This window comes from Hemitrygon akajei, chromosome 4 (genome assembly GCF_048418815.1).
Source record: "Hemitrygon akajei chromosome 4, sHemAka1.3, whole genome shotgun sequence".
NCBI lineage: Eukaryota > Metazoa > Chordata > Chondrichthyes > Myliobatiformes > Dasyatidae > Hemitrygon > Hemitrygon akajei.
In genome coordinates this window covers 37120804-37264982 of record NC_133127.1, presented here as the reverse complement: position 1 = coordinate 37264982, position 144179 = coordinate 37120804, and the positions used below count along the sequence as shown (strand labels likewise).

The 144179-nt window shown below is 42.5% G+C and overlaps 2 protein-coding genes across 4 annotated transcripts; one reads left to right on the top strand and one right to left on the bottom strand.

Annotated features, from left to right (window-relative positions):
- Positions 1–25593: 25593 nt before the first annotated feature.
- On the bottom strand, positions 25594–90616 carry LOC140726249 (probetacellulin-like). Of its 3 annotated transcripts, none has more exons than XM_073042361.1 (6): positions 90194–90614; positions 75541–75642; positions 33809–33926; positions 31517–31663; positions 27723–27852; positions 25594–26512 (listed from the first exon to the last, which is right to left on the bottom strand). In XM_073042361.1, the coding sequence occupies exons 1-5, from the start codon at positions 90240–90242 to the stop codon at positions 27723–27725; spliced, it is 546 nt and encodes a 181-aa protein (XP_072898462.1). In that variant the 5' UTR covers positions 90243–90614; the 3' UTR covers positions 25594–26512. The 3 variants fall into 3 exon arrangements, with proteins under 3 accessions (XP_072898462.1, XP_072898463.1, XP_072898464.1); XM_073042362.1 differs by lacking the exon at positions 90194–90614 and adding an exon at positions 76280–76318; XM_073042363.1 differs by lacking the exon at positions 75541–75642 and having other exon boundaries at positions 90194–90616.
- A 35472-nt stretch (positions 90617–126088) lies between these two features.
- LOC140726248 (uncharacterized) lies at positions 126089–143899 on the top strand. The gene is made up of 4 exons (XM_073042359.1): positions 126089–126581; positions 138773–139816; positions 141405–141483; positions 142218–143899. Exons 1-4 carry the CDS (start codon positions 126539–126541, stop codon positions 142300–142302), a joined length of 1251 nt encoding a protein of 416 aa, XP_072898460.1. The 5' UTR covers positions 126089–126538; the 3' UTR covers positions 142303–143899.
- Positions 143900–144179: the final 280 nt, after the last annotated feature.

Sequence of the window (144179 nt, the reverse complement as noted above, 5' to 3'; positions counted from 1 at the left end):
GTGTTACTATTTTGGAGGACCTGTCTTGGGCCCAGCAAGTAAGTGCAATTAAGAAGTAAGCAAGACAGCGCATCTACATCCTTAGGAGTTTATGAAGGTTCAACATGATATCTAAAACTTCGACAAACTACTGTAGATATGTAGTGAAGAATATATTGACTGGATGCATCACAGCCTAGAATGGAAGCACCAATGCTATTGAACGGAAACTCCTACAAAAAGTAGTGGATACAGCCAAGTCCATCATGGGTAAAGCCCTCCCCACTATTGAGCACATTTACATAAAACGCTACTGCAGGAAAGCAGCATCCATCATCAGGGACCTCCACCACCCAGGACACGTTCTCTTCTCATTGCTACCTTCAGGAAGAAGGTACAGGAGCCTCAGGATTCACACCACCAGCTTCAGGAACAGTTATTTCCCCATAACCATTGGGCTGATGAATCAAAGGGGATAAATTCACTTGTCCCATCATTGAAATGTTCCCACAACCTATGGACTCACTTTCAAGGACTCTTCATCTCATGTTCTTGATATTTATTGATTATTATTATTTCTTTCTTATTGCATTTGCAGTTTGTTGTCTTTAGCACACTGTTTGGATGCCCACAAGAAAATGTACCTTACTTCAATTGCATATGCCCACAAGAAAATGCATCTCAGAATGTATAAGGTGACATGTATGGACTTTGATAATAACTCTTCTTTGAACTTTGAACCTTATTGCCTTAAGGCATTCCTGCACATTAACTTGCAGAAATTTGTGTATACAGACACCCAGGCCACTTTGAATATCAACACATCTCAGTCCAGCACAATTTAGAAGATGCCCACATTTTCATATGACTTCTTATTTTTCCCTCTTGTACTTTATCGGCAATATTGTTCCCTCTAACCATAGCCTGAAAGCACATACCACCAGTCTCAAGTCAGCTTTTATCCCACTGTTACAGGACTATTGAGCTGTCCCCGGTATGATAGATGGATTCTTGACCTTATAATTAACGCTGTTAACATACATGGAGTGCTTGATGGCGATGGGCATGTACTCATTGCAGTTTAGAAGAATGAGGGGGGAATCTCATTGAAATCTATTGAATATTGAAAGGCCTAGAAAGAGTGTCTGCTGGGAGCATTTTTCCTATAGTGGGAGACTCTAGAAACAGAAAGCACAGCTCAGAATAGAAGGATGTCCTTAAGAACAGAGATGAGGAGGAATTTCCTTAGCTCGAGGGTTGATAGGTTGAAAGCAGAGGTTGATAGTTTCCTTATTAGTAAGGTTGTCAAAGGTTACCATGAGAAAGCAGGAAAATTGGTTTGAGAGGGCTAGTAATTCAGCCACGATTGAATGGTGGAGCAGACTTGATGGCCAAAATGGCATAATTCTGCTCCTATATCTGATGATCTTATGGCTATGACCTTGCTCTTTAACGTCTGCCTGCAATGCATGTTCTTTATAACTGTATCATTTTATTCTGCATTTTGTTTTGCCTTGTACTACTCAATGCACTGATGTAATGACCTGTATGAATGGTATGCAAGACAAGTTTTTCACCGTATTTCAGTACATGTCACAATAATAAACCAATCTACTTCACCCACAACGTCACTATTCTCTGGAAGTCTCTTTCCATTCTCATCACTGCTCCCACTTCCACTTTACTGTGTGTCATGGAAATGTGTCATATTTCCCCCTCAACTAATAGATGACGTAGAAGGGGAATGGCTCAGTTCCTGCACTATCCCCACTGCTCACAAACCGACAACCTGAAGATCATTCCTTTATTCCTACTCTTTGCTTTCTGCCTGTTAATTGATTTTCAGCCCATATCAATACATTAATTCCAATTCCATGTGCCCTAACCTTGTTAACTACCATGTTGGGGATAGGATGGAAAGCCTTTTGAAAATATGGGGTGAAAGTAACTTAAATATCTCACTTATCTATTGCCAACTTAACTGTCTCTGCTGTAATTTTGTTACTGGTACATCTGTGATGCCTTTCTTTCACATTTCAATAGACACTGCTTCCCCTCTTACCTACTCCAAGAACCCTGGTAGACAGGTCAAAGGGAAGGTGTGGGCAAAGTTGTTTCAAGAACTGAATGGTTGAGGGAAATAAGCTGCTTTTGAACCTGGGGGTGTGGAAGGTCAGGTTTCTGTACCTCCTGCCCTATAGTAGCAGCGGGAAGATAGCATGGCCCAGATGGTGGGGATCTTTGATGACAGGTGTTGCCTTCCTGAGGTGGCACCTCATTCAGGTACTGCCAATGGTGGGGAGGGATGTGACATATTATGTATTGGGCCGAGTTCACTGCCTCTGTAGCTTTTTGCGCTCCTCACATTCGAATTGCCGTGCCATATCATGAACTAACCAGTTAGGATATTTTCAGCAGCTGAAGTTGTTAGAATGTTCAGTGGCGTGTTAAAACTCTTTAACTTACGGCATTGTATGCATGAGGAAAGAGGAAGCCAATGTGGACATTGCCTTGTTTTATTGATATGGGAAATTCTGAGCACTGTACTAGAACTGTTCTTCATTCTAAATGAAAGGTACCTGAGTCACTACCATTCTGACACTATGTGCTATATGTGAAGTACTCCTTTGATGTCAGCTGCCATATCAGGCGGGGTGTAGAACCAGTCCAACCAGCTCAGAGTACATTACCTTAGGTTACATTTTAGAAATAGTCTAGACTTCACATTCTCAACAGGTGCAAGAGAGTAATCATTTATTTTTAGATGGCAACTCAGGAGAAAAATAGCTTTGTCTTGTAACATGGAATTTTCACAGCATTTCTTAGATGTTTGATCATCTTGGGATAAGTGATCTGTTGCTTTATAAAAAAAAAATATTCATCTTGTACCCAACAATGTACATCAAATAATGTGGAAGTTTTGGAGTAAATTTCTGTGCTAAGTTTACTGCTTCATGTGAGACTCTTCCATTCCTGTTCCATCTCCCCATTGCCTACTCTCGATTTCCCCTTTCCTTCATGTGTTTATTCTGCTTCTTAAGCCCTCTCCATTCCTGTGGGCATGAGCTTCAAGTTATCCACACGCTCTGGGGGAAGAACGATGGTGGTCAAAGTGTCACATTGGGTAGGGCAGTTATCTCACAGCTCCAGAGACCCAGGTAAATCTGACCTCCACTGCTGTCTGTGTGGAGTTTGCATGTTCTCCCTGTCACCCCATGGGTTTCACCCAGGTGCTCCAGCCTCCACTCACATTTTAAAGATGTGTTAGTTAGTAGGCTAATTGGCCACTGTAAATTGTCCTTAGTGTGCAGGTGAGGAGTGGAATCCAGGGGGAATTATGGATATGTGATGGAGTATGAACAACAGGAAAATACAGGGCCATGGGATTGCTAGGAATCAGTATAAAACTGATGGGATGAATGGCCTCCAACATCATTAGAAATATGAAAACAAAATATGAGGATGTGACTAAACACATTGATGAAGGAAGAGCAGTAAGAAGAGGGACACCTCACGTCTTAATAAGCTGGTAAGGAAGGTGGGCTCTGTCGTGGGCAAAGTACTGGAGAGTTTAACATTGGTAGCTGAGCGAAGGGCGCTGAGTAGGCTACGGTCAATTATGGATAACTCTGAACATCCTCTACATAGCACCATCCAGAGACAGAGAAGCAGTTTCAGCGACAGGTTACTATCGATACAATGCTCCTCAGACAGGATGAAGAGGTCAATACTCCCCAATGCCATTAGGCTTTACAATTCTACCGCCAGGACTTAAGAACTTTTTAAAAGCTATTATTAATGCTTTTTGAGATAGTGATTTAGATGCATATCATATTTTTTTACTGAGTTAAGTATTGTATGCAATTAGTTTTGCTACAACAAGTGTATGGGACATTGGAAAAAAAGTTGAATTTCCCCATGGGGATGAATAAAGTATCTATCTATCTATCTATCTATCTATCTATCTAGATGTAGTGTATATGGATTTCAACAAGGCTTTTGATAAGGTACCCCATGCAAGGCTTATTGAGAAAGTAAGGAGGCATGGGATCCAAGGGGACATTGCTTTGTGGATCCAGAACTGGCTTGCCCACAGAAGGCAAAGAGTGGTTGTAGACGGGTCATATTCTGCATGGAGGATGGTCACCAGTGGAGTGCCTCAGGGATCTGTTCTGGGACCGTTACTCTTCGTGATTTTTATAAATGACCTGGATGAGGAAGTGGAGAGATGGGTTAGCAAGTTTCCTGATGACACAAAGGTTGGAGGTGTTGTGGATAGTGTGGAGGGCTGTCAGAGGTTACAACGGGACATGGATAGGATGCAAAACTGGGCTGAGAAGTAGCAGATGAAGTTCAACCCAGATAACTGTGAAGTGGTTCATTTTGGTAGGTCAAATATGATGGCAGAATATAGCATTAATGGTCAGACTCCTGGCAGTATGGAGGATCAGAGGGATCTTGAGATCTGAGTCCATAGGACGCTCAAAGCAGCTGTGCAGGTTGACTCTGTGGTTAAGAAGGCATATAGTGTATTGGCCTTCATCAATTGTGGAATTGAATTTAGAAGCTGAGAGGTAGTTTTGCAGCTATATAGGACCCTGGTCAGACCCCAGTTGGAGTACTGTGCTCAGTTCTGGTCACCTCACTACAGGAAGGATGTGGAAGCCATAGAAAGTGTGCAGAGGAGATTTACAAGGATGTTGCCTGGATTGGGGAGCATGCCTTATGAGAATAGGTTGAGTGAACTCGGCCTTTTCTCCTTTGAGCGACGGAGGATGAGGGGTGACCTGATAGAGGTATATAAGATGATGAGAGGCATTGATTGTGTGGATAGTCAGAGGTTTTTTTCACAGGGCTGAAATGGTTGCCAGAAGAGGACACAGGTTTAAGGTGCTGGAGAGTAGGCACAGAGGAGATGTCAGTGGTTAGTTTTTTTACTCAGAGAGTGGTGAGTGTGTGGAATGGGTTGTCAGCAACGGTGGTGGAGGCGGATATGATAGGGTCTTTTAAGAGACTTTTGGACAGGTACATGGAGCTTAGTAAAATAGAGGCTATAGGTAAACCTAGTAAGTTCTAAGGTAGGGGCATGTTCGGCACAACTTTGTGGGCCGAAGGGCCTGTATTGTGCTGTAGGTTTTCTATGTTTCTAAACTATGATAAATAAAGCTATCTCCAAAAGTGGATATACTTGTAATGTTTTAATGCATTTATGTTTTATTTCGCACAGACAGGCCCTTCAGGTCCAACAAGCTACACTGTCCAACAACCCATGTATTTAACACCAGCTTAATCACAGGACAATTTACAATGACCAATTAACCTACTAACCAGCAAGTCTTTGGATTGGGGTGGGAAACTGAAGCAGCCAGAGGAAACCCACACGGTTCACAGGGAGAATGTACAAACTCCTTACAGTTGGCACTGAAATTATACTCTGAATTCCAGAACACCCCAAGCTGTAATAGAGTTGTCCTAACTGCTACGCTATCATGGCAACCAATACTTAATAATTGTGGTCTCCAGAGTTAGCTTCGCAGAGTGGAAGCACCTACCAGATCCCTCTCAGGTTCTCTCTGATCATCATATCTGCTCGGGTCTGGCAAAATCTCCACCAAGCCCCATTATCAAAAACCATTTAAACAATAGTTTGGGAACATTAAGGTCTCAACCAACAACAAAGGGAAGTGCCATTTCCACTTCACTGGTTGGTTATTGCAGTTTACTTGATATTTCTTTGCTTCCTGTTACGTGACCTTTAGGATCAATAGAGAACGGTGTTTGCATTGCTTGAAACAACACCCTGGCTTTCGTTGCCTCACATAATAAATGAACTCTGTCCCACACACCAGTCCTTCAAACAATCAACCGCAGGCCTTCAAGAGTGAATTCTGCCAAACTGGTTCCCCTCTGTAGACAGCGTGTTCTAAAGGTCAAATGATGATAGTCTGGATTCCAATCTAGGAAATGTCTTTCTTTTTTGTGCACCGTGGGAAAAGCTTTCTGTGCTGTAATGTTCTATGGTTCTAAAGGATCTGTAACAACTTTCTACAATAAACACACCAATTATTAAAAGCCAAGGTCTATAATAAGCCAACTAAAATGCTGTAGGTGTATTCTGGAGGATTAGACTGGAAGAGCTGAGAGATGACGATATACAGGATTATTACTAACTACATTGAGCATACCTAGCACTACAGGACAGCACTGAACAAGGTGAGATGTTCTGAGGAGTTCAAGGAGTGAACAAACATGGAGCTGGAAGATGGTTGTTATAGTTATTCCTCTCTGTTCCCTGTGGCACATCAGGCAGCAACTTTACCATTTCTTTACCATTTTGTCTGTTTTTATTTTACAAGGCCAAGCTGCTAGCTTGATGTTCAACACAGTACGGATGGGAAGTGTGCAGGGAGCCGGCCAGATTCGACCACTCGCTTTGAACTGATCCCACTACACCATCAGCTGACGTTGAAAGATGGCGAAGGGGTTTTAAAGCACTGATTCCTCATGGGGTGGTGGGGGGAAGAGAACTAAGTCACAAAAAATAGTCACAAGTAAACCCAGTTGGGAGAAATTTGAGCCCAGTCTTTTCGGGACAGGCATTGGAGGTGTGCAATTCCCTACTGCGGCCAACTTCCTTCTAAGCTCTGAGGCCTGGACTTCACCGGGGCATGGTAGCTTGCTTGGTAAAGATGCAAATTGAACAGGAACACACTGAATCAGAATCAGGTTTATTATCGGTGAATGTAAATTACATTGTTTTTTGGCAGCAGTAGAGTGCAAAGACATAAAATTACTGTAAATTCAAAAATAAATAGTGCAAAAAAGATTAATGAGTTAGTGTTCATGGGTTCATGGACTGTTCAGAAATCTGATGACAGAGGGGAAGAAACTGTTCCTGAATCATTTAGGCCATTAAGCTCCTGAACCTCCTTTCTAATGGTAGCATTGAGAAGAGGGCATGTTCCGGATATGTTCCCTTAGTGATGGTTGCTGCCTTCTTGTCTTGTGGGATAGACTGAAGATTTTATGGCAAATTAGATTCCCCTTTCAATGAGCTGGCACAGAGTGATGTGCTGAAAGGCATTCTATGTAGTACAGGTGTAGAAACTCATTATTGTTTAGCAGAGAGGTGTGAGTACCTGGTAATTCCATAATTATTTCTCAGTGTACATGTAAAGACCATAAGATATAGTACAGAGTTAGACCTCGCAGCCCACCGAGTCTGCTCTGCTATTCCACTGATCCACGTTTGTGCAGAGTGAACTGAAGTTGAGCATAGTTGTTTACCTCTGGTCCTTGCTTTTGATAGAAGAGCTTTCTTTTAATGTTCTACGTCACACAGAGGGCTACTTTGAAGTAAATAAAAACATCACTGTGTATCTCATGACAACAGATAACAACCTCTCTGATGGGGAGTACACAGTTTAGTCTGAAGTGAACTGATTCACTTCTGTGATAAACGAAATGGCAGTTATAGTTTTCAAACCTATGGTGAATCATCCTGAACATAAGGGCAGTTTGATGATAGATTTTTCTTTCCACAATAAACAATTGAGTTTTGATCTACAGATTCGCTTGGTTTGATCTATAATCCAGGTGGAACAACAGTCACGATGACCAGTTACCTGACTCATGCATGCCATACAGATCCTTTGATTTACATAGACATACAAAGCTGAAAAGGGGCAACCTTTCACCAATCCATGTGTTAGACTAGGACAGAAGCACTGTATCCAGTCCTTCGAGATCCCAGGAATGAGTGGCTTCAGTCTCATGGATAGCGAAAATTTACAGAGACTTGGGGAAACAGAAAGAAACCTACAGCACAGAAACTGTCCCTGTGGCCCTTCTAGTCCGTGGATTCCTGATGCTGGAATCAGGAGCAGCAAACCAATCAGCTGGAGGAACTCAGCCAGTCAAGCAGCATCTGTGGGGGGGGGGGGGGGGGGGGAAGAACTGTTAATATTTCAAATTTAAACCTTGCATTAGGACTAAACCTCGACCCAATACATTGAAAATTCTTCCCTCCCCCCAATAGATACTGCTTAACCCACTGAGTTTCTCCTGCAGATTGTTGCTTGAGAATTCATGGGCTGGAAGAAAGAAGCCTGCCCCATGATCATGGACCGTGCAGAGTCTGGGTCAGGGCATCAGTTCCTTCTCCTGCTCAAGAAGTCAGCTACAAACATACCCAGGACAGTAAGGAGGAAAAATAATTCCAAACATCTCTACATCCCTTCAATTGATGGAAAACAGTCCTATTCATCACTTATGATACATGAAGAGGCCATATAGTTGATTGTTCCATGCTAACTTCCAGCAGAGAGGTAACAACCCTCTCCCTTACTTCCTTGTAGTTCTACAATATACTCTCTCCCACACGCCCATCAACTCTTACTGATTCTTTTTCATTTACCTACACTTTAAGGGCTAATTAACCCACCACGAGATATGGGGGTGGGGGGGGGACATGAGGAGAATGAGCAAACTCCATGTATTGGGCACTGGGTTAGGGGTTGGTGGTTGGGTGTTAAGTTATAGAGAGGAAGTAGTGGGGAATGGGGAGGGGGAGGGACAGACAGATCCATCCAGCATTTTCACATCAACCTCAACAAAACAAAGAAATTTTGGGACCTCAGCGTGATCTCTAGCAATAAACTACTTCAGATAACCAGCTGGGACATGAATTTCTTGCCTCTGGTGTCCTGTCCTTCTGTGGGATCAGAGGATGGTCTGTGTGCCAAACTGAATTTGGAACTTTCTTCATTCATCAAGTTACCCTGGTATGATGGATGGATCTCAACTCTGGGTCCACAACGAATTGAATTGACTTTATTTCTTACATCCTTCACATATGTGAGGAGTAAAAATCTTTATGTTACATCTCCTTCTGAATGTGCAATGTGCAAATTATATTAATTTGTAATAAGTAGTATGTACATTAAGATATACAACAGAACAATCAATATAGCTTAGAAATAAAATTGTGTCAGCATGAATTAATCAGTCTGATGGCTTGGTGGAAGAAGCTGGCCCAGATCTGTTGGTCCTGGCTTCAATGCTGCAGTACCATTTCCCAGATGGTAGCAGCTGGAACAGTTTGTGGTTGGGGCGACTTGGGTCCCCAATGATCCTTCAGGCCCTTTTTACCCACCTGTCTTTGTAAATGTCCTGAATAGTGGGAAGTTCACATCTACAGATGCGCTGGGCTGTCCGCACCACTCTCTGCAGAGTCCTGCGATTGATGGAAGTACAGTTTCCATACCAGACAATGATAGAGACAGTCAGGATGCTTTCAACTGTGCTCCTGTAGGAAGTCCTTAGGATTTGGGGACTCATGCCAGACTTCTTCAACTGTCTGAAGTGAAAGATGTGCTGTTGTACTTTTTTCACCACACAGCCAATATGTACAGATGAAGTGAGATCCTCGGTGATGTGTATACCAAGGAACTTGAAGCTGTTCACCCTTTCAACCCCATATCCATTGATGTCAATAGGGGTGAACTTGTCTTCATTCCTCCTATAGTCCTGATGAGTTACTGCATGATGTCCCACACCATCAATATCTGGAAGGTCTCTACTGACTAGGCATTTGGCTCAAGAGACTGCAGCCACAACAGGTTACGTGATGGAGAGTAGCCCTGTGGAAATTCTTGACCACACCAACTGGTTAGAAAGTTGAAGATCTCTCAGCGTACTACTGAGGGAGTGCTGCATTGTTGAAGGGGTCACCTATCGGATGAGGTGAGGATGAGGTGTTAGCTTGGCTGTTCATTGAACCACTGTGTTGGATCTAATCACATGTATATTCCCGGGATTACTTCCTACAAAGCAAGACCCAATAGCATGAATGGCAGCGAGGTTTCACTACAAGATAAACTCAACGCCTTCTATGCACGCTTTGAAAGGAAAAAAAAACAACTATACCTGTGAAGATCCTTGCTGCACCTGATGACCCTGTGATTTCCGTCTCAGAGTCGGATGTTAGACTGTCTTTAAAGAGAATAAACCTCGTATGGTGGAAGGTCCTGATGGAGTACCTGGTGAGGCTCTGAAAACCTGTGCCAACCACCTAGCGAGAGTATTCAAGGAATTTTTCAACCTCTCACTGTTATGGCAGAAGTTCCCACTTGCTTCAAAAAGGCAACAATTATACCAGAGCCTAAGAAGAATAATGTGAGCTGCCTTAATGACTATCACCCGGTAGCTCTCACATCGACAGTGATGTAATGTTTTGACAGGTTGGTCCTGACTAGACTGAACTCCTGCCCCAGCAAGGACCTGGACCCATTGCAATTTACCTATCACCACAATAGGTCAATGGCACATGCAATCTCAATGGCTCTTTAGACCACCTGGACAACACAAACACCTATGTCAGGATGCTGTTCATCGACTATAGCTCAGGATTCAATACCATCATTCCCACAATCCTGATTCAGAAGTTGCAAAATCTGGGCCTCTGTACTTCCCTCTGCAATTGGATCCTTGACTTCCTAACCGGAAGACCACAATCTGTGCAGATTGGAGATAACATATCCTCTTCACTGACGATCAACACTGGTGCACCTCAGGGGTGTGTGCTTAGCAAACTGCTCTACTCTCTATATACCCATGACTGTCTGGCTAGACGTAGCTCAAATATCATCTGTAAGTTTGCTGATGATACAGCCATTGTTGGTAGAATCTCATGTGATGACGAGAGGGCGTACAGGAGTGAGATATGCCAACTAGTGGAGTGGTGCCACAGCAACAGCCTGGCACGTAATGTCAGTAAGATGAAAGAGTGAAAGAGCTGATTGTGGACTTCAGGAAGGGTAAGATGAAGGAACAAATACCAATCCTCATAGAGGGATCAGAAGTGGAGAGAGTGAGCAGCTTCAAGTTCCTGGGTGTCAAGATCTCTGAGGATCTAACCTGGTCCTAACATATCGATGTAGTTACAGAGAAGGCAAGTCAGCGGTTATATTTCACTAGGAGTTTGAAGAGATTTGGCAAGTCAATAAATACACTCAAAAACTTCTGTATATAGATATACCGTGGAGAGCATTCTGACAGGCTGCATCACTGTCTGGTATGGGTGGGGAGGTTACTGCACAGGACCAAAAGAAGCTGCAGAGGGTTGTAAATCTAGTCAGCTCCATCTTGGGTACTAGCCTACAAAGTACCCAGGACATCTTCAAGGAGCAGTGTCTCAGAAAGGCAACGTCCATTATTAAGGACCTCCAGCACTCAGGGCATGCCCTTTTCTCACTATTACCATCAGGTAGGAGGTACAGAAGCCTGAAGGCACACACTCAGCGATTCAGGAACAGCTTCTTCCCCTCTGCCATCCAATTCCTAAATGGATATTGAACCCTTGGACACTACCTCACTTTTTTTAGTATTTGTTTTCTGCATGATTTTAAAAATCTATTCAATATATGTATACTATAAATGATATACTTATTATTTATTATTATATTTATTATTTATCTTATTTAATTTATTTTTTTCTCTTCGTTATGTATTGCATTGAACTGCAGCTGCTAAGTTAACAAATTTCATGTCACATGCCGGTGATAATAAACCTGATTTCGATTCTGATTCTTGATCTTGCTTTGCATGTGTTTTCTCAGAACAATCATTTCTCTTTGCTGACATTGACATGTTTGAGGCTTTGATCCTACATAAAGAACAGCCTGTCTTCATTGTATCTGAAAGATAACACAAGAATGCAGTACTCCTTTGGTGGTGGAGTGGAACACTACATCTCTGTTCTGATGACCCCAAACCCCCTAATGTCAATAATGTAGAAGTCAATGACAATTACTCCATTGATTGTTAAGGGCAGGTGGTTCAATCCTTTCTTGCCCTCAATAGTAGTTCAGAAGTTATAGCAAATTTGTAGAATAATAAAGGAAGACTTCACCTTATCAATGCAGAGAAATACCAGACCTGCCAATTCTGGCCACTCTGACAGAGTCCATAAACCAAGTAGATAACAGGTAGTGTTGATCTTTGTGAATTGGGATTAATGTCTGACGATGATAATAATCTCTAAACAGGGAAACTCCCAGTAAATTACTCTCACCTTAATAAAGAACAGGTGGTGATACAAGATATTGATGAGTCTTCAGAGTTTCTATTTCAAAAATGCTCGAAACTCAATGTGTAGATTGATTTCAAAACAATGAGAGACTGTGAGTGCAGCAGATGGAGGCAATACATCACTGCACTGCTTTCCCTTCCAGCTGTGCTGACTCTGCACAAGGAGTAGCAGGGAGTAATGTGGTTCAGAAACTGTTTAATAGTCTACACATTCATTTGGTTCTGAGGCTGGGTGCTCCCCAGTACCTTGATTCCGCACCATTTCAATCAGCTCATGAACTTGCTCCTGCGTTAAACCAAGCTGAGAATTTCCACAGGGCTGCGCTCCATCTAGCAATCCGCTGTGTCTGTACAAACTCTCTGCCATCTCTCTTTTATCCCACTGATCTCGCTGTGATCTGTGTTGTCCCTACCATCTCTCCATCATTGTATCCGCAAACACACTTTTTACGGAGGGGCAGTACTGATGGAGTGCTGCACTGTTGGGGAGACAACTCGGAGGGAGTGACTCTTTTATAACCTAATTTCCATCTCTCCATCCTTAACGTCTATGGCTTTGGCTCCCAATCTAATTTTTCCCTTGCTCCTTTAAGATGTTCTTGGATGTACATCTTGTACAATGGTGCAAACTTCTAGAGCCAATATCTACATGATAAACATAAAAGGCTGGGAAAAATCTCAGCAGGAGAGACATCTGGCCAGAGAGACACAGAGGTAATGGTTTGGGTTCAAAGACTTAGTTGGGAGGATGAACGCTGAAATACAATGAGTCATCTATGCATGCCAGGGCACACTAGCAGCAGCCAGGTTGGTGGTTCTGAGGCTCAGCAGGAAAGGATAAAGTCAGAGTCAGGCAGAGCAATAGTAAGACTCGATAGTTAGGAGGAAAGACAGGAGATACTGTGTTATATTAAAGGGGGTGAATACTTAGGCTATCAATTATTTGTGTTTTATATCTGTAATTACAAACGTAATTTCAATCACTTGGTAGAGATCTGTTTTCACATTGACACAAGAGAGTCTTTCTCTTGATGTGTCAAAAAAAAAAGGCCAAATTAAATCCACTGTGATACAAAGTTGTAAAACAATAAAACATGGAAACTTTCAAGGGGGTGTGAATACTTTTTATAGGCACTGTACACGTGACAATAATAAACCAATACAATTCAATGATTGCCTCAGCTTCCTGAGGTAAACACGAGGAAATCTGCAGATGCTGGAAATCTAAGCAACACACACAAAATGTTGGAGGAACTCAGCAGGCCAGGCACCATCTGTGGAAAAGAGTAAACAGTTGATGTTTGGGGCCGAAACACTTCATCAGGACTGGAGAAATACAAGGTAGTAGGTAATAGGTGAAACCAGGAGAGGGATAGGAGTGAAGTGAAGAGCTGGGAAGTCAACTATTAGAGGGTTCGTCCCGAAATATCAACTGTACTCTTTTCCTAGATGCTGCCTGGCCTGCTGAGTTCCTCCAGCATCTTGCTCGGCTCCCTGAGGGTTCCTTTTCCATTTTTCACAAAGAATTCAACAGCCCTGCACTGCAGCGATGACCTGGACTGGTTTCATACAACACCACTATTCACTGGAAACTCATGAACCATAATCAGACATTAAGGTCAATCAGTCCATCCTGCCCATGCTCCCCCATTTAGTCCCTTTTCACGCATGCCCTCTCTTCAGCTCACAGCTGTCTGGTACTAGTTCCAAAACAGACAGCTCATCGCATTGCATGTGCGATCTTAGATATGGAACATAGAACAGTATAGCACAGGAACAGGCCCTTTGGCAAATGACATTGTGCTGAACTATTTAAGCTCATGACACATAAATGCATATGGCATCAAGCTCTGATGTCCATTGGGTTTGTGCCTCTGACTTAGTTTTTTAAGTTCACAGGGATGATTTTTGCAGACAGCATGGGAAGTTAGGACAGGGACAGGAGAGTGAGAGGTCAGAGGCAGTAAGTAAATAGATAGGGTAAGGAGACAGAAGTCAGAATTTAGGTTAGAGCACTCCAAGTTTGGAAGGAAACCAGCGATCCTCAAAGATGCTGGTCTGTTGTCTGAAGTCTGTGGGTCCCGAGAATCCAGTGATTCCCAAGGTTGGCGAGTCCTGGGGTTGGAGGTTCAAGGTCAGTGAGCCTCAAGATTGGAGGCCTGAGTTCAGTCAGCAGGTCCTGAGGTCAGAAGCCTGTGATTGGTGAGTCCTGGATTGGATTCAAAGGCCGTGGTCAGTGAGTTTCGAGGTCAAAGGCCAGAAGATAAAGGCCCAAGGTCACAAGTTAGGAGCTTAAAGATCGAAAGTTGAATCCCTAGGTCAGCAAGTCCAGAGTTTGAAGGCCTGATGTCTGTGAGTCCATGGCCTTGTTCTGGAGGTGATCTGCCCTGTGGTTGAGGCCTGTACTATGTGTGTGGGTGGGAAAAGGACAAGTAATTGATTTGTTGTTGTTGCTTGTGTATGTTGGCTATGTGTTCTGCTGAACATTGTGGGCATGCTACATTGGCATTGGAATGTGTGGTGAAACTTGCGGACTACCCCAGCGCATCCTCAGGCTGTGCTGGTTGTTTCTGCAAATGATGCATTTCACTGTATGTTTCGATGTACATGGGATTGATAATAGATTGAAATCTAGTCCCATCTGTCTATATGTGCTCTTTATCTGTTCATTCTCTGCATATTCGTGTGCCCAGGGCCCTTTTAAATGCCTCTATCATATTTGCCTTTATGACCATCCTGGCAGTGCATTCCAGGCACCCACAAATCTGTATGCAAAAATTTTTGCCTCATTCATCTGCTGTGAACTTATCCTCTCTCATGCATGTTCAGATTCGGGGAAAAGATACCTGCTGTCTGCAGTATGCTTGTCTTCATCTGGCAAGGCATTCAGCACAAGAGTTGGGGCAGCTGTAGTAACATTGGTCAGACAGCACTTGGAATATTGTGTGAAGTTCTGGTCAACACACTGTAAGAAACGTGAGCTGGAGTGAGAGAGCTAGAGAGGGTGCAGAAAAGATTATCAAGGACATTGCCTGAACTGGAGGGCTTGAGTTATAAGGGGAGATTAGATAGGTCGGGTCTGTTTTCCTGGGAGTGAAGGAGGCTGAGAGGTGACACGATAGATGTATATAAAATTATGAGAGGCATAGATAAAGTGGACAGTCAGAATCTGTTTCTGAAGTTAGGGTTGTCTAAAGCTAGAGGGAAAAGGCTTAAGGTAAGAGGGAGGAGGTTTAAAAGTAGATCTGGGGGAATAGATTTTTCACACAAGGAATCACTGATATCTGGATTGACCTGTCAGGGGAGCTGCTGGAGGCAGGAACAATAAAACAACACTTAAGAGACATCAGGATAGGCACTTGGATGAGCAGGGCAAAGAGGAATATGGAATTATTTGAAATAAGTGGGATTAGTATAGATTGGCATGATGGTTAGCCTCTGTGTGGTGGGCCAAAGGGCCTGTACTGCGCTGTACAGCTCCACGACCCTATTGACAAATTACATCAAACAAGTTGGAACTTGTTTCGGGAATCTCCTTACAGGAACTAGAATACTGAGGCTCCACTGGGTCTGTCACTGCTGGAAACATACATTGGTTGTTTAAAAACACAAACACGAGGAAATCTGCAGATGCTGGAAATTCAAGCAACACACAAAAATGCTGGTGGAACACAGCAGGCCAGGCAGCATCTATAGGAAGAAGTCTGTAACAGGAAAACATCGACTGTACTTCTTCCTATAGATGCTGCTTGGCCAGGTGCCTGGTGCATTCCACCAGCATTTTGTGTGTGTTGGTAAGTTGTTTAAACATTTCATTCATGCTCCAGCAGTGCCCCCTGGTGACTTTCTTTTGTCTAAACAGGTTCAAAATTAGCTGAGGAATTTTAAGATGTTAATTCTGAAGCAAACAATCATTCTCCACCCTCATGTTCCAATGCAGAGAGGAATATTCAGGTATGACAATTGACAGAACATCTACTCCAAGGGATATCCAGAGAGTGGGAATATTTACCACTTCTTGCGGTTATATCCCCGCCTTCTGTTCCTTCCCCTTCTCTGGGCATTGGTCAGTTCCTGAAGAAACAGGTCCTCAACACTTGAATACTCTCTGGATTCATCAGTCACAAGGCAAGCCCAGGACAAGGCGAATTTACAGACATCACAGCCAAGATCTGATGACACCAGGCCCTCTCTCTCATTCCCTCAACTAACCCTCCATGCCTGTTGTTTCATATACAAGAAATTGCCTCTGATTGAATAAGGTCAGACTAAAGCCATCTTTCTCAGTGTCCATCAAAAGCTGCACTTACTTCCACTGACTCCACTTCAACCAAACCCTGTTAGGGCTGAGTCAGATCCTGCACACTCAGTGATCCTGAAGAGAGATTCAGATTAAATACCTTCACCATTGTCCAATGTACCCATTATCACATCTGGAATGTCAGCTGACTGTGCCCCACAATCCCACTTCATCTTAGTCTTTGCTTAACTATCCCAACACTCAAAAAAATCAAAGATCTGAAGTAAAACAGAAAAGGCTGTGGAGAGTCAAGTTCAAGTTCAGACAAACATGAAAATGCATGAGTACAGAGAAATGCAACAGCAAAATCAGGATCAGGTTTATTATCATTGACAAAAGGTCTATTACATACAAGTTTCATGACATATGCCAGTGATATTAAACCTGATTTTGATTTGTTGACATGTCTCACTAAATTTGTTGACTATGGGTCAGGCAGTGTCCGTGCTAAAATAAACAAAGTTTCAGGTTAAACTTCTAGCTGTTTCCAGAACCTTCTGTTTCTTTTCTCGCACTATTCTGCTCACTGATGTCATAAGAGACTGGCCCAAGTGTCCTGGATACAAGGTGGCACAGAACTTTAATTTCCCTCTCAATTTATTTCTTGGGCTGAGAGTGACTTACCATCTTCAAATGAAGCCAGTCATTTTGTCATAAGATTGCACTTGTGGAGAATTGGCTTCTCCAGGTCTCGCATGGATTGGTGGATTTTCATTTTTCTTGTGAATGCTGCTTATAAGATGCTATGAGCCTGTGGTGCCACTGCAAGCAAGTTTTGCATATGACATTAAACTCAACTTTGACTTTGATTATGCGAGGTGGAGACAGGGTAAATAGGTCAGCGAATTCTTTCCCAAGAAAAATGTTAAATATTTATGAGCACAGCTCCAAGGTGAGAGGGGAAAAATTTAAAGGAAATTTACGAGGCAATTTTTTTTCTCTGGAGTGGTGGGTGCTTGGAATGCACTGTGAGGGAAGTGTATACAATAATAGTGTTTGAGAGACAGCTGAGCAGACAGGAAATGGAGGGATCTAGAGCATGTGACGCAGATTGACAACAGGGTTAGGGGTTCGCATAGACATAACATAATGGGCTTAAGGGCCTATTCCTGTGTAATACTGTTCTATGTGCACACCAGTATGGTCCTGCCTATATGTGACTCCAGACCAACCAATCTGGCTGGCTCCTAAACAGCCTCTTAAATAGGTCAGCATGCCAGTCACTTAAGGTCAAGTAACGAGGGTGGCACACTGGGCAGTAAGTAGCACAGCTGCCTCACTGCTCCAGTAACTCGAGTTTGAGCCTAATTTCTGGTGCTGCCTGGCTGGAATTTGCATGTTCTCCCTGTAATTTTGTGGGTTTCCCCCAAGTCCTCCAGTTTCCTCCCACACCCCAAAGATATGCACGCTGATATATTATTTGGCCACTGTGCATTGTTCCCAGTGTTTTGGTTGAAGGGTAGAATCCAGGGGAGTTGATGGGAATGTGGGAAGAATGAGCTACAGGAAAACCAGCAGAGGAATGGGACAGGTAGGATGGTTCAGAGAGCCAGCATTGACTTGATGGACTGAATGGTCTCCTATGTTGTAAGAAAATGTGAGACTTTCTTGACAGTACCCAGTAACTATACACAACTCTTCATAGTTTGGTGTTCTCTTCAGAACTGTCCTTTCTGAAATGTTCCCCCTTGGAGGTTCTGCAGTTTATAACAAGACAACTAATAAAAAATTTCCAGTCTCAACCTTTGTGCACATATTATCTTGACCACATGACAACTGTTGTCATGGCAAGACATTCCATTCATTCCCCTTTGTGATGAATGTCTATAAAAAATATTTACAATGGTTGTAGAAACTAGGATATCCCTAGTACATCAAAACACACAGCACAAAGTCAACCTTTGCACAACAAGTAGCATTTATGTCACAGAGGTCGACATTGGGAGTTCACTCCTTGAGCACACAAATCTGATATTCTGTTAAAAGTTCAACATCCAAGGAATTGCTAAACTGAGCCCAGCCTATAAGATGCAAAAAAATAGCAGGGTGCTAATGGGGGAGTTCTCTCTGATGACTCACCTCTCAAGCAATAAAAGGAACAGTCACGCGCTTGATTGCTATTTGGGTGTTTGCTCCGTCAAAACTCAATGATATATTTTTCTGTATCATATTTAAAGTGAATGGCAGCAGCTGAGGCAAAGAGTCACATACACTTTCTTCAGCCTTCTCTTTTTCATTAGGTAGTCTCAATGTGGCCTCCTCTGCAGCAATGAGACCAAGCACAAACTAGCCGTCCACTTTGCCAAACACCTTGTCTCCTCCCAGATATCCTGGTTGCCGGCCATTTTCATTCCCATGCCCATTCCCACACTGATATGTCTGTCCTCAGCCTCCTCACTGCCACAGTGAAGTCAAACACAAACTAGAGGAACAGCGCTTCATATTCCCCCCGAATAGTCTACAATCCAGTGGTATGAAGGTTGAATTCTCCAACTTCAGATAACCTGCTCCCTTTATGTCCCTTTCTTCCTACCCAAATATCCCATTACCATGTTCCTTTCCCCGCTCTCTCTGCTTGTCACCCACACAATCTTCCCACTGCTCCCATTTGCTGCCCGACCTCCCTTGTTTAGTTCCATGCTTCATCTCCCTTCCCTATCAGATTCCACCAACTGCAGCCTTTTGTTGCTTTACATTTCACTTCCAGTCTCAGTCACCATCTACCCATCACCACCTCCTCACCTGGATCAACCTATCACCTGCCAGCTCTCACTCCAGTCTCTCCTCTCCTTTATACTCACTATCCACTCTTACAGTCGAAAGAGTCTTGACCTCAAACTTCAACCATTCATTTCCCTCTACAGATGCCGCCTAAGCCACTGAGTTCCTCAAGTATATATTTTTTTTTACTGTAAAGTGCTCTAGGACACTGAGTCAGGTGATACAAAAATATTTCTTTCCTTGACTTGCTTTGTGGCAGCAGCCTTTAGTGTGTTTGTACTGCGGATTGGTCTGGAGGTTAACGTTAGCGAGAAAACCAACCTGCTATCCAGAAGGTAAAGCACAACTGTTTTGGAATTAACACAGAGCAGTAATCTCTTGTGGTGCACCTACTTTCACTCACATGCATTCATTCCATGAGTCACTCTAGGAATAAACAGTGAGTGGGTAATAAAAGGATGTTTGATTAAACACAATCAAAATGCTGGAGGAACTCAAATGCTGGCAGCACCTACGGAGGGAAATAAACAGTTGAAGTTTCGGGCTGAGACATTCACCCTGATGAAGGGTCTTGGCCCGAAATGTCGACTGTTTATTTCCTCCATAGATGCTACATGACCCGCCAAGCTACTCCAGCATTTTGATTGTGTTGCTCAAGGTTTCTAGCATCTGCAGAACCTCCTTGTCTCTGACAGTTGATTATAAATGTTTATTGGCATGTAGAGAATGAAGTGACAGCTAATACCTAAACGAGAAATCGACAGCAAGAAATAAACTACTGGAGAACGCAGAGGGTCAGTCAGCCTCTGTGGAGATGGAGGGATGGTTAACATTTTGGATTGAGACCCTGCATCAGGATTGAGCATGGGGAGGGGGGGAGATAGATGGTATAAAGAGAAGAGAGGGAGGAGCGAGGAAAGGGCTATAATGGGGTTTGAACATGGTCATACTTAGGAGATGTGGTAAATGGTGTGGACTGGAGTGGATGAATTTAATATCCAGGTGTGTGCAAGTCAAGTACATCAAGTTTATTTTAATTTATACTCAACCATACATGAATACAAATGAATGAAACTGTTTATCTGGTGCCAAAGTATAAAACATACTCAGCACATTCAAGATAGCAAGCAAACACACAGTCACACAAATATATATATACATAGCCCAAGTCCCTAAGAGACATGTCCCTCAAATTGATAGTACAGTGACGTAGTTGTAAGAACAAGGGTACAAAGTACAGACTAAGTGATCAGGTTAACATATATAGAGCATTTGATGGCTCTGCATCTGTACTTGAAGAGGCTTAGAAGGATGGGGGGGATCTTATTGAAACTAACTGCATACTGAAAGACCCGGAGAAAGCAGAAGTGAAGAGGATACTTGCAGTAGTAGTAGAGTCTAGGAACCCAGGGCACAGTATAGAATAAAGGGATATCCCTTTAAAACTAAGATAAGGAGGAATTTCTTCAGACCATAAAACACAGGAGAAGAATTTAATCAATCAGCTTATCGAGCCATTCCATCATGGCTGATTTATTATCCCTCTCAACCTTACTCTCCTGCCTTCTCCCCATAACCTTTGATGCCCTGACTAATCAAGAACCTATTAACTTCCACTTTAAATATACTTGGCTGGTGGCACAGTGAAATCAGTGCCAGACTCTGGAATGGAGGTTCCCAGGTTTGAATCCAGTCGGGCCGTTCCCGAGTACACTTTCCATCCATGTCAGGTTGAGTGCTGAGCTTGCAACTCGACCTCATAAAATAAAAGCAAAATACTGCGAAATGTCTTTGTGAGGAGTGGTGCGCCACACAGTCCTTTCTCACCGCGCCATGTAAGGCATGAAAATGCCCGACGCTGGCCTCTCAGGCCTAAGACAACGTCATCATCATTAAATATACTCAATGACAATAAGTTTGTATACCATTTCTTTGTCCTGCATTACTACCTCACCAGCATAATTTTCCTGCAACCCCATATCCACTCTCACCTTCTCTTTTTATATATCTGAAAAAGACTTATAGTTATATATTATCGGCTAGTTTACCTTTGTATTTCATCCTTTCCCTCCTTGTGGCTCTTTTAGTTGCCTTCTGTTGGTTTTAAAAGCTTTCCAATCTCTAACTTTGCATTTTTTTTTGCTATATGTCCACCTTATCCTTTTATGCTGTCTTTGACTTCCCTTGTCAGTCATGGTTGTCTAATCTTCCCTTTGCAAAACTTCTTCATCTTTGGGACGGATCTATCCTACAACTTCTAAATTGCCCCCAGAAACTCCTACCATTGCTATTCTGCCGTTATCCCTGCTAGTGTCTCCTTCCAATCAACTTCAGCCAGCTCCTCTCTCATGCCTCTGTGATTCGCTTTACAACACTGTAATGATGAAACATCAGATGGTGATGAATCTTTGGAATTCATTGCCACAGAGGGTGGAGGAAGCCAAATCATTGGAGGAATTTAAGACAGAACTTACAGGTTCTTGATGGGTAAGGAGACTAAACTTTATGGAGAGAAGGCAGGAAAATGGGGTTGAAATTAGCCATGATTGTTTGGTAGAGCAGATGGGTCCCAATGATCTATTTCTTCTCCTATATGTTCCTATGATTAGTACATGGATGCGAGGGCCTAGAGCGTGTGTGGATCCTTGAAAGTGGCAGGGTTTACAGAGAGACAGTTTACTAAGGTGTGTGGGATCCTACAAATCAAACAGTGGTAGAGAAAGTTATGTGAACCCATACAAGCCACAGCTAGATCAGGGCTGGAGTACTGTAGCCAGTATATACTTCCCCAGGCAAAGGGGTGGGGGGGTAATGGGGAGATGGTGACAGAGTTTGTGAGGTGATAGGTGGAGGTAAAAAGGACTGTATATGGTAGAGTCTGATAGGATAGAAAGGCAAGATGGGAACAATGGGGGAATTGTGTGGGTGATGGGCAGATGGGAAAGGAAAGAAACAAGATAATGGGAGGCTGGGATAGGAAGAAATAGACAGGTCGGAAGTAGAGAGATAAGGAACAGAGGGGGAGTAGGCAACAATTCACCTGCAAGTTTTTTGGAGTCATCTACAATATGCAGTGCTGCTGGAGGAGCCTCCTCTACATCAGTGAAACCCTACATAGATTGGGGGACCACTTTGTTAAGCTCCTTCATTCCATCGGCCACAACAGGTGGGATTTCTTGGTGTCCATCCATCTTAATACTACTTCCTATTCACATTCCAACATGGCAGCCCATGTCTTCCTCTAATGCCACATGAAGCTAATCTCAGGTTGGAGGAGGAATATACGAGCCCCATTTCCAGAAAAGTTGGGATATTTTCCAAAATGCAATAAAAACAAAAATCTGCGATGTGTTAATTCAAGTGAACCCTTATTTAACTGACAAAAGTACAAAGAAAAGATTTTCAATAGTTTTACTGACCAACTTAATTGTATTTTGTAAATATACCCAAATTTAGAATTTGATGGCTGCAACACACTCAACAAAAGTTGGGACAGAGGCATGTTTACCATTGTGTTACATCACCTTTCCTTTTAATAACACTTTTTAATCGTTTTGGAACGGAGGATACTAATTATAGTAGATTTGCAATTGGAAATTTTGTCCATTTTTGCTTGATATAAGACTTCAGCTGCTCAACAGTCCATGGTCTCCGTTGTCTGATTCTCCTCTTCATGATGCGCCATACATTTTCAATAGGAGATAGATCTGGATTGGCAGCAGGCCAGTCAAGCACATGCACTCTGTGTCTACAAAGCCACGCTGTTGTAGCCCGTGCAGAATGTGGTCTGGCATTGTCCTGCTGAAATAAACATGGATGTCCCGGGAAGAGACGTCGCCTTGATGGCAACATATGTCTCTCTAAAATCCTAATATACGCCTCAGAGTCAATGGTACCTTCACATACATACAACTCACCCATGCCGTGGGCACTGATGCACCCCCATACCATCACAGATGCTGGTTTTTGCACCTTTTGCTGATAACAATCAGGATGGTCGTTTTCATCTTTGGCACGGAGAACTTGACGCCCATTTTTTCCAAAAACTAGCTGAAATGTGGACTCATCTGACCACAGCACACGGTTCCACAGTCTTTCGGTCCATCTGAGATGAGCTCGGGCCCAGAGAACTCGCCGGCGTTTCTGCATAGAGTTGATGTATGGCTTCCTCCTTGCGTAATACAGTTTCAAATTGCATTTCTGGATGCAGCGACAGACTGTTAAGTGACAATGGTTTTCCGAAGTACTCCCGAGCCCAGGTGGCTATAATTGTCACAGTAGCATGACGGTTTCTTAGGTAGTGCCGCCTGAGGGCTTGAAGATCACACACATTCAACAGTGGTTTCCAACCTTGCCCTTTACGCACTGAAATGTCTCTGAATTCTCTGAATCTTTTCACAATATTATGTACTGTAGATGTTGAAAGACCTAAATTCTCTGCAATCTTGCATTGAGAAATGTTCCATTTGAACTGACTAACAATTCTCCCATGAATTTTGGCACAAAGGGGTGAGCTTCGACCCATCCTTGCTTGCAAAGACTGAGCCTTTGATGGATGCTACTTTTATACCCAAGTCATGATACCTCACCTGCTACCAATTAGCCTGCTTACTGTGGAGTCTTCCAAGCCGGTGTTACTTGAATATTCTGTGCACTTTTCAATCTTATTTTAACTCTGTCCCAACTTTTGTTGAGTGTGTTACAGCCATCAAATTCTAAATTTGTGTATATTTACAAAATACAATTAAGTTGGTCAGTAAAACTATTGAAAATCTTTTCTTTGTACTTTTGTCAGTTAAATAAAGGTTCATGTGAATTAACATATCACAGATTTTTATTTTTATTGCATTTTGGAAAATATCCCAACTTTTCTGGAAATGGGGTTTGTATATATAAACATACAAAATTTTGAAAGGGATAGATAAGATAGAAGTAGGAAAGTTGTTTCCATTGGTGGGTGAGACTAGAACTAGGGGATATTGCTTCAAGATTTAGGGGAGAAGATTTAGGATGGAGATGAGGAGAAACTTTTTTTCCCAGAGAGTGGTGAATCTGTGGAATTCTCTGCCCAGGGAAACAGTTGAGGCTTCTTCACTAAATATATTTAAGATGCATTTAGACAGATTTTTACATAGAAGGGGAATTAAGGGTTATGGGGAAAAGGTAGGTAGATGGAGCTGAGTTTACGGACAGATCAGCCATGATCTTATTGAATGGCAGGGCAGGCTCGATGGGCCGGATGGCCTACTCCTGCTCCTACTTCTTATGTTCTAATACATTATTTTTCATCTGGGAGATCTCCAAGCTGATGGCATGTACATTAATTTCTCTGACTTCCAGTAATTTCTCCCTCTTCCCACTTCTCTCTTTTCCATTCTGCATTATGTCACTCCTAGTACCCCCTCTTCTTCTCACCTGCCTATCACCTCTCTCTGCTGCCCTTTCTCCCATGGTCCACTCTCCTCTCCTATCAGATTCCTTCTTCTTCAGTCCTCTACCTTTTCTACCTATTACCTCCCAATTCATTACTTCACTTCATTCCCTTCCCACCCACCAACCTTCCCCCTCACCTGTCTTCATCTATCACCTGCCAGCTTATACTCCTTCTCCTCCCCACACTACCTTATTCCGGCTTCTGCCCCCTTCCTTTCTAGTTCTGATGAAAAATCTTTGCCCAAAACATTGACTGTTTATTCCTTTCTATAGATGCTGCCTGACCTGCTGAGTTCCTCCACATTTTGTGTGTGAATTTCCAGCATCAGCAGAATTGCTGCATTTGTGAAGGATTTCAGTCCCTGGGTCAGGCTGGAGGTGGTGGGCTTACTCATCTTGAAGCAGGGGATGTTGGTAGGAGATTTATGGAACTGGACAAAACCATGACAGGTTTACAGAAAGTAAATCAAGGGAAGCTGTTCTCTGTAGTAAGTGGTTCAAAGATCAGAGGTACATATTTAAAGTGATGAGCACATATGGTTGTAAGGAAGAAATATTTCACACATTGTGCTTCTGCTCTAGATCTCACTGCCTCTACAAAGCTTTCCAGATGTCAATTGGGACTTTCAAAAAGGTAAATGTGGGTAGAATAATTTATAAGCCCTTGGGTCTTCTCTGCTAGGACTGGCATGAATTTTATGGGCTGAATGTTCTCCTTCAGTGCTGTAACTATTTTATGATCTAAGTCATGGGTTTTATCTGCATGTTACATTATTAAATATGGAGGCCAAAGAGTAAGAAAGAATGCTGACCGATAGCCAATGAATCCATTTGACATTCAATTAAATATATCATCATGGTGTTTGACACACTATTGTAGAATGAAGTCACATGCATCAGGTGACAAACCAAACTGTATACAGCCTGTGCCTTTATGTGATGCATTGGGGTACAGAAATAGTTATAATACCACCATTATCACATTTCACTCTGGATACCCAGGCACATTAAAAACACCCATCACTTGTATCCATGTTTCAGCAAGTTAAAACACTATAGTGACAACTAGATAATTCACAAATGAAGAACTTTTATTAAATAGCAAATTTCTTTCCTTGTCATGCCTCCACAAAATCAATGGATTAATCCACACTTGGACATTATCTCAAAGCTGGTGAGGAAATGAAGGTAACTCGTCAAGCACTGTCTGCTGACAAGCCTCAGCTTTGATACAGAGTTCCAGCAGTGTAGGCATGGACTACAGGTTCCAAATGTAATACATTCATCACTATTTAATCTCTATATTTTTGTTCCCTTAATATATGAAAATGACATGGTTTCTAAACCTTTTCTCTCCACAACCATTTCACATTTATCAGCATACAAATGCCAAATGTGGTGTCAGAGTAAAGTTTCTCTGAGCAGCAATATTGGGCCCGGGTCTAAAACTCTCCATAGCAAAAAAAAATCAAGTGACCATCACTAATCAGTACTTTTCTTTAAAATTAGCTTTTTTCTCTTCTAAAATTAGCAAATATAAATATTTCAATTCGTTCTGTGTCTCAGAACCTTTAAATAACACATATTTTGGCTTTCGTTACGAGGTGTTGAGAACAAGAGCTTGTCTATTCAATGGGAAAGACTTCCAGATCGACCTGGGGTGTGTCTAACATCGTGGACAAACCGCTTGCTCTTTTCCCGAGTTCTAGGTGTCAACGTTTTGCATTGACATTCTTCTAGAGTTTGTGATGCCATTTCCAAATATGGTGAAGTACAAATATGGAAAACCACAAGTAATTCTCATTTCACTCTCACCAGAGCAGTGACAGATTCTTCCCTTTATCACCAAATCTAATCTATACCTCTTCAAATCTGAAAATGCCCCTGAGTAGGTCAGGCTGCCAGGATTCACCCCAATTTTGGCAGTGATCTTGCCATATATCACATCTCTGGAAGAACATCTGGCCTGCAAGCACCTCTGGTATGACCCTGTGGTGGAGGGGAGAGACAAAGAAAAGTCCGTTTTAATAGAGCAGAGAAACTGTATTCTTTAAATCATCCTTTGCTTTTTCTTTATCTTGAATCCTACTTTTTTGAAGCTAAAGTCTCAAGCATCAACCTCCCCCAACACACCGACCTGTTCCTCCCTATCAGAGAATCCTGAAGATCTACACTCAATGATTTAGGAACAGTTTCCCCCCTCCACTATCAGATTTCTGAACAATCCATGAACACTACCTTGTTACTCCTTTTTGTTTTGCACTACGTATTTATTTTGTTATTTTTTTTTTTAGCAACTTTTTAAAATCTTGCACTGTACTGCTACTGCAAGAACAAATTTCACAACATGTAAGTCATTCTGAAGTTATTCAGACCTTGCACTAAGTAGTGTAAAGTAACATTTGGAGGAATGATATCCCCTTGGGGCTACTGTCTGTAAAGGCTGGTGTGGATCAGAATTAATACACTGAAGGAAATGGGTGAGTTGCTCAATAAGGAGAAGGGTGTTGTGGCGGGTGTGATAAAGACCGAGCAGAGGAACTATCAATGCTGAGCAGAAGGGCCTGCTTTTGTGCAGTAGATTCTGCATTTACTCAGCATTAACCCCAAGCAATAATATCAACAGGGTAATAACCAAACCCTTAAAGTCCTGCCCAATATCAGTAATCAAGTGGGTTCTGTTCAAAGTTGTTCATTGTCACATGCACACATACATGTATGCACAGGAGAAATGAAAAACTGAATGGACCATGGGCTCATAAACACTACCTCACTGACATAAGACACGCTGGGAATCTTGAGCAACACACACAAATGTTGGAGGAACTTAGCAAATCAGGAGACCCCCAAAATGTCAACTGCTTATTCCCCTCCACTGACATTGCCTGATGCGCTGAATTCTTCCAGCATTCAGTGTGTAACACTTCCTCATTATTTGTCTTTTTCACTGATAATCATTTTTATGCTTTGCACTGCACTGCTGCTGTTAACATATGACATATGTCAGTGATAGTAAACCTGATTCTGATTACTTACAGCAACATTACAAGCATGAAATCATGAAATCAAAATCACAACTAAAAAAGGAGACCATTTTAGAGCAAAGTGATCAAAGTGGTCATCTTATACTGCAAGTGAAGGGAACCTCCATGTAAAAGAACAAGCCCCAGAAATAAACCAATGCCAAGTCACTACTCACTCAGGCAAGGGTGGTCATTACTGTATCTTCATTTTCACCTTGTACATTTCTCTCCTCAGCTGGTTGTGTGTTTGTAGCTCCTCTACACACTCCCAACTTCCTCCTTCCATTATGCTTCCTGCGATAACGACTATAGACAGAAAAGTTGGGAGAATTGGAGGTCTTTGAAAAATATTCCTCATAAGTTGAATCACACTCATCTACTTCAACTCAAGTCTGACAGTTTGCTTTCTACAGAAATACCAAGAGGAAATGTAATAGTATTATAGAACAAATTTCTCAACCTATAGCCCAATATCTGGTTCCTTACTGATCTCAAAGTGAATCTAATACCTTGAGATTCCTTGAACAGCTTGCACAGTTACAAATCAACAAATTTAGTGAAAATCTTATTTTTTCTTAGGCTCTAATTATGTTCTTTATTTAGTTTAAACCAATTTAGTCTTGCAGAAGCTGACATTAATATTTATCCTGTCTTAATTAGGGTTTTATTTATGTTTTCTGTTCAAAAACCTGGTGAGTTCATAACAAACTTGCAAAAAAAACTAAATAGTGGAAGCATTTGAATTTCTTTAAAAATAATTACAAGTGGAACTTATCAAAGAGTCTGTGCTGTACTTCTCTATGACTCTGTAACAGTATTTAATTTTACATCCACATTTTAATACATAGTTCCTTAATATTGCCAAGTTGCCTTTTCACATAACCAACCTTGCTCTGTCCATGTGTTCGCTCTCTCTCTCTCTCTCTCTCTCTCTCCCCCCGCCTCCCTCCCTCCCCATCTCTGCCAGGTATCATTTTCTTGAAGGACTTCCCTGTGCCTTCTTCAATCTCACCACAATTTTGTGCTTTTCTCCTCCACTGATCTGCTGCCCAGACTCACAATCACAAGCCATCCAGCAGACCCACAGAGCATCTCACAAACTCCCCTTTGTTAATCCCCTCCATGGGCACTATTACAGCCAGATCCCTTTACTCCCTGCCATTTCACAGGAACACAGCACACCAGCTTGGCATCATTCAAACACTGCCCCTGATTTGATGTATATATTTATAGTAAGAGGGCACATAAAAGAGCAAAGATTAGTGGAAGAGCAAAAGTTAGGGGATTGAGAAGCTTTAAAAAACCAAAAGAAGGCAACTAAAAAGTCATTTACAAGGTAACAATGGACAAAAGTACGCTACCCAATAATATTAAAGAGGATACCAAATGTTTCTTCAGATACATAAAGTGTAAAAGAATGGCACGAGTTGCCATTGGACTGCTGGAAAATGATGCTGGAGAGGTCGTAATGGGGGACAACAAAATAGTGGACAAATTGACTAAGTATTTTGCATCAGTCTTGACTGTGGAAGACACTAGCAGTATGGCAGAAGTTCCAGGTGTCAGGAGGCATGAAGTGTGTGAAGTTACCATAACTAGAGAGAAGGTTTTTGGGAAACTGAAAACTCTGAAGGTAGATAAGTCACCTGGACCAGATGGTGTACACCCCAGAGTTTTAAAAGAAATGACTGAAGAGATTGTGGAGGCACGAAGAATCACTTGATTCTGGAATGGCTCTGGAAGACTATAAAATTGGAAATATCACTCCACTCTTCAAGAAGAGAGAGAGGCAGAAGAAAGGAAATTATAGGTCAATTAGTCTGGCCGCAGTGGTTGGGAAGATGTTGGAGTTCATTATTAGAGTTCTCAGGGTACTTGGAGGCACGTGATAAAATAGGCCATAGTCAGCAAGGGAAAATCTAGCCTGACAAATCTTTTGGAATTCTTTGAAGAAGTAACAAGCAGGATAGACAAAGGAGAATTGGTTGATGTTGTGTATTTTAGTTTCAGAATGTCTTTGACAAGGTGCCACACATGAGGCTGCTTAACAAGCTACGAGCCCATGGTATTACAGGAAAGATTCTGGCATGGATAAAGCAGTGGCTGGTTGGCAGGAGGCAAAGAGTGGGAATAAAGGGAGACTTTTCTGACTGACTGCCGGTGACAGGTGGTGTTCCATAGGGGTCTGTGTTGGGAATTACACTTTTTACGCTATATGTCAATGATTTGGATGATGGAATTGATGGCTTTGTTGTAAAGTTGGATGACGATATGAAGATAGGTGGAGGGGCAGGTAGTTTTGAGGAAGTAGAGAGGCCACAGAAGAACTTAGAAAGATTAGGAGAATGGGCAAATAAATGCCAGATGGAATACATGATCATGCACTTCGGCTGAAGAAATGAAAAAGTTGACTGTTTTCTAAATAGAGATAAAAAAACAAAAAAAACAAGACTCAAAGGGACCTGGGAGTCCTTGTGCAGGATTCCCTTAAAGTTAATTTGCAGGTTGAATCAATGGTGAGGAAGGCAAATGCAATGTTAGCATTCGTTTCAAGTCGACTAGAATATAAAAGCAAGGATGTAATGTTGAAACTTTATAAAGCACTGATGAGGCCTCATGGAGTATTGTGAACAGGTTTGGACCCCTTATCTTAGGAAGGATGTGCTGAATATAGGGAGGGTTCAAAGGAGGTTCACGAAAGTGATTGAAGAGCTTGTCATATGAGGAGCATTTGATGGCTCTGGGCCTGTATTACTAGAATTCAGAAGAATGAGGGGTGACCTCATTGAAACCTATTGAATGGTCAAAGGCCTTGATAGAGTGGGTGTGGAGAGATGTTTCTTATGGTGGCCAGAGAACACAGCCTCAGAATAGAGGGTTGTTTTAGACAGAGATGAGGAGGATTTTTTTTTAGCCAAAGAGTGGTAAATCTGTGGAATTCTTTGCCACCGGTAGCTGTGGAGTCCAAGTCTTTATCTATACCTAGGGCAGTGGTTGATAGATTCTTGATTGCTCAGGGCATGAAGGGATCTGCAGACAAGGTAAGGGATTGGAGCTGAGAGGAAAATTGGATCAGCCATGGTGCAATGGCGGAGAAGACTCAATGGGTCAAATGGACTAATTCTGCTCCTCTATCTTATGGTCTTAACCTCGATGACTGCCTTGCTGTATATCTTAACCCTTACCTAGGATTCTGAATGCTTACTAAATTATCTTGTATGCCATAGATCGAGATAATTCAACAATATAACTAATAAAACACCAGTCATATAATTTAATATGAGCAGAAACTAATTAAATCATTAAACTTAAACTCGTACTAAAGCTTTATCCTTGGAAACAAAGCATGACCTCTTTCTGTCAGATGAAAGAGAAACAAATGGGTTTAGATGTTACACGATCCCACACATCAGCCTGCTGTGACATTTAATAACATCATGGTTTATCTGACAATAATTTCAACATTACATATCAGCCTACCGTTCCCCCACCCCAGTAACCCTCCATCACAGACAAAGGGTCTTTAGCTTGAAATGTTTACTGTTTCTGTCACCAGAGATGCTGCCTGACCTGCTGTTTTAGACATTTTGATTTTTGTTGTAGTTTTTTAAAATCATCTTTCATCTCATTGCTTATCAAGTACCTAATGGTGCATTAAGATATTCGAAAAATCTGCCTCCAACCCCTTTATGGCCTCAAACCCTCAGGAAATAACAATAATCACCACACCTGTCTTAACTGGGCAACTCATTTTTATAGTAACTCCTTATTCTAGATTCTCCCACAAGAGGAAACATCATCTCCATATGCACCCTATCGAGATGCAACAAAGTCTTACAAGTTTCAATCCAGTTCTCTTTCAATCTTCTAAACTCCTGCCTCTCCAACCTATCCCCATAAAGAAGCTTGGCCTTACCAAGAGCTGCCTGCAGTTTCTGAGGATATGATTAGACATAGTTTACCACTTAACTGTACACAAATACAGATGATAATTATCAGTATTATGAGCACCACCATCGCCAGAACCAGACCCACGATGATGAACTGGTCGCGCTTTCCCATCAGGTAGAGCATGTCCACCATTTCACACCGAGATCCAATGTAGCCAGAATGACATCTGTTGAGAAAAGATCAAAGCACCAGTTAGTTTTACAATACCCTCCTGGAGTCAATAGCAGTGGACTAAGTTGAGTGATTAATGGTCAGTTCTGGTCACCTCATTATAGGAAGGATGTGGAAGCTATGGAGATGGTGCAGAGGAAATTTACCAGGATGTTGCCTGGTTTGGAGAACAAGTCATATGAAGCAAGGTTAGCAGAGTTAGGACTTTTCTCTTTGGAGTGTAGAAGAATGAGAGGGGACTTGATAGAAGTCTACAAGATTATGAGAGGCATAGATAGATAGGGTGGATAGTCAGTACCTGTTTCCTAGGGCACCAATAGCAAACACCAGAGGGCATATGTACAAAATTAAGGGAAGGAAGTTTAGGGGAGACATCAGGGGTAAGTTTTTTACACAGAGGGTTGTGAGTGCCTGCAATGACTTGCCAGGGATGGTGGTGGAGGCTAAAACATTAGGGGTATTTAAGAGCCTCTTGGACAGGCACATGGATGAAAGGAAAATGGAGGGTTATAGGGTAGTATGGGTTTAGTACTTTTTTTAAGGATTATATGGGTCGGCACAACATGGAGGGCTGAAGGGCCTGTACTGTGCTGTAGTGTTCTATGGTTCTATTACTTATGGTAACTTGCTTTCCCAGTTATTGGTGAGCGATGAATCACTTATCTCTGGGAGTAAGGACTTCTAAGGACAGTTTTCTTCAACATTCCAGCCTCACAGCTAAAAGGTACAGTGGTGCTAGCGGTAGAGCTGCTGCCTCAGTGTCAGAAACCCAGGTTCGATCCTAATTCAGCTATTCCCTGTGTAGAGCTTGTACATTCTCTGTGACCATATGGGCCTCCTCTCAAATCTCAAAGACATGTGACTCAGTAGGTTAATTGGTTACTGTAAATTGCCCCTAGTGTGAAGGTAAGAGGTAGAAGCTGAGGGAGGCTTCTTGGTGTAAATGGATGGGTGATGGTTGGCGTAAATTCAGTGAGCCGTGCTGTATCTCTCTATAACTCTTCACCCACATGTTCACCAGAAACTGGTGCTGAAACTACATGGCTATTGCAGAGACTTGTTCTGTAGACCCTTCAATGTGGAGTCGTTTAAAATGATCAAAGGGTAACTGGGTGCATGAGCAAACAAGTGAATTATTTCTCAGTAGGGAAGTCAAAATATATATTTAAGGCAGAGGTCAATAGATGCTTGATTGGTCAGGGTATGAAGGGATATGGGAGAAGGAAGGAGAATGGGGCTGAGAGGAAAATTGTTGAAATGGTGAAGCAGACTCGATGGACCAAATGACTTAATTCTTCACCAATATCTTATGGTCATATGGTCTAAAAGTGGATCCTGAACAAGAGGCATCAGGGGTAGTGCTAGGAAGCTCTTCTTCACACAAGGACAACTGAAATCTGCAACTCCCTGAAAAAGAAATGGGGATGGGGTCAAGTGAAACCTTAGAACGAGCGCAGACAGATTTTGTCAGTTGAGGAGATGGTGAAGTTAAGGTAGAGATCAGGTAGCTCTGGTGCTGTCCACATTGTTTTCACTTAGGTGCTTCAATTTCCTCCTACATTACATGGATTGGCAGGTTCATTGGCCACTGTAATTTCCCTCTAAGGGGATTGAATTTGGGGAGTCCATGAGAATATGGGAATAACGAAAATAGGATTGGTTTAGGAGTGGTTGATATCCACCACATACTCAATGGGCCAAAGGGCCTGCTTATGAGCTGTTATCTCTAACCATCCATCTAATGGTAGAACAAGCAGATCAGAGTGGCTTTCTGTTCCTACTCCCTGATCTATTCCCACAGCTGGCGATCACTGACATGAGATCAACGGTGAAATCATTCACAGTATCACACTGCATCTGGGGGCATGTTGCAATAAAGATTTATAGGAATGTGTGGTTTTTAAATATTATATTGATCTTTCAGCCAACAGATTATCTGCTGCCAGTGAGAGTTTGCTGTGGAATTTGGTTGCTTTGTTCCCTACAACCATGATGCCACTTCAAAGGAATTTCAGGGGTTGTAAAGTAATATAGTACAGAGTTTGAGGCAAGGTTACACAAGCTGGAATCAACAGTGACTGAATCACAGCCAATAATTGTAAAGATGAAAATCTCAAACAGGTTTTGCTCAATAACTTACATACAGGAAGGCTGCTGTTCTGACACCAAGAAGCGACATTGACCTTGGATGCAGTAGTCCTGGAACCTTTTTGGACACTTGCTGAAGTGCCCTGACTGGGAAGTATCTGTAAGAGAATCTAAACATAAAGAAAGCATTTTATTCATTGTTTTTCTTCTTACTAGAGTGAGTGCAATAACAAGATGAGGGAACCCCTGAAAGCTACTCCAATAAAATTAAAGAGAGACCCAAGAGACTGAAGATGCTGGAATCTGAAGCATCACAAAGAGGTGAAGGAACTCAATGAGTCAGGCAACATTCATGGAGGGAAATGGACAAGGTGAAGAGTCCTTCCATAGATGTTGCCTGACCTTCAAGTTACTCCAGCACAGCAATGCTGTTTTGCAAATGGAATTAAAGGCACATTTCAATTTACTGATTATTGAATTAGAGTAAACCTTTCAAGAGGTAATTAGTCATTCTAATGTACAGAATAATAAATCAGGAGGTCACTTCTAGTAGTCTCCATTTGCACGATCAGCTATCAATATATCATGACTAGAATCTGCCCACTTACATACTGCTCATAATCACTTGGCACATTTAGTCCATTCCAACAGTGACTTCCCCAAGGATCGGCACCATGTTGTGGTGGAGAGGCTTGTGAGTTCCTCAGAGTCAGAGAATATTGCCATCTGGAGCTTAGCTGATTTCGCTCAGATTTTGATAATGGCTGTGGGATCTTGTTACGTTCAAACTGAGCACAGTTTTTGAAGTTCCAAATTTATATTCTCCTATCATTTAGATTATTTAATTCCACTGCTTAGTTAATGATACAGATAACCAACCCTTTTCAATGTGCACTAAGTAACCAGTTTCCTCTCAAAATTCCAACAGAAGGAATGATGAACAATTTCTGCTGTGCTATTTAATATTGAAAGGACACCTGGAAAAATAAAATTGCCTTCACATTGGAAACTCATGCTGTTCACATTTTTGGCTCAGGTACAGATTGACAATAGGAGGGGTTCCATTCTCAATGCCAACAAGGTGGAGCCTTTCACCAGATGACCTTAGTTTCTACCACACCCACAATTTCTTATAATGTCACTACATTTTAGATACATTGCATCACACATCAAAAGGTTTTGTAACTATTTTGTTTCTAGTAATAAACATTAGACAAAAGTGTTGGCCTTCAGACAAATACAGGCAAATCTCTCAGGTACTTAAAATTTTATAAGAGCAAACTCAACCATTGCTGCACCCAAATTTTTTTAAAACTCCACCTTGTTAGGGATTTTCCAGTGAGTTACCAGAAAAACATTCTTCCATTTGGAAATTAATCTGGGTCAATTCCAGCCTCTCAATTAACAGAACTCCGTTTAAACATGCCATCTATTCTCATTATTCAAAAGGGTGTCTCGTATTTTATTTCCACCCTATTTTGTACCTCAACGTGTCTCAGAACACTTTGCAGCTAATGTAATACTTTCAGAAGTGTGGTCATTGTCACAATTAGGAAATGCAGCAGCAAAGTTAAGCACAACTAACCCCCTCAACAACCTTCCGGAGGCAATGCCTCAGACCAATGATTTGGCTGCAAATCTGGTTCAGTGAGTTCTGAGGAGGTCAATGACTCTAATTTAGCAAGTATAGGCTCTGCCACAAATGGAACAAGAGGTGCCTTGATAGGGTTCATAGTGTGTAAGGTGGTCCGCTCCTTCCACAGTGGCTCTGTGTAATCCTGAATGTTGAACTAAAAGTTCTCAATACCATCTCTTTCAACTTTGAATGGTCACGTGCTAATAACGCAGTAATTTGTTTTCCCGATTTTATAGTATAAATACATAGTGTGGGAATAGGGAGGACAACCTGCTCGAAAATGATGCCAGGGATCTTTAACATGGAAGAAGTAAATATGGCCTGCATCTCATCTCAAACACTGCACCTGCACTTCCTCTGCATAATACCAAGAGTGCCAATGTTGATTTTGTGCCATGGTGCCTGCAGTGAGACACAAGCCCAGCCTAGAGTGCTGGTAAATGAGTTAATTTAAAAGGAATTCCCAGCTATCAGCTGAATTGTAGATCCAATTTAATACAAGCCTTTGACCTTATCACCAGTGACAAAGAGACTAACTGTTCACAAAATGCTGGAGGAACTCACCAGGCTTTCGGTGTTATGTGTGTGTTACTCAGGGTTCCCAGTATCTGCAGAACCTCGTGCCTAGACTTCACCCCATCCATTCTGCCTCAACTACACAAAATGAAACTGGTCAATGGTTAACACATTTCCCCTCCATGACCTAGATCAATAGTATCACCAGAATCAGATCAGGGTAGGCAGAATCTTTTTAATACAACACTGTGGTATGTGTGCAGTTGGGATCACCCTATCACTGAAGGATTGTGGTGCCTTCAGAGAAGGTGCTGGAGAGATTCACCAGGATGTTACTTGGATTAGAGGATGCAAGCTATAAGAAGAGGATGAATAAACTTGGGTTGTTTTCTCTGGAGTGACAAAGTCTGGGGGGGGGGGGGCGCGAGACTAAATAGAAGTTTATAAAACGATAAGGCATCAATAGGGTAGACAGACAGATCTCTTCTTAAGACAGAAAGGTCAAATTCTAGAGGAAATAGGTTCAAGATGAAAAGGCAAGTTTAAAGGATATTTATGAAGCAATACCCACAAAATGATGGAGAAACACAACAGATCAGCCTGCACCGATGGAAGGAATAAATAGAAGTAAGTTAATAAAGGGACTTAAGAATGAGACTTTTTTAAAATCTAGTAAGTGCTTGATATCTGGAACTTACTGCCAGAGAAGGTGCTGCAATTAGATGCAATCACTATGTTTAAGAGGTACTTGGACAGATTCTCAAGCAGACAAGGCGTAAAAGGAAATAGCCCGAATGCAGGCAATTGGGATTAGTGTAGGTGAGTAAAAAGATCAGCATAAAAATGGTGGGTTGAAGTGCTTGTTTCTCTTCTCCATTAAGTCATGATTTTATTACTTTGCCATGTCTTGACATATGCAAATTCTCTCCCTCATTTCCTTGGATTTTACATGTGTTTGAAAGAACTGTTAGGATATGGTCTGGATTGAAAGGAGAGAAACAATGCAACAAACCATTCCCTACCCAAGGAGAAAGACTATTCATCTTATCTAGTACTCTTGTAATTTTATATACCTCAGCCTCCTTTGCTTCAGGGAAAAAAAGTCTATTATAACTTAAACTCTCCAGTCTTGGTAACATCCTTGTGAATCTTTTCTGCACCCTTTCTCAGCTTAATTAATTCCCTTATATACCTGGACAATCAGAACTCTACACAGTATGCCAAGTGTGATCTACTGAATAGATCCCTTGCATGACAAAGGTAAACTCTTGATGTTATCTGTCTGCACTGTCTTGGTATTTCTCCATTCTATTATTGCTTTTCCCTTGTACTACCTCAATGTACTGAAGTGATGAAATGACCTGTATGGATGGCATACAAAACATGGTTCTTCACTGCACCTCAGTACATATGACGATAATAAACCAATTTGCCAATAACTTGCACCCTCTCCTGACAGTAAGGAGTGATTAGACTGCTATCCTATTTCAGAGGGATTGCTAACCCTTCAGTAAGTGTCACAGGGGCACTTTCTCAACTACACTTGAATAATGTGTTGATACGACACTCACCTGGCCTGGTGCTACAGCATTACCTATTTTACCCCAACTTAACCTTCATATCTAAAATCTAGGTTCACTTAACAAGCATCAAGGATCCTGGACTCTTTTCCCTCTTCATTAGTTCAGGGACAAATGGGTTAAATTTAACTCTCCTATTATCAATGTTTCCTAAGAAAAATGACTAAAGTTTCCTGGGATACCAGGAAAATATTTAGAACATAGAGCAGTACAACACAGGAACAGATCCATAAACTCATGATGTCTGTCTCTCAAATGATTGCAAACTAAACTAAATTTCTTCATATATCTTCCATTCTCTACATGTTCTTTTTTTTTTTGCAATCAAACAATTTAGCTTTATAATTCTTTATCTGACTATAGGGTCAGTAAAGAGCACAAAAAGGGCACATATTAGTGAAACAGTAAATGTGCATGTTGGAGCTCACAGTTGTCCGTCCATTTGTTCCCCATCGACCTCCGAGCATCATTGACTCCCGGACCTTCACTCCAAGTCCACTCTGTCCTGCTGTTTACCAACTCTTTCCACTCATGTCTTCTCTTTTCATCCCACTGCAAAACCCTTCTCACAGACACAAGAAAGAAACAACACTCCTCTCATTGGATGGTATACATTACAAAGCACTTGTTATCTCTAGTCATAACCCAAACACTGCTGCTACAGAGAAACCATTACATTAGCAGTGAAACTTCACAGAGAAAGCATTAGATTGAAACCTTGCAAAGTGTTACACTTGCATAAGTTTTTAAAAAAAGAACTATCAATAGAATGAACAACAGTCTATTAGAAAACAATGGACAACAAAGATTTTGTTTCCTGAATACTTTTGAGTGTGTCTTAGGGATTTTCATAATAAAATTTCCCTTTCAAGCCTTTTGATTTTAAATTACCTATATTTGTTGTTTCAATTCCTAATTCGAGTCAATTAAAATACTACCCACAATGTAAGTTGAAAAGTTTTCTATCTTGTCCAAGCATTCTTATGCAGGGTGAATGCTGTATAGCAGGACAGGTTTTAGAAAGGCTTTAAAAGTATCATGCACACACCGTTCCATGCATTGTGTTTACAAATACAGTGGCATGCAAAAGTTTGGGCACCCCTGTTAAAGTTTCTGTTACTGTGAATAGCTAAGCGAGTAAAAAGATGACCTGATTTCCAAAAGGCTTAAAGTTAAAGATGACACATTTCTTTAATATTTTAAACAAGATTACTTTTTTCATTTCCATCTTTTACAGTTTCAAAATAACAAAAAAGGAAAAGGGCCTGAAGCAACACACACAAAATGCTGGTAGAAGGCAGCAGGCCAGGCAGCATCTGCAGATTTCCTCGTGTTTGCATTTTTTTAAAAACTTTTTTTTATTGTGTTTTCAAATAGTTACAGAATAAAAGTGTGTGAAAAAGAAAATATGTGTTACCCATCCCCCCTCCCCTTAACCCCTCCCCCTAACATCCCTATTGAAAGAAAAAAGAAAGAATGAAAGAAAAAAAAAGGAATGCCTGGATATTAGAAGATCCCCACATGCTCCACGGAGTTCGTAATAACTTTAGTATATATATTTATTTCTTTCCCCAAGTAACCAATTATTTCATCTTCGGAGCGCCTATATATTTAATCCTGTCTTTTGTAAATAAGGGTGCCAAATTTTCAAAAATGTTTCATATTTATCTCTTAAATTATAAGTAATTTTTTCAAGTGGAATACAGCCATAAATTTCTTTCTTCCAACAATCTATACTTAAATATGTATCTGATTTCCAAGTAACTGCAATAGCTTTTTTGGCTACTGCCAATGCAATTTTTATAAATTCTTTCTGATATTTATTCAATTTGGATATTGGTTTTATCCCTTCAATATCACCTAGTAAAAGTAATATTGGATTATGTGGAAGTTGTATTCCAATAATTTGTTCCAGTAAAACTCTTAAATTTGTCCAAAAAGGTTGAATTTTAGAACAAGACCAAGTAGAATGTAAAAAAGTACCAATTTCTTGGTTACATCGGAAACACTGATCAGATAAATTTGGGTTTAATTTATTTATTTTTTGTGGTGTAATATATAGTTGATATAAAAAATTGTATTGCACTAATCTTAATCGGACGTTTATTGTATTTGTCATACTCTCAAGACATAGTCTTGACCAATTTTTTTCTTCAATTTTAATATTCAAATCACTTTCCCATTTTTGTCTTGACTTATGGACTCCTTGTTTAATTGCCTGTTTTTGAATCAAATTATACATACAAGAGATAAATTTTTTAGTCTTTCCTTTTTGAATTAACGTTTCTATTTCATTGGGTTTCGGTAATAACATTGTTTGACCTAACTTTTCTCTTAGTTGAAAGTAACAAAAAAGAGTGTTGTTTGATACTTTATATTTATTCTTTAATTGATCAAATGACATTAATATACCTCCTTCAAAACAATCTCCTATATATCTAATCCCTTTTTGAAACCAATTATATAAAAGTTGATTATCCATTGTAAAAGGAATAAGTCTATTTTGAATTAAAGATCTCTTTGCTAATAAGGATTTCTTTGTCTCATCGTCAACATTTATCTTACTCCATAAATCAATCAAATGTTTTAATATAGGAGATTCTTTCTTTTCCCGTATCCATTTAGATTCCCATTTATATATAAAGTCTTCTGGTATGTTTTCTCCTATTTTATCTAATTCTATTCTGATCCATGCCGGTTTATCATGCAATAAATCTAAGTTGATTTGCTTTATAATAATTCTTAAAATTTGGAAGTTGTAACCCTCCGAGCTCAAATTTCCATGTCAATTTTTCCAACGATATTCTTGACATCTTACCTTTCCAAAGAAACTTCCTCACATATTTATTCAGCTCTTGAAAAAACTTCTGGGGTAATTGTATTGGTAGTGATTGAAATAAGTATTGTAATCTAGGGAATATATTCATTTTTATGGTATTTACTCTACCTACTAATGTTATTGGTAATACCATCCATTTATCAAGATCTTCTTGAATTTTTTTCAATAGTGGTAAATAATTTAATTTGTATAAGTTCTTTATGTCATTATCAACATTTATACCTAAATATTTTATACCATTTGCCGGCCATCTAAATTGGGTTATTAATCGACATTGATTATAATCTCCTTTAGTAAGAGGTAAAATTTCACTTTTATCCCAATTTTATAACCTGATATTTTCCCATATTCTTCTAATCTATAGGATAATTTACGCAACGAGTGCAATGGGTTTGTTAGATAAAGCAGAACATCATCAGCAAATAAGTTAATCTTGTATTCTTCCTGATTAACTCTGAAACCCTTAATATCTGGGTCCATTCTAATCAATTCAGCTAATGGCTCTATCGCCAACACAAATAAAGCAGGTGATAATGGACAACCTTGCCTAGTTGACCTTGTTAACTGAAATGGTGTTGAAATTTGACCATTTGTCACTACTTTAGCTTTGGGATTAGTATTTAAGGTTTTAATCCATTTTATAAAAGATACTCCTAATCCATATTTTTCCAATACCTTAAATAAAAAATCCCATTCCAATCTATCAAATGCTTTTTCTGCATCTAAAGCAACTGCTCTCTACATGTTCTTGTATTGTCTGAAAATCTCTTAAACACCTCTTTTGTATCTGCTCTCACCACTACTCATGGCAGCCCATCAAACCAGACTCTGTGCTTAAAAAAAACTTACACCACACATTTCCTTTAAACTTTTCCATATTTTCTTAAATGCATGTCCTCTAATACTTCACATTTCTACCCTGGGAAAAATATTCTAACTGTCTACCTTATATACACCTCCCATCATTTTATAAACCTATCAGGTCTCCCCTCAGCCTCCAAAGAAAACAACACAAGTCTGTCCAACTTCTGATAGTGCCTAGTCCAGGCAGTATGTTGGTAAATCTCTTCTTCACCTTCTCAAATCCTCCATATCCTTCCTGTAATGAGATGACCAGAACTGCCCACAGCACTCCATGTGCAGCCTAACCAAAGTTTTATACAACTGCAACAGTTACAGAAATGAAAACTCTCCCCTCATCTGGTTGCAGTGACTGGTCAGTGAGGATATTGGATTGTTGGATGTTCACTGATGTTACTGAAGGAAAGATATCTGCTGACCTTACCCTGTGTGTGTGACTCCACACGCACCTGGGAAATAGCACAGCAAACCACAGAGCTCTAGGGCAATAAATACTGGCCTTTCCTAGAAATACATTTACTAAGTATTACTGCCAGGCTGAGGTTAGGTGGAACTTCTAAAAAGATTATGGAATATCACTGGTGTGATCAGGTAGGACTTCTTGTTTGGGAATTAATGGTGACCACTGTGGTAAATCTAAACCTTTGCTCCTAGCCCTTACCTAGGTCACCTCTCCTACCCCAGCATCCTTTGTCCTGCCCTTCCTCCCCACATTTCCTTTCTCAATTTTTATTTAACCATACCCAAAATAACAAATTTGACAAGGACAAAACCAAAGCTGAAGAGTTATTCAAAAAGGCTTTAGTGAGACAAGGAATACAAGTACAGAGGGACCTCCAGAAGAGGATTCACACACTATACCAGCTGCAAGGACACCCACTGAGAGTTTGTCCACAAAGTTTATAATGAAATTATCTAGAGATGAGAGTCTTAATGATCCTCCCATTTTCAGTCACACCCTCCACAGCTGGATGCAAAATCCCTCAGCCCCATTTCCAACACAGATGTACAACTTCCATCATGGGACCAATGTTCTACTACAGCTCTGCCTTATCCTGAAATGTTGAGGGACTGTCTGAAAGATTGCAAACAGAAATGCCAGGAAGTTGCAGTAATCTTTTCTAACTGGGCACCACATGTTACGCAGGGTGTTGTTATTGAAAAAGGCATGGAGAAGGGTTACAGAGAACACTGTGGATACAGGGGAGCCAGAGATGTGACCAGACTGCAGAAGGTGAGGTTGTCCTTCTTACCAGTGACAAAATTGGCATGAGATCTAATAGGCTCAAAATTATGTGGGGTTTAATGGAATACATTAGGAGAAACTGTTTCTGGAGGCAGGAGGATGGATAATCAGAAGTCAATGTTTAGAGAAATGATAGAGAATTTGTGAGGTTATCTCCTTTTCTTAAAAAAAACCTCTGGAATGTACTGCTTGATAAACTAGCAAAAGATTTACCACGGAATTGAATCATTCTTTCACGCAACCACACTCTCCTGTCTGATCACCCACAATACCCCTTTCCTTTGCCAATGTGTTAGAAGACTGCAGCTTCAAACCCCACTGCAGAAATCTGGGCACTCAGTGGTCTAAAGGCCCATTGTCCTGTGCAAGGTGACAAATTATTATAGTCACATGGACTGAGAATCAGTGACAATTTAGTCTTGCATTCCATTTATACAGACCAATTCATTACAACAATGCATTGAGGTAGTATAAAACAGTGCCAGAATGCAGAATAAACCATTACAGAGGAAGTACAATACAGATATACAGTATGATACAAGGCCATAATGAGGTAGATTGTGTGGCAAAGAGTCCATCTCATTGTACTAGGGGACCAATCAATAATCTTCTAACAATGGGACAGAATCTGTCCTTGAGACTGGAGTTACATGCTTACCAAAGCTTTTGTATCTTCTTCTCAGCACCTGGGCTGGACTGGAACCAATGTCCTACGGGGAGCGTTTGCTACTGCTGTTCAGGAGGCTTTAAACTAATGTGGCAGGGGGATGGGAACAAGTGCAGAGAGACAGAGGGGTGTAAAATGAGGGTAGAAGCAAAAAGTAGTAAGGTGAAAAGTAAAAGTGGCAGGCAGGCAAATCCAGGGCAAAAAGCAAAAAGAGCCAGTTTTCAACATAATTGTATAAGGGCTAAGAGTGTTGTAAAAACAAGCCTGAAGGCTTTGTGCGTCAATGCGAGGAGCATTCGTAACAAGGTGGATGAATTGAATGTGCAGATAGTTATTAATGAATATGATATAGTTGGGATCACAGAGACATGGCTCCAGGGTGACCAAGGATGGGAGCTCAACATCCAGGGATATTCAATACTCAGGAGGGATAGACAGGAAAGAAAAGGAGGTGGGGTAGCATTGCTGGTTAGAGAGGAGATTAACGGAATAGAAAGGAAGGACATTAGCCTGGGGGATGTGGAATCGATATGGGTAGAGCTGCATAACACTAAGGGGCAGAAAATACTGGTGGGAGTTGTGTACAGGCCACCTAACAGTAATAGTGAGGTTGGGGATGGCATTAAACAGGAAATTAGAAATGCGTGCAATAAAGGAACAGTAGTTATAATGGATGACTTCAATCTACATATAGATTGGGTGAACCAAATTGGTAAGGGTGCTGAGGAAGAGGATTTCTTGGAATGTATGCGGGATGGTTTTCGGAACCAACATGTCGAGGAACCAACTAGAGAGCAGGCCATTCTAGATTGGGTATTGAGCAATGAGGAAGGGTTAGTTAGCAATCTTGTCGTGCAAGGCCCCTTGGGTAAGAGTGACCATAATATGATGGAATTCTTCATTAAGATGGAGAGTGACATAGTTAATTCAGAAACAAAGGTTCTGAACTTAAAGAAGGGTAACTTTGAAGGTATGAGACGTGAATTAGCTAAGATAGACTGGCAAATGATACTTAAAGGGTTGACAGTGGATATGCAATGGCAAGCATTTAAAGATTGCATGGATGAACGACAACAATTGTTCATCCCAGTTTGGCAAAAGAATAAACCAGGGAAGATAGTGCACCCGTGGCTGACAAGGGAAATTAGGGATAGTATCAAGTCCAAAGAAGAAACATATAAATTAGCAAAAAAAAAGCGGCACACCTGAGGACTGGGAGAAATTCAGAGACCAGCAGAGGAGGACAAAGGGCTTAATTAGTAAAGGGAAAAAAGATTATGAGAGAAAGCTGGCAGGGAACATAAAAACTGACTGTAAAAGCTTTTATAGATACGTGAAAAGAAAAAGATTGGTCAAGATAAATGTAGGTCCTTTACAGTCAGAAACAGGTGAATTGATCATAGGGAACAAAGACATGGCAGACCAATTGAATAACTACTTTGGTTCTGTCTTCACTAAGGAGGACATAAATAATCTTCCGGAAATAGTAAGGGACCGAGGATCTAGTGAGATGGAGGAACTGAGGGAAATACATGTTAGTAGGGAAGTGGTGTTAGGTAAATTGAAGGGATTAAAGGCAGATAAATCCCCAGGGCCAGATGGTCTGCATCCCAGAGTGCTTAAGGAAGTAGCCCAAGAAATAGTGGATGCATTAGTGATAATTTTTCAAAACTTCTTAGATTCTGGATTAGTTCCTGAGGATTGGAGAGTGGCTAATGTAACCCCACTTTTTAAAAAAGGAGGGAGAGAGAAAACGGGGAATTATAGACCGGTTAGTCTGACATCGGTGGTGGGGAAAATGCTAGAGTCGGTTATCAAAGATGTGATAACAGCACATTTGGAAAGAGGTGAAATCATCGGACAAAGTCAGCATGGATTTGTGAAAGGAAAATCATGTCTGACGAATCTTATAGAATTTTTTGAAGATGTAACTAGTAGAGTGGATAGGGGAGAGCCAGTGGATGTTGTATATTTAGATTTTCAAAAGGCTTTTGACAAGGTCCCACACAGGAGATTAGTGTGCAAACTTAAAGCACACGGTATTGGGGGTATGGTATTGATGTGGATAGGGAATTGGTTGGCAGACAGGAAGCAAAGAGTGGGAGTAAACGAGACCTTTTCAGAATGGCAGGCAGTGACTAGTGGGGTACCGCAAGGCTCAGTGCTGGGACCCCAGTTGTTTACAATATATATTAATGATTTAGACGAGGGAATTAAATGCAGCACCTCCAAATTTGCGGATGACACGAAGCTGGGCGGCGGTGTTAGCTGTGAGGAGGATGCTAAGAGGATGCAGGGTGACTTGGATAGGTTAGGTAAGTGGGCAAATTCATGGCAGATGCAATTTAATATGGATAAATGTGAGGTTATTTACTTTGGTTGCAAGAACAGGAAAACAGATTATTATCTGAAAGGTGGCCGATTAGGAAAAGGGGAGATGCAACGAGACCTGGGTGTCATTGTACACCAGTCATTGAAGGTGGGCATGCAGGTACAGCAGGCGGTGAAAAAGGCAAATGGTATGTTGGCATTCATAGCAAAAGGATTTGAGTACAGGAGCAGGGAGTTTCTACTGCAGTTGTACAAGGCCTTGGTGAGACAGCACCTAGAATATTGTGTGCAGTTTTGGTCCCCTAATCTGAGGAAAGACATTCTTGCCATAGAGGGAGTACAGAGAAGGTTCACCAGATTGATTCCTGGGATGGCAGGACTTTCATATGAAGAAAGGCTGGATCGACTAGGCTTATACTCACTGGAATTTAGAAGATTGAGGGGGGATCTTATTGAAACGTATAAAATTCTAAAGGGATTGGACAGGCTAGATGCAGGAAGATTGTTTCCAATGTTGGGGAAGTCCAGAACGAGGGGTCACAGTTTAAGGATAAAGGGGAAGCCTTTTAGGACCGAGATGAGGAAAAACTTCTTCACACAGAGAGTGGTGAATCTGTGGAATTCTCTGCCACAGGAAACAGTTGAGGCTGGTTCATTGGCTATATTTAAGAGGAAGTTAGATATGGCCCTTGTGGCTAAAGGGATCAGGGGGTATGGAGAGAAAGCAGGTACAGGGTTCTGATTTGGATGATCAACCATGATCGTACTGAATGGCGGTGCAGGCTCGAAGGGCTGAATAGCCTACTCCTGCACCTATTTTCTATGTTTCTATGTTTCAATGGGAAGGGAGATGGAAGTAAGAAGACACTGTGGCGACCCACTTCCCAGCGCACTCGAACCAGCTCACAAAGTGGCGCGCACCGGCATTGAGGCCAGTCCCAAAGAGGGGCTCCAAGCCAGCTTCACCAGCAAGGGGAAAAGCCCGCACGCGGGATGGGACTGTGAATATGCACCCCCTACAGCATTCCCGTCCGGGGAGGGCGGGAACAAGAAGGCTTTAAAGCGAGTCCGCGAAGTTTGAATAAATCTCTTTTGCAACTGCAGCTCACCGACTACGTGTCGTTATTTCAGCACTGCGTGTAGCACACTGCTACAACACTATATTTTAGATAAGACATTATACCAGAAATCTTGAAAATGAACAAAGCCTGCAGATCTAAAATAAAACAGAAAATGTTGGAAACACATAACAGGTCAGGCTGCATCTGTGGGAAGAGAAACAATTGACATTTCAAGTTAAAACACAGGAAGTTTTAGATTTTCAGCATCTTTTAAAGTTTTTTTGATTTTCATATTCTTGTTGAATTCACAGCCACTTCTCTCCTGGGAATGCTAAACCTGGAGAAGCTCCACTCTGCCATCCAAATAAATTTCTGTCCATCTCCCTAGCCTTTTTCATCCTCAAAAGGTCTCTGTCCCATCACAACTATTCTGTCACAACACTTCAGCCACAAGGGTTTTGACAAACTGTTTCTCTTCTCACAGATGCCACTTGACCTTCCGAGTGTTTCCAGTGTTTTCTGATTTTATATTTCACCCATATCCCCTCAGGTCTCTCAGGCAGAGCTGAGATTTACACCACATGATTTCTGAGAGGGGTAAGGAAATGACAGCCGTCAAGGCCGATTATCTAATAAAGACAGATTATTTATTAACACATTTCTGACTGTGGGGATCCTGCATTACACACAGACCGCCTGCCATAATTCCTACATTACAAGATTTTCTAGATTTACTGTCTGAAATCTGAGGTGACAGACATACTATAGGAAGACGAGGTGTTTATAAAAGATGTGGAAGAGTTTAGTCAGAAGCAGTGGGATGTAAATGAAAGCGATGCTGTTATATTAATTAGTTTACAGCTCAGCTATGTATATTGTTGCTATGACAACCTAAAAGCAGCATACTCCCAGGGGATGACAGGTTTACTGCAGAAAGCCATCACAACCGGTTATGGGCTCCCTCTTCCATGAAGTTCCATACTCCTTCTGCACCCTCTACCACCCTTTCACAATACCCCAGGGTGCCTCAACAGACAATGAGGTACATTTGAAGCATAGTTACTAATGTAGCGGGCAGGTTAGACATGGGGTACTAGTGAGATCCCTTTCAAAGTCAAAGTTGAGTTTACTGTCATATGCATAGGTGCAATGAAAAACATACTTGCAACAGCATCATAGGCACATAGCATCAGATAGGTAGCATTCACAGAATGAACATAAATTAAACATAAACTATATACAGTTATACAAAAACAATTAGAATAAAATACAATGTTCATTGTAGTGCCATTACAATATACTGAGGAAGTGATTAGGGTTTTGGCGATTGGTTCAAGAACCAAATAATTGAAGGAATGTAGCTGTTCTTGAACTTGGTGGTGTGAATTTCAGGCTTCTACACCTTGTGCCTAATGGTAGGTGTGAGAAGACAGCATTGTCCCAAGGATCTGAAGGTGTAGGCAGAGCATGGTTTTAATAAGTCACTCAACAATGGTTCAACTGACAGTGTGGCATACCCCCAGTACCGCACCGGCTTATCAGTCTGGATATCCAAAACTTGGAAATGTACTGGAGATTTCAAAAGTTCAAAGTAAATTTATTATCAAGTACATACAAAGTACAGAGTTATCATATACAACACTGAGATTAATTCTTGTGGGCAAACACAGTAAGTTGAAGAAATACAATAGATTCAATGAAATACCACACCACAAAAGGATGGGCGAATAACCAATGTGTAAAAGAACAACAAACTGTGTAACTATAAAATAAGTAAACAAGTAAACAATAAATATCCAGAACATGAGATGAAGAGTCCTTGAAAGTGAGTTCACAGGTTTTGGGAACTTTTCTGTGATGGGGCTAGTGATGTTGAGTGAAGTTATCCTCTCTGGTTCAAGAGCCTGATGGCTGAGGCATAATATCTGTTCCTCAACTTGGTGGTGAGAGTCCCAAGGCTTCTGTGCCTTCTTCCTGATAGCAGTGGCATGAAGAGAGCATGGCCTGGATAGTAGGGTTCCCTGATTATGGATGCCTCTTTCCTGCAACAGCACTCCATGTAGATGTGCTCAATGGTGGGGAGGGCTTTACTTGTGATGACTGGACCATATCCACTACTTTTTGTAGGATTTCCTATTTAAGGGCATTGGTACTTCCATACTAATCAACTGGTCAATATGCTCTCCACCACACATCTATAGAAGTTTGTCAAAGTTTTAGAGGTCATGCCGAACCTTCACAAACTTCTAAGGAAGTTGAGGTGTTGCTGGGCTTTCATCATAATGGCATTTATGAGCTAGACCCAGGACAGGTCCTCTGAAATTATAACACTGAGAAATTTAAAGATGATGATTCTCCCCACTTCTGCTCCCCCAACAAGGATTGGCTCATGGATCTCTGGTTTCCCCCTCCAGAAGACAGTAATCAGCTCCTTAGTCATGCTGACATTGAGAAAAAGATTGTTGTTGTGGCACCACTCAGCCAGATTTTCTTTCTCCCTCCTATATGCTGATTCGTCACAAGCTTTGATTCGGCTAACACTAGCAAACATATGGCACTGGAGCTGTATTTAGCCCCAGCATAAAGTATAAAGCAGGGGACTAAGCACACAGCTTTGTGGTGTACCTGTGCTGATGGAGATTACAGAGATGCTTTTCCAGTTCAAACTGAATATGGTCTGCAAGTGAGGAATGCAACTAGGACCCAATTGCATGATGAGGAATTGAGGACAAGGTCTTGAAGTTTATTGATTAGCTCTAAGGGGATGATAGTATTGAATATCAAACTATAGTTGACGAAGAGCATCCTAATACATGCATCTTGGCTGTCCAGATTTTCCAGGATTGAGTGAAGAGCCAATGAAATGGCATCTATAGCAGACCTGTTGTGACAGTTGGTAAATTGGAGTGGATCCAAGTCATTCCTCAGGCAGGAACTGATATGTTTCATCACCAACCTCTTAAAGCAATTCATCACAGTGGATGCAAGTGCTACTGAACAGAAGTCATTGAAGCATGCTACCACGTTCTTCATAGGCACCAGTAAGCTCGAAGCAGGTGGGTACCTCAGACTGCTGAAGCGAGAGATTAAAGATGTCAGTGAATACTCCAGCCAGTTGTTCAGAACAAGTCTTTAGTACTCGGCCAAGTACCCTATCTGAGCTGGATGATTCTGTGGGTTCACCTTCCTAAAGGATGCTCTTACATCAACCTCAGAGACTAAAATCACAGGGTCATCAGGGGCTGTGGGAGGTTGTGAAGGTTCCTCAAAGTGAGCATAGAAGGCATTGAGCTCATCTGGAAATGATTTACACTTGGAAATGTAGAGTGACTTTGATCAGATATAGATATGCTGTTGGAATAGGTGACAGGTGGAGTTGTTACAACTTGGCCGCAGAGTTAATATATAATCCTGAGAGCACAATCCTAAAGGGGGACAGGAACAAAAAGATCTCAGCATGCATGTGCACGAATTGCAGTAATTGGCAGTGCAAGCTCAGTGATAGAACATAGAACAGTACAGCACATTACAGGCCCTTTGGCCCACAGTGTTGAGCCGACCCTCAATCCCTGCCTCCCATATAACCCCCCACCTTAAATTCCTCCATAAACCTGTCTAGTAGTCTCTTAAACTTCACTAGTGTATCTGCCTCCACCACTGACTCAGGCAGTGCATTCCACGCACCAACCACTCTGAGTGAAAAACCTTCCTCTAATATCCTCCTTGAACTTCCCTCCCCTTACCTTAAAGCCATGTCCTCTTGTACTGAGCAGTGGTGCCCTGGGGAAGAGGCACTGGCTGTCCACTCTGTCTATTCCTCTTAATATCTTGTACACTTCTATCATGTCTCCTCTCATCCTCCTTCTCTCCAAAAAGTAAAGCCCTAGCTCCCTTAATCTCTGATCATAATCCATACTCTCTAAACCAGGCAGCATCCTGGTAAATCTCCTCTGTACCCTTTCCAATGCTTCCACATTCTTCCTATACTGAGGCAACCAGAACTGGACACAGTACTCCCAGTGTGGCCTAACCAGAGTTTTATAGAGCTGCATCATTACATCGCGTCTCTTAAACTCTATCCCTCGACTTATGAAAGCTAACTTAACTTAACCAAGCTTTCTTAACTACCCTATCTACCTGTGAGGCAACTTTCAGGGATCTGTGGACATGTACCCCCAGATCCCTCTGCTCCTCCACGCTACCAAATATCATTTACTTTGTACTCTGCCTTGGAGTTTGTCCTTCCAAAGTGTACCACCTCACACTTCTCTGGGTTGAACTCCATCTGCCACTTCTCAACCCACTTCTGCATCCTATCAATGTCTCTCTGCAATCTTCGACAATCATCTACACTATCTACAACACCGCCAACCTTTGTGTCATCTGCAAACTTGCCAACCCACCCTTCTACCCCCACATCCAGGTCGTTAATAAAAATCACAAAAAGTAGAGGTCCCAGAACAGATCCTTGTGGGATACCACTAGTTACAACCCTCCAATCTGAATATACTCCCTCCACCAAGACCCTCTGCCTTCTGCAGGCAAGCCAATTCTGAATCCACCTTGCCAAACTTCCCTGGATCCCATGCCTTCTGACTTTCTGAATAAGCCTACCGTGTGGAACCTTGTCAAATGCCTTACTAAAATCCATGTAGATCACATCCACTGCACTACCCTCATCTATATGCCTGGTCACCTCCTCAAAGAACTCTATCAGGCTTGTTAGGCACGATCTGCCCTTCACAAAGCCATGATGACTGTCCCTGATCAGACCATGATTCTGTAAATGCCTATAGATACTATCTCTAAGAATCTTTTCCAACAGCTTTCCCACCATAGACGTAAGGCTCACTGGTCTATAATTACCTGGACTATCCCTACTACCTTTTTTGAACAAGGGGACAACATTTGCCTCCCTCCAATCCTCTGGTACCATTCCCGTGGACAACGAGGACATAAAGTTCCTAGCCAGAGGCTCAGCAATCTCTTCCCTTGCCTCGTGGAGCAGCCTGGGGAATATTTCGTCAGGCCCCGGGGATTTATCCGTCCTAATGTATTTTAACAACTCCAACACCTCCTCTCCCTTAATATCAACATGCTCCAGAACATCAACCTCACTCATATTGTCCTCACCATCATCAAGTTCCCTCTCAGTGGTGAATACCGAAGAGAAGTATTCATTGAGGACCTCGCTCACTTCCACAGCTTCCAGGCACATCTTCCCACTTTTATCTCTAATCAGTCCTACCTTCACTCCTGTCATCCTTTTGTTCTTCACATAACTGAAGAATGCCTTGGGGTTTTCCTTTACCCTACTCGCCAAGGCTTTCTCATGCCCCCTTCTTGCTCTTCTCAGCCCCTTCTTAAGCTCCTTTCTTGCTACCCTATATTCCTCAATAGATCCATCTGATCCTTACTTCCTAAACCTCATGTATGCTGCCTTCTTCCACCTGACTAGATTTTCCACTTCACTTGTCACCCATGGTTCCTTCACCCTACCATTCTTTATCTTCCTCACCGGGACAAATTTATCCCTAACATCCTGCAAGATATCCCTAAACATCGACCACATGTCCATAGTACCTGGTCAAAGACGGGCGGGGGAAGAGTGAATGCACCAGTGAGAATTTAAATAAGTAACTCCCCAACATATATTGAGGTTTTGATGCCTTTCCCAATAATAGATTTCAACAACTTAAAATTATACAGCATTTTTATGGCAACACAGGCCTCTTTTTAATAGTGCTGCAAAACACCATTTACTACTGTGCTGTGAGCTGAATATAGGGCAGACATCTAAAGCCTTGAGGCAGGGATAGGTCAAGGAGATAAAGTGGGAAAGGCCTAGAGTTCAGGGCCTAGGGATAGCAGTCAATGGCGGAGTAATGTAAAAAAAAAAGGCAGAAATTAAAGGAGAGCAGTGGTTTTAGAGGGGTGTAAACCTGATAGAGTCAGTAGGGAGAGGGAAGGAGTATTTTAACTGGAGACACAAGAAAATTTGCAGACATGGGAAATCCTGAGCACCACACACAAAATGCAATCAGTTAAAATCAGACAACACACACACACAATGCTGGTGGAACACAGCAGGCCAGGCAGCGTTTTGTGTGTGTTGTTTGAATTTCCAGCATCTGCAGATTTCCTTGTGTTTGCAGTTAAAATCAGGTTTAATATCCTTAACATGTTGTGAAATTTACTGTTTTGTGGCAGCAATTCTGTGCAATACATGAAATACTATGCGTACATATACATACATACAGTACATACATACACAGTGGCATGCAAAAGTTCGGGCATCCTTGGTCAAAATTTCTGCTATTCAGCTAAGCAAGTAAAAGATGACCTGATTTCCAAAAGGCATAAAGTTAAAGATGACACATTTCTTTAATATCTTAAGCAAGATTACTTTTTTATTTCCATTTTTTACAGTTTCAAAATAACAAAAAAGGAAAAGGGCCTGAAGCAAAAGTTTGGGCACCCTGCATGGTCAGTACTTAGTATCACCCCTTTTGGCAGGTATCACAGCTTGTAAATGCTTTTTGTAGTCAGCTAAGAGTCTTTCAATTCTTGTTTGGGGGATTTTCGCCCATTCTTCCTTGCAAAAGGCTTCTAGTTCTGTGAGATTCTTGGGCCGTCTTGCATGCACTGCTCTTTTGAGGTCTATCCACAAATTTTCAATGATGTTTAGGTCGGGAGACTGTGAAGGCCATGGCAAAACCTTCAGCTTACGCCTCTTGAGGAAGTCCATTGTGGATTTTGAGGTGTGCTTAGGATCATTATCCTGTTGTAGAAGCCATCCTCTTTTCAACTTCAGCTTCTTTACAGACAGTGTGATGTTTGCTTCCAGAATTCCAGAATTTGCTGGTATTTAATTGAATTCATTCTTCCCTCGAGCAGTGAAATGTTCCCCGTGCCACTGGCTGCAACACAAGCCCAGAGCATGATCAATCCACCCCCGTGCTTAACAGTTGGAAAAGTGTTCTTTTCATGAAATTCTGCACCTTTTTCTCTAAACTTACCTTTGCTTATTGCAGCCAAAAAGTTCTATTTTAACTTCATCAGTCCACAGGACTTGTTTCCAAAATGCATCAGGCTTGTTTAGATGTTCCTTTGCAAACTTCTGACACTGAATTTTGTGGTGAGGATGCAGGAAAGGTTTTCTTCTGATGACTCTTCCATGAAGGTCATATTTGTGCAGGTGTCACTGCACAGTAGAACAGTGCACCACCGCTCCAGAGTCTGCTAAATCTTTCTGAAGGTCTTTTGCAGTCAAATGGGGGTTTTGATTTGCCTTTCTAGCAATCCTACGAGCAGTTCTCTCAGAAAGTTTTCTTGGTCTTCCAGACCTCAACACGACCTCCACCATTCCTGTTAATTGCCATTTCTTAATTACATTACAAACTGAGGAAATGGCTACCTGAAAACACTTTGCTATTTTCTTATAGCTTTCTCCTGCTTTATGGGCATCATTTATTTTAATTTTCAGAGTGCGAGGCAGCTGCTTAGAGGAGCCCATGGCTGCTGATTGTTGGGACAAGGTCTGAGGAGTCAGGGTATGTATAAAGCACTGAAATTTGCATCACTTGGCCTTTCCTAACGATGACTGTGAACAAGCCATAGCCCTAACAATCTAATTAAGGTCTGAGGTAAAAGTTATCTGAGAGCTCAAATTTCTTGGGGTGCCCAAACTTTTGCATGGTGCTGCTTTCCCTTTTTTCACTCTAAAATTGTACCAGACAAAAATTATACACTAATCGTGCTTAAAATGTTTCATCTTTAACTTTATGACTTTTGTAGATCAGTTCATCTTCTACTCACTTAACTATTCACAGTAACAGAAATTTTGACCGGGGTGCCCAAACTTTTACATGCCACTATATATATATATATAAAAATAATAAAATATAAATAAACTAAATAAGTAGTGCAAAAAGAGAGCAAAATAGTGAGGTAGTGCTCATGGGTTGGTTTATTATCTTTCAGACATCTGATGCAAGAGAGGAAGAGGTTGTTCCTAAAATGTGTGACTTCACACTCCTGTACCTCCAAATACTGGAGGAATTCAACAGGTCAGGCAGCATCTATGGAGGCAAATAAACAGTCAACAGGACTGTCCTGAAGAAGGATCCTGACTATTCATTCCCATCTATAGGTGCTGGCTGACCTGCATAATTTGTTCAACGTTTTGTGTATGTTGCTAAGAATTTTAACCAGGAGCCAGGGTTTGTCAGTAAGTGGAGGGAAGTTGGTCTAGCAGAACTTCAGATGACCTGAAGTTAGGAATGCCTTGGAGGAATCCCAGCTGGAGGCAGTGAAAAGCTTGGGGTACCAACCAAGGTGGCAGGTCACACACAAGCAAATAAATCTTATTGGTGTTGGTTAGGAGATGCAGTTCAAAGCACCACAGAAAATGCAGTTGAACTGATGAAGGGTCTCAGCCTGAAACACTGTCTGTTTATTTCCCTTTACAGATGCTGCCTGAACTGCTGAATAACTCTGGTGTTTTGTGAGCTTTGCTGAATTTTCAGCATCTCTAGGATCTCTTGTGTTTAAGATGTGATGCAAAGCTTGCCTCAGGGATACTTATTTTGTTTCACTCTTTTGAAACAATAAGAATTCTGTTCCTTTGGTATGCTCCACAACAAGCTTGTCCAGATTAACCTAAAGTGATCACCATAGCAATAGGGAATGAAAATTAATCTCCTGAATATGACCTTTAGTCAAGCAGAAGGGAATGGAGGTGAGGGTTCAGGTGAAAGAACGTGTCACTAATCAATAATGAAAGTTACCCCGCAAAACCAAAGTAAGGATAGTGTAATTAAAACTAAAATATTAATAGCAGCCTTGGAATGACAACAATTTGGTAGTGAGTTCAAATAACATTGCAAGCTTGGGAACAAGGCTATTAGCATCCAAATCCCAAGGCAATAATACAATCTTAAATCCATCTACTTCCATCTGACGTTACTTAACATGTTGACAGCACTAGGCACAATGGAAAAGATGTTTCAATTTGCTTCAATGTACCAAGGCCAGCAAGCATTTATATAGCATCATCTTTGTCCCTTTTAGGAAAAATGAAAATCTTTTCAACTAGATGACATTTTTGGAAGAACAGTCAGTGGTGTAAAGTAGGAAGCACAGCTGTCAGTTTGTGCATAGGGAGCTGGCTGAAGGTCTGCTTTGGAAGTGGAAGGTTGAAGGGGATGTACATGGAGGTTGTGGGATCATCAATATCCTTTCCAACTACCAAAATCCATGAACACTGCATTCTAGGGAACAAATCCATCTCAAATCAAACCCATCTGGGAAATACAGCCTTTGCTGCATTCTCTGCTCTCACCGTTGGGTTTAGATCCAGGAGCTCCTTTTCTAATGGTGTTCTGGGAATACCATCACCACACAGACCACTACTGCATCTGCAGTTATTCAGACTTTCACTTTACTTCAAATTCAACTCTTTCGTCTAAATCTCTGACGAAGTCTGGAATAGAGGTGACTTTGAGATGCCAAATCTTTTCCAAGCTGTGATAAGGTCAGAGTGGTCCAGGTGAAACCAAAACTGGACATTAGTGAACAAGTGCCATTTGATAGCACTGTCAATGACACATTCTATCACTATCAATGACTGAGGTAGATGAATTGCTGTGGGCAGAGTTAGATAGATTGGATTTGTTCTGAAGCTTATGAACAGGATGTGGCACGGCATCTTTCTCTTTTGTTTGTTCTTAGTAAAGACAAACTTGGTGTGGGTTTACACTAGAACATTTTACTACTGAACTGCTGCTCAATCGTATGCATTCACAACCCAGTCAACATTGTGGTTTCCAGTTCCAAGTGAACTCCTTACATTGCCCACTAGGATCTGAAGTTCTTTATTATACACACATAATAACACATCTTCACCCTTTGAAAGAAAAACAAACACAATTCTATGTCCTCATAAACCTAAAAGGCACAATAATCCTTTCCAACAAAGATACTCCAGGGCACGTTCAGGACAAATTCAATGCAGCACAGCTTGATGGGATACAATTAAATATTCCCATTTCAGCCTGCTGCAGCTAAGAATCATAACTGCATCCAACATCTGTACAATAAATAAAAAAGTTTTAATGTGATTGAACAATCTGTCGCTGCTTAAAACCAACAAAAATAATGCCATCTGTGGTCGCAATATCCTCACTGGGAGGACTTTTCATGGGAAACGTGGCTGCCGCTCCGGGCTACAAGTGCGTTTGAAAAAAAAAACAAGGTTTTCAACTCCCAATACTGACTTCATTGATGACAAATGTACAGTCTCTGGTAAAACATTGACGATCTCAGAGCTAGGGTGCTGTATCAGAGAGACATTAGGACAGCATGTGTGCTCTGCTTCTCGGAATGCTGGTTAACCCCTTCAATACCAGATGCAGTGATTCAGGTTGACAGGTTCACTACACACCATCAGGCATAGGACTGTTAAGTCTTTCAAAAGCAGAGGTGGAGGTGTATGCCACATGATCAACTCCTCCCGATGTACAAATGTGTCAGTGATGTCCCAGTTCTGCTCACCAGACCTGGAATATCTCGCAATGAAGCATTGTCTATTTTACCTGCCATGGGAGATTTCAGCGATCATTTTGGTAGCGGTGTACATTCCACCTCAGGCCAATGTCAAACAGGCTGTAGATGATCTGAGCAATGTGAAGAACATGCACGAAACAGCACACACTAACACCTTCACCATCATTTTGGGGGATTTTAACCAGGTCAACTTGAAAATGTCATTAAGTAATTATCACTTGTAATATCAAAGGAACCAACACACTGGACCACAGTTACACCACCAAGAGTACTTACCATGCTATTCCACGCCCACACTTTGGAAAGTTTAATCACTTGACTATACTGCTTACAGGACTGCTTTGAATCAGTGGACTGGTCTGTATTCAGGCATTCATTGTTGAACTTGGATAAGCATGTCACAGTTCTTAACGACTTCATTAAAACCTGTGTGGATGAGTGTGTGCCTATGAAAATTTATTGTACATTCCCAAACCAAAAGCCATGGATGAACCAGGTGGTTTGTTGTCTACGGAGGTCTAAACCTGTGGCATTTAAGTCTGGCGACTCAGGTCTCTAGAAGAAAACCAGATATGATTGCAGAGGGCTATTTCAAGATTGAAGAAACAATTCTGAGTGAGGTTGGAGGCAACATCAGATGCACGTCAACTCTGGCAGCATTTGTAGCAGGACATTATTTCCTACAAAATGAAACCCAACATCATGAATGGCGACGATGCTTCACTACTACACAAGCTCAATGCTTTCTATGCCTGCTTTGTAAGGGAGAATATAACCACAACTGTGAAGGAATCTGCTGCACCCAGTGACCCTGTGATCTCTGAGGATGTCAGGATATCTATCAGGAGGGTGAATCCTAGCAAGGCAACAGGACCCAATGGAGTACCTGGTAAGACTCTGAAAACCTGTGCTAACTGGCGGGTGTATTCAAGAGCAATTCAACTTCTTATTGCTATGGTCGTAAATTCCCACCTGCCTCAAAAGAGCAACAATTATACGAGTGTCCAAGAGAAGTGTGAGCTATAGAACCTAGGTCTCTGTACCTCCCTCTGCAACTGGATCCTCAACTTCTTAACTGGAAGACCACAGTGTGTGTGCATTGGTAATAATATCTCCTCCTCACTGATGATCAACACTGGTGCACCTCAGGGATGTATACTTAGCCCACTGCTCTACTCTCTCTATTCCCAAGTCTGTGTGGCTAGGTATAGCTAAAATGCCATCTGTAAATTTGCTGATGATACAACCATTGCTGGCAGAATTTCAGATGGAGATGAGAGAGTGTACAGGAGCGAGAGATGTCGCAGCAACAATCTTGCACTCAACGTCAATAAGACCAAAGACCTGATTGTAGATTTTAGAAAGGGTAGAATGAAGGCACATGAACCAATCCTCAAAGAGGGATCAGAAGTGAATAGGGTGAGCAATTTCAAGTTCCTGGGTGTCAAAATCTCTGAGGATTTAATCAGGTCCCAACATATCGATGCAGCTGTAAAGAAGGCAAGACAGTGGCTATACTTCATTAGGAGTTTGAGGAGATTTAGTTTGTCATCAAAAAAACTCAAACTTCAACAGATGTACTGTGGAGAGCATTCTGACAGGCTTTAGTGTTGTCTGGTATGGGAGAGCTACTGCACAGGATTGAAAGAAGCTACAGAAAGTTGTAAAATTAATTTGCTCCATCTTGGGTACTAGCCTCAGTAGTACCCAAGACATATTCAAGGAACGCTGCCTCAGAAAGGCTGTGTCAATTATTAAGGACCTCCATCAACCAGGACACCCCCTCTTCTCATTGTTACCATCAGGAAGGAGGTACGGAGCCTGAAGACACACACTCAGCAATTCAAGAAAAGCTTCTTTCCCTCTGCCATATGATCCCTAAATGGACATTGAACCCATGAACACTGCCTCACTTTTTTATTATCTGTTTTTGCACTATTTTTAATTTATTTATACACACACACACACACACACACACAGATATACACACACCTATATACACATGTACTGTTTAGCAATTGCTTACTGTAATAGATTTACCTTTTTTTCTATATTATCCTGTATTGCATTGCACTGCTACCACTAAATTCACAAATTTCACGACATATGCCTGTGATATTAAACCTGATTCTAATATCTACATTCCACAGCAGGTCTCTTCTTTTTCCCCCCTCAGATTGTTCAACATTTTCAAACTATTCAACATTTCACCTTCAATTATATTAAGCATCTACAGTCCCATATCCACTCAGGAACTTTCAAGCATCCATCTTGTGCTTTCTTCATGAGGCCCTTCACTGCCTTGACTGAACTCTCTGCTAAGCTATTAGATTTTGGGTGATGTGGGCTTGAAGTTATTTGTTGAAACATCCAAACATTGGCAAAGAATTCAAACTCACAACTTGAAAATTGTGGACCATTGTCTGATACTAATTCACATGGAAATCCATGCTTTATAAACACAGTTTTCAGGAAGGCGGTGACTTCTTTGCTGGATGTTGATTGCATTGTTGCAACATCTGGGTAATTGGAAAAGTAGTCTGTTACAACAATATGACTCTTCCCATTACAATCAAACAAAATCCACTCCAACTATGAAGTACGGCCTTTCTGGTACAGGGTGTGGTGCAACCATAGAACACTACAGCACAGTACTGGCCCTTCAGCCCTCCATGTTGTGCCGACCCATATAATCCTTAAAAAAAGTACTAAACCCACACTACCCTATAACCCTCCATTTTTTTTTATCCATGTGCTTGTCCAAGAGGCTCTTAAATACCTCTAATGCTTTAGCCTCCACCACCATCCCTGGCAAGTCATTTCAGGCACTCACAACCCTCTGTGTAAAAAAACTTACCCCTGATGTCTCCCTTAAACTTCCCTCCCTTAATTTTGTACATATGCCCTCTGGTGTTTGCTATTGGTGCCCTGGGAAACAGGTACTGACTATCCACCCTATCTATGCCTCTCATAATCTTATAGACCTCTATCAAGTCCCCTCTCATTCTTCTACACTCCAAAGAGAAAAGTCCCAGCTCTGCTAACCTTGCTTCATATGACTTGTTCTCCAAACCAGGCAACACCCTGGTAAATCTCCTCTGCACCCTCTCCATTGCTTCCACATCCTTCCTATAATGAGGTGACCAGAATTGAACATAATACTCTAAGTGTGGTCTCACCAGAGATTTGTAGAGTTGCAACATGACTTCTCTACTCTTGAACTCAATCCCCCTGTTTATGAAGCCCAGCATCCCATAGGCCTTCTTAACTACCCTATCAACCTGCACAGCGACCTTAAGGGATATATGGATTTGAACCCCAAGGTCCCTTTGTTCATCCACACTCTTAAGTAAATGACCATTAATCCTGTACTCAGTCTTCTGATTTGTCCTTCCAAAATGCATCACTTCACACTTGTCCAGATTGAACTCCATCTGCCATTTTTCTGTCCAACTCTGCAGCCTGTCTATATCCTCTTGTAACCTTCGACAACCTACAGCTCCATCCACAACTCCTCCAATCTTCGTGTCATCCGCAAACTTACTCACCCATCCTTCCGCCTCTACATCCAGGTCATTTATAAAAATCACAAATAGCAGGGGTCCCAGGACAGATCCCTGCGGCACTTCACCAGTCACCGAGTTGTTCTTCTTGCTGCTTTGGTCTGTAAGCAAGGCATATTTCACATGAAGCAATGGCTGCCTGATGTCTTGGTTCATTCTTGGCCAGTACATCACTTCACGAACTCTATGTTTACAATTTTCTCATCAAGATGCCTTTCTGTATCTTCTGGAGCACTTGCTTGTGTAGCAATACTGGAATCACAAACCTGTTCTTTTTGAAGACCTTATCTTTCATTATTGACAGTTCAACTCTGCATGCCAAATAATCCCAACTACACATTGCAAAGCCATTCTTAGCTGTTGACCATCCTTTCCATATAGTATCTTTGAGTTCTTTCATTATTTCATCTGACCATGCTGTTCTTTTCTATCAGGAGCTATCTGTATATCTGTATTAACTTCTGGGTCACTCTTTTCTTTCTTGTCAACATCTTGAGATAGCACACCAGCAGCAAACGTATATTTTTCCCTGTGTACAGATCATCTTCACATCATACTTCTTCAGCCTTATCAACATGCGATATATCCCCATGGGACAGTCATTCAGTGGTTTGGATATAATTGAGACCAGTAGTTTATCGTCCATCTCCACTTCAAAAGTTCATCCATAGATGCCCCGATGGAATCTTTCGCATGCATGTGTGCTGGTGAGAAGCTCTTTCTCTATCTGTGCATAGTTGGCTTCCACACTTGTTAAAACCCTTGATGCAAAGGTCATAGGTCAAAGTGCTGCTGCAGTAGTACAGCTCCAAGGCTGTGCCGGGATGTATCAGCTGGGATCCTAGTACATCTTTCCGAATCGTAAAACTTCAGCATGGGCTCTTCAGTTAGGACTCTTTTCAGCATCTGGAAACACTCTTCTTGCTCATGAGACCAAATTCCACTCATTTTACTGCTCAAGAAGTGACCTAAGTGGTGCTGACAGTCGACAGTTGAGGGCTGAACTTAACCAGGTAAGTCACCATCCCCAAGAAAAGTCTCACCTCCTCTTTTTCTTGGGCCACTCCATGTTTTTCTATTGTCTTTCTTGGGTCAAGCTTCACTCTCTCTTCAGAGACAACATCTCCTATTAAGATCAGTGTCTTCACACCAAACTCACATTTCCCTTTACTTAATTTCAAATTGACATTCCATTTCACATCAAGCACCTGTATCTGTCATGTATCATGTTCTTCCTTGGTGGATCCCCAGACAATGATTTCATCAATCATGGTATCACACCAGGTATGCCCTCAAAGATCATGTGGACGGTTTTATGGTAGACTTCTGGTGCAGACAGGATCTCATACGGTAGCCAAAGAAAGCGATAGCTTCCCTGTGGTGTGTTAAACATACACAGCCTTGAATTTGCCTCATCAAGTTTCATCTGCCAAAACCCAGATGATGCGTCAAGCTTGCTAAACCACTTGGCACCTGTAAACCAGGACATGATCTCGTCCCGTGTTGGCAATTTAAACTGCTCTCTCTTGATGGCTTTATTACAATTTCTTGAGTCTACCGTGTTCCATTTTTTCTTTTTTAACATTTAATGAACACTTTTATTACTGAATTGCTGCTCCACTCTGTGCACGCGCAATCCTGTCACCATCGTAGCTTCTGATTCCAGATGAACTCGCATTGAAGTTCTTCATTATGCACACAAAATAACATGCTTTCCACATGCCAATGCTGCAATTGGACTGCAACAGCTTGGCCAGAGATATAGCTAATTCTGGTGAGCTATTTCTTCAGAATGGTGCCTGGCTCCTCAACCTTTGCTGAACCCAAAACTCTCAAACATTCCTTGATATCACATGAAGTAAACAGAATCGGCTGGAGACTGCAGATATTGAAACCAGGAACAAAAAAAAACTGCCAGAAAATCTCATTGAGCTGAGCAGAATCTGTGAAGGCAAAAGTACAGTGATGTTTCAGGTTGAGATCCCTGTATTAGGATTAGTACAAGGCCCACATCAGGTCCTCATGCAAGATCTCAATCAAAGATGTTGACCATCCCTTTCCCTCCACTGATGCCGCCTGACCTATTGAGTTCCTCCAGCGGTATATAAAATTGCCTGGAGACAGGTTTCAGTGCCGGTGGGATCTCAGGAGAAACTGAGATGGTTTACTTAGGACTTCTGTCTGAACACAGTTGTGAATACTTCAGCCTTGTCTCCAGCTCCCACAGGCTGGGCTCCACCTTCAGTAAGACCAGGGAAGTTCCTGGAGCCTCCCCTCTCATCAGCTGTTTAATTGTTTACCCATTCACAGAAGCAGACCCAGAATCTGCTCTACTGCTTGTGAGATTACTTAGCTGAATCCAATGTTGCTAAATAGTGATCACATTGTCTTGAGCTACAGTGCTACAAAGCTGACAGCTCATCCTTTTTAGGTACACAGGGTACTGCTTCAGCCAAATCCTTTTACACTTTCCATTAAACTAGGTTTGATCCCTGGTCAGAAAGTATTGGCAAAGTGAAGGATGCGTTGGGTCACAAGGTTACAGATTGTAGTGGTGAACATTATGGGCAGCATCGTACTGTAGCAACACTTTATAACACTTTATAATGTCAGCTGCAAGATCAGGGTTCGATTCCCACTGTGGTTTGAAATGAGTTTGTACATTCTCTTCTCTCCATGACCACAAGGGTTTTCACTGGGTACTCTTGTTTCCACACACATTCCAAAGATGTACAGATTAGGGTTTGTCATTGTAGTTCCGCTATGGCCCGAATGTGGAGTGAGAGACACTGAAGCAGATCAATAGTTCACAGATTTTAATGCAAACAATGTTAAAGGGAAAAGAAAACAATAAACACTAGGTCCAACAGGGCCATTAACTAAAACTCTCAAATGGAAAACGAAGCCTACACTGCAGCAAAAAAGAACTAAGAATAAAGCAAATACTGCTACTCTTCAGAGTCAGTTGTCTCCAGAGTCCATTTTCTCAGGCAAGGCAGAATGCAAGCAGGCAGCGAAGTGCTACTGTGCCCAGTCTCAAGCAATACTACAACAGAGTGAATGGAGTTAAATATGATCACAATGAAATATTAATTACCTGACACATGCATATTCATGTGGTTCAGACAGGGTTAGCGAGTTGTGGGCTTGCTATGTTGGTGCCAGAACTGTGGCGACCATTACAGGCTGCTCAGCACAACCCCCATCGATTTGATTTGATGCAAAAGGTGCATTTCACTATAAGTTTTGATGTACTTGTGACACATAAAACTCATCTTTAATCTCTTCTGCTGCTGATGGTTCACACAACACTTTATGGATGCACAGCTTTGAGATGCCAGATCTGTTCTAAGTTTTGGATAATTATAGTGCCACATAACACAATAGAAGGTGTCCTCAATATGAAAAAGAAATGGTCACTGCAAGGACTGTGTAGTGGTCACTTCTACCAATACTTCCATGGACAGATGCACCTAGCACAGGGAGCTTGGTGAGGATGAGGTAATGGATGTTTGTCTCTGGTGTTGGTCACTCCCTACTCACCACAGACCCTGTCTTGCAGCTCCGACTTGCTGAGCCTCAGTCTGTTGGTGCTACTAAACAATTCTTGCTGCTGGACATTGAGGAGCACTAGTTGGGGATTTCAATGATCATCGCCAAAAGCAGCTTGGCAATTACTGGACCAAGACCCTGGAATGCAAATGTTTAATGCCATCTTCCATCTGCCTTTGTTTGTCCCAGAAAGTGACATCAGTGCAGAGTAGTTTCCTAAACAAAACAGATTCTACTGATGCTGAGAATCTTAACCAACACACACACAAAATGATGGAGGGATTCCCCAAATCAGGTAGGACCTATGAAGAGGAATAAACAGTTGACATTTTGAGTTGAGACCCTCATATGAATGGAATTCAACTGTTTATTTCTCTCCATAGATACTGCCTTGTCTGCTGAGTTCCTCCAGATAAGTCCCCTAATTCAGGCTCAATAACGGTAGCATTACAGGACAACACCACTCAGTGGCAGGAAAACAGAATGCCCTTGGTGTCTTTAGTCCAATGGTCCGTATGAGCACCTTCACCAGATCAACAGCAGTGGTTCACCACCACCTTCTCAAAAGTTCAAAGTAAATTTATTATCTAAGTACATACATGTCACCATATACTACCCTGAGATTCATTTTCTTGCAGGCTTTCACAGTTATTACAAAGAAACAAAGTAGAACCAATAAAAACTACACACAATAAAGACAAACCACCAATGTGCAAAAGACAACAAACTCTGTAAATACAAAGAGAACAAAATAATAAATAATATAATAAATAAATAAGCAAACAATAAATATCAAGAACATCAGTTGAAGAGTCCTTGACAGCGAGTTCATAGTTTGTGGGATCAGTTCAGCGTTGGGGTGAGTGAAGATCATAGCTGATCTGTCCGTAAACTCAGCTCCATCTACCTGCTTTTTCCCCATAACCCTTAATTCCCTTACTATGTAAAAAACTATCTAACTGTTTCTTAAATATATTTAGTGAGGAAGCCTCAACTGCTTCCCTGGGCAGAGAATTCCACAGATTTACCACTCTCTGGGAAAAACAGTTTCTCCTCATCTCCATCCTAAATCTTCTCCCCTGAATCTAGAGGCAATGTCCCCTAGTTCTAGTCTCACCTACCAGTGGAAACAACTTTCCTACTTCTTTCTTATCTATCCCTTTCAAAATTTTGTATGTTTCTATAAGATCCCCTCTCATTCTTCTGAACTCCAAAGAGTATAGTCCCAGGCGATTCAATCTCTCCTCATAGATTAAACCCTTCAACTCTGGAATCAACCAGGTGAACCTCCTCTGCACTGCCTCCAAAGCCAGTATATTCTTCCTCAAGTATAGAGACTAGAACTGCACACAATACTCCAGGTGCGGCCTCACCAGTACCCTGTATAGTTGCAGCATGACCTTTCTCCTCTTGAATTCAATCCCTTTAGCAATGAAGGCCAACATTCCATTTGCCTTCTTAATAACCTGCAGTACTGCAAGCCAACTTTTTGCAATTCATGAACAAGCACTCCCAAGTTCCCCTGCACAACAGCATGCTGCAATCTTTTACCATTTAAATAATAATCTTCTCTTCTATTATCCCTTCCAAAGTGGATGATCTCACATTTACCAACATTGTATTCCATCTCCCAAACCTTGGCCCACTCACTTTACCTATCTACATCCCTCTGCAGACTTTCCACATCCTCTGTACAACTTGCTTTTCCACTCAGTTTAGTGTCATCAGCAAATTTTGCTATGCTACACTAAATCCTCTCTTCTAAATCAACGCAAATGGTAAACAGCTGTGGGCCCAGCACCAACCCCTGCGACACCCCACTCACCACGGACAGCCAACTGTTTAAGGGACCATGAAGGGGAACTTCTTCACTCAGAGGCTGGTGAGAACTCCTTTGTCTTATCAGATTTTAAATCTCCCTCCTGTATGCTGATTCATCACTACTTTTGATTCAGCCAAAGACAGTGGTGATGTCAGCAAACTTATATATAGCATTGGAGCTGTGCTTAGCCTCTCAGTATTAAGTATAAACAAACATAGCATGGAGCTAAGCACACTGCCTTGTGGTGCATTTGTGCCAATGGTGATTGTGGAAGAGATATTGCTGCCAATCCAAACTGACTGGTGTCTGTAAGTGAGGAAATCAAGGATCAAGGAGGTTTTGAGGCCAAGTCTTGGAGCTTAGAGTTATAGAACACAACAGCACAGAAGCAGGCCCTTCAGACCATCTTGTCCACGACAAACTAGTCCATTGACCTGTACCCAGACAACAGCCCTCCATCCCTCCTCCCATCATGTACCTATCCAAATTTCTCTTAATGTTGAAATCAAAAGTGAATCCACCACTTCCGCTGATAGTTCACACTCTCACCAGCCTCTGAGTGAAGAAGGTCCCCTTCATGGTCCATTAAACAGTTCACCTTTCACCTCCTAACCTGAGAATGTGGAGAGGGTAAGGGGTACGTTTAGAAGGGGGGACGAGGGGTAAGTGTAGCAAAGAATGTGTACAGGACTGGGGACAGAGTATGTAATTGGGGAAGTGTAGGAAGACTGGGAACAGGTAACTAAAATAGAGTGCCAGATGAATATGGCAACCATAAATAAAGGGAACCTTGCTACCGCAAGACAATGTGTCTGGCAAAGTATCTGAGCTATATACCTATTTCGAATGTTTTGCTTGCGTCTGTACCTATTTCAAGTATTCCACTTGTGTCTATACTTATTCCGAGTATTTTGTGTGCTTAGCTATGCAATAGCCAATCAATCGATGAATTTGAATCGGTAACCATATTTGCGAATGTAGTGCCTCACTTTTGGGTATATGTATGACCTCTGTGAACCGACAAATTGGGAGTTGGCTACCTTATGCCCGAAGTGCGTGTGGCTGCAAACTCTCCTCTGAATAAAAACCGTTTCAGAGGTAATTTCGTGTCTCTGGTGTTTTTTCCTCAACTGAGCAGGTTAACAAACCCTTAACCTCTAGTTCTAGTCTCACTAACCTCAATGGAAAAAGCTTGCTAGTACTTACCCTATCTACATAAAAATATAGAAAACCTCCAGCACAATACAGGCCCTTCGGCCCACAATGCCATACTGAACATGTACTTATTTTAGAAATTACCTGGGGTTACACCTAGCCCTCTATTTTTCTAAGCTCCATGTACCTATCCAGGAGTCTCTTAAAAAACCCCATTGTATTCACCTCCACCACCAATGCCGGCAGCCCATTCCATGCACTTACCACCCTCTGCGTAAAATCTTACCGTTGACATCTCTTCTGTATCTACTTTCAAGTACCTTAAAATTGTGCCCTCTCGTGTTAGCCATTTCAGCACTGGGGAAAAAGCCCCTGACTATCCACACGATCAATGCCTCTCATCATCTTATACACCTCTATCAGGTCACCTCTCATTCTCTGTTGCTCCAAGGAGAAAAGGCCAAGTTCACTCAACTATATTCCTCAGTTTTGTATACCTCTATCAAATCTGCCCTGATTCTCCTAAACTCTAGGGAATAAAGTCCAAACATATTCAACCTATCGATATAACTCAGGACCTCAAGTCCTGGCAACATCCTTGTAATTTTGCTCTACATTCTCTCAATCTGCAATACCCTTGTGTAGGTAGGGGGCCAGAATTCTGCACACAATATTCCAAATTAGGTTTCACCAACGTCTAACACAACTTCAACATAACACCCCAACTTTTGTACTCAATACTTTGAGTTATGAAGGCCAACGTGCCAAAAGCTCTCTTTATGACTCTATCCACTTGTAACACTACTTTCAAGGAATTGTGAAACTGTATTCCCAGATCCCTCTGTTCTACCTTACTCCTCAGTGCCCTACCACTCACTGTCTAAGGCCTACTTTGCTTTGTCTTCCCAAAGTGTGAATACTGCATTAAATTCCATCTCCCATTTGTCCTGCTGAAGGGTCTTGGCCCAGAGCATCGACTGTGCTCTTTTCCAAGGATGCTGCCTGGCCTCCTGAGTTCCTCCAGCATTTTGTGTGTGTTGCTATGATTTCCAGCAGATTTTCTCTCAGCCCATTTTTCCTGCAGATCCTGATCTGCTGCAATCTTTAATAGTCTTCTGTGCTGTCTATTATGGCCCAATCCTGGTGCCATCCGCAAATCTGTTGATCCAATTTACTACATTATCATCTAGATCATTGATATAGATGACAAACGACAAGAGCACTGATTCCTGTGGCCCACCAGTTGTTACATGCCTCCAGTCAGAAAAGCAACCATCTACTACCACTCTCTGGCTTGTCCCATGAAGCCAAAGTCTAATCCAAGTCTAATCTACCTCAGCCCGAAGGCCAAGTGACTGAACCTTCTTAACTAACTTGCATGCGGGACCTTGTCAAAATCCACGTTGACAACATCCACTGCCTTTCCTTCATGAGTTTTTCTGGCAACTTCCTTTAAAACTTTATAAGACTGGTTAGACACAACATACTACGCACAAAGCCATGTTGACCATCCTTAATCAGTCTATCCAAATACTTACAGTCAAGGTTCCCTAAACCTGTTACCCTTGTCATCTATTTTGACAGAAACAGACAGTACAAACACTGTACCCTTGATATTTCACTTTTGAAGGCCTCACTTACCAAGCATGCCTTTGCCTGAAAACAACTTGCCCCAATCCACACTTGCTAGATCCCACAGGACTGCTTTGATGATATCAACTGGAATGTCTTTTGTGATGAGAGTGTCTCCGAATTCACGGAAGGGGTCACAAGCTTCATCTGGATGTGCATCGAGGACCTTGACCCCAAAATTCGGTCAGGGTCTATGCAAACCAGAAACCCTGGATCAACAGTTCTGTGCGCACTGCACTCATTGTGTGAGACAGAGCTTTCACCATCCGTAACCACCAGACACTCAAGAAATGCAGCTACGAATCTATACAAAGTCATCAAAGCAGCGAAATGACAATACAGGGACAAGATCCAGGCACAATTCTCCATCAACACCACACGCCGCTTATGGCAAGGTCTGCACACCATCGCAGACTTCAAAGCTAAATGCAGTGGTGCTGCCAACATCGCTGCCTATCTCCCAGATGAGCTAATTTTTTTTTTTTACGCTCGGTTCAATGTCGCCAACACTGAAACCCCAAGGGGATCCACCGATGCAATCTGCACCTTGGTAATCTCTGGGGCTGAAGTACACAGGTGTTTCCAACTAGTGAACAGCTGCAATGTTTCCAGACTGGACGGCACCCCAAGGCGGGTACTCAGGATGTGCGCAGCACAACTGGCTGGTGAGTTTGCAGACATTTTTAATCTCTCCTTCTCCCAGTATAGAGTGCCCTCCTGCTTCAAGACATCCACCATTATCCCTGTACCTAAAAAGACCAAGGTAACATGTCTGAACAACTGGTGTCCTGTCACACTCAACTCAATAATAAGCAAATGCTTTGAGAGGATGTTTGAGGACTACATCTGCAGTATGCTACCACCTACAATGGACCCCCTACAATTCACATACTGACGCAACCGATCGATACATGATAAATAACCATAGCTCTACACACCGTCCTTACACACCTGGAGAAGAAGGATGCTTATGCGAGAATGCTGTTCTTGGACTACAGTTCAGCATTCAACACCATAATTCCCTCCAGGCTCAACAAGAAGCTCAGAGACCTCGGCCTTCACCCTGACTTGTGCAGCTGGATCCTGGACTTCCCGTTAGGTTGCTGGCAGGTGGTAAGCAGGCTCCCTCACCTCTGCCCCTCTGATCCTCAACATAAGAGCCCCAGGAGCTATATCCTAAGCCCCCTCCTCTACTCTCTGTATACCATAGCTCTAATTTGCTAATTAAATTTGCTGATGATACGTTGATTGGCCTTATCTCAAATAATAACGAGGCAGCCTACAGGGAAGACGACATCACTCTTGCACAGTGGTGTCAAGAAAACAACCTCTACCTCAATGTCACAAAAACACAGGAGGAGGTTGTGGACTACAAGAGGAATGGAGACTGGCTAACCCCTATTAACATCAATGGATCTGGGGTTGAGAGGGTGAACAACTTCAAGTTCCTCAGTATACACATCACCGAGGATCTCACTTGGTCTGTACATACCAGCAGTGTGGTGAAAAAAGCACAACAGCGCTTCTTTTACCCCAGATGGTTGAATAAGTTCGGCATGAGTCCCAAATCATAAGGATTTTCTACAGGGGCACAACTGAGAGCATCCTGACTGGTTGTATCATTGTCTGGTATGGAAACTGTACCCTCAGTCGCAGGACTCTGCATAGAGTGGTGCAGACAGCCCAGCACATCTGTGAATGTGAGCTTCCCACTATTCAGGACATTTACAGCGACAGGTGTGTACAAAGGGCCCGAACGATCATTGGGGACCCCAACAACAAACTGTTCCAGCTGCTACCATCCAAGAAATGGTACCACAGCATAAAAGTCAGTACCAATAGACTCCGGGACAGCTTCTTCCACCAGGCCATCAGACTGCTTAATTCATGCTGATACAATTGTAATTCTATGCTATATTGACTGTTCTGTTGTATATCTTACTGTACATACATTTATTACAAATTACTATAATTTGCATATTCCACATTCAGACGAAGATGTAATGTAAAGATTTTGACTCCTCGTGTATGTGAAGGATTTAAGAAATAAAGTCAATTCGATTCTGCTACCATCAAAATTGACTTTTCTGTAATTTAGAATCTCAACCCAAGGATTATCCCTATCCTTTTAATAATTGTATTGAAACTAAATGATCATTATGATCACTAAATACAAAATGTTCCCCGACACAAATGTCTGTCACCTGCCCGGTCTCATTCCCTAATAGAGGATCTACTATTGCACTACTATTGCTCTATTTGAGACCTCTAAATACCGATTAAGGAAACTATCCTCTACACATCTTATAAACTCTATCCCATCCAGCCCTTTTACAGTATGGGAGTCCCAATCAATATGTGGCAAGTTAAAATCACCTATTATCACAACTTTATGTTTCTTGCAACAGTCTGCAATCTCTCTACAAATTTGCTACTTTAAATCCCACTGATTATTGGGTGGTCTATAATACAATCCTATGAACGTGGTCATCCCTTTCTTATTCCTCGGTTCCACCCATATAGCCTCAGTAAACAAGCTCTCCAGTCTGAGCATTGCCATGACATTTTCCCTGACTGATAATGTCACCACTCCCCCTTTAATCCTTCCTGCACTATCACATCCAAAACAACAGAACCAGGTAAAACTGAGCTGCCAGTCCTGCGCCTCCTGCAACCAAGACTCACTAACGGCTGCAATATCATAATTGTGCATGCTGATGCTTCCCTGAGCTCATCTCCCTTTCTTACAATACCACTTGCATTTAAATACACACAACTCAGAACATTCATCCAACCATTCTCAAACTTTTGATTCCTGACTTTTCCAAAGGCTTAACAACATCCTTCTCCACAATTGTCAGTTCTGGTGCTCTGTTTTCCATCCTTCTGCAACTCTAGCTTTAACCCTCTCGTGCAGCACTAGCAAACCTTCCCGCAAGGATATTAGTCCCCCAGTTCAGTTGCAAACCATCCCACCTGTACGAGTTCCATGTTCCCTGGAAAAGAGCCCAATGATCCAAAAATATGAAGCCTCCCTCCTGCACTATTTACTTAATTATGTGTTTAACCATAATGTCTTCCTTTTAATAGCCTCACTAGCACAAGGCACGGGTAGCAATCCTGAGATCACAACTGTGAAGGTCCTATCCTTTAACTTCGCACCTAATTCTCTGAACTCACTTTGCAGGACCTCATCACCATACTTACCTGTGCCATTGGTACTGACGTGGACTATGACCTCTGGCTGCTCACCATCCCTCTTAAGAATAATGTGGACTTGATCCAAAATGTCTCTGAGCCTGGCACCCAGGAGGCAACATACCATCTAGGAATTGCATTCTCGTCCACAGAACTTCCTGCCTGTTCCCCAAACCATTTAATCACCTATCACTACAACTCTTCTCTTGTCCCCCTCTTCCCCTCTGAGCCACAGAGCCAGACTCAGTGCCAAAGGACTGACTGCCGTGGTTCCCCTCTGCGAGGTTATTCTACACCCCGCCCCCCCCAACTATATCCAAAGTGGTTTAACTGTTATTGAGGGGGACAGCCACAAGGGTACTCTGCACTGGCTGCCTATTGTCTTTCCTCTTTCTGACCCAGTTACATGTAGCTTGCACTTTGGGTGTAACTACCTTCCAGTACATCCTGTCGATCAACCCCCCCTCAACCTCCTGAATGATCTGGAGTTCATCCAGCTCCCAGCTCCAATTCCTCAATATGGTCTGTCGCCAGGGACACTGGAGGACACTGCTTCCCCACATTGCACAAGAAGAGCATTACACTATCCTGCTCTCCACTGCTCTTGGTCTCATGTTTTCTCGGTCTCAGGGCACTTCATCACAGTGTTGGTAACATACAGTAAAGGAAAATTATCCAGACAACGTAAAATAAATTATCCAGGATTTGCATTCCTTACAGGAATATCATGCATTTGATCAGGTCTAACCCCTGTGAACCTCACACCCAATAAAGGGCATCTAAAAGTGGAGTCACTGTTGTAATGTAAAAAACATGGTTCAGCAGGATCATACAATAAGAGTTCCAATTAATAAAGAACAGTTGTTTTTCATTGTGCAAACCTCAGCTCACTGCTGTGTCTTAAACTACACCCCCTCTCAGCTGCTGACAGGCACCACCACCCAGTTAAGCAATGTCACAACTCTGAAAATCTCAATGCCATTTCCACATCTTTCCAAGCCTTCACCCTTCACCCTGCTCCTTACACACAACTCTCTGGAATCTTTGTATTCCCCCAACTCTGTAGCTGAATCATATTCAAATCCAACTATTCCTTCAGCTGCCTGGCCCACAGACACTGGAACTCTCCTCCTAATCCTTTCCACCCATGTATATCCCTAATTTGTCAGTCTTTGTTTATGTATAGTTTTTCATAAATTCTATTGTATTTCTTTATTTTACTGTAAATGTCTGCGAAAAATTGTTGGAGGTGTTGTGGATAATGTAGAGGGCTGTCAGAGGTTACAGCAGGACATCAACAGGATGCAAAACCGGGCTGAGAAGTGGCAGATGGAGTTCAACCCACATAAATGTGAAGTGGTTCATTTTGGTAGGTCAAATATGATGGCAGAATCTAGTATTAATGGTAAGACTCTTGGCAGTGTGGAGGATCAGAGGGATCTTGGGGTCCAAGTCCATAGGACACTCAAAGCTGCTGCGCAGGTTGACCCTGTGGTTAAGAAGGCATATGGTGCATTAGCCTTCATCAATCGTGGGACCGAGTTTAGGAGCTGAGAGGTAATGTTGCAGCTATATAGGACCCTGGTCAGACCCCACTTGGAGTACTGTGCTCAATTCTGGTCCCCTTACTACAGGAAGGATGTGGAAACCATAGAAAGGGTGCAGAGGAGATTTACAAGGATGTTGCCTGGATTGGGGAGCATATCTTATGAAAACAGGTTGAGTGAACTCAGACTTCTCTCCTTGGAGCGCCAGAGGATGACAGGTGACCTGATAGAGGTGTACAAGATGATGAGAGGCATTGATTGTGTGGATAGTCAGAGGCTTTTTCCCAGGGCTGAAATGGTTGCCACGAGGACACAGGTTTAAGGTGCTGAGGAGTAGGTACAGAGGAGATGTCAGGGGTAAGTTGGGTTTTTTTTCGGTTTGTTTTTTTTTTACACAGAGAGTGGTGAGTGCGTGGAATGGGCTGCCAGCAACAGTGGTGGAGGCAGATACGATAGGGTCTTTTAAGAGACTTTTGGATAGGTACATGGAGCTTAGAAAAATAGAGGGCTATGGGTAACCCTAGTAATTTCTAGGGTTACCCATAGGTAGAGACATGTTTGGCTTTGTGGGACGAAGGGCCTGTATTGCACTGTAGGTTTTCTGCTTCTATGTTTCTAAAATAAATTTCATAATATATGGTAATATATACTTACCTTGCTAATAAATTTATTTTGACTGCAAGATGTTCCTTCCAACCCTCTAGATGTTTGGTTATCTGGCCCCATATTTGATCCTGGTCTAATTGTTTAATAACCTCCCACAGAGCACTTCAGCGTTTTGCCCCCCCCCCCATTGGGATGAGTGCAAAATCATTGATTTTGCAAATTCACTACTTTCCTAAATAACTCTTACTTCCACCAACCTGCTGCAGTCATTGGGGAGACGCATGGCTGCACCAGTGCCTCCAATTCATCAGGAGGCTAAAGAAACTTGGTATGTCTCCTTTCACCATGACCAAAGCATCCTATCCTGAAGAATCGTGCATGGTATGCCAACTGCTCTGCCTAATAATGCAAGAAACTGCAGACGGTTGTGGACACAGCTCAGCACATCACAAAGATCAGCCTCCTCTCCATGAACTCTGTTTACACACCTGATAAAGCAGCCAACGTACTGTAAGACTCCACCCAACCTAGATATTATCTTTTCTTCCCTCTCCCACTGGGCAGAAGATACAAAAGCCTGGAAGTATGAATCATCAGGCTCAAGGGCAGCATCTATCCCACTGTTAAAAGACCATTGAACATTCCCCTAATATAAAATGGATCACACTCGAATCCAACTATGCCTTCAGCTGTCTGGTCCACAGACACAGGCACTCTCTTCTCACTCTACCTCTCTAGATGCTCCTTTCAACAATCAACCTCGTTATGACCTTGCACCTCATTGTCTGCCTGCGCTGTACTTTCTTTGCAACTAACATTTTATTCTGCATTCTGTTATTACTTCTCCCTTGTACACCTTAGTGTACTGATGTGATGTTACCCGTATGATAGCACGTGACAATAATTAACCAATTACCAAGACTTCTACTGTGACTGAAGACTTTGTAAGAAATAAACATTGAGTGAACTCCCATGCAGAGTTAATACTCACTTGAATACATTAAACCACAGTTTTACCATTCTTAGCCAATGTCTGAGCACAACTTTCTACAGTGACTTCTAATCAATCAAATATTTGACATCATGGACCTATTCTGCCACTCCACTTCTTTGTAGTTAATATCCTCTTCATTCCATTTACCTTGGCATAGTTACATTTTACCTAATGAAAAACACCTACTCCCATAAAATCAACAGCTGAGATGAAATGTTCTAGATTTCCACTTGTTTTTAAGGTTCTCTTTATCAACCCACTCGATTCCTTTCATCATCTTGACTGATTATCACATGATCTTCGGATTTCAGGACTAAATCACCTCAAAGGCTTGTGAAATTCACCACATCACACAAGTAATATCTGTGTACCATTTTATTGTACACATGCTCTACCAGTTCAGCTTTCTTACCTGTGCAATTTACCTGCTGCCTTTGTCCACATAAATACTTATCTCCATGCATTGCGCTGGTAGAATTCATATCAGCAGCTGACTGGTTACACCAGGCAAAACCTAGACAAGAGAATAAATTTACAGATCCAAAAGCAAATTTACTCATTTACATAACAGTCATAGGGCAATACCATAAAGATACAGGCACTTCAGCCCAACCAGTCCCTCCCAACTGCATTGCTCACAAAGTTAGTCCCAATTCCTGCATTCAGTCCATTTTCTCAAAGCAACACCACTCCAAATACTTAACAAAGTGCTTCTTAAATAATAAAATTGTACTTGTCTCAACAATTTCCTCTGATAGCTCATTCCATATTCTCACCACCCTCTTCATGAAGAAATTGCCTCTCAGGTCCCTTTTAAAGCTTTTTCTTCTCACCTTAAAACTATGCCCCCTAGTTTTGGACTCCCTACCCTGGGGAAAAGACTGTTTGCATACAACTTATTTATGCCTTTCATAATTTCAAACACTGTTATGTTCATCCCTCATTCCCCCACATTTCAAAGAAAAAAGACCTAGTCTGATCAGCCTCTCCTTATAACTCAGGCAATTTAATCCTGGCAACATCATTGTAAATCTTCTCTATACTCTTTCCAGTTTAACTACTGTATGTCTTTCCTATGTGTCCCAGTAAATGCCAACTCTCACCCCCATCAGGTTTTCTTCAACTCCTCTCTCTTCCAGCAGCACCCTTACCTCTAGTATCCAGTACTGCTCTGTAGAGGGTTCAGTGGGTGTGTGATTGAGTAGATATCACACCAGCCATAGGTTTCCCAAAGGCAGATCAGATTGAAAGTGGCACCCCAAAGCTCAAGCAACGTAGACAAATAAATAACAAAATTATCTCTAGCATTAATCCTCGAACATACAGATGAACTAAACTGTTCCCAAGTCAAGTTAACACACACTACAATGGTCTCTTATGATGCAATAGTAAAATCCATCAGTCCAAACATGCACAATCAAGTCAGTGATGAGTATCAGATACAGAGAACTGCTGACTAGTTACCAGCAAGTGATTAAAGTGACGTGGCCAGAAAAGTAAAAATGGTTAGACAGCTTACAGGAGTTCTGCACGTACCCAGATACAGATAAAAAAAGAGATTCCAGTTCTAATAATCCTTGTTGGAAATGGAAAGCCTCAAAGTGATCTGCAACCACTTTTAAAGGGCAGTCACCATTCTAACGAAAACAGAACACATAATTTGTGCACAGGAACATTGTGTAAGCAGCAATGACCCAATAATACACTTAAGCAACGCTGTATCAGAGGTAAAATATTGTCCAGGACTTCAAGAGAACTGTTGAGTTTTTTTGATTTAAGAAAAAGCAGAAAGAGTTTTGTTTTAGCAGTTTGTTTGCAATATGGTGCAGTCATGTCTCACTGAAGCTTCAGCGCAGATTTTTGTGTTCAACGTTTTGCAGTGGAATTTAAAATAAAGATTTGTGATCATTCGCAGAGTGCTACTCATTGCGCCACTTTGTACAAACGAAAAGTACTGCAGGTGCTGGAAATCTAAAGCAAAAAACAGAAGTAGCTGGAAATACTCGGCAGATCAGGTTTCATCTACGGAAAGAGAAAACATTTCCAAGTTAAAATGGGTTTCTTTAGATATTCAGCATCTTTTTCACGTTTTCTTTATTTTCATTTTCTTGTTGAATTCACTGCCACTGCTGTTCCAGGGAATGCTGAACCTAAAGAAGCTGAGACAGCTCTCCAATGAGACTTCTGTCTATTTCTTTTGCCTTTTTCATGCTCAGTGGTTTCTGTTTCCTCATACCTCTGATACAGATACAATTACAGCACATATTAGATCAAAAGACACAGGAGCAGAATTAGGCCATACCGCCCATCAAGTCTGCTTCACGATTTGATCGTGGCTGATTTATTTTCCCTCACAACTCTATTCTTCTGTATTCTCTTCGTAGTCTTTAATACCCTGACTAATCAAGAACCAATCAACCCTGCTTTAATGACTTGGCCTCCACAGTCATCTGTGGCAATGAATTCCACAGATTTACCACCCTCTGACTAAAGTAATTCTTTCTCATCTCTGTTCTCATCTCCTTCTACATAGCCTCTGTTCTATTCTGAGGCTGTGCCCTGTTGACCTGGACTCTCCCACTATTTTAAACATCTTCTCCATGTCCACTCTATCTAGGTCTTTCACTTTCCGTAGTTTTCAATGAGATCCTCCTTCAGTCTTTTAATACAGGCTTAGAGCTATAAAACACTCATCATACGTTAACCCTTTCATTCACAGGATCATTGTTGTAAACCTCTGGACCCTCTCCAATGCCAGCACATCTCAAAGATAAGGGGCTCAAAACTACCCACAATACTCCACATTGGAAAGTTACAAGGAAAGAGCAGTAGAATGGAAATAATGGAGTTTATCCAAATAGCATCTTTCTGTGCCATAATAATTCTACAGTTCTGTAAAAGGTCTATAACATTGATCATCAGGCAATTTCATAAACATCACAGTGGTCATATCTGCAGGATGCAAATTAACTGTAGCGACCTTAAACGACCAGGAAGATGTATATTAGAGTCAGTTTATGGCTCAAGTCCAGAAGCGGTCAAGTTTAATGAGAGAACCAAAGGCTCTGCAAATTTAAAATGTAAGAAACAGACAGAGAGGAAGGTGGAGGCAGGCGTAGGTGAAGGACAGAGGCAGACAGGGAGATGAAAGCATGTGGGGGTGGAGGACAGAGACAGACAGAAGCAGACAGAAAAGAAATGTATTTGCTGAAGTTTAACCATGTCCTTTCTTCTCTGACCTCTTGTGGTTTATGAATATCCACAAGTATGTTGTTCACAACATAGTCATAAATACAGGCTCCATGTGTCTGGGTTGGTAGCCAGGGCTTTGGAAATAATAGCCTGAAGCAATTGAGTCAAAAACCATTAAGATTACTTTAAGCAAATAAACAGAGACCATAATTGGAAACCCTACTGTGTGACTCAAAGATTGTTTATTTACAAATAATATTTCACATTACTATGTGGTTAGATGGTTTCAACAGAATTATGAGTGTAGAAATTTTAAAGTCTGCATTTTCACATTTGAAATGCAACTCCATTTTGAATATTTAATTCCATTGAAACCCACTTCCCATCCGAAAATCCATTGAAACTACTGGAATTGTCCTCAACCATTGGAATGTAATTCATAATTGTGATTTTGTAACATTAAAATTCTATTGAATAGCCAGTGCAGATGCCAGACAAAGTGTGTAAGAAGGATTTATGTCCCGTTTGCTAAAGCCAGGAGGGGATGTTTGTGTGAGAAGCTGCTTTGGAGTAAAGGAGAAACTTAATATCAGCTGTTTAAGGATAGTGAGGTTTTACCTTAAAAGTAAGGTCTCAGATACAAAGGCACTGCAGTTAGATAAAGGTCCGTCACCAGCATATCAACAGGACCACTGCTATAGAGGTGAATTTAAGGAAGGGTGACCAGGGCAAGTCATCAAAGCTCACATTCATTGGTTCAGCCCCAAGACTGTCCTGAGTAAATCTGGTTTCAACTCATAGTGTCAAGAGGTAAAGAGAAAGGGAGAGAAATTGTACTAACAGCTGTCATATTAAGATTACCAGGTTACCATAACCTCTCAATCTTAAGCTTTTATTTGTTAACATTATGGAATAAGTCATTCTGTTTCTTTATTAAACTCCCTAATCAAGACGTCTGCACAATTGTAGTTGCTCAATTACTAACTACTGTAGTTTTAAACATGGACAGGCAGGAAAAGAAACCATTCCAGCTGGGTCCACTAGGAATCTTCAAAGGTATTAGGGACTCCATCATGGCCAAGAACAGCGAATCAAAATTTAGTTAATGGTAATTTGGTTTATTACTGTCACATGTTCCAAGATACAGTGATAAACTTTGTTTTGCATGCCATCCTTATAGATTATTCCATTACATCAGTGTACTGATGTAATACAATAGAAAATGGAAAACAGAGTGCAGAATAAAGTGTTACAGTTCCAAAGAAAGAGAAGTGCAGATAAATAATAAGGTGCAAGGCCATATCAAGGTAGATTGCCAGGTCATGACTCCATCTTATCATACTAGGGGACTGTTCAATAGTCTTACGACAGCTGAATAGAAGCTGTCCTTGAACTTGGTGGTAAGTGCTTGAAGGTGCCTTATATCTTGCATCACATCTATCTTAATCTACAAATTATGAGGCATTTCATTTTACAAGTTAAATACAGTGAACTGTTACTAGAATGTCATTATAACTTAGTAACTTCTGTCTCACAAAGCACAGAGTACAATATAGGAAACACTAGACCATTCCACATCTTTATGATTGATAATTAACAAGCTGTTGAACAAATAACCCAGTTGACAGTGGAAGACAGTGCGAGAGGGAGGATAGGTAGATGATAGAGAAGGGATGCGCTCAGACCGATGGTTTGAGATGTGTCTATTTTAATGCGAGGAGTATTATGAACAAAGCGGATGAGCTAGAGTGTGGATCAGCACTTGATGTTGTGGCCATTACAGATCTTAGATAGGCATATGAATGTGCAGAGAATGGAGGGATATGGACATTGCGTAGGTAGAAGGAATTAGACATTTAATTACAAGTTTAAGTAGTTTGGCATAATATTATGGGCTAAAGGGTCTGTTCCGTGCTGTACTGTTCTATGCTCTATGGAAATAGTGGAGCAACAACAGGCAAGCAATAGGACAGGAGAAATCACACAAGGAGAGAATAAATGTAATTCTGACCCAAGTCAGGGTGAACTGTTGTGAGAGTGAGGAATGAGCTGCCAGCAAAGTAGTCCATGTGAGCTCGATTTCAACGTTTGAGAGAAGTTTGGATAGGTACAGCCGTACATAGATGGTAGGGATATGGAGGGCTACAGTCCAGGTGCAGGTTAATGGGAGTAGGCAGTTTAAATGGTATTGGCCTGGATTAGATGGGCCGTAGGTTCTGCTTATATGCTGTACTTCCCTATGACTCTAAATGACTCTGATGAAGGAGACATCAGAGACATTGAGTACATATTCCAGTCTGTACTCAACTATGATACTGAGGAGCACAAAACTATAAGTGCGGCTACCTCTTAAATGAGACTCTAATAAGACTAAGGCCTCTTTCGCATTATCAGATTGATGTTTTGATGAAAGGGAGCAGCAATCCCCTAAGAGTCTGCTCAATGCTTATCACTCAAATGAAAACAAAATTTGTTTTCATTTGAGAATCCCTTACTGTGCGCATTCACTGGAAGATCAAAAGTTAACAGAACTGGGGTTGATAGGTTTTGTTGGGCAAGACCATTCGAGTTAAGAAACTAAGGCAGAGAAATGAGTAAGAATAGAGATTAGCCATGAACTGATTGAGTATTAAAACAAGCTTGAAGGACTGAATGGCTTTCAGTTCTACTATTGACTTGTGCTACTACCACATCTTGATCTACTAAAGTCCACCCATCTGGATACCATCTTAAAATATTACACAGTTCTCAAAATTTGTCAAAAATTATCTGCATTAATAAGAACGAGGGTGGTGAGTACATGTAATGAGCAGCCAGAAGAAGAGGTTGAGGCATGAACAACAGTATTATTTAAGAAGCACTTGGATAGGTACATGAAGGGGTGAGGCTTGGAGGGAAATGGGCCAAATGCAGAAAATTGCAACTAGCTATCTTATTGCATTTTCTGCTGCACGAGGGCTTGAGTTACTAGATAGACTAGAGCTATTGTCCCTGGAACATAGGAGGCTGAGGATTGATCTTACAGATAGACATTTGGACAGGTTCATGGATAGGAAAGGTCTAGGGGGATATTGGTCAAATACAAGCAAAACCTGTACTGCATACATACTTTGATAATAAATATACTTTGAATCTTTGAGAAAGGCAGCTTGTTCAGCCTGAATGAACAGGGTCAAAGGACATGTTGTATGCTGGATTACTCTGTAATCATACCTCATAAATGTCAAGACTTGTGACTATGGCTTAAACAGCTTGCAACTGTACACCTCCTTTAATATAGTAACCTATGGCAAAGCATGTGACACAGAGCTTTAATTGCATAGAAGTGAAAGATATATTTAGAGATACTGAAGGCAAATCATAAAGTATTGCAGCAATGAACACTGATAAAATACAAAATCTCAAAACGAGAGGGTTGTAGGGATGGTGGAAAAATGTGGTTGGTGCGGGACATAGGACACCACAGCACAAGAGCAGATGATTTGGCCCACTATATACATGCTCATCATGAAGCCAATCTATCTAATCCCATCTGCCTACTTGTGGTTCAGATGTCCCCCTTTCCTTGCCCGTTCACTTATCAGTCTAAATGCTCTCAAATGTTACTGTTGTGTCTATTTCCACCGCTATCCCTGGCAGCTAGTTCGAGCAAAGCATTCTCTGTGTCACAAATTTTCTTTAAACCTTTCCCTTCTCACTATAAATCTATGTCATCAAATACCCTGGGAAAAAGATTCTGACTGTCAACTCTATTTTTGCCTCTAAAAATTTTATGAAGTTCTATCAGGTCTTCCCTCAACCACCAACACTCCAGAGAAAACAATGTGTTTGTCCAGCCTCTCCTTATAGCTAATACTTTCTAATCCAGGCAACATCATGAAGAAACTCTTCTTCAGACTCTCCAAACCCTCCACATCCTTTATGTAGTGACCAGAACTGCATACAATATTCCACATATAGTCTAGGTAAAGCTTGATGTAGCTGCAACGTGACTTCCTGAATTTTCTACTCAAATGCCCTGACCAAGAAAGGCAAGTATGCCTTTAGCCTTCTTTACTACCCTATCTGGTTGTGTTGTCACTTTCAGGGAGCTAGAAACCTCTACCCCAAGATCTCTTGGTACCACAGTGTTTTCGATGACCCTGCCATTTATTGTGTACTTTTTTTTTACAATTAACTATGCCAAGTCTAACAACTTGTACTTGGTTTGATTAAACACCCTCCATTTCTCCACCCATATTTGCAACAGATCTTTCTCCCACTGGCAAGGGTGATGAGCAAAGGATTTTTAAACAAAATTGAGAATTTAAACTCAAGGACTAGCAGGGTACAGTGGGGGGCGCAGCATTGGAATCTTGGATAAGTTCACAGTTATGTTCAAACGTAATCTATCCCTGTGGATTTAATTGTTCTAGGACTTCAACCTTATAAACATCAATGTCAGAAATTGGACCTGAATATCACACTGCCAGCTAAAAAAAGCACATTAAATGAAAAGACCTCAATGTAATTTTTTATAAAGAAAGTTCACTGGAGTTCTTAAAATGAAATGATGACTACACTCTTGCTTACAAGAGTAGCCAGAAAAAGTGATTCAGCAGATTCCAGAAGGTATTCCTATTGACCAACACAGTGTCTTGTGCAACAGAAGGGACAAGAGGGTATAACTGGGTTTGAAAACATGTGGGCATTGCAATAGCACAGCACATTTGAGCTTAGAGGGAATATCGGTCATTCCGATGTTGACGAACAGCTGAATCTTAGACCACAGAGGCATATCCTGCCTACTTGTCCTCAGTATCACCTGGGACAAACTTTGCCACTATTCTGGGAAAGCACCAAAAGTGCATAACCACCAGAGATGGAAGTACAGAAGCATACAATGTAACTGAATAGGGTTGGACATTGCCCAGAGGAACCCCAAGGTTCTACAGAAAGGCAAGTCATTCTTCCATCACTTCTAGAAAAAGAAAAAACATAATTGCACTTGACTTCCCAATGTTCCTGCCACAAACAACCCGCCCACGATTGCACTGGTCAGACATCATATTGTCCTTATAGAGACAAAGCTCTATTTCAACAATGAGTATCCTATCCAGCATGAACTACTGTATATAGAGTGGATTTGGAGTATCGCTTGCAGGTTAAATCCATGGAGACCACCTACAATACCAGTCTCATTTTAACCTGGTTCAGCCATCCCAATCCAAAGCCTAATTCCAGAGAGAAATAAGATTCCAAGAACAAGACATTTTGAAAAAGTCTTCGCAGAAATGACTGTTCCAAACGCATATTAGCTGAAAATGCTAACATCAAGACTTTTATTGGATAAGTGTATTACAGATTACAGAACATGAATATAAAAATACAGTGGATTCCAATTAATTAGGACACATCGGAACCATTACATTTTGGCCCAATTAAGCAATTGCCCAAATTAGCTTGTTTCATGGAAATCTTTAAAAAGATATTTAAAAAGACAAACTACCATTTAATTGAGTAACAGATTATGTATTTAAATGAAATACCAAACTAATGAGAATATGATAGCACTATAAAACTGTGTATTAGCTCCTAACAGTTATTGACTGAGGAATTCAAAAAGATTACGCTGCTGGGTTCTTTTGCTAGACTAAATGAACAACATCAGCACAGACACCTAGTGCAGATAATGGACTGCCTTCATAGAATCCTTTCAACAACTACATCCTCCAAATCTTCATTTTCATAAGATGATTGTTGATCCCCTCAAATTCTCCATAGTTCCTTACTATTGCAGTAGTGAAATCATTTCAATTTCCACCCAGCTGTTTCTGGCAACTCCAAGCCTAAATGATTGAAACCACAGTTCTGAATTGTCTTACTCCTTATTTCACTACTGTATAAGTGTCAAAAATCACTGTTTTTTGAACACAAACACACACAAGAGATGCTACTTAAAAACAGTTCATTCTAAGTACAGAATAGTGACTAACAGCCACACATGTGCATGTGAATGACATGCATTCAACCAAGTGTGGCATCAAGGACTCCTGGTAAAACTGATCAACAGGCAATGTTTGGTCTCATAGCCTCTCACAAAATATTTCTATGGTTACTAGTCAATTGTTGTAATCCCAGAACATCACTACAAGATTCCATGGTCCAACCAACATCAGCTGCTTCATTATTAACTTTATTTTCATCATGAGGTCAGAGGTGGGAATGATCACCAATGATTGCATTACACTCAGTTCCATTAAGCAGCCCATGCTAGATGTACCAGTGCCTAAATAACATACAGGCAATCACTGGTAAGTGTTAAACATAGCCATCACCAATAAGAGTTTAACCACCTTCCTTTCACATCTCACTGCATTGCATTCACCAAGCTTCTCACCAGCAACATTCACAGGTTCAATACTAGCCAGATCACTACAAATGTCATAAAACAGCCACATAAATACTGCTGTTCCATAAGCCAGAGATTTCCTATGTTCTCCTGCAAGAATAACAGTTAGAATCAAAACGTTGACTGGAAATGATTGAGACAGATATACAAGCCCCATTTCCAGAAAAGTTGGGATATTTTCCAAAATGCAATAAAAACAAAAATCTGTGATAGATTAATTCACGTGAACCTTTATTTAACTGACAAAAGTACAAAAAGAAAAGATTTTCAATAGTTTTACTGACCAACTTAATTGTATTTTGTAAATATACACTAATTTAGAATTTGATGGCTGCAACACACTCAACAAAAGTTGGGACAGAGGCATGTTTACCATTGTGTTACATCACCTTTCCTTTTAATTACACTTTTTAATCGTTTTGGAACTGAGGATACTAACTGTAGTAGATTTGCAATTGGAAATTTTGTCCATTCTTGCTTGGTATAAGACTTCAGCTACTCAAAAGTCCGTGGTCTCTGTTGTCTGATTCTCCTCTTCATGATGCGCCATACATTTTCAATAGGAGATAGATCTGGACTGGCAGCAGGCCAGTCAAGCACACGCACTCTGTTTCTACAAAGCCATGCTGTTGTAGCCCATGCAGAATGTGGTCAGGCATTGTCCTGCTGAAATAAGCATGAACATCCCGGGAAGAGACATCCCCTTGATGGCAACATATGTCTCTCTAAAATCCTAATATACGCCTCAGAGTCAATGGTACCTTCACATACATGCAACTCACCCATGCCGTGGGCACTGATGCACCCCTATACCATCACAGATGCTGGCTTTTGCACCTTTCGCTGATAACAATCAGGATGCTCGTTTTCATCTTTGGCACAGAGAATTCGACACCCGTTTTTTCCGAAAACTAGCTGAAATGTGGACTCATCTGACCACAGCACACGGTTCCACAGTCTTTCGGTCCATCTGAGATGAGCTCAGGCCCAGAGAACTCGCCGACGTTTCTGCATAGAGTTGATGTATGGCTTCCTCCTTCCGTAATACAGTTTCAAGTTGCATTTCTGGATGCAGCGACGGACTGTGTTAAGTGACAATGGTTTTCCGAAGTACTCTCGAGCCCAGGTGGCTATAATTGTCACAGTAGCATGACGGTTTCTTGGGCAGTGCCGCCTGAGGGCTTAAAGATCATGTGCATTCAACAGTGGTTTCCGACCTTGCCCTTTATGCACTGAGATGTCTCTGAATTCTCTGAATCTTTTCACAATATTATGTACTGTAGATGTTGAAAGACCTAAATTCTCTGCAATCTTGCGTTGGGAAATGTTCCTTTTGAATTGACTAACAATTCTCTCACAAATTTTGGCACAAAGGGGTGAGCCACGACCCATCCTTGCTTGCAAAGACTGAGCCTTTGATGGATGCTACTTTTATACCCAAGTCATGATACCTCACCTGCTACCAATTAGCCTGCTTACTGTGGAGTCTTCCAAGCTGGTGTTACTTGAATATTCTGTGCACTTTTCAATCTTATTTTAACTCTGTCCCAACTTTTGTTGAGTGTGTTGCAGCCATCAAATTCTAAATTAGTGTATATTAACAAAATACAATTAAGTTGGTCAGTAAAACTATTGAAAATCTTTTCTTTGTACTTTTGTCAGTTAAATAAAGGTTCACGTGAATTAACATATCACAGATTTTTGTTTTTATTGCATTTTGGAAAATATCCCAACTTTTCTGGAAATGGGTTTGTACTTTTGTTGGATAAACACACTGGATCATCAGAACCAGGGCAGGTTGTGATATGAGACAGATCACCTATGAGATAACATAATGACAGAAGTTGTTCAGTCAATATCTAACTAGCCTCCTCTTGACCCGACATACCAAATCTAAAGCCTGCCCGACCAAATGACTTGAAAAGCAATTTTCAAACAGAATGAAACTGGGAAATGTTAAAGTGACACAGAATACAAACTTCCAGAAGATTCTCAAGGTGTGTATGAAAAACTGCTGCACAATAAAAGACATTTTGGCCCAGATGCCTGGGCCTGCGTATCTACAGGTTGAAAGCACTGCTATGCCAGTTGGATGCAGAGACGAATGGATTCAAGGACTAGTCATAGGAAATCAACTTCAACATCCATACATAATCTAAATCCAGATCACAATGCAAGTGGCAAAGTTTCTACCAGGTGATGAGGCACCACTTAAGATCACGCAATTCAACTTATTGCCTCGGGGTCTCAATCTACCCTCTCCTTTCCCAACAGTCTCCTCTACATTTAACACACAGAGCAACACATTTACACCAGCTCCCTTTGTTCAAAGTTCAAATTAAAATTTATCATCAGAGTACAAACATGTCACCACACATAAACCTGAGATTCTTTTTCTGCAGGCATACTTGGCAAATCTATAGAACAGTAACTGTACACAGGGTTTGTGAACTGTAAGCATCAGGAACTGTGCGAATGCAAATAAATAGCAATCAAGATCAAACATAAAATAACAAGATAAAAGAGTCCTGATGAAAGCTTCTTTGTAAAGCTGCTGAATTTACCCACTGCACTTCCACGCAGCACATAACATGTCAAAGCCACTTAACATGGAAAAAAAATTCTCATCTCTCTAGTTCTTTTGCCGATTGTCTTAAATATGTAATTTTATCATCAACCTCCATGCCACAGCAAACAGTTTCTCCTCAATTACACTTTCAAAATGTATCATGATTTTGAATTTATATTAAACTTTCTCTGAGATAATAATCCCAGTTTCAGCTAGCTACAGAACCTCAGTTTGGTAACAAAGGAGTCAGAACAAATTGGCAAGTCATCAATTCAAATGCCATCAGGCATAAATATTGAACAGTACAGCACAGGAATAGGCCCTTTGCCCACCGTGCCTGCACCGACCAGGATGAAAACCTAATGAATCCCATGTACCTGCACGTGATCCTCATCCTTCAATTCCATACCTGTTCGTGCATTTGTTTAAATGCCTCAAACGTTGCTGATGTATCTACTTCTACCATCTCCCCTGGTAGCCCGTTCCAAGTACTTATCATTCTCGTAAAAAAAACTTACCTCATAAGTCTCCTTTAAACTTTGCACCTCTCAAATTAAACCTATGCCATGTGGTATTTGAATTTTACACCATATGAAAAAGACTATCTAAACTATCTATGCCTCTGTTTTATAAACTTCTATCATGTCTCCCCTCAGCCTCTGATGCTCCAGAATTTGTCCAACTTCTCCTTTTAGCTAACACACTCTAATCTAGGCAAAATCCTGGTAGACTTCTTTAACACCCTTTTCAAAGCTTCCACAACTTTTGTGAACATAATATAGCATAGTACAGGCCCTTTAGCACACAATGTTGTGCTGACCTTATCTACTCCAAGATCAATCGAATAATCCCCTCTCAGATAGACCTCCCATTTTTCATTCATCCATGTGCCCATCTAAGAGAAATGCCCCTAATGTATTCACCTCTACAAACATCCCAGCAATACATTCCATGAAATTATCACTCGCTGTGTGAAGAACACATCTCTGCCATCCCCCTACCTCCACGCCATACATTCCTTTGATCCCCTTAAAAGCATGCCCTGTCATATTAGCCATTGCCATCCTGGGGTAAAAATGCTGGCTGTTCATGTCTTTTATCATCTTGTACACTTCTATCAAGCCTCCTCTCATCCTCCTTCACTCTAAAGAGTTAACAAGCCTTAACTTGTTTACCTTTCCTCATAAGACATGCTCTCAAATCGAGGCAAATCTCCTCTGCACATCCTAGTTTCCACATCCTAATGTGGTGACCAGAAATGCACACAATACTTTGTAGGTGACCTAACTACATTTTATACAGCTGCAACATGACTTGCCAACTGTCATACTCAATGCATAGACCAGTGAAGACAAACATGCCATACAGCATCTTTACAGCCCTGTCAACTTGTGCTGCCATTTGCTGTTTGATTTCCTCTCGCATTTGATCTCTCAAAATGTACCACACTTGACCCAAATTAAACAGCATCTGCTATTTCTCTGCCCAATTTTCCAACATATCTGTATCCTGCTGTATCATTTAACAAACTTCCTCACTATCTACAACTCTACCAATTTCTGCAACAAGCTGCGAGAGATACTCTTTGGATTGAGCAGCATCTGTGGCAAGAAAGGATCAAAATCCTGCATCAGGCTTGAGAGTGGAGAGGGAAGATACGTAGCTGGTGTACAGATGAAAGAAGAGGAATTGAAACAAGGTTGATGGGCGATAGCTATATGGACAAAGGTGGGATGAACAAAACCCTGTTGCTGGAAAGGATGAAGGTGGAGATAGAGGCTAGAGGAAGATGACTGGAAACACGAAGGGCAAGAATCTGATATGGAAAATCAGACAGACAGCAGTGCTCAGCCTAATGAGCTCCTCCAGCAGTTTGTTTTTTGCTCCAGTTTCCAGCATCTTCAATCTCCTGTATTCACTAACTCTCCCCCTTCCCGCACACTCAGATGTCTCTTACTCCCCACCTCTTCCTTTTCCTCATCTTTACCTGCTCCCTAGCACTTCTCCCCCTCATACTTCACCTGTCTCACCCTCACCCTGCCTGCCCCCTCATCTATCTCTCCTTCCCCTCAACTGTCATTCACTCACCTGTCTCACTCATACCTTCACCTTTGTCCCCTCCCCCTCAACTACTCCTCGCCAATCTCCTCCAACCCTCACTTCCCACAAGTATCTCTCCAAACCCCTCACCTATATCTTCCACCCATTCACCCGCCCCTCACCTGTCTTTCCCTTCTCTTCATCTGCCCCCTCACCTGTTTCTCCCTTCTCTTCACCTACCCCCTCACCTGTCTCTCTTCTCTTCACTGCCCCCTCACCTGTCTCTCCCTTCTCTTACCTACCCCTCACCTGTCTCTCCCTTCTCTTACCTGCCCCCTCACCTGTCTCTCCCTTCCCTTCACCTGCCCCCTCACATCTCTCCCTTCCCCTCAAATGTCATTCACCCACCTGTCTCACTCATACCTTCACCTTTGTCCCCTCCCCCTCAACTACTCCCTGCCTATCTCTCCCAACCCTCACTTCCCTCAAGTATCTCTCCAAACCTCTCACCTATATCTTCCACCCATTCACCCACCCCTTACCTCTCTCCCTTCCCTTCACCTGCCCCCTCACCTGTCTCTCCCTTCCCTTCACCTGCCCCTCACCTGTCTTTCCCTTCTCTTCACCTGCCCCCTCACCTGTCTCTCCCTTCTCTTCACCTGCCCCCTCACCTGTCTCTCCCTTCTCTTCACCTGCCCCCTCACCTGTCTCTCCCTTCCCTTCACCTGCCCCCTCACCTGTCTCTCTCTTCCCTTCACCTGCCCCCTCGCCTGTCTCTCCCTTCCCTTCACCTGCCCCCCTCACCTGTCTCTCTCTTCCTTTCACCTGCCCCTTCACCTGTCTCTCGCCCTACAACCTTCACAACGTCCTCACCTGTCGCCAGGACGAAGCTAAACGCGCGGCCCCACTGCCAGCCGCTCATGATCTGCGCGTCCGGCCGTGACACAGCCACTCGACTCGGGATCCTGAGTGTTGTGCTGTTGCCTCCAGCCGGGACTAGGCCCAGAGCCACGACGGCCACTCGGCCGGTCAGCTCTGCCGTAGCGCCGAGTGAGGGGCAGTTCCAAGTCGTCGGCACCCTGCGCGCATGCGCCAAGCCAGCCGCTGTCTTAGACCAGGAGAGCGAAGCGGTTTCGGGGCTGCGAGCTCCAGTGCAACGCCGTAGAGAATTCCTCTGTCTTGTAAACCTGAGAAGATAACAGGGCCAGTCAAACCACCGACCAGTAGGTCAACAGCTCCAAAATTCTAGTCCCACCCCCTAACAGGTCGATATAACTGGCGTGGCTGTGTTTATAAAGTGTTCAGCCCTTGCATCATAAGCTTTGCAATAGAGGCTGGCTGAATACCAAGTCTCTCTCACTTGTTAGTGAGAGATGTGTCCGGGTAGGGCTTAAAGTGGAAATTCCAGGCATAGGCAGAAAATTTGCTCTAGCGCCGTGGTGTTGTTTATTTTGCACTTGTTTATTTTGCACACTTGTGAATGATGTGTAGTTTAACGTTATGCTTTTCCTCAGCTTGTAATATACCACGCTACTGCAAAAAAAATCTTTTTTCAAGGCATTTATACCATTTAATGTATGGCTGTGACAGCAATGACAATCTGCTGAAGCACGTCAAGCAACATCTTTGGCGGGAAAGGGTTTGTCGATGTTCTGCGTCAAAGTCCTGTATCAGGACTGAGGGTGGAGAGGGGAGGGTGTCTGACATAAAGAGGAGGGAATGGGGTTGAAAGAGGCTCATTAGAGGAGAGGTGGATCCAGGAAGGACAGATCTGCCGGAGGAGCTCGGTGGGTTGAGTAACATCTGTATAGGGGAATTGTCAACGTTTTGGATCAAAATCATGCATGGAACCCTGGAATTCTCTCCCAGGGGTCATTATTAGGTTTTGAAGTGGAGATGGATAAATATTTGATAAGTCAATAAATAGAGGAGTATGGAGAATTTTGTTTTAGTTACCCAAGGGGTGCGAGCTTCTCGGTTAGAGCCAGCATTTAGTTTGCCCATCCTTAGTTGTCTGTGAGTAGATGGTAGTGAGCTGCTTTCTAGAATCGCTATAGTCCTTGAGGAGTGGGTGTACCCATAATACTATTAGAGAGGGAGTTCCAGGATTTTGATCCAGTGACTGAAGGAATTACAATATATTTCTAAGACAGGATGGTGTGTAGTTGAGAGGGCATCTTCCAGGTGGTGCCGTTCCTCAGGCTTTTGTTACTCTTGTCCTTCTGCTTGGTTGCAGTGGTGGGCTTGGACCTGACATAGAAGAAGAGTTGACACCAGCATACATCAGCCAAGGTAATATTAAATGGAGGGACTGTATGGCCTGCTCCTTTCCCCATATTGTTTTTGTGATGCTGTTCTTTTGGAGAGGTCCAGTTCAGCCAGGTGTACCAACATTAAAAGTATTGTATTTTGTTTAATTTTAACCATCACTTTCCTCTCCCCTGATTTGAGAGCTCAATTCCACGTCTGCTGAAGGTATGACAATAAATGGGATTGTGAACAGGGGTATATGGACCAGTTTAAAAAGTAGGGACGAGCATGGCGGATGGAATATAGATTCATAGAGGACAGGCCCTTCAGTCCAACTGGTCCTTGCTGACCAAGCTGCCCCATCCAGGCTTGTTCCGTTTGCCAGTGCTTAGCCCATAACCTAAACCTTTCCAATCAGTGTACCTGTTCAACTGTCTTTTAGAACTTGTTATTGTACCTCCCTCAACCACTTCCTCTGGCAGCTGATTCCACATAGATGCCACCGTTAGTGTAAAACAAAAAGTTGCCCCTTAAGTTCCTATTAAATGTTTCCCCTCTCACCATAAATCTATGCTCTCTCATCCTTGATTTTCCAATCCTGAAAAAAAAAACAGTGCATTCACATCCATACACTTTCTATGAGATCACCTAACACTCTGAGGATTAAAGTCCAAGCCTGTCCAACCTCTCCCTACATCTCATCCCCTTATGCCCTGGCAAAATCTTTGTAAATCTTTTCTGCACTCTTTCCAATTTCATAACGTCTTTCCTATAGGAAGGTGGCCAAAACCTAACACAGATTGGGAAATGCAAATGTTTAAACCAGTGACACCAGAGGGTACACAAGTCACCAACAACAATTAGGAAGACAATCAATTTGCTGGCATTTATCAGAAGAGGAATTAATTACAGGTGTAATCATGTCTCAGTACAACTCTACAGGATGTTGATGAGACTGTATGGTTTCCTTATCCAAAGAAGGATAGAGGAGGTGCAACAAAGATTCCCCAGGAGACAGAAGACTGGAATTTGCAGCAACAATCTGCTGGAGGAACTCAGCAGGTCGAGCAGCATCTGTGGGAGAAAAGGAACTGTCAACATTTTGGGTTCAGACCCTGCATCAGGACTGAGAGGGGAGATGGCCAGTATAAAGAGGAGAAGGGGAGAGGTGAGACAGATGTTACTGGTGGACTGAAGAGGCGGTGAAGGTAAATTGAGCCAATTGGGGGGGAAGGAGAGTGGGTAGAGTTGCGAAACAGAGGTACGTGGGTGATAGGTGGAGACAGACAAAAAAGGTGCGAGGGAGATGGAGTGAGGTGCGGAGGGGAATGTAGTTGGAGACAGCTGCTGGAGGGAGATAAGCAGGAACATACAGTAAAATGTGACAAAAGATAGAATCTGATAATTGAAGAGAAGGTAATGGGATCCATTAGGGGAGAGGTAAATGTGGTTGGAACCAGAACAAGATGGGGGGGTGGGGGGATTGTGATGCTTTGAACAAATACAAAATGATGGGGGAGTTTAGCATGGCAGGGTACACCTATGGAGAGGAATAAAAAGTAAGGGCCTTGGCCCAAAGCACCAACTCTTCAATCCTCTCTATAGATGCTCCCCCATTACGATTGACCTATATATAATTTTTATTCATTTATCTGTCCAAGTGTGTTTCTTCTTCTTAAGCCCATCACTCCTGATTCATAGGCCACCAACCGCAGCTCGCCAGAGTCCTCTGTCCTGGGCCTATCTATCAAGGTTGCCCAAGTGTAGCTTATCTTCTTGGTGTATCCTTCCTCTCCCAGAGATAAACTCCTTGGAGCTTCTCTTGGTGTTTCTGTAGCACTGGGATTTTACAGGATGGGCTTGCTAGCCCCATGCCCAACCCTCCTCCTTTCGCAACCGGGCTTGGGACCGTCCATGGCCGAGTTTGTCCAAGTGCCTTTATGTGTTATTAATTTCCCTGCCTTAACAACAGTATCTGGCAGCTCATTCCATATACCTACCACCCTGTGGATGAAAAAGTTGGCTCTTATACTTTATTAAATATATTTTGATACACATTTTATTCTTTGGTCCTGAAGAAGGGACTCAGTCCGAAACATTGACTGTTTATTCATTTTCATTATTGTTGCTGGAGTTCGTCCAGCAATTTGTGTGTGTTACATTGGATTTCCAGCATCACCACTTCCAGCAACTCTTTCATGTTTTTTATACCTTGTCTACTTTGCCTTTTTTCCTATAAACAATAAACCAAAGTCGCCTAAATCCTTTTCATTAAATTATATAACTTCTTTTTGCACTGGTGTTCATTTTCCTGGACTTTGCTTGCTTTTGTACATTGGGTATTAAACTGTCATTCCAAGTTATGTCTAGAATGGAGACTCTTACAACTTTGTGTGATTTGGAGTTGGTTTGTAATTTTAATAAACAGTAAGTGTTTTATGAGCTTTGCCTGTTACACAGTCTGACCATGCTTTACATCTCCTTCACTACACCACATGGTGAACTGGGCATGAAAGAAATTGCCCCTCTCCCTCACCTCCCAACTCACGTCCAATGTTACAGGCATCCATAACTGCTCATTGCCTTGCTAGGTGTGTCTGGATGTTACAATAGATGTTGCCATTCAAGTGCTCATCACTGGTTCTCTCTCAGAAAGTTACTAGGTGGTAGGATCATAGAGACAGAAGAAGGCCATTCAGCCCCTCACACCCATTCTGCCACCCATGGCTGGTCTGTCAACAATTCCTTGCACTTGGCTTGGCTCTATATCCTAGTACAAATTTGCCTGGCCAAGATTCACTGCTGGGTTTCGGTCTATTAATTGAGGTCCACTATTCTTGCGGGCAGGTTTTCTAGAGCTGTTGGGATTGGTTTAAACTAATATAACAGGAGGGTGGGAAGCAGTATGATAGAGCTGAGGATGAGCCAGCAGGTTTGCAAGTAGATGATGACTGCAACATGAATGTAAGGAAGGACAAGCCAATGATTGGGTACAAATGCAGACAGAGCAAAGAGTCAAATTGTACCACAAAGGCAAATTTCAAAAGGGTGAAGAATGCAGGTCTGAAGGTACTGTATTTAAATATGCATAACTTTTGGAATAAGGTGGATGAACTCATGGTGCAATTAGAGATTGGTTGGTATGAAGTTGTGAGGATCACTGAGTCGTGGTTGAAAGAAGATCATGGTTGGGAGCTTAACATCAAAGGGTATTCTTTGTATCAAAAGGACGGTCAGAAAGGCATAAGCAGTGTTGTAGCTCTGTTGGTAAGAGATGGAATTACATCTTTAGAAAGTTGTGACAAGGTCTGAGAATGTTGAAACTTTGTGGGTGGAGTTAAGAAATGGTAAGGGTAAAAAAAAACATTATGGGAATCATATATAGACTTCCAAATAGCCAAGTTATGGGGTTGAGATTGCAAAGGGAGCTGGAAAAGGCATGTAATAAGGGTAATGTCATAATTGTAATGGGGGATTTCAATATGCAAGGGGATTGGGAAAATCAGGTTGCTGTAAGATTTCAAGAGAGGGAATTTGTTGAATGCCTATGAGATGGCTTTTCAGCACAGTTTGTGTTTGAGCCTACTCGGGGAAAGGCTTTCTCAGATTGGGTGTTGTGTAATAACCCAGATCTTATTCGGGAGCTTAATGTAAAGGAACCCTCAGGAGGCAGTGATGATAATATGATTGATTTCATGCTGTAATTTGAGAGGGAGAAGTATAACTCAGTATTGCAATGGAATAAAGAGAATTACAGAGGCATGAGAGAGGAGCTTGCCTAGGTGGATTGCCGAGGATACTGGCAGGGATGACAGCAGAGCAGAGGAGACTGAAGTTTCTGGAATAGATCACAAGGTGCAGGATAGTCATGTCCCAGAGAAGAAGTTCTCAAATAGCAGAGGTAGGCAACCGTGGCAGACAAGGGAAGTTAAGGACTACATAAAAGCCAAGGAAAAGGCATATAGGGTAGCAAAAGTGAGTGGGGCTAGATGATTGGGAAGCTTTTAAAATCCAACAAAAGGCAACTAAAAAGCTAAAAGAAGGGAAAAGATAAGATATGAGGGCAAACTAGCCAATAATATAAAGCAGGATACTAAAAGTTTTTATAAAGAGTAAAAGGGAGGTAAGTGTTGATATTGGACCACTGGAAAATGATGCTGGCGAGATAGTAATGGAGATGAATTTAATGAGTACTTTGCATCAGTCTTCACTGTGCAAGACACAAGCAGTGTGAGGTCCATGAGTGTCAGGGAGCAGGAGTGAGTGCCATTGCTATTACAAAGGAATAAGGTCCTAAGATGGATAAGTCACCTGGGCCATATGGACTACATCCCAGAGTCCTGAGAGAGGTTGCTGAAGAGATAACAGATGCATTGGTCATGGTCTTTTAGGAATCATTTGATTTTGGCATGGTCCCGGAAGACTGGAAAATTGCAAATGTTACTCCACTCTTTAAGAAGGGAGAAAGGCAATTATAGACCAGTTAGTCAAACCTCAGTGGCTGGAAAGTGTTGGAGTCTATTATTAAGGATGAAGTTTCAGGGTACTTGGAGACTAATAATAAAATAAGTCAAAGTCAGCGTGATTTCTTGCCTGACAAATCTGTTAGAGTTCTTCGAGGAAGTAACAATGGAGAGGCGGTGGATGTCATCTATTTGGATTTTCAGAAGGCATTTGATAAGGTGCCACACATAAGGCAGCTTAACAAGATAAAATCCCATGACCTTACAGGAAAGATACTGGCAAGAGGCAGTGAGTGGGAATAAAGGGAGCCTTTTCTGGTTGGCTGTCAGTGACTAGTGATGTTCCTCAGGGGGTCAATATTGGGACCACTACTTTTCACATTGTTTGTTAATGATTTAGATAACAGAATTGATGGCTTTGTGGCAAAGTTTGTGGATGATATGAAGAAATGTGGAAGGGTAGGTAGTGCTGATCAAGCAATGCGATTGCAGCAGGACTTAGTCAGGACACTGAAGCAGGGACCCAATTGCAGACCAAGTACTGTGCGCACTGTGATAGTTACTGAGTAGCAAATCCAGGGGGGCAACAAAGTCAGCATCAAAGTTCAGGCAGAGATCAAAACATCCATAGAAATCCAAAAACCAGAATCGGAAAACAGGCAGAGTCGATATTCAGACGGACAAAGTGCAGATACAACTGCTGGAAAGGTGCAGGAAAATTCACTGACACAATTGGGCAACAAACAGGTGAAAATACAGGACTGAAATGCACTGAGCAATAAACAGAGAGGCAGATGATAGGTGGAGCACAATGAGACACAGGCAGCAATACTGGTAATAATGAGAAGCAGATGAGAGACGGAGTATCGGCAATACAGGGGCTGGAGTAGAGCAGGAGTGGGGACAAGTAGAGCAGGAGTGGGGACAAGAGCACATGGCAATACAAAACCACAGACCGACAGCTAAGGGGAAACACACAAAAAGACAGAGTTCAAGTAGAATTACTGACAGACTTAGACAAATTGGAAGACTAAGCAAAAGAGTGGCAGATGGAATATAGTGTTGGGAAATGTACGATAATGCATTTTGTGTGAAAGGAATAATAGGGTAAACTATATTATAAATGGGGAGAAGATTCAAACATCAGAAGTGCAGAGGGATTTAGGAGTCCTCATACAAGACTCCCAGAAAGTTAATTTACCGGCTGAGTCTGTGGTTAAAAAAAGGCAAATGCAATGTTAGCATTTATTTCAAGGGGAATAGAATATAAAAGGAGATAATGTTGAGGCTTTATAAGACACTAGTCAGGCCACACTTGGAAGCTTGTCACAAGTTTTGGGCCCCATATCGCAGAAAGGATGCATTGCCATTGGAGAGAGTCCGGAGGAGGTTCACGAAGATGATACCGGAAATGAAGGGGTTAACATATGAGGAGCATTTGGCAGCTTTAGACCTGAACTCAGTGGAATTTAGAGGAATGCGAGTGGATCTCATTGAAACCTACCAAATGTTGAAGGGACTAGATAATGTGGATGTGGAGAGGTTGTTTCCTCTGGTGGGACTATCCAAAAACTAAAGGGCACAGTCTCAAAATTGAGGGGTGACCTTTTAAAGGTAAAGAGGAATCTTTTAGCCAGAGAGTAGTAAATCAGTGGAATGCTCTGCCACAGACTGCAGTGAAGGCCAAGTCCATGGGTATATTTAAAACAGAAGTTCATAATTTCCTGATTGGTCAGGGCATTGAAGGATATGGCGAGAACACAGGTGTATAGGGTTGAGTGGGATCCAGGATCAGCCATGATGGAATGGCAGAGCAGACTTAATAGGTTAAATGGCCTAATTCTGCTCCTACGGCTTGTGGTCTTACGGTCCAACATACACCTTCTTCCTGAGAGGAGATCACACATTCGTCAATTGGTGTAGATAAAACTGCCCAACTTCCCTCCTGATTGTAATGTTTCATCTTCTTTTCCAGCAGGAAGAACCCCTCTCTATCCTATCAATGTTTTCCAAGATGAGCCGGTATGTTCCCAATGCATAGACCAGGTTTTCAATACACTCCCGAGTCTTTGTTCCCAACTATGAGAAGTAAAGGGCCATGATTTCCAGGAGTCAGTGAGAATGTTATAGTCATAGAGTCATGCAGCACAGAGAAAGGCCCTTCAGCCAAACTGATCCATGCTGACCAAGATTCCCATCTAAGTTATTCCCATTTATCCACAGTAGGTTCTTATCCCTCTGTCTTTCCTGTCCATTTACCTGTACAAATGCCTTTACATGTTGTTAATGTACGTACCTGCCTCAACTACATCATCTGACAGCTTGTCCTATATACCTACCACTTTCTGGGTGAGTAAGTTTTTCCCCAGGTTCCTATTAACTCTGTTCTCTCTCACCTTAAATAAATGCCCTCTAGTCCTTGATTCCCCAGTTCTGGGTAAAAGGTTTTGCAGATGTTGCATTATCTTCAAGGGGGTTTTGAGTTTATCCTTGCATCTTTTCCTCTGCCCATCTGGTAATCTGTTCCTATGACAGGGCTGAAAACAAAATCTGGTGTCAGGCATGAAATAATGTGGATCAAATTGAGAGTAACTGGGGGTCTCAGAAGTGTGGCTGTTGGCTTTGGAAAGGACACTGGTTCACTGATCCTTCAGTGTGTTTGGAGGATTTTGCAGAAACTTGTTTGTTACATGACCCTAGCTGTGACCCTAGCCAACAAGTCTACAAAGAACCAATTGATTGGTGTCAAAGCAAGCTGTGTCACTGCCCCAATGTTCCTCTCAATCTTTCTCACCGCAGTTCTGCATCTCACTTGACCATACCTTTCCTCAGGCTCCTGGGACCTGGGCTATCTACAGCAGGTCCTTCCAGGTCCCAGGAGCCTGAGGAAAAGTATGGTCAAGTGAGATGCAGAACTGCGGTGAGAAAGATTGAGAGGAACATTGGGGCAGTGATACAGCTTTGTTTGACACCAATCAATTGGTTCTTTGTGGACTTGTTGGCTAGGGTCATGTAGCAAACAAGTGGGCAGCTAAACCTAAGGAGGATATTCCACACACCCTCCCTATCAATTAAGTCTTAAGTCTTCAGTGAGGTTAGGGCATAGTGGCTAGTGTTGCTGCCACAATTTATTTTGGAGTTGCCACATGGTGAAAATCATGTTTGGTTGGAAGGAATTCAGGAAACTCTTCCACCCCTGGAAGGAGAGTGAGTTAGATCCTGGTGGTGACCTTCCCTCTGGCAGATGATAGAGCAACTCTGCTGTAGTTATCCCAAATCACCCAGGTCACAAAACTGTGGCACTGCAGTTACTGGGACCAGATGGATGGGGAAGGTTATGATGGAAGGACAATTGGCACTCAGTGAGAGGGAGAGGATCAGTGGATGGATGTAGTGAGTTTGGGTGGAGGTGGGGGGTGGTAGCTTCATTTTTGGAGAGTGGTCTAACAGGAGAAAGGTGAGAGAAGGCCAGCTTATGGTGCTGGGAAGACATCAGAGGTGGGGCAAAATGGGGGAATTGAGAAAAAGAGGGAAGGGGCTAAGAGTGAAGCAGCTTAGTGAACAGGGAAGAAGTTGGGGAACCAAGAGAGTTGGGGGACAGGGGCAGCAAAATGGACATAGGGGTCTGAAGAAAAGGGTCTGTAAGGTTGTACAATGTGCACATGGGTATCTAGCTTACATCCATGTAACAGAGCCTGGTCGTTGTTATCTTGGGCCTCATTGCCATCAGACTAAGACCCTCACACTGTGGCCCATGTTTTAATTGGTCTGCAAAGGGTCACACCATGTAAAGAGGATTCATGGATGAACACCTCCCACTCCCCAGAACCGGAGAAGTAGATCATCCTCAGTCCTGAAGAAGAAGCCAACTGGCCACTAGAAATGGTGTTGAATCTGTGTTGGGTTCTTTTTTCTTGTGGTTGGGTTGTGGGTGCTCATGGTCAGGTGGAAGATGCTTAAAGAGAGAGGCGAGAAATGGAATTTGACAAAGGCTTCCAAGTACGTTGTCAGGATCAGACTGTTTATCTTACAGGATGATCACACTAGAGGCTTTAAAATGTTTTCCTTATAAGGTGAGCAAGTCCCTGGTGTGGAAAGACATGCGTCAGAACCTTGCTATCCATTTAATTTCACACTTAGAGTTAGAGAGGAAAACAGTACAGATACAGGCCCTACAGCCCAGCAAGTCCATGCCAACCACTGTACCCACCCAGCAGTTGGCCCATGTCCCTCTAAGCCCCTCCATGTACCTACAGCATCCTAGTGCTTCTTAAATGATACTATTGAATCTGCCTCAACTGCTTCTTCTGACAACTTATTCCATCACCCTCGGCCTGAAAGTGCTTCCTCTCAGGCCTCTTTTAAATCTTTCCTCTCTCACACTAAATCTATGCCTTCTCACCTGGGGTGGGGAAAACATTACCATCTACCGTATCTATGCCACTAACAATATTAAACGTTTCTCTAAGCTCCCTCTTATTCTCCTATGGTCTAATGAATAAAGACCCAGCCTGGCTAATCTTGTCCCATAACACAGGCCCTCTAGTCCTGGCAACATCCTCATAGATCTTCTCTGCACTCTTTCCAGTTTAACCACACCTTCCCGATAACAGGGTGACCAAAACTGTACACAATACTCCAAAGCGGCCTCATCAATGATTTCTATAACCTTAACATAATGTTCCAGCTCAATGCCCTGACTGAAGGCCAGCACACTAAATGTCTTTTTTCACCACCACATTTACCTGTAACACCAGTTTCCATGAACTCTGCACTTGTCTTCCTAAGTCCCTTTGTTCCATTACACACCCTTGTGTCCTACCACTTACCGTATAAATCCTACACTGTTTTGACTTTCCAAATGCATCACACAGTTACACACACACTCACATTTCAATGCTCAATTAATAAACAACATCTGCTCTTTTATTTATTTGTTTGTTTATTTATTGAGATACAGTGTTGAATAAGCCCTTCCAGTCCTTTGAGGCACACCCCTTGGATTTAATTCGAGCCTAATCACAGGACAATTAATAATAACCAATTAACCTACCAACTGGTACACCATTGGACTGTGGGAGGAAACCCAGAGAACCAGTAGGAAACCCACCCAATCACAGGGAGAAACTCAAGAACAATCTCCTTAAGGCAGCAGGAAACACATCGACATTCAAAATAACTCTCCATTACAGTTAAAGCCTGAGAGCATATAGTCAGTTTACATCCATTTACAGTTTAACGGCAGAAACTCTCTTCTTCTGACTATCGACTGATGCCCTCTGACAGCTCCCCCAAAGTGTTTTGAAGTATTTTATGATATGAAGGATGCTGTGTAATAATCCTGTCTTTCATTTGTCAGACAATCTGTGCCTGCCTGATATCCATCTGTCTATCTATTAACCTATCTATCTACAATGTGTTCTCTGTCTACTCTTGTATGGAAGTCTGTTATATACTAAACCAATTACACCTGATTACACGTACAATCGGACAGCATAGGAACTGACCCTTCAACACACCACATCCATGCCACCCATCCTACCTATCAACACCTCTTTCCTCTTGTCTTAGACACCCACAATATAGGAAAAAAACTATGATACTCTATTATATCACTTCTGTAATTTTGGCTGAAGCTTTATACTGGAGTATCCTTATAACTGAACTCCTAGAGTGCTACACCATGGGAACAGACCCATTAGCCCAACACACTCAAGCCAACCATATTCTCCATCATCTCAAATATATACATGAAATGTTACCTCAGGAGGGCAACATCTGTCATCAAAGATCCCCATCGTCCAGGCCGTGTCATCTTTTACCATTGAGCAGCAGGTACAGAAACTTGAAGTCCCACACTAACAAGTCATGTCACTTTTTATTGTCATTTCGAACATAACTGCTGGTACAGTACACAGTAAAATCGAGACAATGTTTTTCAGGACCATGGTGCTACATGAAACAATACAAAAACTACACTGAACTACGTAAAAACAACACAGACAAAAAAAACTACACTGGACTACAGACCTACCCAGGACTGCATAAAGTGCACAAAACAGTGCAGGCATTACAATAAATAATAAACAAGACAACAGGCACAGTAGAGGGCAGTAAGTTGGTGTCAGTCCAAGCTCTGGGTATTGAGGAGTCTGATAGCTTTGGGGAAGAAACTGTTACATAGTCTGGTCGTGAGAGCCCGAATGCTTCAGTGCCTGTTCCCAGATGGCAGAAGGGAGAAGAGATTGTATGAGGGGTGCGTGTGGTCCTTCATACCGCTGTTTGCTTTGCGGATGCAGCGTGTAGTGTAAATGTCCGTAATGGTGGGAAGAGAGACCCCAATGATCTTCTCGGCTGACCTCACTATCCACTGCAGGGTCTTGCAATCTGAGATGGTGCAATTTCCGAACCAGGCAGTGATGCAGCTGCTCAGGATGCTCTTAATACAACCTCTGTAGAATGTGATGAGGATGGGGGTGGAAGATGGACTTTCCTCAGCCTTCAAGAACAATTACTTCCCTTCAGCCATTCCGTGTTTGAACCAACTGGCTAAATGTTAATCACTACAGTTTAGCAGCACTTTGACCACTTTAATTACTTTGTACTAAAACGGATTTCATTTATTTCACTCTGTTTTTTCTTGTTAAAATTGTGTATAATTTTGAATTTCTAATTTTCTTGTGCATGTTGCTTATATGATGCTATGTGCTTATGTGCTAGTGATGCCCCTGCAAGCAGGTTTTTCATTGCACCTGTGCATACATGTACTTGTGCGTATGACAATATACTCAACTTTCACTTGGAGAAAACATAGAATCTAGTCCATGGTAGTGCAAGGGGTGTTCCATTGTTGAGGAAGGGGCAGGAATCAGGGATGTACAAAAAGCTGGAATTAAAGGAGCTTAGAAACCTTGCTGTATGGATGAAGGAGGTTCCAGAGACTGGGAATTGAAAAAAAAAACACAATAGAATTTTCAAAATCAAGCTGTTGCTGAAATTCACAAATTTGAAAACAGAATTCACGGGAGGAGAAGAGAACAGAACATAATGTGGAGAACTCCTGGACAAAGAGTCAGTGAATTAAACACAAAAACTAAACTAAAATATTGCAGAAGCTGGAAATCAAAAACAATTGTATATGGGAAATCTGCCCAGTTTCCTATTTCATTTACCAACAGTACTTCTGGATGGCAGCAAAGGATCTTTCAGACTGTTGACCAAAGAGGATAACTTCACTCAACTTCACTTGTCCCATTGTTGAAATGTTCCCACAAACTATGGACTCACTTTCAAGGATTCTTCATCTCATGTCCATGATACTTCTGGGCCCCTTATCTGAGAACAGATGTGCTGGCATTGGGGAGAGTCCAGAGGAGGTCCATGAGAATGTTTCTGGGAATGAAATGGTTATCGCATGAGGAACATTTGGTGGCTCTCGGCCTGTACTTACTGGAGTTTAGAAGAATGAGGGGGGATCTAATTGAAACCTACCAAATATTGAAAGGTCTTGATAGAATGGATGTGGAGAGGATGTTTCTGATAGTGGAGGAGTCTAGGACCAGATGTCACAGCTTCAGAATAGAGGGGCATCCATTTAGAACAGAGATGAAGAGGAATTTCTTAATCCAGAGGGTAGTGATCTGTGGAATTTATTGCCACAGGTGGTTGTGGAGGCCAAGTTGCTGAGTATGTTTAAAGCAGAGGTTAGATGAGTTTTTCATTAGTCAGGGTGTCAAAGATTACTGGGAGAAGGCAGGGGAATGGGTTTGAGACAGATAATAAATCAGCCATAATGGAATGGTGGAGCAGACCCAGGGGTGTATCTATGGAAAATAGCGCCTATGGCAAGCACTGATATTGTGCCCCTGTCCAAACATATGACACCCATCTTTTAGATAACTTTACCATAATATCAGCTCAAAAGTACTAGTCAAGCTCGTTAATCTTTTAATTAACAAATTATGGTTTATGGCACTACATGAAAATTATAACTGCACCTTCCTTGCTTTCACTGATGCAAATTGGTCTATGATGTGGTCAATGTCAGTTTTTTCAGTGTCTTCTCTTTCTACACTCAGCAGAGCAAGATCACAGGGTCTGCCTTGACCCATGGAGGCTCTCAAATATGAAAGTATTAGTTTTAAATTGCTGAATGATCTCTCACAGCTGCCGATGGAAACTGCGATGGTTAGCATTATCTGAATAGCAATGCGAAGATTGGGGAAGACGCTCTCATCTCCATACTGAACAATAAATTCAAGAAGCTCTCTAGGTCTTGATATTTTCATGTTGACCCACCTTGATAGCAACATTCTACAATCCAAAATTTCTTCATATAGCTGCTATCCATCAACATCAGAGCCATATAATTCGCCCAAATTTTCGCACTTCTTCTTTAGGTTGTTACTGTTGGCGCCGTAACACAGTCCCTCAACATCAAGAAGGAACCCAAACTTGGCGTCAGTGTCGTGCAAATGAGCGAACCTTTCATTCATTTCTCTGTAAAGATGGTCGAGTGTTCCCTTCATGACTCTTTCCATTTCCTCCTTAGCTGTTAACCCTCTTGAGTTCTCATCAGTCATTCATTTCTTTCGTCTCTGACGTCTTTCAACTTCAATATTCCATTCTTGACAGAGACTGACTCCTTCTTCAAGTGACTCACTGACCAACACTTCTCTTTCATCATAAAAATGATATCAGAGGGCTTTCAAATCCAGGGCAGCATCATGGACGTTCATGCTAGGATCCTGCAGCCTCTTTTGAATACGGTCAATGCGAATGAGTACTTTGTTCCAAAATCCTAGCAAAATCAGAAAATCGTAACTCAATATGTGGTTGTACAGCTGCCTTGTGTCACTTCTTGTTTCACTGGTCTCGTTTTCATTGTCTACCATGTCCTGGAGGACTTGAAGTATCTCCTCAAGGTACTTATTGATGGATTTCACTGCTTCTGTCCTTGCACTCCACCTGGTTTCGGACTCCGACTTAACAACCACAGGCACGGCGTTTTTGAGTTTTTCCCAGCGCTGTGTTGAATGAGAGAAAAACACACAGAGAGCTTCAATGGTTCCAAATAACGTGACCATCATTGTATCCTGTGTGGCTGCAGGTACACCCACCAAGCTGAGTGAGTGATTGTCGCAATTCACAAACACTGCCAGGTTGTTTTTCTCACTTATTCTTTGATGAACACCACTTGTGTGTCCAGCCATCACAACAGCATTGTCATAGCACTATGACTGACAATCTTGTAGCTCAATTTCATCCTTCTCTAGCTGTTTCAAGGTGTCTTCAACCAAGCTCTCAGCATCCTTCTGGCTGATCTGAATAAAACCAAGGAAGGACTCTCTAACACGGACTGTTTTCCTCTCAAAATCAACTTCCACATACCTCACTACTTCTGACATCTGCTCACAGTGTGCCTGATCAGGAGTCGAGTCGAACATGAGACCATAGTACTTGGCTTTACGAATGCTTCTCAGTAAACTCTGGCGAACAGTGGATGCCATCATGTGGATGAATTTGTTCTTGTCAGGAACGGGGGGCCGGATGGACCCAAACGCAGGACGCAGACACTGAAGTACTAGGGGGAGGACAGGATGGGGATGCCATGGCATTTGAGGGTTAATGCAGGCGGGGCTGGATCCCAGAGTTCAGACGAGGCAGGCAGGCAGGAGGATTCCAGAGTTCGGGGCAGGCAGGCAGGCAGATTCCTCATGGCGGGCCGCAGGGATCCCGGGCAGGGCTGCCTCCCAGGCCGGAACACGGAGGCCTGGGCCAGTCACGGACACCTGGGCAGGTGCGGGGCACAACCCTTAGGGAGCAATAGGTGGAAAAGGTAGAACCCCCGCCAGGCAGCGGCAGTCCGGCCAGACCCGCCCGACGGAAGCAACGGGTAGGAGGGGGCAGAACCCCCGCCAGGCAGCGGCAGTCCGGCCGGACCCGCCCAACAGAGGCAACGAGTAGGAAGGGGCAGAACCCCCGCCGGGCAGCGGCAGTCCGGCCAGACCCGCCCGACGGAAGCAACGGGTAGGAGGGGGCAGAACCCCCGCTGGGCAGTGGCAGTCCGGCCAGACCCGCCCGACAGAAGCAACGGGTAGGAGGGGGCAGAACCCCCACCGGGCGGCGGCAGTCCAGCCGGACCCGCCCGACAGAGGCAACAAGTAGGAAGTTGGGTCCAGGGTGAGCAGCAGAACTACAGTGATCCACCGGGTACATTGGTAAAGGCAACCGAAAGCACGGGCAAGACGAATAAGACAGGACGGCGGGGCCAGCACACCTGAGAGGAGCAGGAAAAGCATGACAAACCGGGTAAAACAGGTACAGAGTGGGTTACAGAGCAAAATAGAGAGCCGGTTGCAGAACAGGCAAAGGCAGGATTCGGAGCAAATGAACCAGGTGTAGAGTAGGTTGAACCGACTTCGGAGCAGACAAGGAGTAGACAAACCAGAAATAGAGCTGGTTAAACCAGCTTCGGAGCTAACTGGATGCAGAACAAAACAACCACCCACCCGGTCTCCGTCCCACAGACCCTTATAAACACCGGCAGCCGAATTGGCCACAGGTGTGCCTCCTTGATCCAGGATGATCTCAACAGGCTCAAAGGGGCCTGGAGGGACAGCTGCAAGACCTGGAGTCCGGAGCACTCGGACCGGATCGAGACCCGGAACGCGGATTCCGGACTGGACCCTGACAGTTCTGGACACCCGGTGAAAGATAAGACGTGGATCCAGGATGACTTTCCAAATGAGTGAGGTGTTCTTTTATGACAGGGTCAAAGATGGCCAGTAGTTTCAGTAAGCCAAGGAAATTTCCCACATTGGAGTCATCGTCTAGCTGAAGTGACTCCCTGTGTCCTCGCAAAGCCAAGTTCTGAGTCGCAAGGAATTTTATACAGTGAAGGATTCTCGTCAAGATATCACGCCACTTCTGCTTTTCCTTCTCAATATGTGACTGAAATACCGTGTTAATAACTCCTCTGTTCCAGCTGAATTTCTTTCCACTGTGTGAAGCATTCCTGATGATTCTTGGCATTTTCATGAACACTAATCCTTACAGGCGCTTTCCACTGGTTGACTCCACGTTCCTGCTCCAATGAGGATTGATGATCTGACTGGGAATAGAGAAGACAACGGATACAAAATGCAGATGTTTTAGAAGGGGAATAGACCAGCCATGAGCGAGTCACTTCCTCACCACGACCATTTCCCAATTTCCTCTTGAACCAAGTTTTGTTCAGTGAGCGGTTATTTGTTGGTAGGAAAGGCCCTCACTGTTCTGGAAATACTTCGAACCCAGCTTTATTATTTCTGTTCTCAATGCGTCAGGCAGAATTGATTTTCCAGTATCCTTGTTGAACTTCAGAAGTCCAGTGTCATGCTGTTTAATCACTCCTGGTATGACAGTTCGAGGCTCTTTGACACCATCCAGTTCACTAGGTTCAGTGTGGTCCGGTTCAATCTCATCAGGTAAAATCTTGTCAATAAACTCAACATCACCACCACCACCATCGTCTTCCCCTCCTGTCATGTCCACGTTCTCTGTGGCAGCCTCACTCTTAATCTCTTCATACTCGGATTTATCTGACTTGACTTCCTCCTCGGCTTATGACACATTTGTACTTGATCCACCTTCGGATTCTAACAAACTTGTAGCAGGTGCAGGCGACTCCATGGAATGTGTTGAACTACTTGTTCCGGGCTTTTCAAAGCAGGGCATGAAGAACTTGCTCGACTTCTTGGCTTCCTCTGCCTCCAACTTTTGTCTCTTCTGTCCTTCAGCTCCACTTTTCTTCTTCTTTGTGAAGAAACGTTTCATGGTCTTCTTACACAATGCTCTGAAATAAGGCCATCCTAGTGCTTCTCACCCATGATAATCAAAGACAGATCATACATCTGAAGAAAATTATTTTTTTCACTATCCGATGGCTAGTCTGACTTTAATAGAAACTGCTTAGTGGCGCCCAGGGCACGTGCTGTACCTGCCATACCTTAGATACGCCACTGAGCAGATCCAATGGCCTGAATGGTCCAAATCTGCTCCTATTTCTTACGGTCCTACGGATTTGACAGGGAAAGCCTTACATTAATGCCCCCTGGTTTTGATCATCACCACAAATGTAATCAAGACTCCTCTCAATCTTTGTTCATTATCAATGCCCTACTGACTTTTAGGCTGTCCAAACTGTGAATTCTTCCTGAAGAAACAGCCTATCCCTGGCTACGCTCTCTCCATTACCTCAATTTAAACCTTTTTTAAAAAGTAACAGAATTTTCCCATGTTTAACAGGCTTCTATACTTTTTAATGTTATCCTTGGAAGTAAAGTGATGTGCCTGGACTGATTCTTTTGAGTCCTTATTAAACTTTATTACATCTTTTATTGATCATTTATTTGATCACTCTATCCTTCACTTGTTCACTGATCCCACTATATCTTTCCCTCTCTTCTTTCTCTGTAATCTTCTACTTCTCCAATACTCCAATTTCTCTGCTCTTTTCCAGTTCCAGTCTCCTGTTCATCCTGGATTTCAACCTTTCAACCATCAAAAGTTGTACCTCCGATTGCTGAGCTCTACTCACTAAACTCCTCTATCTCAACACCGAAGGGGCTACCTCCACAGCAAACCCATTATTCTCATTCACCCAAAATGCTGGTGGAACACAGCAGGCCAGGCAGCATCTATAAGGAGAAGCACTGTCGACGTTTCGGGCCGAGACCCTTCATCTCAGCCCGAAACGTCGACAGTGTTTCTCCTTATAGATGCTGCCTGGCCTGCTGCGTTCCACCAGCATTTTGTGTGTGTTGCTTGAATTTCCAGCATCTGCAGATTTCCTCGCGTTTGATTCTCATTTCCCTCCACTCTTTCTCTCTCTCTCTCCTTTGATTCCTTTTGCCACTTACATACACTAATGGGTAGGTTACATTAGCTAACCCTCCAGAGTATTTCTGAGCTCAGGTTATTCTATTGTTTTTAAGTCCCAGGATTGAAAATTGGTGAAGCTAATTTGACGGTCAACCCCAGTAGATGGCACTGTGTCCTTATACTATGGTAGATAGTGAGCAGAGAGATAAATCCAAGCTGTAGGCCTGTTATAACAGTTTTCAGATTCAGTTACAGGAAGGGGTCTCTTGTACTGAACCTTCACCTTCACAGAGGCACCATCAAACAATGTTAGTTACCAAGATCTAATAAGAGATACTGGGCAGGTGACCGAGAGATTGATCAAAGAGTTACTTTAAATGAGGAAAGAAACAGAAATATGCAGTGGCACAGAATGGCCGGCACAGTGGTGTAGCAAGTGGTACTACTGCCTCACAGCCCCTGTGATCCAGGTTCGATCCCGACATCGGGTGCTGTCTCTGTGGAGTCTGCATGTTCTCTCTTTGACTGCCTGGCTTTACCCCAGGTGCTACAGTTTCCGCCCACATTCCTAAGATGTACCAGTGAATTAACTGGCTGCGGTAAATTCATCCCTCAGCCAGGATAGCAGAAGCATATCACTTAGCTATTAAAACACATCGCTGTAAGTGGAAACTTGCTGAGTGCAAACTCATTTTGATATCTTTTACATTTTAACAAAATCCCACTATTAAAAAAGTCTTCACAAGCTCTAAATTCATGATGTAATTTCCAGTACACAAGTGTAAAGGCAAACAAAATAATTGCTACTCCAGATCTAATGCAGCACAAACACAGTAAGATAAAGAACACAATAATAAAAACACAATAAATATAAATACATAAGAAAGCTTATACAAGTAGATTGATTGTATGTCTATAAGGTGACACTAAGCACAGTAGTGTCTACATAAGATGACTGACAGGAAAATAGTGATGGGTGGTGTGGATGGATGAGTTAGTGGGTGGAGGTGTTGATAAGCCTTACTGCTTAAGGAAAGTAACTGTTTTTGAGTCCAGTGGTCCTAGTGTGGATGCTACGTAGCCTCCTCCCTGATGGAAGTGGGACAAGCAGTACGTGATCAGGGTGGGTGGGATCCTTCATCATGTTACTGCCCCTTTCTGGCACCTTTATCTATATATGTCCTTGATGGTGGTAGGCTGGTGCCACATTGGGGAGTTTTGACTACCCATTGGAGAGCCTTCCTGTCTGCCGCAGTGCAATTTCCAAACCATGCAGTGGTGCAGCATGTTAGAATGCTCTCAACTGCACATCTGTAGAACGATGTGAGTATAGATGTGCATAGTCCAGCTCTCTTCAGCCTCCTCAGAAAGTAGAGGTGTTGGTGAGCTTTCCTGGTTGTGTAGGATGTGTTCTGGGACCATGAGAGGTTGTGTGAGATGTGGACTCCCAGGAGTTTGAAACTGCTCACAGTTTCCACTGCTGTGCTGCCGATGAAAAGAGGGTTGTGAGTGGGGCGAGTTCTCCTGAACTTGATTACCATCTCCTGTGTCTTATTGACATTGAGGAAGAGGTTATTTGCCTGGCACAAGGCTTCAAGCTCTTCCATTTCCTCTCTGTCGGCCGTCTCATAATTGTTGACGATGAGTCCCACCACTGCTGTGTCATTGGCGAACGTAACAGTGCGGTTACTCGGGTGTTTGGCCATGAAGTTGAGTGTGAGCAGAGTATATAGCAATGGGCTCAGCGCAGAGCCCTGTGAGGCACTTGTATTGAGGATGATGGGGAGGGAGGAGCAGTTGTACAGTCTGACTGTCTGAGGTCTGTTGGTTAGGAAATCCAACACCCAATTGTACAGTGGTGTATTTAGATTAAAGAGTAGAAGTTTGTTCACCAAGTCTGTGGGACAGTAGTGTTGAACGCCGAACTGAAATTCAGAAAAAGCATTTTAACGTAAATGCCCTTGTTCTCCAGGTGTGTCAGGGCCAGGTGCATGGGATCGGTTGGAGAGCGGTTCTGTTGGTAAGCGTTTTGGAGATTGTCCAATGAGGCAGGAACAGAGTTTTTGGCATGTGGCATTACCAGCTATTCAAAACACTTCATAATGATTGACATTGGTGCCACTGGGTGGCAACCATTTAGTTCTGAAGGTATAGATTTCTTTAATACAAAGATGTCGGTGGCCAATTAGAAGCCTGTGGGGCCAGAGGCCTGTATGAGTGGAGTGTTGAAGATGTCAGTGAGCTGGTGTGCACACTCCTTGAGTAATTGACCTGGTATGTTGTCTGGCCCAGCTGCCTTATAGGAGTCGACTTTCTGCGCAGTCCTTCTCACATCTACTGCGGTTACAGACAGTGGCTGCTCACCTGAGAGAGGGGATAGCATTCATGGCCAGCATTGTGTTGCAATCCTCAAAGCATGTGTAAACGGGTTGTTTAGAGTGTCAAGAAAGGAGGCATCACAGATATAATTGACACTGTTTTCCTTTGCGTAGTCAGTAATGCCCTTGACGCCCAGCAATATACCTCAGAGATGGTTATCAGACAGGTGGTACTGATTTTTTTTTGTGTGTAGGTGATCTTGATGCCTAAGATGAGATAAGATGAGGCTCTGAGGGCTATTCTGTCTCTATACTAGAGGCAGCATCACAGGCTTTCAGTAGGGAGTGCGCATCTGCAATTAGTGAGGACTTCAGTTTGGGCCATAAGATGACTGTGCTTGAGGTACCAATGTCATCTACACACTTAATGATGTAGCCGGTGACAAGTGAGCCATCTTCTTTGAGGTGTGTGTCTTCTCCATTTGTGGTGAGCTCCTTGAACATCTGCCAGTTAGTCTACTCAAAACAGTCCTGAAGCATAGAGATTGCCTCATTAGGCCATATTGTGATGGGCCTCTTGACTGGTTTCTCCATTTTCAATAGCGGTCAGTATGCTAGGATTAACATTATGGGGATGTGGTCAAAGAGGCCAAGATGACAGAGTTGGGATGGCTTTGTAAGTACCGCATCTGTTTGTTTTTTGTAGTCCCGTCTGTTTGTTCCCCTGGTGGTAATATCAAACTGCTGTGTGATATCCTAAGGTGGTGGTAGAAATGCAACTCTCTCTTGGTTTTAATGTCCCTTGGTGACCTGAGTGTCTCCCTCCCTATGGATTAGTGTGCCTGATGTAGACATGGTCCTGAAGTCAAGCACATCAATCATAGTAAGGAGAAAGCTGTCAACCCCCGGAGACAGCTGGGAGTGCTGGTAAAACATTCAAAGACAACCCTAAAGCAGAGCCTGGGCACATCACCACAGAGCGACACCAGGGGGCGTGCTGGCTGTCAGTAACAGGGGACATCAGCTCTTGCCAGGTCTGATGACATTTCTCCTTCAATCCTGACATTCACAGTGGTGCGATTTCTCTCTCATTTCTTGTCCCACATTCCACCTTCAATTCCATCACCAAGAAAAGATTAATGGCCAGTAACTTGATCTGCTTTTCCCAGAAACTTGCTGGATGACATTCGCTGTACGTCCAGTAATAAAATATGAGTAAGTAATCTGATAGACTAGCTATTTGGTACGTTGAGATTTCATTGAACATACAACAGTTCAGCACAGGAATAGGCCCTTAGGCCAACAATGTTGTGCCAAACTAATTAAATTAATGAGGCCCAAGTATATTAATCCAGTGTTTCCTAGCCTTTTTAGCCCGACGCCCTCCCAACACACTTTCATACTTGTCAATGCCCCCCTAAAGTACCTTCATACTTGCCAATGCCCCTCTTAGGCAAAATATACTTTCCAGCGCCCCCATTGTGTAAAAATATGTCTACCATATGCTAACAAGAGAAAAATTATTCTGCTGTAATGTTATATTTGTCTTTAAATCTAGCTTACACAGCACCTGTGCTCTGTACAGCAGCTTCGATATCAATGTGATAATGTGATCCTTGAGCTTGATAATTTTTAGCAAGAAATGTCTGGTTCAAGTTGTGGCAGCAAAAGCTGCAAGTCCCCATGTGTAACAAGCTGCAAGCAGCTTCTGTTTTTTGTCAGGATGTGGTTCACTGCACTGAAGCCTCTTCCAACAAGATAGGAGGTTGGAAATGCAATGAAAAGAAGTTTGGCTTTTCTCCAAAGAAAAGGGAACTTCATATGACAGTGTAGCCACATACCACAAAAGCTCATATTTTTGAAAAGCATTTTTGCTTCATCATTCTAAATTTTGATGATTTCTTCTTGCAAGCTCTCTTCCTGTCCTTCCACCTTGCAGAGAAATGGGTTAATTACACAGTCCAGAATTACCAGATCATTCAAATCCTTGAATCAATTCTGAAAATCCTTCTTCAGTGACTGCAGGTGTAAGCAGTACACTTGCAAATCACTGTCTGTGAAAGGGAATGCCATACTAGGTATAGAAGATATTAAGAGGAATAGATAAAGTGGACAGCCAGCACCTCTTCCCCAGGGCACCACTGCTCAATATAAGAGGTCATGGCTTTAAGGTAAGGGGTGGAAAGTTCAAGGGGGATATCAGAGGAAGGTTTCTCACTCAGAGAGTGGTTGGTGCGTGGAATGCACTGCCTGAGTCAGTGGTGGAGGTAGATACACTAGTGAAATTTAAGAGACCATTAGACAGGTATATGGAGGAATTTAAGGTGGGGGGGGTTATGGGTTTAAGGGTTGGCACAACATTGTGGGCCGAAGGGCCTGTACTGTGCTATATTGTTCTATGTTTACTTTCCGTGCAGGGAAACTGAGAATATTCTTCTCCCGATGTTTTGCTTATATATTTCCATTTTTCCGATAGAAGTGGATAGTGCACCTTTTGCCTGGATTAAACTGAAATTCTCACCCTGCAGTTTCATATGTAGAATGTTCATTTTGTCATACAGATTGGATAGATATGCTACATCTTCATGTAGAAGTTCAATCTTGTTTCCCAAGCTCTTGCCGACTTTGAGCAAAAATTCAACCACGGTGTCAAAAAGATCAAAGAAAAATTTTAAGCAGCAGCTTTTTGACAGCCAATGCATTTCAGTGTGAAGAAGCAAGTGTTAAAACTCCTCATTGTTATCTTGGCATAACAGGCAAAATATTTGACATTTGGTTATTTAATGGACGAACTTTAATTTTGTTGATAGCAGATGTTACAAGAGTCATGCTTGAAAAACGTCACTGGCTAAGGTTTTTGGCTACAAGATGTTGACGATGAATTTCACAATGGATTGACCATAATACCATAAGATATAGGAGCAGAAGCAGGCCATTTGGTCCATTGAGTTTGTTCCACCATTCAATCGAGGGCTGATCCAATTCTTCCAGTCATCCCCACTCCCCTGCCTTCTCCCCATACCCTTTGATGCCTTGCCTAATCAAGAACTTATCTACCTCTGCCTTAAATGCATCCAATGACATTGCCTCCACAGCTGCTCATGGCAACAAATTCCACAGATTTACCACCCTCTGACAAAAGTAATTTCTCCACATTTCTGTTCTAAATGGACATCCTTCAATCCTAAAGTCGAGCCCTCTTGTCCTAGACTCCCTTACCATGGGAAATAACTTTGCCATACCTAATCTGTTCAGGCCTTTTAACATTCGGAATGTTTCTATGAGATCCCCCCTCATTCTCCTGAACTCCAGGGAATACAGCTCAAGAGCTGCCAGATGTTCCTCATATGGTAACCCTTTCATTCCTGGGATCATTCTCATGAATCTTCAATGAACCCTCTCCAATGTCAGTATACCCCTTCTAAAATAAGGAGCACTAAAATGCACACAATACTCCAAGTGTGGTCTCACGAGTGCCTTATAGAGCCTCAACATCACATCCCTGGTCTTATATTCTATACTTCTAGAAATGAATGCCAACATTGCATTTGCCTTCTTCACCACCAACTCAACCTGGAGGTTAACCTTTAGGGTATCCTGCACAAGGACTCCCAAATCCCTTTGCATCTCTGCATTTTGAATTCTCTCCCCATCTAAGTAATAGTCTGCCCATTTATTTCTTCCACCAAAGTGCATGATCATACACTTTCCAACATTGTATTTCATTTGCCACTTCTTTGCCCATTCCCCTAAACGATCTAAGTCTCTCTGCAGGCTCTCTGTTTCCTCAACACTACCCACTCCTCCACCTATCTTTGTATCATCGACAAATTTAGCCACAAATCCATTAATCCCATAGTCCAAATCATTGACATACATCGTAAAAAGCAGCGGTCCCAACACCTACCCCTGTGGAACTCCACTGGTAACCCGCAGCCAGCCAGAATAGGATCCCTTTATTCCCACTCTCTGTTTTCTGCCGATCAGCGAATGCTCCACCATGCTAGTAACTTCCCTGTAATTCCATGGGCTCTTATCTTGCTAAGCAGTCTCGTGTGTGTCACCTTGTCAAAGGCTTTCTGAAAATCCAAGTACACCACATCTACAGCATCGCCTTTATCTAGTCTGCTTGGAATTTCCTCAAAAAATTGCAGTAGGTTAGTCATGTGCCTCCAGGTATTCTGTAATCTCATCCCTAACAATCACTTCCAACAACTTTCCAACCGCTGATGTTAGGCTAACAGGTCTATAGTTTCCTTTCTGCTGCCTCCCACCCTTCTTAAATAGCGGAGTAACATTTGCAATTTTCCAGTCATCCGGTACAATGCCAGAATTTATTGATTCTTGAAAGATCATTATTAATACCTCCACAATCTCTCTAGCTACTTCTTTCAGAACCTGAGGGTGCATTCCATCAGGTCTAGGAGATTTATACACCCCCAGACCATTAAGCTTCCTGAGCACCTTCTCAGTTATAATTTTCACTGCACATACTTCACTTCCCTGACACTCTCAAATGTCCGGTATACTGCAGATGTCTTCCACTGTGAAGATTAATGCAAAACATACATTCCTCTGCCGTCTCTGCATCTCTCAATTCAATATCTCCAATGTCATTTTCTATTGGTCCCATATCTACCCTCAACTCTCTTTTACCCTTAATATACTTTAAAAAGTTTTTTGTATCTTCTTTGATACTAGTCGCCAGGTTCCTTTCAAAGTTCATCTTTACTTGTCAGCCATGGTAGTGTCCTTCTTCCATTAAAAATTTCTTCTTATTGAGAATATATCTGTCTTGCACATCCGTCATTTTTTTGCAGAAACTCCGGTCATGCTGTCCTTCCTGCTGGTGTCCCTTTCCAGTCAACCTTGGCCAGTTCCCCTCTCATGCCATTGTAATTTCCTTTATTCCACTGAAATACCGACACATTTTAGTTTCTCCTTCTCAGATTTCAAAGTGAACTTGATCATATTGTGATCACTGTTTTGTAAGGGTTCCTTAACCTTAAGCTCTCTTATCACCTCGGGCTCGTTGCACAACACCCAATACAGCACAGCCAATCCATGAGTGGGCTCAACAACAAGCTGTTCTAAAAAGCCATCCCTTAAACATTCTACAAATTCTCTCTCTTGAGGTACTGGCCTGGTTTTCCCAAACCACTTTCATGTTAAAATCCCAAACGATTATCATGACATTGCCCTTCTGACACACCTTTTCTATCTCCTGCTGTAATTTGGAATCCACATCCCGACTGCTGTTTGGAGGCCTGTATACAACTGTCATTGGGGTCCTTTTACCCTTGTCATTTCTTAACTCAACCCATAGAGACTCTACACCTTGCAATCCTATGTCATCCCTTTCTAATGATTTAATAATATTTCTTATGCACAGGGCCACACCACCCCCTCTGCCTACTAACCCATCTTTCCAATACACCGTACTGTATATTCTTGGACATTCAACTCCCAATGGCAGCCATCCTTTGGACAAGTTTTAGAGATGGCCACAATGTCATGCTTGCCAATCTGTAGCTGAATCTCAAGACCGTCCATTTTATTTCTTATGCTGCATGCATTCAAATACAACACTTTCAGTCCAGTATTTGTTGCTTTCTGTTTTAACTGCACCATGCCTCTATTGCCCTGTAACTCATCCCACTGGCTGTGATTATGCCTCATCTCCTGCCTGTCCTTTCTATCATCTCTGTTGCATGCTATCTTTGATTTATTTCTGATTTTCCCTTTCTCAACTCTATCACTCCAGTTCCCATCCCCCTACCAAATTAGTTTAAACTTTCCCTAACAGCTCTGTTAAACCTGCCTGCTAGGATATTGGACCACTTCGGGTTCAGGTGTAACCCGTCCTTTTTGTACAGGTCGTACCTCCCCCAGAAGATGCCCCAGTGATCCAGGAACCCAAAGACCTGCCCCCTACACCAGTCTCTCAGCCACGCATTAATATGCCAACAGACTTGGAATTTCTGTTTTTATAAATGCCATTAAACCTGTATGATGACCTGTCATATATGGTGCTCCATCTGATGCACAAGAAATCATGTTCCTAATTGGAATACTTTTATCTTCAATATATATTTTGAGCTCATTGTAACACACACAAACTGCTGAAGGAACTCAGCAGGCCAGGCAGTGTTTATGGAAAATAGTACAGTCAACGTTTCAGACCAAGACCCTTCAGCAGGACTGGAGAGAAAAGGCCAAGGAGTAGATTTAAAAGCTGGGGGGAAGAGAGAAACACAATATGATAGGTGAAACCTGAAGGGGGAGGGATGAATTAAAGAGCTGGGAAGTTGATTGGTGATAGGGATACAAGGCTGGAGAAGGGAGAGTCTGATAGAAGAGGACAGAAGGCCATGGAAGAAAGAAATGGGGGAAGAGCACTAGAGGTAGGCGATGGGCAGGCAAGGAGATAAGGTGAGAGAGGGAAAAGGGGATGGGGAATGGTGAAGGGGGTGGGGGGCATTACCAGAAGTTCAAAAAATCAATGTTCGTGCTATCAGGTTGGAGACGACCCAGGTGGAATATAAGTTGTTGTTCCTCCAACAACTCCAAGTGTGGCCTCATTACGACAGTGGAGAGACATATTAGAATGGAAATGGGAATTTGGAATTAAAATGGGTGGCCACTGGGAGATCCTGCTTTTTCTGATGGACAGTGCATAGGTACTTGGCGAAGCGGTCTCCCAATCTACGTTGGGCCTCACCCTGAATGGGGCCCCAAACAGTCCTTCCAGGTGAGGCAACACTTCACCTGTGAGTCCGGTGGGGTCATATACTGTGTCCGGTGCTCCCAATGTAGCCTGCTGTATATCGAGGCTACATAGATGGTGAGACCAATTCACCGAGCACCTACGTACCATCCACCAGAAAAAGCAGTATCTCCTAGTGGCCACCCATTTTAATTCCAAATTTCCATTTTCATTCCGATATGCCCATCCATGGCCTCCTCTACTGTCGTGATGAGGCCACAGTTAGGTTGGAGGAGCAATATCTTATATTCTGCCTGGATAGCCTCCAACCTGATGGCATGACATCGATTTTTTGAACTTCCGGTAATGCTCCCCTTCACCATTCCCCAACCCCTTTTCCCTCTCTCACCTTATCTCCTTACCCACCCATCACCTCCCACTGGTGTTCATCTCCCCATTTTCTTTCTTCCACGGCCTTCTGTCCTCTCCTATCAGACTCCCCCTTCTCCAGCCCTGTATCTCTTTCACCAATCAACTTCTCAGCTCTTTATTTCATCCCTTCCCCTTCAGATTACACCCGTCACCTTGTGTTTCTCCCCCCCCCCCCCCCCCCCCACCTTCTAACTCTGACTCCTCATCTTTTTCTTCTCCAGTTCTGCCAAAGGGTCTCGGGCCGAAACATCGACTGTACTTTTTTTCCATAGATGCTGCCTGGCCTTTTGAGTTCCTCCAGCATTTTGTGTGTGCTGCTCGGATTTCCAGCTTCTGCAGATTTTCTCTTGTTTGTGATTGAGCTCGATGTAGATTGATTCTCCATTGATACTTGTTTTTAACTTTTAACAAAAGAGAACCTCTTCATAAACGTTTCCATTTTTGATAAATCATACATATGCCAATACGATGAGCTACATCGTTATTACTCAGAGGAATTGATTTTAAAATACTGGGATCCATTTTGAGAACAGTGGTGAGCACTTCTGATACAGCAGGCATTATTAATCTCTCACCAGTTGTATGAGATTTTCCACACTTTGCTATCATTTTGGAAATGTTATAAGAAGATTTCTATAACATTTTTAGCTTTCTTGGCAAATGAACTGAAATGTGCAATGCTTCTTCAAATGCTTTTTTCATCTTCTGGAAATGACTAATACTACTAACAGCCTTTTCAGAGTGTCGTTTACTGACGTGCTTCTGTAATCTCGAGGGTTTCATAGCTTCATTAGACAGTACAGTATTACAAATAAGATATGTATCATCGCTGATCTGACCGGAATGGAATTAGACCATAGTTCAGATATATAACATTGTATTGAAGCACTTTCTGTAGTTTGTTGCTCAGCAGCATTTCTCCATTCTCGGCATATCCATGTATTTATCAAAGTGCTTCTTAAACACCTATATAGCACTTGCCTCCACCAACACCCTTGGCTATGCATTCCAGGCATTCACCACCCTCCCCGTAAAGAACTTGCCCCGCACACCTCCTTTGAACTTCCCCCTCTCATCTTAAATGCTGTAATATTAGGTACTTAGACCCAATGAAAAAAATACCAGCTGTCTATTCAATCTGTGCCTCTTATAATCTTACAAACTTCTATCAGGTCTTCCTTCAATCTCCGCTGCTCTAGAAGAAACAACCCCAGATTGCTCCACCTCTCCTTATGACACCTGTCCTCTAATCTGTGCAGTATCCTTGTAAACATCTTCTGCACGCTGTCCAAGATCTCCACATTGATCCTGTAATGGGTCCAGAATTTAATGCAATACTCCAGATGCAGCCTAATCAATTTTACAAAGTGGCAACGTGACTTCCTGACTCTTGAATTCAGGACTTTGAATACTAAAGGCAAGCATGCAATATGCCTTCTTTACTGCCCCCTCAACCTGTGAGGAAATTGGACTTGGATCCTTAGATTCCTCTATACATAGGATTTCCTGAGCTGTTGCAACAACACATTATCAGTAGGGTAAAACTAACCTGTCTCCTACAAAATCCTACCTTGGCACCTCACTGTGGCGTAGGAGTGACACTGGCCAAACATCAGCGAAGTGCGGCAGAGATTCGTTCTCTGGCAGGTCTAACCTAGCCGTGAAGGTGATGTTCCATCGGTATATAGGATCATGGCTAGCTAAGTCAAGGAGGTATGCATCCCTTTGCTACTTTGTTGGTGATGCCTCTTTAGGCAAAGACTGCACCCAACGAGGACGCCGGCAGCAGGGCGTCTGATGGTGTCTGTGGCAGATGAATCCAAAAGGGTCAATGGTACAGCCACCTTGGTGACATGCGGAGGAATCAGAGTGCTGGTCAACGGATGGCATCACTAGACTAGTTAGTTGTCACTGCAGGGCAGCTTCCTTATCTGCCAAGTCTGTTACACTCCTGTGTACCACTTAGCATCAGACTTGGAAGCCCAGAAAGACTGTATGGTGGGGGCACGACACCGTCTGCCTTATTACTATGCAAGGCGTGTTGGAATAGAGTTTCTGGTTGGTTTATGTGCCTGCAGAGATTAAACTCAGCACAGTCAACATCGAAGTCAATGGACAGCCGCAGAAGAAGAAGGATTTCCTGAAAACATGGAAATTGAAATGTAAATTCATTCTAATAATGTTGTTTCTCTGAAACAAAGAAATAAAGTATCTAAGTTTACAGCATCTTTCACAACCCCAAGGCATTGCTAAATTTCTTAACAACCTACAAACTACACTTCAGTCTGTAACTCAAATCAACTTCCCCTCTGTTGACTCAGTTCACACTTGTCACTGCTTTGGGAAAGCAGCCAACATATCATGGGCCCCCACCCATGCCAGTCATTTAGTTTCTTTCTCCCTTCTGTCAGACAGGTGATAAAAAGGCTTGAAAACACATACCACCTTGCTCAAGACAGATTGTATCCTGCAGTTATAAGACTCTTGAATGGACCTCTTGTTCAATAAAGATGAACGTTTGACCTCACAATATACTTCATCGTCGCCCTTGCACCTTATTTGTCTACCTGCACTCCACCTTGTAACTGTAACACTCTATCGTGTATTTTTTAAAAACTTTTTGTACAACCTTAATGTCCTTATGAATGAAAAGATCTGTCCAGATGGCATGCAAAGCTTTTGACTGCATTTCAGTACATATGACAACAATAAACTAACGATCAACTTTCACACCGTAAAACCCCATAAGTAATTTTGTGATGGTAACAAATGGAGGTTGATAATTTCTTGATTAGTTATGGTGTCAAAGGTTACAGGGAGAAAGCGGGAGAATGGGGTAGAGAAGGATAATAAATCAGCCATGATGGAATGGTGGAACAGACTCGATGAGCCGAATGGCCTAATTCTGCTCATACGTCTTATTTCCCTGTTTCTTATAGATCTGCACCGTCTGGATCCCATACCCCTCTTCTTGAACAGGTCAGCAGCTTCAATGTTAGTGATTAAAACATGGATATTAGTGAAGGCGCAAGGCTCAAGAAGGTCCATCTGTCCCAGATGATTGTGCCACTGAGGATGGTGTCTTCACTTTTCACCTGAGAAGGGAGTTAAGTGCTAACTACTTATCTTCAGCAAGCAGTCATGCATGCTTATGCATTTTACAATTTTTTATATCGCTACTAAAAGGGGAGAACATGGATGTTGAATTTGCAAGTCTGGAGTTAACGAAAAAGTGTGGAGTGTGGACTGGGAGGAGGCCTGGCTGTTAGCTGTCATTTTAACAGTTATGTCTTTAATCTATGTGAGGTAGTGGTGTCCTCATCTCTGTCTTTCTATTCTGAGGCTGTGGCCTCTGATCCTAGACTCCTCCACCATAGGAAATATCCTCACCACATCCACTCTATCTAGGCCTTTCAATATTCATTAGGTTTCAGTGAGATACCACTCATTCTTCTAAACTCTAGCAAGTGCAAGCTCAGAGCCATCAAACAGAACTCATACATTATCCCTTTCATTCCCGGTATCATTTAGTGAACCTCCTCTGGACCCTCTCCAACGCCAGCATATCTTGTCTTAGATAAGGAGCCAAAATTGCTCACAATACTCCTGGTGCCATCTGACCAACCTCGGCATTATATCCTTGCTTTCATATTCCAGTTCTTTCAAAATGAATGCTAATATTGCATTTGCCTTCCTTACCACCGACTCAGCTGACAAGTTAACCTTTAGGGAATCCTGCTCAATTATTCTCAAGTGCCTTTGCACCTTTGATTTCTGAATTTTCTTCCCATTTGGAAGATAATCTATGCCTTTATTCCTTGTACCAAAATGCATGGCCATACATTTCCCTACACTACATCCCATCTGCCATTCCTTTGCCCAAATCATTCTGCCGACTCCCTGCTTCCTCAACATACTGGAAGCGGAAAAGATATTCAGGCTGTGAGGAAAGACTAGGGCAGTGGGGCTTGTTGGATAGCTCTCACAGACTCAAAAGCTTGAATGTCCTCCCCTGCATGGAAGTCTCTAGGATCCAACCTTTGCAGGAAGCCTTTTGATCTTTCCACAATTAATCTTACGACTCTATGTATCTCAGTCAGAAGATTTTGGGATCTGTCTCAACTTCAAAGCCTGGAGCCCAAAACTCTAGACTGATCTCAAAGCAGTACTGATAAAGTGCAATAGCACTGACTTTACTAGATGTTAAACTGAGGCTCATCTATCCTCCCAGACAAATATAACTGACCACATGACAATACTTTGTAGAAGTACAGTCAGTCCTGGCCTGATTACCCACCAACAACATGGATTTGCCATTACGGGTTCAACTTTGGGAGCAGAAATATAAAGCACATTGTGTATCTTGTTTTACCAAATAGAGGACAAGAACATACACCAGCAAATATCATCATTAGCACATACAGTCACAGAGGCCCTTTTGCCCATTGAGTCATTCTGTCCATCAATCATCCATTAAGAGTAACTGTATTAGGACATACATGGTAAATGGTAGGGCATTGAAGAATGCAGTAGAACAGACTGAACTAGGAATAATGGTGCATAGTTCCCTGAAGGTGGAATCTCATGTGGATAGGGTGGTGAAGAAAGCTTTTGGTATGCTGGCCTTTATAAATCAGAGCATTGAGTATAGGAGTTGGGATGTAATGTTAAAATTGTACAAGGCAGTGGGGCTGAATTTGGAGTATTGTGTACAGTTCTGGTCATCGAATTATAGGAAAGACGTCAACAAAATAGAGAGGGTACAGTAACTTCTAGTACAGTAAATACTAGAATGTTACCTGGGTTTCAGCATCTAAGTTACAGGGGAAGGTTGAACAAGTTAGGTCTTTATTCTTTGGAGCGTAGAAGATTGGGGGGGACTTGATAGAGGTATTTGAAATTATGAGGGGGATAGATAGAGTTGACATGGATAGGCTTTTTCCATTGAGAATAGGGGAGATTCAAATAAGAGGACATGAGAGTTAGGGTGCAAAAGTTTAAGGGTAACACGAGGGGGCATTTCTTTACTCTGAGAATGGTAGCTGTGTGGAACAAGCTTCCAGTAGAAATGTTAGAGGCAGGTTCGGTATTGTCATTTAAAGTAAAATTGGATAGATATATGGACAGGAAAGGAATGGAGGGTTATGGGCTGAGTGCGGGCCAGTGGGATTAGGTGAGAGTAAGCATTCGGCACGGACTAGAAGGGCCGAGATGGCCTGTTCCCATGCTGTAATTGTTATATGGTTATATGGTATATCAATCATTACTCATTTTTTATTCTTTCAACATTCCCATCAATTGCCCCCAGATTCTACCACTCACCTATACACTAGGGGCAATTTCCATCAGGCAATTAATCTACCTCCCAATCCTACTTTGGGATGGGGGTGGAAAATAAGAGCACCTGAAGGAAACCTACATCTTCACAGGAAAACATGCGAACTCCACACAGACAGCACATGAGCCAGGATCCCTGTAAGGCAGAGGCTCTACTAGCTGCACCACTGTCCTACCCTAAATCTGTAGAATTTTTGTGGAATCATGATGTGCATTTTGGCTGCTACATTTCCCACAGCACAGTAGTGAAGGGTGTTGAATGCTTTTGATGTCTGGAAGAGTGTTATATAAATGAAAGTCGTCCCTTCAGTCATTTCAGTGAGAGAGTGTAATCAGTCTCAGTCTAGTGACCCATGGAATTGTCTGAGGCTGATCTCATGCTGCTGACATCCTTACTAGATAAAAGTACTGTGTGGGAAATTCATGAATAAACTGTTTCATGGTCAAATGATGTTCCAGTCCTGCCCTTTCACACCAACATTGATTAATTTCAGGCACATACTGGTCTAAATACAGTGTGCATTGGCATGCAGAGTATTCAAATGTAAAGCACAGTGAAAAGGGATTCTACTCTCGTACACGGCCACGTACGATACACCCTGGGGATTTGCACCATAGGTACACGTTCACCTCGACTTCATCATTTCCAGGAAGGTCAACACAAGAGCAGGTGCTGGAAGCCTCCAACATCTGGTCATTATCACACTGCTGATGGTGGAATTGTTCTGACACATTGGTCTGCTTCAGCTCATAGACCGTTCTGTTCTGCTGGTTCTAATGAAGAACCTACAGACTCAGAATCATAGCCATTGTTTATTATTATGGAACTGGGCCCAGGATAGATTGTCCAAGGTGCTGATGCCCAAGAACTTGGACTCTATAACTTGAAATATACACTCTACTTCTCTCTCTGTAGACACCAGCTGATCTGCTGAGTGTTTCTAGCACTTTCTGGTTTAGTTCCTGATTCCTATTCTTGTCACTGCCTTGTTAAATAATGCTCATTATGTGCTTCTAGGTATAGGTATTGAGAGAAGTTGTTAAATTAATCAGTAATCTGGGCCAATGATATAAAAGCAGTACAGTGCAATACATAAAATTGCAATAAATTACAAAATATAATCAATACCATAAAAGGGGAATAATGGAATAGCATTCATGGGTTCATAGATAATTCATAAATTGTTCCTAAAATGTTGATTAGAAGAATCCAAACAACAAGCTGGTAATAGGTCTTCTTGCATCCATCTATGCGATTTTCTCTGGAGTGCCAGAGGCTGCAGGAAGACCTAAAGGATGTGTATAACATCATGAGAGGCATGGATAAGGAAGTTAGTCAGAGCCTGGTCACCAAGGGAGAACGTCAATGCTAAGGGTATAGGTTTAAGGTGATGTGAGAGGGAGTTTAAAGGAGATTTAGCTGGCAATGAAGTCCCACATACGGAGTTAGTGAACTGGGATTAGAGAAAAGTACTGCCATGGACTGAGAATTGGTTAATCTGCAGCAAATGTAGAATTGGAATGAACTGGACTGTCTCAGGGTGGAAGGTGGTAATCTGTGGAGAACTGTGGGTGGTGTGGGTCTGTGGGGGAAGCTGTTTGTGACCTATTGGAGAGATAGTTATGGGAGGGTTCTGTAAGGGCAGGTGAAGGTGACCTGTAGTGGGGGCAGTAGATTGTGGCTTGTAATGGGGTAGGTGAGAATGATCTGTCAAGGTGTATGACCTGTAGAGGGGTGTTGGTGTTGGTGTGAGCTGTAGAGGGATTGATGAGTGAATGTAGGGATATAGGGGTGAGATCTACAGGTGCATGTGACTTGTAGGGAAGTACATGTGGTGACTTATAAGGGTGTAGTTGAGGGTGATGTGTTGGGTTGTAGGGGTAACTGTTGAGGTGTAGGTATGAGATAGGTGAGAGTGAACTGTTGGGATGCAAGTGTGTGACCTATAGGGGGTTGGTGAGCGCGACCTGTAGGATTATAGGGGTGTGATCTGACAGGTGCATGTAACTTGTAGAGAGGTACAAGTTCATGTGGTGACCACAAGGCCACTAGGGGTGTAGGTGAGGGTGACCTGTTGGGGTGTCGGTATGTGACCTGTAGGGAGGTAGAGGAGGATGACCTTTTTGGGTATTGATAAGGGTCACCTACTATCTTCCAGTTTCGGTCTCAGTCACAATGGAAATGTCAGGTCCTCTCCACCTCTCCTGAGCAGCACCCCGCCCACACACAAGCACGAGATGCTGGACATCCTCAGCCCGTGGCCCGGCGGAGCTTCCAGAAGGTTCTGGATCCCACGTCCGCAGTGTTTTGGAACTCCCGGTGCTGGTGCATTGGTTTGCAACCTGCTTTATCTCCGGACCCGACTGGCGGCTTTACTTTCGTTTCAGTGGAAGTGAAAGTCTTGGTGTGGGTGTGTCGGATCTGATCAGCCCCGCCCGCCCGGAGGCGGTGCGCCGTCGTTGGGGGAGTCGGTCAGCGGCGGGAGGGACAGAGACACTGAGAGCCGAAGCGGCACAGTCTCCGCCTGATCCTGCAGACAGCACGGTCATCCCTCCTGATCCCGCAGACGGCACGGTCATCCCTCCTGATCCCGCACAGGGCACAGTCTCCGCCTGATCCCGCAGACGGCACGATCATCCCTCCTGATCCCGCAGACGGCACGATCATCCCTCCTGATCCCGCAGACGGCACGATCATCCCTCCTGATCCCGCAGACGGCACGGTCCATCGTTGGATCCCGCAGTCGGTGGCCCGGTTCTCCTGAGTAGATCCGAACTCGTTGGTTCGGACTGAGTGACAAGAATCGATCCCGGGTTCTGAGCCCAAGTCTGTACACCAGCCGCCGCAATGCTCCGCAACGCCGGTCTGGCCACTTTGCTGCTGATCGCAGGTGAGTTCGTTGCTCGGGTGAAAGGTGGGATGGGAGTGAGTGTGCGGTGAGTGTGAAAACAGTTTTTGCGTTCGGCGATTGTGAATTGGTGCAGTCGAGTGGTGTGGCTGAGTGTGTTTTGGTTGTAAGTCAGCAGTGTGGGTGAGTGTTTTGGTTAGTCGGCAGTGTGGGTGAATGAGTGTGAGTGTGTTTTGGCAGTGAAGGCATGTGTGCAGTGTGCTGAGTGAGTGTGAGGGTGTAGGTTACCGGGTGTGCGCCGGTGTGTGGTGAGGATGTGGTGTAGGTACATGTAGGGTGTCGGCATGTGTGCAACCTGAGCACATGTATTAATGTTCCTCATTGGGATTTGGGGTTTTTAATTTGTAAAATGTATAGAAAAACTAATAATTAAAAAAACCCTGAGCACATATCACTGAGGGTGGGGCAGAAATTTCCCTTCACTGTAGCAATTGCAATGACAGTGACCCGGTGAGGGTAAAATTCAGGGATTGCTAAAGGTCACATGGAACAAAGGGTGGGGTGGGGAATTATGTGATCTGCCTAAACAAGGGCGATGAACTGGATCATGAAACAGCTGAGAGGGAGAGAGTGACGTTGGGGTAATAGTTATGTAGGTATGTCATACATACATCCACAGATGTGTGGGGATATTGTCAACAGACAAGGGGGTAAATACTGACCATCTGTTTCTCAAGACCACCACTGATCTACCTCAGTGTCACCTTCCTACATGGTCACATATTCCTTGACCCATCCAATAGCCAGAAATTTGTGGCTAAAACATAAAAGTGTTGAATAGGTTCTTGATGGTAAGGGTGTCAATGGTTATGGGGCGAAGGCAAGAGAATGGGGTTTAAGAGGGAAATTAAATCAGCACAGCAGAGCAGACTCATTGGGCAGAATGGCCTAATACTGTTCCTATGACTTATGGACCGAGTCACCCCAGTACACCAGGGTAGAGAATTCCAAAGGTTCACCACCCTCTGAGATGAGGAAGAATTTCTTCACTCAGTGGTAAGCGCCCACCCTGTTCTGTAAGGGTTTTGTGAATTTCCATTTGACCTCCTTTCATTCCTCCAGACTCTTGAGACTAGAGGCCCTCTTCGCTCTCTCTCCATTTTATTAGCCCAGCATTCCCTCTGTGCAGCCTGTATGGCAAGCTCATCCCTGCCTGGGTGAGGATAGCAGAATTGTATAGGATTCTTCATGAAGGTGTCTACATGTCAAATCTTGTTCACAGCAGCATCACAGGCACATAGCATCAAATAAGTATAACAAATGAAAAAAACAGATTATACATTTTTACAAGAGAAAAAACACAATTAGTACAAAAACAAACTCACACTTTTCAGTGCAAAGTGGTCATAGTGTTGCTAAACTGCAGTAATTAGGATTTTGCGAGTTGGCTTTACAATCAAATGGTTGGAGGAAAGTAACACACTCAAAATGCTGGTGGAACACAGCAGGCCAGGCAGCATCTATAGGAAGAAGCACTGTCGACATTTCGGGCCGAGACCCTTCGTCAGGACTAATTGAAAGAAAAGATAGTAAGAGATTTGAAAGTAGGAAACGTCGACAGTGCTTCTTCCTATAGATGCTGCCCGGCCTGCTGCGTTCCACCAGCGTTTTGTGTGTGTTGCTTGAATTTCCAGCATCTGCAGACTTTCTCGTGGTTGGAGGAAAGAATTTATTCTTGATCCTAGTGGTGTGGCTCTTCAGGCTTCATCACTTCCTGCTGGATGATAGCCACATAAAGATGGCATAGCTGGGATATTGCGAATCTTTGTTAGTCTGGAATTGGCCTATTAATTTTGCCTTGCATTGCTTTTCATACGGATCAAATTACACAGTGCTTTGAGGTAGAACAAGGTAAAACAGTAAGAGAATGCAAAATAAAACTGTAATGGCTACAGAGAAAGTGCAGTGCAGGTAAACAATAAGGTGCAAAATCATAATCCTGTAGATTGTGTGGTCAAGACTCCATCTTAGCATCAGTCCTTGGAGGAGGACAGCAAAACTGTATATGATTCTCCATGGAAAGTCTACAACCACATGTTCCTGCAGGATTGGAGGTATGTCCTCCAGTCCTGCAAGTATCAAAACATTTGCATTCCACCAAGTCCTTGGTTTTCCTTCACTTTCTACATTAGGGACTATTCCCTCAGCTGCCAAGATCCCAAATTCAGCATTCCTTCCCAAAACCTTTACACCTCTAAGTTATTCCTTGAAATACATCCTTCCGTTTTAGCCTTCAGTCACTTGTCCTGTTGTGAACTTTTGTTTGAAAGTTCCTGTGAGCAGCACCTTGGGGATGTTCCACTAGTTAAATGTGTGTTATATAGTATAATCACACTATTTGGAACGACCTGGGTGAGAAGTCAGCTTTGTTTGCAGAGTTTGATGAGCAAGTTGCTCTTAGTTGAATAGTCCTGTTCTGAGAACGGTTTCAATATGACTGCAACACTTAACCATTCATGTGTGTTTGCATCTGTTCTGTCTCTGTAAACCTGTTAGCAGCTTGTGGAATCAAATTCCGCTCCCAGGATTGCAGCACAGACGTTGGATGCAGATCTGAGAGGGGGCTCTGCTGTCTTCTGGGAGGCCACCCGTGTTCTCGTCATTTAAAACTTTTTGTGAATTATTTCTCTTTGTTTTAATTGGTCTATAACACAGTTTTGGTTTTTAAGGTCTATTATGACTCTGTCTGGACTGAATTTCAGTCCTTGTGCTTTTTTTGTGTTCTTCCCTAATTTTTGATTTCATTTGGTAAATCAACCTTTGCCTTAACTTAGAAATTTCTGTTTATCTGCATTGCATTAGAAATGAAATTCAGATAAATAGAAAGCAAAAGTTTAAGGCCCGAACCGAAGCTTGATATACATCATGAAGCTGGAAAGAGTGAAGAGAAGATTGATGTGAATATTTCGCCAGAACTCGAAGGCCTGAGTTATAAGGAGAGGATGGGCTGACTAAGTTTTTATTCATTTGCGTATTAGAGACTGAGAGGTGACCTTTTAAAAGTGTATGAATCATGAGAGGCGTAGATAGGGTGAATACACACAGTCTTTTTTTCCCAGAGAAAGATGATCACAAACTAAAGAGCGTAGGTTTAAAGTGAGAGGGGAAATATTTAAAAGGGACCCAGAGGCAACTTCCTTCACCAGGAGAGTGGTGGATATATGAGACTAGCCAGCGGAGGAAGTGGTTGGGGCATGCCAAGTAACAACATTTTAAAGTTACATGGACAGGAACAGTGATAGGAGAGGTTTAGAGCAACATGGACTCAACACAAGCACGTGCAATGTTGAGACTTTGTGAAGCACTGGTGAGCTGGTTTGCACCCCTTACCTTAGGATGTGCTGAAACTGGAGAGGGTTCCCAGGAGGCTCACGAACACGTTTCCAGGATTAAACAGCTTGGCATGTGAATTGCGTTTGATGGCTCTGGACCTGTATCCACTGGAATTCAGAAGAATGAGGGGTGACCTCATTGAAACATATTGAATGCTGAAAGGCCTAGATAGAGTAGATGTGGAGAGGATGTTTTCTATGGTGGGAGAGTCCAGGGCCGGAGGACACAGCCTCAGAACAGAGGGGTGTCCTTTTTGAACAGAGGTAAGGAGGAATTTTTTCAACCAGAGAGTGGTGAATCTTTTGAATTCTTTGTCACAGGCAGTTGGTGGAGGCCAAGTCTTTATATTTAAGGCAGAGGTTGACAGATTCTGGTCAGGGGATAAAGGTATATGGGGAGAAAGCAGGATATTGGGGCTGAGAGGAAAAATGGATCAGCCATGATGAAGTGGTGGAGCAGACACAATGGGCCCAATGGCCTAATTCTGCGTCTATGTCCTATAGATGGAAGTAATTTTAATGGGCTAAATGTTCAGTTTCTGTTCTACATATCTATGATAGTAAGCAAGCAAACCCATGAAAAGTGTTAACATATAGAAAGACGTATAAAAGTTTAAAATAAGGAACTCTGTATCTGAATGCGTGTGTGCCTAATCTGAAACTACGTCAATGACTCATTGATCAATAGAGATAAATATATTTGGATAGCCACCTACAGAAATCTGGTTATGAAGTGATCAAAGTGGGGATGTTAAATTTTAGTCCAGAAGGTAAAGGTGGTGGTGAAACTCTGTAGGGAAGTGAAACAATTTACAAAAGGGGATTTCAGCGTGGAAGTTGTGGGAGAAGCAGGAGGCTGCAGATGCTAGAATCTGGAGCAACAAGCTATCTGCTGGAGGAAGTGAGCAGGTCACACAGCATCAGTGGGCTGAATGTGAGGCAGGAAGTGTGATCAAGACCATGCAGATTGAAATCTAGCACTCATTTGGGTGGAGGTAAGAAGTAAACCAGGAAGGAGTTAAGTGATGACTTCAAACTACAACCACACTTCTAGGAAAAAGTATAAATTTTAAAAAGGGAGGAGTTCTACAAAGATTGGCACTTTAATCCTTTTTTTAAAATTCCACATTTTAATTCCACGTCCCATTCCCATTCTGATATGTATATCCATGGCCTCCTCAACTGTCAAGATGAAGCCACACTCAGGTTGGAGGAACAACACCTTATATACTGGCTGGGTAGCCTCCAACCTGATGGCATGAACATTGACTTCTCTAACTTCCGTTAATGCCCCTCCTCCCCTTCTTACCCCATCCCTGATATATTAAGTTTTACCCCTCTCCTTTTTTTTCTCTCTTTCTGCCCATCACTCTGCCTGTTCTCCATTTCCCTTTGATGCTCCCCTCCCACTTTCTTTCTCCCTAGGCCTCCTGTCCCATGATCCTTTCCCTTCTCTAGCTCTGTACCCCTTTTGCCAATCACCTTTCCAGCTCTCAGCTTCACCCCACTCCCTCTGATCTTCTCCTATCATTTTGCATTTTCTCCTCTCCCTCCTACTTTCAAATCTCTTACTATCTTTCCTTTCAGTTAGTCCTGACGAAGGGTCTCAGCCCGAAACGTCGACAGTGCTTCTCCCTATAGATGCTGCCTGGCCTGCTGCATTCCACCAGCATTTTGTGTGTGTCACCTTAATCATGAGTGACTTTCACTTTCATGTAGACCGAAATGGTAGCCAAGAGAACAAATTCATAGAGAGATTCCTAGAGCACAATGTTATGGAGCCAACTTATGGACCAGGCAATTTTGGATCTAGTGATGTGTAACAAAGCAAATTTAATAAATAAACTCACAGTTAAGGGTCCCCTAGGAAAAGGGATCATGACATGATAGATTTAGTATTTGATTTCACAATGAGAAATTTTGATCTAAAATGTCTCTGTTAAACATAGGTAGAAAGAATTACAAAGGAATGGTGATGGAGCTTGCTCAGATGGACTGGGCAAATGGACAATGGGTAGTAGACAAGAGAGATAGTTACAAAGATCAATGGACTCCCAATAAAACTCTATCCCAATGAGATGGAAAAAACTCTTAAGAGGGATTGGGAAGGCTTCAGTGTTGGGGATGGGAAGGGGGAATAGACCAACTGTGGTATTAAACCTGGAGGTTAGTGAGGAGTTTGGAACCCAGCAAAAGAAGACTGAAAAAGTAGTCAGGAAGGTGAAAGTAAACTAAAAATATATATAAATTGATAATAAATTCTTCCTTTACTGGTACATAGAGAGGAGACCACAGTGAACCTTTGGGAAATAGTTTTGAGGAAGAAGGAATGGTCAAGGGCATATATCTTGTATTAGTCCTTTACATTGATGATATTATGAACATCCCATTAATACTGAACTATTCCAGTTGGAAGTACATGACATTATCAACACTAGAGAATGAGTATTAGGCAGACCAGTGGAGTTAAAAGCTGATGAGTCTCCTGGACCTGATGGTTTACATCTTAGTGGCTGCAGAGTTGGTGGAGGCAGTGGTTATAATCTTGCAAACATTTTCAAATAGTACATCACTGGAGAGGCCATTTGGTCCCCAATGTTACGCTGATTTTAATGCCACTTTATACCAAATGTTCTACTCCTGTATATCATTCATATCCTTCCATTCTCTACATGTTCATCGTCTATCTAAAAGCCTCTTCAAATGCACCAAACTGCCTGCCTCCACTATTACTCCTGGTAACACAATACAGTCATCTATCACTCTCTATGTTTAAAAAAAAACTTGCCCTTCAAATCACCTTTAAACTTCTCCCCTCTAACCTTAAAAGCATGTACTGTTGCGTCTGGAGTACAAGACTTAAATGGACAACTCCTTATTTTTAAATAGTGACCCCCTAGTTCTAAAACAGAAAACACTAAATTGCCAGCAGGTCAAGCAGCATCTGTGGATAGAGAAATAGTTAACGTTTCAAATCCAGGACCCCACATCAATTCTGATGTAGCATCTCACAGATGTAGTCTGACCTGCTGATTGTTTCCAGCAATATCATCTTTTATATCTGATTTCCAGAATTTGTGTTTCATTTTTATTTCAACTTGCTGATGGGATAGTGTAACAGTTACTTGTGTAACCTTCAGAATGTTTTAAGATAAGTTAAACGTATACTTGAGAAAAGAATGCCTCAGTTATTAATTCTAGTAGTCTAAGCTTGAACCACTCATCTCCCAGTTCTTGCAATGTTAAACATTAAGCTATCTCAAGACAGGAAAGTTACGATCCTGGCTATATACTTAATGAATCTCTGTCCTAAAATCTGAAATGGACTTTTCTCTTTCGTGACACTTAATGGAGTTCTTCATTCTTTATAAACCAATAAATCTGTAACTACTTTGCATTTGTAAAATGCCTTATCATTGATTAACAAATTATAAATCATTTCACTTTGATGTTTGGTGTTGGACAGTTATTTCAGATGGCATCTACCGTACAGCATAAGATTCTCCCTGTTGAAGGGTCTTGGCCTGAAACGTTGACTCGTTATTCCTTTCCATAGATGCTGCCTGACTGGCTGAGTTCTTGCAGCATTTGTGTGTGTTACATAGGATTCTTCCTGCTGTTTCTCAGGCATCCTCACCAAGAGAGACTATCTAGTTATCCATCATATTGCTGTCTGTGGGAACTACACATACACAAGTTCTCCATTGTGTTTTCTACCAAGGAGTACTTTAAATGTTACATTGGTTGTGGAGCACTTTCAAATGATGTTATGAAAATCTAAGCCTTTCATCCCTATGATGTCTCCTTCAGAGGTGAAGGTAGATGAGATATTAAACTAATGGCCAATCAGGTTATTCAAGTAAAGGCATCATTTAAAAACCAGTGGAGATCTGTCCCAGGTGATCTCCGCCTAAATAATTAGAGAGTTTTCCACTAATGTCCATTGACTTCAGCTTTATTAGACTTCTTTTAGATTCTTGTTCATTTATTCAGATTCGTTTATCAAAACATACAGTGAATTGCATCATTTGCATTACCAACCAACGTAACTTAAGGATGTCCTGGGGGCAGCTCACAGGTGGTGCCACACGTTCCGGCACCAACATACCGTGCGCACAATGTTCAGCAAAACAACAGAAGCAACAACAGCAAATGAAGCCTTTTCCCACCCAGTCACACACACAGAACAGGCCGCCTCTTGGCCTGGACTCACAGGCACTGGGCCTCCAACCTCCAGATACCCTGACCCTTTGATGTTTGGACCTCAAGCTCCAGACTCGCTGACTTTGGTCTTCGATCTTTGGGCTTTAACCTCCAGACTTCGCTGACCTCTGGATAATGACCCCAGGACTTGCTGATCATGGGACTTTGAGGTCTGCCAGACTTCATCAAGTGTTGCCTTGGTATCGGGACACCCCCTCCCACCTCTCCTCCATGTTTGGACCAAGGTTGTGATGAGTGAGTGGTGCTGGGAAATTGTCCCGTGATCAGCCTAGTGTTAAATAGGTGGGATGCTGGGCGGTGTGGCTTGTTGCCAGTTCTGTGCTGTGTCTCTAAGCACATGCACGTGTAAGTAAGTGAGTAAGTAAAACCCAAACTGTGCATCGGTGAGCAGGTTATTGACAACAATTTTAATGACAACTTCCATCATTTGCTGCTGATTGAGAGCAAACAGATTGGGTAGGAATTAGTCAGATTGGTTATGTCTTGCTTTTTATGAGCAGAACATTCCTGAGCAATTTTCCACATTGTTGCATACGTGCCAGTGTTAAGACTGCACTTTAGCAGTTTACTAGAAGTCCCCAGCACTACAGCTGGGACGTGTCTGATCCCATGGCCTTCTCTGTACCCAGAACTCTCAGTGGTTTCATACAGACTGATTTCGGTGCTGGTGAGATCTCAGGAGGAACCAAGATTCTGGTACATCTTTTAGTCATGGCTGTGAATACTTTGGCCTCGTCTAGAGCATGGACATGCTGGGCCATCGTTGTTAGGGTGACCCCACGTGCAGCAGATTGCTACTGCCTCACAGTTCTCATGATTGGATTCAATCCTGCCTTCTGGGGTTCCCTTTGTGGAGTTTGCACATTCTGCCTGTGTCCTCATGGGTTTCCCCCAGGTTTTCCAGTTTCTTCCCATCATATGAGGAGGGAACAGAAGGCGATGGACTTTTCTCTCTGAACTTTAGTGGAGAGAACACGCTTGTTTGTATAAATAAATATCTGTGCTCAACCATGATGAATGCTTACCTAATGGAAAGCCTCTGCCAAGCAGAACACAACCTTGTTATAGGGTTTGAAGGCTTGCATACCTCCATGACCTGGAGAGCTATGTTAGCTGGAGCCAGGGCCTCATGCTTTGGCTTTTGGTAGGGTCACCCATGCCAAACAGGTTAAAGGGTAGAGGCCGGACTAGGAGTGGTTCACCTGTCCCCCAGAGCTAACAACCCTGACCAGTAAAAAAAATGTTACGGAAACAGCAGTGAAGAATCCTCTATCTGTGCGCAGTTATCTGTGTACGGACAGACAGAGATGGAGGACCTTTATTGCTGCCCTGAACATCAGCAGCATAATGGACAGTAAAAAAATGTGAATGCCTACTTTTACTGTGAATACATCATCTTAGGAAAATGATTGTGTGTGTGTGTGTGTTTGTGAGTATACATAACATAATGGATACGTTTATTACTATCGCATTTAAATATCAATGCATGAAACCAGACCAAGTGCTTGTAAATAGGATTGGCGATGGATGTGGTGAGCTATGTACTTCCGTGCTATATGAATCCTTGACTCTATCACCGTCCTCTATTCTGGGTCAAGGATCCTTACATCAGGATTTAAACTTCTCTCTGGGTTCATCCAGGTAACTTTGTTTTCTCCGTTTCGTATGCACACATTGTCCCATGTCTGAGCTGATCTGGGCTGGTCTGGTCTTGGCAAAGGACATCCACCCAGGGAAGGGTTAATATCAGCTCGGAGAGTACTGCTCTACTTCTGACACAAGCAGAGTTGATTCTGGAAAAACCCAGATGTGACTATTCCATTCAGTGGTGTAACTTATCTTGAGATCTGTCAGTGTGAGTTTAATCTGCCTGAAGGCCTGTCCTCAAATCTTCAAGGGGAATGGGGAGGGAGAGCAGGAACATGCTCCTGAGAAGTAGGATCAGCTGTGGTCAGACTGAATGGTGCAGCAGCTACAACTGGCAGAATGGTTTGCCCCAGCTATATCTATAAACAGGAATGTTAATCCCCTTTAGTCCAAACAACATGGGGACAATGGAAACAGTGAGTTAAACCTTATCTGCCCCAGCTGTGCCTGGCTAACATTAACTGCACTTCAAGGAAATCCTGAAACACAGCAAAAATGTTGGCAGTAGTCACTTAGAGTGGGGAACTGGTCCTCAGACTCTGTATTGAGCTAGCTGTAGGAAAAGCTTTTTGATTACTCTTAGAACTCACCACTCTTTAACCAGAGTCCTGAAAATATATCCCTCAACTCTTTTCCAATCTCCATGTGAAAGCTCCCATTGAATCTGCCTCCCCCTCAAACCCACATCTCCCCTGTTTCTGTTGCCCAATTATTTGCCAATTAATCAGTGATTACTGTCTCTGGGATCAGCTTCTTCTTAATCACATTTATCATTTGGAGCATGCTGTAAATTCTCCCCCTACTCCTACTCCTCCCAGATTCTCCCTCACTCTGAAGCCTTCACTTCTGGGACTGTTCCTTTCTCTTGCTTTGTGCTGTCTCCAAAAATGTAGAACGTTAAATGGTGTAGCACAGGAACAGGCCCTTCAGCCCAGCATGTCTGTGCCAGCCACCATGCCAATGTAAAATAATCTCATTTGCCTGAAGTGCATGTTCCTGTCCAAATGCCATTTAAAGATTACTATTGTAATTGCTTCCAGCATGTTCCAGGCACCTAGTGTCTGCGTGTGGAGAAACTTGGTCCAATAATCTCCTTTAAACATTCCATCTTTCACCTTAAACCTCTCTCCTCTAGTAATTGACATTTCCACCCTGGGATAAAGATTTGTTCTATCCATTCTAGGCAACGTGCTGCTGAACCTTTTCTGCAGCTTCTAACGAGCCTCTGCATGTGACGACTATAACTGCACATGATACTCTGACCGAAGTTTTATACGTGACTTCTCAACCTTTATGCTCACACTATGACAAGAATGCAGCGTGCCTTCTTTATCACCCTATCCTTGTGTCACCATACTCAGAGAGCTATGGACTTGCAACCCAAAATCCCTCTGTACATCAATGCTTTTAACGTTCTTCTCAATTTCAACATACCCTATAGTATCAGCAATTGTCACCTTGATCTCACAATCATCCACATCCTTCTCCTTGGTGTATACTGATGCAAAGTACTCATTTAGTATCTCACCCACTTCTTCTGGCTCCAGGCATAAATTTCCTCCTTGGTACCTGAGTGATTCTGCCCTGTCCCTGGCTACCCACTTGTTATTGATATATAATAAAATGCTTTGGGGTTCTCTTTAAACTACTTGCCAAGGTCATTTAATGATCCCCTTGAGTCCTCTTGTTTAAGTATTTTTCTGCTTCCTTTATGGTCCCCAAAGGTTCTGTATGATTTTAGTTTCCTAAACCTTATATACACTCTGTGGCCAATTTATTAGGAACACCTGCTCGTTAATGCAAATATCTAATCAATTCAATGCATAAAAGCATGCAGACCTGGTCAAGAGGTTCAGTTGCTTTTCAGACCAAACATCAGAATGGAGAAGAAATGTGATCTAAATGACTTTGACCATGGAATGATTGTTGGTGCCAGTGTGGTTTGAGTATCTCAGAAACTGCTGATCTCCTGGGATTTTTACATGCAACAGTCTATCTAGCATTTACAGATAATGGTGCAAAAAAACAAAAAGACAAACCTTAGTGAGCAGCAATTCTGTGGGCAAAGACACCTTGATAATGAGAGAGGTCAGAGGAAAGTGTTCAGACTAGTTCAGGCTGACAGAAAGTAACCATGCATTACAACAGTGGTGTGCAGAAGAGGATCTCTGAATGCATGACCCAACAAACCTAAACAAGACCACGAATATTCAGGAGGTGCCTAATAAAATGGCCACTGAGTATATGCTCCCTTTTAGTTTTGACTATATTTGCATCATCTCACATCATCCGGGGTTCTCAAAACTTGGCATCCTTGAATTTCTTCCTCACAGTAAATTTGCTGATTCAATTTCCTATATTATCATCCAAATCTTTGAAATAGATGCCAAACAACAATAGGCCCAGTACCAATCCCTGGGGCACATCACAAGTCATAATCAGAGAGGTAACCATTCTCCTGCAAAGCCAGTGTCAATGTCAAATCAGGATGCTACCTCATCCTGAATGCCATGCAGCTGAACCTTCTTGACCAACCAGTTGGCCCTTAAACTTGTCACTTGTGGACTGCCCAATAAGAGCTGCTCCCAGTGTATTCTCCCCAACTCCTGTTAATACTATTGCAGTCAGCCTTTCCTTGCCCCCACAATCTGCCTTGTTATGACCTGCACCTTTTTGTCTGCCGACATTGCACTTCCTCTACAATGGTAACAATTTATTTTGCGTTCTGTTACTGCTTCTGTTTGTACTACCTCAATGCACTCTGTAATGAAATGATCTGCATAAATGGCATGCAAAACAAAATTTTTCACTGTACCTCTGTTCATGTGACAATAATAAATCAATTTACTAATTTACCTTTCCCCAATTTAATGCTTGCCCAGAGGTCCAATCTTACCTTTATCCATAACTATCTTGTTGAAAACTTGTTGAGTTTTTCCAGTTCAATGGTTTGTTTTGTTTATTTTGCAGAATTATATATTATTTCAGCTGAAGACAACATAACAGAAATATTACTCAATGCAACTGGATCACAGAATGGTTCAGAAGAAAATGCATTCTTCAATCTCACCACATCTCCATCAGTAGCCATCACAGAGCTCTCCAGAATAGGGGCAAAAAACATCTCAACATCCATGGCTGTCACTGTGAGCATCGAACCTAGCTCCTCTCTCTCAGAGTACTCTACAGATATGGTCACCAACCCTTCTACTGCATCTTCAGGGGTCACACGCAGCCCCTCAGAATCTAATCGACTGCAAACCATCACATCTGCCAGCCAACCAGCAGATGCTACAAGTACCTCCCAGGCATATTCAAATTTAAATGAATTTTCAAGTACCAGTACAGTAGAGTTGACTTCTACATTCAATGGGAGCATAGCTCCAAATGAATCAACAACCACTGATAGAACATCAGTGACAACGAATACTACTCCATGGACAACTACCACTTCAGTCCAGTCAACAAAGTCAGATTCAAGAACTTCAGACTCAACTGGATCAGAACCAAGGACAGATGTCACCAATGCATCGCAATCAACCAAAGGCAGTACAACAGCATTGCATTCAATCTCAACTAGTCATCCAACTTTATCATTCACCTCATCAGAGATAACCAGTGTATCACAGTCAACTTCAGCTTCAACGCAGCTAACCAGTGTCAGTATGCCACTAACAGTCATAACTACGGCCCAGTCAACAAGCACAAGTGTTGAACAGTCGCCCACTGCTGAGAACCAGTCAACCAAAGCCACACAATCACCAAATGTAACTTCCACAGTGAACCAAACAGAACCCAACATAACTGCATCAACACAAACCACGGCTGACACTGTTGGAAGGACAATAATAATAACAACAACAACAGCTTCAGTTACTACATCTACGTCTTCTTCACCTACCGTGGCACCACAACTTTCACACTGGCCCAGTTCAGTGATCCCAAACACGACACCAAAGACGACCCAGCAGACCCACAGGGACACTCAGCAAAGAGATGCAAGCCTAAGCACAGGTGAGTGAGTAGAGAACATCCTTGTTTGCTCCTCTGTGAAACCTACACTTCCTCCCTTCCACACAGAATGAAGTGGGTTTCTGACAGGGGCTGTCCCAACTTCAACAGATCTCACAATTATTTTGCCATCTCCAGAGATTCGTTCCCATCAAATGATCTCAGACCTGAGTTCACAAATGGAAATAGGCAGAATATTCAGCATTACCTCCCTTCCAGTGTTCTTGCCACACATTTTCACTCCTCTTCTTTGCACTTAGACTTCATCGTGGCTTTGAAAATGGAAATATTTGAAGCTAATGAATGATGGGGAAGAACATGGAATGGGGCTGGCTGGCCGGCTCTACAAGGAGCTGGCACAGGTCCTGATGGGCCGAACACCTTCTTGCTGCATCTCCTCTCTCCCTCATCTGATCATTCAGCTGCACCTTAAACTAATCTTCACCCATTTGCTCAGGGAGAGAGAGTTCCACTCTCTCCTCACCTGGATGAAGGGATTATCCTGAATTCCTGACTGTCTGTCTTGTAGACAGCTCATACAACTGCACCAGGAAATGTAAACATTTACAATGTGGAAAAGTGCAATACAGTAGCCCACTATGTTGTGCCAAACTAGTTAAACTAGTAATTAAATGCTTAACTAAACTTCTGTCTGTAGAATATTCATATTCCATTCTCTGCATCGTCCTGCACCTAGCTAAGAACCACCTGATGCTTCTATCATAGTCGCCTCCACCCGACCCGCTGGCAGTGCATTGCAGGCATCCACTGCTCTCTGTGTAAAAAACCTTGCCATGCACATCTCCTTTGAACTCACCCCCCCCCCCCACTCATCTTCAATGCATGTCCTCCAGTGTTAGCCATTTCAACAACAGGAAGAAGATACCTGCTGCCTTTCTATGCCTCTTGTAGTTCTATGAACTTCTATCAAGTCTTCCCTTAGACTCCACTGCTCCAGAGAGAACGACTCAAGGTTGTTCAATCTCTTCCTACAGCACATGCCCTGTAATGGAGGCAACATCTTGCTAAATCTCTAATTGTCCTTTCGATCCCTTTTGGGTCCAAAAGCTCTCTCACAAGACCTGCATTCTGGTCAACATTATCGTAACAAACCTTTCCTTGCATCACACACAAAATGCTGGTGGAATGCAGCAGGCCAGACAGCATCTATAGGAAGAAGCACTGTTGATGCTTCGGGCCCGAGACAAAGGGTCTCAGCCTGAAATGTTGACAGTGCTTCTTCCTATAGATGCTGCTTGGCCTGCTGCGCTCCACCAGCATTTTGTGTGTGTTGCTTGAATTTCCAGCATCTGCAGATTTCCTCGTGTTTGCTTTCCTTGCATCTGCTGCTGTGCCCCAGTTTCTCTTTCCAAAGTGGCTGCCAGATGTATCGTACTCACAACCTACTTATACACCATAATATTGACAATGAATGCCAGGGTTTTCTACTTTGAAGTTGTGTAGATACACATTTCACCTGAATAACTGCAGTCTGTTATGGGCATCTTCTGGGGGAGCACGGGTTAAACATTTTGACAGTTTTTCTCTTTTTGTTCTGCCTTGCGGACTTGGCTTTGTCTTCTGTCTCCAGGAAGCGTAGTGGCTATCTCAGTTGTGGTTATCGTGATGATGTTGGTGCTGATCGGGGGAGTCATGTACTTTAAAGTAAGGTAAGAGCCACAACCATACTGTAAAACACCTTACAATTGTAAAGGTTTTAACAGTTAGTAATTTTCTTTTGCTAAAGTTCCCATCACATCACTTAGATCACGGTGCACAGTAATTTCCTGGAGAGGCTGGAATTGAGATTGCATATGTCTTTAAATTGGGTGGCGGAGTGGAGATAAGTCTCTAAAGAACTGTAAGGTGCTCCATCCCTCCACTGGCCTGCAGGTCACCCTTGGGCAAGGTGTAGCACCTGTTTAGCCCCCTGATCAGGGTCACGTGAAGCCATGGGAGTAGATGGTGGGTGGTCATATGAGCAGCTGGTGCATATCACAAGTCCTGGTTATGTGGCCATTGACATCTGGCAGACAGTCTCTGGAGTATTGATAACGGCTTGGATCACCTGTCTTGTAAAGACACTGCCCAGAAGGCAGCAACAGCAAACCACCTCAGTAGAAGAGTTTGCCAAGAATAATCGTAGTCATGAAACCATGATTACCTATGTCATATGGCATGGCACATAATGGTGATGATGTTAATGTCTTTAAATTCATGGAAATTGATAAATGTTTCCTATGGTATATGGGCTGGTAGGCTGACAAACTTGTCAATATTGGTGTGAAAAGAGAAAAAGAATCACTATGGGTTGTACGAAATTCATTATACTGAAACATGATTCTAAGATAGTGGTAAAATTCCTGATCTTCTGGCTCAACAACATCTTGTTCATTATTTGTAGGAATTCTTCGTATGGACGATTGTTGGATGACCAGGAAAATGGCACCTGGGAGAATTACAATAACCCACTGTATGATGATTCTTAATAAATTGGCCTTGAGACATAGACTGCTCAGTCAGAGTGAGAGGACTTGTTCATCCTGCACGATCAGCTGAAGATGAATGAAATGTGATTTCATGGCCAAGTATTCAGCCTAATTCCAATTCTTCCTGTTTGGTCACTCTGGTTTCAATTTCCTTCCCTTTCCCATAACACTCACCCATCTCAATACTCCCTCCCAACCCCTATCTTCATTCCCCACCATCCCAAACCTCAGTCCTACTTCCCCCTTTCCAACCCTCACTTCTATCATCTTTCCACTTAGTTCAGCAGATTATTCCATCAGAACCCAAAATCTGTCTTGGAGATCAGCCAATGAATAGACAAACAGCTAAGTGGAGACTGAATATTCTGAGCTTGGGGCAAGGTTACTTCTATAGCAATTTAATTATTCCAGCTCTGTCTTAACTCCATTAAAATTGGCATATGTGTATGAGTGGTTTGCTAAAGCTGTTGAGGAGGAATTGGCAAGGCTGGTTGGGAAATAAGACTGTGATTGATTGCACAGCTCAAATGACTTGTGCTTTGCTATGATGTTGTCAACTGAGACATTACCTAGAAATTGTTATCATTGGTCAAGTTCTAAGCAACTGAATCAGAGAAGAAAAATGGATTTTATAGTAGATGAAACAAAGGTTGAAATGGCAGAGATAATGTTTCTGCATAAAACAATAAAAGCTTTAGTGAAGTTACAATAGGAGAGTTGCATCAATGAAGATTACTCCCAAAGTTAGCTCGCCCCAAGCTCAGAATATCCTGTCAACACTTAGGTGGCAGGAAAAAGGAAGGAAAAAATTGGTTTAATTGTTTAAGTTTTACAGAGTTTTATATGAAACTGATGTTGTTCTAAACCATTGATCATATATTGGATTTCATAGGAAGAATTTTCGATTAGGTCAGTTTTGAAAAAGGAGAAAATCAATGGTACAGCACAGAAACAGTCTCTTCAGCCCACCATGCCCCTGCTGACCATTGAGTCCCCATCTATACTAACCTTGATTATTACTACTTGGACCGAAGCTCTCCCTGCATTCGCTGTCAAGCGTTCGTCCAGATGCTTCTTAAATGTTGGGGGTAACTTCCAGCCAGGAGATTGAAGTAGGAGGGGTCCAAGGTTGAGAGAATGTGGATTTACTGCAGATGCTGGCATCTGGAGCAACAAATGAGATGTTGGAGGACCTCTGGGTCAGGCAGCACCTGTGAAGGAACAAGTACAGTCGACGTTCTGAATTGAGATTCTTCAGGTGACAGACTTATTACAGAATGTATGAATGCTCAAATCATGCAAAATTCGGAGTCAATGTGTGTGATTCGTGGAGTATTCTTTGCACTGGGAACAGATTTTTTAAGATTGTGTTGGATTCTATTTCACTTGTAAACATCTGTCCCTTGAAGTGGCAACATAATGATAACTGTTTGAATGTAGCTTTCTCTCTTCTGCAAACAGTCCAGTGGCCCTTCATAAGAGAGACATGTCAGTGACGTCAGACAATAAACTATGTGTCATGGGTTGAAGTCCATGGCTGATTTTAACATAGCTTATTAATTTATGACACATAATAAACAGAGTTAATTATTCTACATTCTTTGAGTCCATCACTGGGAAGTTGCTCACTAAATTCAGAATTGTAAATTAACCATTTTTACTGAACCTGACCTAGACTTGGTTCCTTCAGACCCGCGGTGGTGCTGGTCTGAGTGTGCCGGGGTGGGAGGTAGTTTTTGTTCTGAGTGGGTACCGCCTGTGAACTTGCAGTTATTGAGGTGATGTGTTTGGAGACTCAAGACTGGAGGAACAAACAAGCTGCTGGAGGAACTCAGCAGGTCAAGCAATGTCAATGGAGGGGAATGGACAGTTGAAGT

What these genes read in the sequence shown, in the direction of transcription:
- LOC140726248 (XM_073042359.1), top strand. Translation starts at nt 126,539, where the DNA reads ATGCTCCGCAACGCCGGTCTGGCCACTTTGCTGCTGATCGCAG. An exon ending in CACTTTGCTGCTGATCGCAG is followed by an intron (nt 126,582 to 138,772) that starts GTGAGTTCGTTG and finishes TTTATTTTGCAG; the next exon opens with AATTATATATTATTTCAGCT. An exon ending in AGATGCAAGCCTAAGCACAG is followed by an intron (nt 139,817 to 141,404) that starts GTGAGTGAGTAG and finishes TTCTGTCTCCAG; the next exon opens with GAAGCGTAGTGGCTATCTCA.
- LOC140726249 (XM_073042361.1), bottom strand. Translation starts at nt 90,242, where the DNA reads ATGAGCGGCTGGCAGTGGGGCCGCGCGTTTAGCTTCGTCCTGGCGACA. An exon ending in TAGCTTCGTCCTGGCGACAG is followed by an intron (nt 75,643 to 90,193) that starts GTGAGGACGTTG and finishes TCTCTTGTCTAG; the next exon opens with GTTTTGCCTGGTGTAACCAG. An exon ending in GAACAGCAGCCTTCCTGTAT is followed by an intron (nt 31,664 to 33,808) that starts GTAAGTTATTGA and finishes TTTTCTCAACAG; the next exon opens with ATGTCATTCTGGCTACATTG.